The 144,179-nt window shown below is 37.6% G+C and overlaps 1 protein-coding gene across 2 annotated transcripts; it reads right to left on the reverse strand.

The window, feature by feature from the left end:
- Positions 1-8,326: 8,326 nt before the first annotated feature.
- Positions 8,327-96,632, reverse strand: SIPA1L2 (signal induced proliferation associated 1 like 2). Of its 2 annotated transcripts, XM_054394657.1 has the most exons (21): positions 95,168-96,632; positions 88,833-88,966; positions 87,308-87,496; positions 84,944-85,118; positions 79,946-80,049; positions 73,479-73,636; positions 71,593-72,169; positions 65,039-65,313; positions 48,183-48,440; positions 42,830-42,913; positions 40,664-40,767; positions 40,172-40,275; positions 37,371-37,759; positions 33,764-33,988; positions 31,206-31,359; positions 27,732-27,951; positions 20,594-20,725; positions 11,828-11,881; positions 10,775-10,898; positions 9,314-9,395; positions 8,327-8,473 (listed from the first exon to the last, which is right to left on the reverse strand). In XM_054394657.1, exons 1-21 carry the CDS (start codon positions 96,630-96,632, stop codon positions 8,327-8,329), a joined length of 5,154 nt encoding a protein of 1,717 aa, XP_054250632.1. The 2 variants fall into 2 exon arrangements, with proteins under 2 accessions (XP_054250632.1, XP_054250639.1); XM_054394664.1 differs by lacking the exon at positions 11,828-11,881.
- Between the last annotated feature and the right edge of the window lie 47,547 nt (positions 96,633-144,179).

Genomic DNA, 144,179 nt, shown 5'->3' on the forward strand with positions numbered 1-144,179 from the left:
CTCTGTGATATCATTCAGATGAACCAGTCTCTGCAAACCCTTGTTTTCCTTCTTCAGCTATGAAGAAAATGTATATGATGATTTCGGACGTAGGAGGCTTCATCCAGCCAGATCTTCCTTGGGAACCTGTAGTAGAAAGCCAAGTGAGAGGACTGCTACCCAGCACTCTTCTTGGATTTTCAGCAAATAGCAACAGCGTGTTTGAAAACAATCAGAAACTAAAGATTATTTTGCTTTCATTAACCACAGTCCTCTGGGGAGTTACAGCAAACGTGGATCTCACAGAAGGTGTACATATGTGGTTTTCACTTCAGCTTCTGCCCAACATCACCGCTTTTTACCGTCTCTGTTAGGACCATGTGTGCAGTTATGTGTGTCTTTACTCTTGCAGCCACCTCCACAGATGACACAAATAGCAAAGCACCTCCTGTTCTCATACCATATCCAGGCAAAATCCCAGATGCAACAAAGAGAGAAAAAAACATAGCTACATCTCCAAAAAGCTTTGGGGTTGGTGGGAAAATGATGGAAAGTGCAGAAACTACAGGTATGCTGCACATCCCTGAGTATATGGGGTAATTAATTGCTCCAGGGAGGCTTCAACTGGAACATACTGTGGTCAGTTTTGGACTCCATGCATGAAATGGATGGTAAAAAAATGGAAAGAGAACAGAACAGAGCCCTGCTAAGATGGTCAATTGCCTCACGCATAAGGCCAAAAAAGGGATAGCTGATAGAACTGGGCTTGTTTAATTTTGCTTAAGTAATAAAGCAGAAATAAAGGGATGATTTAATAGAAGTGCAAAACTGTTTGTAGGGTGTTTACAAACACAGCACAGCCCAAATTTTGGTACTACCAGATGATAACAAGGGGCAACAACCACAGATTGTAGCTTAGGTAGACATTAAAAAAAAAAAAGGAAGACATTTTACTGGAGGATAATACAGAGTAGCAAGGAAGGTTGCAGAATCACCATCTTTGGAGGTTTATAAGACTTGGCTAAATAAAGCCATACCTATCCTGGTAAAGTGGCAGTGCTAGTTTAGGAGGTTGGACAGGATGACCACCTGACATTCGTTCCAGCCAACATTTCTGTCACAAACTGTAACTGCTGTTAATTGACAGTAAGTGAAACAGCTTCAAAAGGAAATGTGGTTGTACATAGGGGAAGAAAAAAAAATGTCTATGCATGTGTGAAAAATGGTCTTTGGACTCTGTAAATCCATACAGGCCAAATTAAGAAAATGGACTTATAGATGAAAGAGAGTGTTTGCTTTTCTGGCAATGTTGCCTTAGCAAGTTTAAGGTCAACAAGGAGATAAAAAAAAGCCTCACTAAAAATTGGAGTTTTACATATTTCCTGCCCCGAGTTGGACAATAAAGTTGCCAACTTTCAAGGTTCATGGGGGAGGGATTTTTTTAGACAATACAATACCTTATACATATACATAAACATACTTTCAAAGTCTTTAGCTATATAATTGACTGCCTTGGATGCCAGAAAAGATAACTGTGTCCAGTAGGTTTAGGGAGGTTCTTCTACCTCTCTACTCTGTGCTGGTGAGACTGCACCTGGAATAATGTGGCCAGTTTTGGGCTCCCCAGTTCAAGAGAGACAGACCTGCTGGGAGAGAATCCAATGGAGAGCCACAAGGATGATTAGGAGACTTGAGCATCTCCCCTATGAAGAGAGACTGAGATCCCTGGGGCTATTTAGTCTTGAGAAGAGAAGACTGAGAGGGGATCTCATCAATGTGTATAAATATCTGAGGGGTGGGTGTCAAGTGGAGGGGGCCAGGCTCTTTTAGTGGTGCACAGTAATAAGACATGAAACAATGGATTCAAACTTGAACATAGAAGACTTTGCCTCAGCATGAGGAGAAACTTCTTCAAAGTGAAGGTGACAGAGCACTGGAACAGGCTGCCCAGGGAGGTTGTGGAGTCACCTCCTCTGGAGACTTTCAAAATGCAGCTTGATGCATTCCTGTGTGGACTACCCTAAGTGATCCTGCTCTAGCAAGGGGTTTCGACTTGATCTCTTGAGGTCCCTTCCAACTTCTAATGTACTGTGATACTGTACAGGCTGGATTGATGGGCCAAAGTTAATTGTGTGAGATTTGACAATGCCAAGTACCATGTCCTGCACTTGGACTGCAACAACCCCAGGCAACACTACAGGCTTGGGGCTGAGCATCTGGAAAGATGCTTGGCTGAAAAGGACTGGGGGATATTCATCAACAGCTGACTGAACATGAGCCAGCAGCATGCTCACGTGGTCATGATGGCATCCTGGCTTGGTTCAACAATAGTGTGGCCAGTAGGACTAGAGAGATGATTGTCCCACTGTACTCTGCACCGCTGAGGCTGCACCTTGAGTACTGTATTCAGTTTTGGGTGCTGCAGTACAAGAGAGACACTGAGGTGCTGGGTTGTCCAGAGAAGGGCAATGAAGCCAGTGAAGTGTCTTGAGAGTAAGTCTTATGAGGAGGGGCTGAGACAACTGGGGTTATTTAGTCTGAAGAAAAGGAGACTGAAGTGAGACCTTACTGCTCTCTACAACTACCTGAGGTGAGTCTTGGTCTCCTCTCACAAGTCACAAGAGCAAGAGGAAATGGCATCAAATTACTCCAGGGGAGGTTTAGGTTAGACAGAGAAACTTCTATATAGAAAGAGTTACCAAAAACTGGAACAGGCTGCTCAGGGAAGTGGTTGAATTGCCGTTCCTGGATATATTTAAAAGCTGTCTAGATATGGTGCTAAAGGATATGAGGTAGTAGTGGCCCTGGTAGTGTTAGATAATGGTTGCACTTGATGATCTTAAAGGTCTTTTCCAACGATAGTGAATCTGTGAAGACAAAAAAAAAAAAAAACCAAACAAACCGAACCAAACCAAAACACCAAACACAAAATCAAAACAAGAGCCTTCACAGGCAGGGAGCTGTGAACACTAGGAAAAGAAGTGTTTTCATCAGAAGATCAGAACACCTGTCAGAAATCACCTTGCTCTCTTTTGTATTCTCGTCAAACAAAGCTCTAGAAACTGGATGCCCTTTTAATATTTCAGGCATATTCCCTTCAAGGAAAAAGTGCAGGTACCTTTGCACCTCTGATGCCGCTGAGCATCTCAGTTTCTGTCAGCACAATTTAGCAATCCCACTCACATTCACAACACTAAGGGGCTCTTACCAGTGAGTATTTCCACATCACTTAAAAAAAGGTTTTATAAAGGTATTTCTGAGAACTTTCCTAATGATGAAAAATTGTGATTTTTATGGAGATGATTTGTAATATTTCTTGTAAAACATATGGACAAATCATTATTACCATATTGTTAGTCACTGACTGCAATGTGGTTTGCTGTCTGCACAGCTTGACAGAGAATCTGTGGTGCATTCAGGAATTATACACTGGTCTGTTAAATATGCAAACCCAGTTATTTCTCTCTTTTACTAAGAGGATTATTAAAGCATCTCTATGACATTACAAAACCATTTTAAAAACGATGCTAATCTGTGCTAGTCCCAAGATTGATTTCACTTACTTTCTTTCCTTATTTTTTTTTTCTGAGTCTATTCTTTTTTATGTTTGGTTTATACATATATATATATATACACATTTAAAAAATATCAGCAGCTGAACAATCCTGGGTTGCTCTGCAATAAGAGACTAGAACAGACTGGAAAGGAAGGTACTGACACACAGTCTTAGCAAGAATTCATACTTCAAGAATCTAAGAGGATTTTATGCATGAACCTTCATAAGGCTATTTACAGATGATGAAATTCTGTCAGCATCCCTTTAAAGTTTCTCTATATAAATACCAACAATCTTGCTGGACAATTGGCGAGACATTAGGAGGCTTACTGCATGCTGTGCTATGAAGCTATCTAGTTTGAAAGAGCAAATGACTCATTTAATAGATATGGTTCTGTTGAAAGAACATTCTTCAGAGCTTAGTAAGAAGTTAAACCACATTAACATTAGAAATCAATGAGCCAAAAAAACTGTGGACTACTAAGGTCATGGTTAATAAAGAAATTCAATTTTAATATCCTGGCTCTGGTCTAATCATTTGAGGTTGTTTTTAAACATGGTCTGGATGTAATTCACCATTCTACACAGAGGCTGATTCCCAGTTTTACTCTCTTGAGTAATTTCCATTATATTAACCCTGATTTACATCAGACATATTGAATATGTTTGCTGGTATTTTCAAAGAAATTAGCCACCTAGCCCACAAAGCAAGGTCTATTTAATGGTGCCATTTGGAGCTTTTCTGGCTACATGATATGCCTTATGTTGGCTTTGTGACGTCAAAATACAGAGCAATGAGCTCACTCTTTGCTTTCATCTTTGAATGACATTTCTCATTGTCCAAGCCAGCATAGACTGGAATTAATGGAATGGCCTTTGCCTCACTGGAGACAAGGTTGCCTCTGGTCTATATTCAGACAGAAGGCATGCTAAACAGTACTTCTATTAATTAGTGCTTATGTTTAAGATCTCCTACTCATACACAAGCATTAAATCATTCTAGTTGCCCTAAATTTCAATTTTAAGCTTTCTGACAGGAGATGGCACAGAAAAGGCAGGACATTTGTACCTTTAAAGAAACCCACTGTATTTGCTACAAAAGGAAGACATTGCAAGTCTGAAAGAGCTTTTTGTTTTGTGCTTATTTTTACTGAAACCCCTACTGAGGAACTCAGCTCTTAGCAAATGAAGGGAAGACCAAGAATCTGGGAGCTGTGTGGCAGAAGATAGTCAACTTTGAGTGCAAACTGCTTTAAAGTTGCACTACTGCTAGAATACACTTCCTGGAGTGTTTTTCTTACACACAAGAGAAACATGTCTTGTTGAAATGCTGTGTCTTGGGTTTGTGAAAGGCACATCCATCATCTTCATTAAAATGTCTGTGTAGAGGAAGAAACACAGAATTGATATGAACACAGATATCTCAGGTTTCCACAAAAACTTCTTCAGAAGTATTACCTTTCAATGTTACACTGGAGCTAAAAGCAAGATTATATAGCATAGTGGTAAGAAGCTCAGATGGCTAGACTAGTTTCCCAGATTCTAAGGTCACTTATTCTATTATTAACAGCTTCAGTCACTCAAACATTGGTTTCAAAATAGAAATCAAAGATGAAAAGGAGTCTATACCTTGAAAACTGTCTCAGAAAGAATCCTTTCAACAAAGATATATATATAAAACAGGGTGCCACTTCTAAGAAATTTTGCCATGATTTGTATTTGTCCCTTCTACAGAAGCAAACACCTGTACTGGCTCAGATATTTATTTCTGCATCTCAGTATTTCACAGCACAGCCTGCTGTACTGGAAAAACTTTGTGGACATTTAAAACATTTCCATATTAGTGTTTTATTTCAGATCACAAACACATCTCTGAAGTGAATTTCCCAATCATCCCCACTTACTCCACTGTGGTTGATGGGGATCAGTCTTAGAGCACAGAGCTTCCAAATGAAGCTAAGCAAGAGCCCATTTAACATGCCACTTCAGCCCCTAAAAGGTGTCCAGGCATTGGATTGGACAAGAAAGAACCTGGAAGATCTCCTTCCACCCCCAAAACCTGGGTTCACAACACTGCATTTCCCAAATGCTCCACCCTAGCTGCTTATGCAGACTTAGCCTTTGCTTCCACATGTCTAGAGGAGGCATTTTTGTTAGCAAAACATCTCTGGGAGGATTATTCTTAAAAACTAGTTAATTACAATGTCCAATTCAATGTCCTTTACCTATGCCAAAGCTGCAATAACGGTCTCTGATAAACACTGTATTCATGTTATTAAAACAACGGTAACAAAATCAAAACAGTAACAAAAGCTTTTTCCCATGGTGAAAGTTATTAAGGAACAACCATATGCCTCTGACAACTGTTTTTGTCAGCAAAGGGAGTAAGAGATTTGTAGACAAAGCTTTCTGTCATGTTTGGAAAGAAAATGTTTCTGCTGGGTGAAAAAAGAAGGTAACTACTGAAAATCCCTTTTGTGTAAGTAGTTTTCAATAACTTGCTTGTCTGCTATTACTTGCTTTCAATAGCTGAGAGATAAAGAGCTAAAATGAACATGGGACTATAAACTCATACAAACCAAATAGTGTCCCTTCAGAATGAGCTTATTCTCAAGCTCATTTCAGTTAGTGTGGCTTTTCAAAGTGGGCAAACCAGTCCTCACAGAAACACATTCACAGCCAAATTGCCCAGGTTGTTCATCAGCACTGTTACTTGGCAAGGTCTTCAGCCAGATGGGTTTGCTAATGACTCCTGTAAGGGGCTTAAATCAGAATCTAGTGTAACACATGACTACCATGTTTAATTACTCTGCTAATACAGCTTACTGGGTATTACTTCGTACGTAAAAGTCAGATTTTTTGGATGAAAAATACAAAGACAAAATAGTCTTGCATTTGAAAGTAAGGAGATCAAAGGCTTGATTATCTGCCCATGTATAACCTTTCCTAAGAGCAGTCATTCAGAAAAATTGTTACAGCAGAGGCAGACATTTGTTCAACTTCCAAAATATTTCTTAGCCAACATGCACAAGCAATGGACATAGAACTTCACTTGCATTGGTTGAATTTTTTTTTTTTTAACTATTCAACAATTTTCTGTAGGGTTGCATTCAGCAACAGAAAGGAAACTGGGACACAACCATGATCTTGAACTATCTTTTTTTTTTTCCCCTCTCAGAAGGATAACTCAAACCTGCTCATTAGTTTAATCTCATTTTGCAGAACTACACTTTTCTGATGTAGAACTTAAACTCAGCACTATACACAATGCATCTCACACATGCCAACATTGCAATCAAATCCTTGACTGCAGGCGTAAGAAGATGGCAAACTATGTAAAGCAATATGAGAAAACTAGATGCCTTTTGAGAAAAATTCTTCAGGATGCTCTTTCAGGTAAAGCAGGCTTTTTTGTTGTTGTTGGTTGGGGGTTTTTGTTTTATTTATTTGGCTTTTTTCCCCTGTGACTATTGAGTGCCTGTGAACAGTCAAAACAGCTTTTGCTCCTTGACTTGTGAAGCTATGTCCTCAGATATAGGACAGGACATACCAAAGACATTAACTCTGATAATGTTGGTGGTCCCTCATTGGTACCAAGGGATCGTGAGGGCTGGACTGTGCCTGGGATTGAGATAAAGAGTGGGTTGAACAGAAACTCCAACTATAACTTAGGCCAGTAATTATAGATAATACAAGATAAAATTATTCAGGTTTAGATTTTTAATGTTTATTAAAAAAGCAGGATGTATGTTCATTTCAAATTAAACAGTTAAAAATGTTAAAGCATACAAACAAATCAATTGTGTACTAGCAGCATCCAATTGTTAGAATTTTCTAGAACTCCTCAGTACAGTCTTGGCAAGCTAAAAATATTACAACTTGCAACCAACTGACCTCACCATAGTGCAGATAAATCAAATTTTATAAAAACAACAATTTAAGGTTAAATAAGCTTAAATAAGGGTGTTAAATACAAGACACTTGATCAAAGCTTCTGTACAAAGATAAACAAATTTGGCATTGTACAATAGATTGGCTGGCTCACACCATACATGGTTTCAATAGTTAAGCAGTGTAATTGTTTAGCTGAACATCAACTATACAAAAGTAACTGAAGTTGGGAGTGGGCTAACCCCAGTGAGCCATTTACAAGGCATGTGTATTTTTAGAAAACCAGAACACTGTTTATATTCAGGCACCATTTGTTCCTGCAAATAAATAATCTCTAATGTATCTGCATCCAAACTAGTGTTAAACACATCAGTGCTAACATTTTATAAACACAGCTTTGTGACTATTCACTATACTTCTTATTGCTATGACAATGTGGACTGTGGAAATAAAACTACTGTACATACAAAAAATAGAGCACCTTTTAAACATTAAAGTATACGTCTGGTTAGTCTTTATTCTTACAATACTGAAGCCCAAGCTAATGTAAATTGCTTTAACATCTTCACCAGTGCACCTGAAATGCAGGAACTAAAACCCCAAATATTCCTCTTCAGGCAAGCCCCAGACAGAGCATCTTCTAAAAATGTCTAAAATGACACTAAAGATTTTTTACATTCATCTGCACACAAACAAGTATCTGCTATTCTCTGCTTTCTTCATATGAATTTAAAGACGGATTACCACAGTTCACTCTCCTTTTTAAATGAATAAAGCTGGATAGAGAATGTGGCAGAAACACCTAAAATGGATTGTGAACACAGTGAAATTATTACCCTGCTAATTCAAAAAGTACAGCTGTTACATTGTTTGAGTAAGTATTTTCCAGGAGCCCAGTCGTTAGGATTTTTTGTCTATTGTGTTGAAAAACCATTCTGTAAATTTCCTCAGTTGAGCAGCTGCTGTTTGAGACTCCTCCTGAAGTCTCATGTTATCTTGCCTCAGATGCTGTACCTCTGCTTGGAGAACTGCCTTGTCCTGTTTTTCCTGATTAACAAAGATACAAGTTGGGGAAAGTGAGTAGTTGTGATGCCAGCATTTATTCTTGTTGTTAATATTTCTGTGCAAGTCATACAGCCATATTTTGCTGAGTTCCCCAATTCATTCGGACAACTACTGTAATTCCCCAAATATGCTCCAACTACCTCATTCATTCTGAGAAAATATTGCAAACTAAAAGGAAAATGAGATGTTCCTTAATAGAAAAATTATAGTTTACTACATTTAACAAAAATATTCGAGCACATAAGAAGCTTTTAGCTATTAGCAATCCTGTGTGACAGCCCAAGTCATAAGGAACTGATTTCAAGCATACATGGAGGGAAAAAAGCAACTAATTTCAAAATTTTTCCTTAAGTGATTATTATCTTACCAAAAGCAGTTTCATTTCTACCTAGCATTATCTCCAGCTCAGAAATTAGACAGCAAGTGAGATACAGAACAATTGTTACACGACCAAAATACTATAAGGCAACAAGAACGACAAAACTGGATCAATAGTGCCCTTGTCCATATCCCTATTCTGTGTTAAATCCAAGGTACCACAAATGGAGAACAAGTGTCTCAATTCTTTCTAGGGTATGACTCTATGTAGGACAGCTATTCTGGAATAAAGACCCATAAGCCAGTTAGCCTTGGGTCAGCTTGTTCGCATAATCATTCCCAGAGGATCTTCCGTACCTCATTCTGATCAACCGCTAGGCTCTACCATTCGTTAATTACAGTATCTAGGTTAACTGATGTACTTCTTTCAAGGCCTTGATGAACTCTACATAAAGATGTAACTATTAAAGCTGAGGAGTAATAAAATCATTCATGACTTCTTACCTTTCTCAGGTCAGTTTGTAGTTGCCGGAGGATTACTTCTAGTTGGTTTACTTTTCCAGTCAGAGTACTTGGAGCATGTTCCCTGTAAGGAGATCATTACCTTCAGTTTGGGTTAGATAAGATTTTCTCCCCAAGCTTTTGCAGAGTAACACTTTTAATGATAGCAGAGGAAACAAATCAATACAAATATAGTTAGGAAAGCACAAACAAAATGAACATCAGCACAAGACTATTACTGGAGCATAAATCCATTGCTACAACATCTGAAACACGACACTGCCTCTCATGAGCATCAGGTAGAAATTATCCTCATTTTAAGATTAAATGATTTAGGATTTATTTGCACATACCCTCACCATGCCAAGTCAAACCTGCTGCTCAGCAGTGTGCCAAGCCCATTTGTTAATGAGTACTTTCTGAGAAGGACTGGATTAACCTGAAGCAAGCTGCAGCAGCAATTAGTGCAAACCAAAAGATCTGTCAAGAGTTCTTTTGTCTGGCCTGCAGTTATGTCATTTCCAGTAAAGGACAGACATACATCTTTATGGAAACAAAGATTTTGTTTAAAGATCAACACATATAAAATATTGCCACAGGAAAATCAAATGCATGACTGAAAGGAAAATACTGAGAATAACTTCCACTTCCTATGTGACAATGAGGACTATGGGAGACAGTTTCCTATACATTATAGATTAAATCAGTCATACTGTGAGTCATTTTGTCTAGCAGAGAGCAGCTTATATACAAAGCTGAATCTGCAGCTTCATGCAAGTGCACAAATCTGACACACTTGCCAGTGCTCAAAGTGGAACATCTTTAACAGTCTTTTGCAATTGTTACTGGTCACTAGGCTGTGGAAAGATGTGAACTTAGAAGTCATTACAACAAATGCACTTTACCATATAAGTAAGTTAATTTGTATAAAATTGGTTCAAAATGGGGGAAGGAAAAAGAAAGAAAGAAAAAAAAAAAAGAATAATTTTCCCAGAACTCTGGGATGAATTTGAAGGATTTTGAAAAATTAGGCAGTTTGGCATAAAAGTTTCCTGCAGTCCTAAATTACAGGTTCTTTTGATTAATTTACCTCTGCATAAAAGAAGTATTGATTTCAGTTCTAGTCAAATTTTTCACTGTATTCCCCCAATATAATAATAATAATTTGCTACGTTCATTTCTATTTTAATTTGATTATCTGAAGCTCTGCATTTAACTGTACTCTGCATTAGAGGTCTACTCTAGGGAGAGAGCTTTATCTGCCTATACTACAAATTTTCTAGACTGGCTGAGAGATGGATTACAAGAAACAACATTCTTCAAAATTAAAGACATGATCAGTCAAGGTAAGAGGTCTGCCATCAAATATCAGTAAAACACACATACAGACAATTTGACATGCAACATGAAGAGAAAAATATTTTCTTAAAATATTATTGTAAGAAATACATATGTAAGAAATACCCAGTAGCCTCAAGGAAATCTTTTCCATCCGGGGGACTCTCATCCAAAGGTAACTCTTGTGTTCCTTCCAAGCCCTGAGCTTGCTGCATGTCATTCAAGGTGCAAAAAGATGCTACTCTCTGATCTGTAAAAAAGTAACATAAGGATATGCTTAAAGCTGGACATACGTACAAAATAAAAGGCTACACTACAGCTATTATCCTGGTTCAGATAGAGAAATGGATATAGGTTTCTACATCACAACTTTGGAGATAATCAGCAGATACAAAGTACATTGCAACTAGTTGGCTTCCCCACACCTGCATCCAAAGGCAACCCCAAAGAAAATGTTTGTGTCTGTCAGCAGAGTAAGACATATTTGTTTGGACCAGTTAATGCTAATATGAACAGTAAATCGGTCTTGATGAAATCTGCAGAAAACCATTTGGGAATTCAGGGCTCCAAACAATGACAATAATAATTTGTTGGAATGGTTTGCGTTTTCCATGGACTTAAAAACCATCAGATTGCTCAGAAATCTGCACTTTTCATCTTGTGCTGTTTTACTGTCTCAAGCATTTGCAGGACCTAATAGCAATCTGCATATTTGAAAAAAAATAAATTCACACTATTTTTATCAATTGAGTTTTTGTTATATATTACTAAGGCAGGCTCTTTCCTACAGTGGATTCCACTAGAACGTAATCTAATGAGCACAGATGTAATTACCTATGGATATACAGTGTGGTTGCCAAAGTACGTCAGTCATCACATAATAGAAGTTTGCCATGCAGATCATCATTGCACAAGAGTAAATGATGCATTCATTAAGATTTTTCTTCTTTAAAACAAAACCAACTTATTCTGTGGAGATTGATTTAATTTATTTCTGTCAAACAAAATCCACATCTCTAGGCTTGTACAGATTCCGGTGACACATGCCTGCCTTGCCCTTTCTCCCCTTGCTCTACCACCCCACAGGCCCGAAGCTTGCATTGTCATGCAAACGTGCAAACATAGGAGATAGTAAAGAAAGTTTACAAAAGGTAAAAGTCATCAATCCCAGACCATCACCTAGAAACGGCGTGTGATGACAGAACGGCCCAAATTCTTCATCTGAGTCAAAACCTGGAATAAGATTTAGAATGTTCCTATGAACAAGACAGTCCACTTCCACTGGAGCAGCTGTGGCCCTCACGTACAGTGCCCACAGTGGGATGCTCCCCATGCAATGCACGCTGGCTCTCACTCCCAGCCACGCAATGCTATTTTTACACAACACCAACATTGAAAGCATGAGATGCCATGAAAAGTGTTACTAATAGCAATACCCTGCATTGTGACACGGCACAACACCTTGGCACAATACATTAAAGACAACCCTGCACCCAAACAATTAATAAAGACCAGGAAATTTTGGTTTAGAAAGCTCTACCAAACAAAAATGGGAAATCACTAAAAATCTCTTTAAAGAGATTTTTGAAATTAATAGTTTTAAGGAATAGCTAACAGTGACAATTCATTCTACAACATAATGAAGAAAGGTTGTATGCAATTTCTTGTCCAGCTTTAAAGACCACAGCTCAATGTCCCTACTTTAATACTTATTTCTGACTAGTGATGGATCACAGCAAATATGAATTACTTTTTAATATGTCCAGACAAGGTAAAAAAACCACAACTGCAAACACATAATCAATGACATCATTTACAGATTTGAAAATTAAGCTGAATCATTAGTTCATAAAAAATAAACCTAGTTTCCTAGATCAAGCAAAGTATGTAGGCCAGAAACAAGACTGTGTAAATAATCAGTTTGAAGTACATATCTAATTATGGATTTCACCTTTATACTGTTCACATTTTCATTACCACTTGACTGGAGAACACAACCAGAAATAAATACTACATTATTGCAATTTTTTTCTATGATCAACAACATGAGACATATAACATGCCACAGAGGCAATTCCACTGTAATATTAAAACCAAAAAAAATCTGTATTTTCCTCTCTTTGCTTTCTCTCTTAATTAAAGAGAATGGGCACTTGGCTGGTTTATTTTGCAAGCTGAGAAAACATTTTTTGTCAGTTTGATCTTTGCAGTAGTACTCAAAAGCAGCTTTTTCTCGATGGAAAAAAGCAGGTGCAAAACTAGGTACATGCAGCTGTTAATGAAATCACATGATGCCACTTTTAAATGCAGTACTTCAAAACATTTTCATATTATTTCAACACACCACAAAAACATGTGTGCTTGCAATGAAGTACAATGTGTGGCTTGACTCTTCTGTCCTTGTGTAATCCTTAATGAATTTCAACTCCATATAATTAAAAAATAATATTAACACTTAGAATAGGAAAATAATTGTTAAACCTTTTCTATTTTCCTAGTATAATTTAAACATATTTTTCAAATATTCATACCTTTACAAAATATGAAACTATATTATCTCATTCGACATGTGAAGCATAAAGTCACTACATGTCCACTAATAATCAGAAGTCTCTTATAGCATGCTACATAAACTTCTGTGTTGCCCTTAAAAAAGTAGTTGCTTAATTCTCAAAAGCCAAGTTAGGGTCTAAACCATTCTCTGAAAAAGTAACAATAAATGTCTGTAATAACTACTACATCAACAAGATCCCGGACTAGAAAATGTTTTGCCTTTGAATACTTTTCAGGTACTTTAAAAGATATTTTTATTTTCAGTAATAACACCAAATCTCATTGATCTCCTCAGAACTATTTATGCTTAGGAACAGTGTCACCAATTTATTATTTAAATCAAAGCTGGTTGAACTTGTGCTTCAAAGATCAAAATCTTCCTGTTGATTTTTATTTAATTAACAGAATTGAGTAGATTTCATACACATGAAAATGAAATCATAGTTACCTTGACTGGCAGTTAATTTTTCAAAAGAAAAATCAAGTGTATTTCTGACTATGATGCTGTAGACGTAAGTTCTGCTTCATCCAAACTACAGGGACATCCCCCTATTCAATTCACATGATATGTGCATACCAAACAGAAGAAAATACATGCAAATCTCAGAGCTCTTATTTTCACCTGGGACATTCTTGCCAAACCTCACATAAGATCCATGCACAGAAAACTGTTTGCAAAAATATATTGGTGCATATGTCAAAAGTTTAAGCAACACTTAGCAAGACCAAAGATGAGACAAAATTCACATTTCACTTTGAAGCAATAGAACTGTACAGCTGTAACCATCGATAACTTCAATCTGTATTTTCATTGTTCAAGACCATTAACAAGAGGCCAGAAAAAACTCCACAAAATTTTGAATGCATTGGAGAGCAGAAAAGGCTAAAATGAAGCTGCCCTCACATTATTAAGGCAAAATCTACCAACAAATTGACATACACTGAAACAAAACACATTACATACGTGTGCACTAGAAATGAACAAATCTTAACAAATTTTTTTCCTAGTAGTGTAACAAACTAATCTGGTTAAAATAATTATTTTTCATGCTGATTGCTTCACTTCTTTCTCATTATGTTATGTGTAAGCATTACTTGCACTAAGCTGTGGGGCAGTGTCCTGGTATTATTGTGGAGCAGAAGGCCTCAAGGGGGTTGTGATCTAGTGGCAATTACAGTGACCAGGAGATGGTGGAGTTCAGGATCTTGTGTGGTAGGAAGAAAGTACCAAGCAGGATTACAATGTTGGATTTCAGCAGGGCCAACTTTGGCCTTTTGAGACAATTGCTATGGGAAATCTCATGGGACAGGGTAGTAGAAGGAAAAGGAGCCCAAGACAGTTGGTTAACATTCAAGGACCTCTTCTTCCAAGCTCAAGATCAGAACATCCCAAAGAGTAGGAAATGGGGAAAGGGAGCCAGGAGACCTGCATGGTTAAGTAGGGAACTGCTAAGCAAACTCAGGTGGAAGAAGAGAGTCCACAGATCATGGAAGGAGGGGCTGGCCACTTGGGAGGAATATAAGACAGTTGCCAGAGAATGTAGAGAGGCTACTAGGAAGGCTAAGGCCTCCTTGGAATTCAGCCTTGCGAGGGAGGTCACCAACAACAGGAAGGGCTTCTTCAAATACATTGCAAGAAAAGCTAAGCCAGAGGCAATGTAGGCCCAGTGCTGAATGAGGTGGGTGCCTTGGTGACAGAGGACACAGAGAAGGCAGAGTTGCTAAATGCCTTCTTTGTCTCTGTCTGTACTGCTGAAGGCTGCCCTCAGCAGCCCTCGGCCCCAGAGAAAGGCAGGAAAACTGAGAAATTTTCCTTGGTTGGTGATGACTGGGTTAGAGAACAGTTAAGTCATCTGGACATCCCTAAATCCATGGATCCTGATGGAATGCACCCAAGGGTGCTAAGAGAGCTGGTAGAGGTCATCACCAGACCACTGTCCATCATCTTTGGTAAGTCATGGCAGACAGGAGAGGTGCCTGGGGACTGGAGGAGGGCAAACATCACTCCAGTCTTCCAAAAAGGGTAAGAAGGAGGACCCAGGTAACTGGAGACCAGTCAGCTTCACCTCCATCCCTGGAAAGGTGATGGAGCAACTTATCCTCGGCACTGTCCTTAGGCACATCAAGGACAAGAGGATTATTACGGGCAGTCAACATGGTTTTACCAAGGGGAAGTCATCTTTGACCACCCTGATAGCCTTTGCTGAGGACATAACCAGGAGAATAGATGATGGCAGAGCAGTGGCTGTGGTTTCTCTTGATTTCAGTAAAGCATTTGACACTGTCTCCCACAGCATCCTTGCAGCTAAGCTGAGGCAGCGTGGTCTGGATGATCAGGTAGTGAGGTGGATTGGGAACTGGTTGAAGGGAAGATGCCAGAGAGTTGTGGTGAGTGGGACAGAGTCTAGTTGGAGGCATGTAACTAGTGGAGTCCCTCAGGGGTCAGTACTGAGACCAGTGCTGTACAACATATTCATCAATGATCTGGATGAGGGCACAGAGTGCACTGTCAGCAAGTTTGCTGAGGACACCAAACTGGGTGGAGTGGCTGACACTCCAGAGGGTTGTGCTGCCATTCAGTGGGACCTGGACAGGCTGAGAGTTGGGCAGGAAGAAACGTAATGAAGTTCAACAAGGGCAAGTGTAAAGGGTGAGTGCCACGAGGATGGAGCCAGGCTCTTCTTGATGATGCCCAATGACAGGACAAGGGGCAGTGGGTGGAAGTTGAGGCATAGAAAGTTCCATGGAAAACAGAGGAAGAATTATTTTACTGTGAGTGTGACAGAACAGTGGAACAGGCTGCCCAGGGGGGTTGTGGAGCCTCCCTGTCTGGAGATACTGAAGACCCTCCTGGATGAGTTCCTGTGTGACCTGGCATAGGTGATCCTGCTTTGGCAGGGCAGTTGGACTAAATGATCTCTCGAGGTCCCTTCCAGCCCCTAACATTCTGGGATTCTGTGATAAAGGTTTTAAATGGAAGTATTGAAATAATATTAATTATAATAACAGATATTTCTCCAAAGACAAATTGGCATTAAGAAACACTGCACTCTGACTGGCACTAGTTGATGTTCTTCAAAATATCCTTGGCAAAAATCAGAAGTTGAAACCACTGATTTTAACAACCTACATAAGAGACATCAGAGGGACTTTCTTAAACTATTAAATTTACCAAACAGGAAACAGCTTTTTTTTTTTTTTTTAAATCAAGATAAACCCAGTTTAAAGTAGCACAAAGTTCTATTTACAATCATAATCAATATTTATGTTTCTGTCAATTCTCTTCTGTAATGACAGTAACAGATAGAAACATCCAGAAACACTTTTTCTTTTGTTCCCCAAAATATCAAAAAGATCCCAAACCAGCCACCATCAACATAACACATGCTGAAAGCCGGTTAATTTTCTCTAATTTGGAGATCTAGTGGAAGGATAATACAAAAATATAGTTGAAAAATACATTCTCTCCTTTTCCCTTATTCTTGCCTGAAATGTCTTTGTTCTCCCTTTTCTATTTATAGAATAAATTGGAAATCGAAATTAATCTTATCTTTACTCAGTTTAACATACTTTTTTTTTTCTTCTTTACACTTTCTCTTTTTTGCTGTACTGTCACACACAGTTCTACTTCTGCTGTTTGCTTCAGGGATGGATAGAAAAATATTGAAATAGTGTACTTCTAGCATGTCAACTGCTCGCTACTTCCTTTCTCTGCAGCTGCCACCAAAATAAGAAGACTAGAAGCATCCATGTACGATAGAAAGAGAGCATACCCCTTGCTACTGACTGCTTGCATGTTAAAGATGAGCTCTGGAAAAATACCTGAGTCAAAACCATTCCTATGCAGTGTGAAGACCTAATGTTGCACTGTGCTCCAGCTTATGGACACTGATCCTTGACAGACACAGGTCAAGCAAAATCCATTACTTATGCAGCTTCTGAATATTGTGGAGTTAACACCTGCATAACTCTCCATTGCACCATGAAGACCTGTCTTAGGAAAAACAGAGGATTTTCAGGGAAAGTTTGAAGTATATATGTACTTCCCATGAAAGTTCTTGCCAAGGAATGGCAGTGAAAATTAAATCCTTGAAAAGTGTGGGGGGGGAAAAATCATTATACTTTCAACAACAACAACAACAAAGTAACTCTGTCCTCACAGACCACAGTTTAAAATCTCCTGTTCTACCTAAGACCAAAGCTTCTGTTGGATAAAAGCTAATACTAAACATCCTAGTCAAACGTTCAAAAATGAGACCTCTATTCTTATTTAGACCCATGAGTGAACTCTGAGCGCAGATGATGGTAGCAAAATTTTAATTCTTAATCAAAATAATGCCAACGTTACAAGCACCCAAAAAGGTGATATTTAGTATTAATCAAGGTACAACTGTATTTTAAGATAGAGAGATGAAGGATTGTGAGGCCCAGATTATGAATGTTGTACTGATCAACATACAGAAAGATCACAGGGGGAAAAATCCTGACGTTGAAATGAGATTGGTAAGTGTAAAACTGGTATTAAGACAAGACCTTTTACAAAGGAAAAATTGAAGTCTTATTTCTGAGTTCTAAAAGAGAACACATTTTGAAATACCAGTATGAAACAATTCCTATCTATTTTCTGATCTTTTTCATTGAATGCTTGGTGAGGATGGCATTGTTTATATTGAGGTTTTTTGAGATCATAGATGGTCCTACATAAAATGTGATCACATTTACACCCACTTTAATAAAAAGATCAAAGCAGTTTTATTTTCAGAATTGGACAAACTTAAATTGTCCACACTCTCTTCACTAGACAGAAATTGAAATGTTAGTTCCAACCTATTTTTAAATAGTAAGCTAAAGCAACTCCTAAGTCAACAACACTAAAATACGTGAGGAAACTGCATCTGCATATCACAACACATTTCCTCCTAGGGATTTTTTTTATGACATGGTGTTGTAGGTTAAGGGTTAACTGCTGGACTTTAAGGTGGAATTTGATTCTGGTGGGTGAAAAACCCCACCCAGGGGGAGGCACTGGATCATGTTATTTCCTTCCCTTTTCTACATACCTTCTATTTAAGAGGCAGGAAGCTGTGGAGGGCTTTCTCTTGCTCTCACTTTGGTGTGCGGTAGGGAGCTTCTTGCTGGCTGGGAGCTGTTTTGCCACATGTTGGGGCCTACTCCATTGACAATTCTGGTTTTGTATCTGTTTCTGTATCCAATCCCTTCCCTGATACCCATGTACATCCCTTTGCCCTTAATACCTTTTATTTTTTATTAAAATTACTTTTTAACTTCCAATTCAGTTCAAGTCTTCTTGACCCCTTTTACCTTCCCCTGCCTATCTTTTCCCTATGGGGAAGAGGGGGGCAAATCTACATTCTGTCTGGTGGGCTTTAGCCCTGGAAGCTCAAACCACTTATTCTTTTTTAAATGCCTTTCAAATTGCAAGACGTAGGATGGAGAAAGTTGAAGAAGGGATTAAGAATTCCATTCCTTGTAAAAATGTCAAATTACAGCACTATGAATTTACATTTTTCAAAAGAGAAATAAGCAGATATATCTATTGCAGTCCTAAACAGAAAATAATTACATTCCTTCATACTAAAAGGATTATTGTTACTACTGAAATAATTAAAAAAGTAAACCAATTAAAATTATGCAACTCAGACCAGCAGTTCTTCAGCGTTATGTAGATACATGTAAGATTTTGCAATAAAAACCCAACAAGTGAATACTACTCCTCCCTAGGATAGTCTACTGTGGATAGCTATATTGTTCTAACTCTTGCTCTCAAATTCACATAGTAATCACAAACACAAAGGATTTACTAAAGCGGCATTTTTTTTCATCGTGATATTAAGAGGTAAAGTTAATGAAATCCTCTTAAAGTTTTCAAAGAAAGCTAAAAGTACAGGAGTACAGAATGATCTTTTAGTCAGCTGAACTGGAACTTGAACTATCACTTATGACAGTGATAATATAAGATAAAGTAATTCATAGAATGGTTTGGGTTGGAAGGAACTTTAAAGATAATCTAGTTCCAACTCCTGTGATATTGGCAGGGACACTTTCCACTAAACCAGGTTGCTCAAGGCCTTATCCAACCTGGCCTTGAACAAACTCAGGTTTAGATTTTTGATGTTTATTAAAAAAAACACAACAACAAAACAAACCCAAACAAAACAGGATGCACATTCATTTCAAATTAAACAATTCAAACCGGTAAAGCATACAAACAAATCAGTTGTGTACTAGCACTATCCAATTGTTAGACTTTTCTAGAACTCCTTGGTACAGTAGATATTCTTCAAGTATAAGGTTACAGATTTAGTTGTTCACTGATCCAAGTCTATTTTCAGTTGTTTAATATGTCAGTAACAAATAGCAGGATGCCCCAAGTGTCTCAGCAGCATGGTATTTCCTGACAGCTACAACAGGCACATCTGAGTAGTACTGAATAGTAATGAATGCACACACAGCTGATCAGGTTAGGAAACAATACAGTACTTTAGATTCCTAATCATTGCTGTTGGGTTGGGTTTTTAACAATGTCATTTAAATTAGTATTGAATCAAACTGAAATTTAATTACTTAAAGAAAGAATCAGGTACCAGAAAACTGAGTATCACAACTGCTTCTAAAAAACCCAACAGAACAACATCTCATCACTCAAATTTAAGACCTTTATTTTAATATGACGACTGTGGTAACGTCATCCTTATTCACAGATACCTCAGATTTCTCATACATTCACTAATAATATCAGTTAAGAAATGTCACAAAATTCAGGAAAGGACAGTGACCTAACCAAAACACCCCTGAGAAACAACAAACTACAAATATGTAACTGTATATATTCATATATATACACTCAAGCCAACCTCCACTTTTCTGCGTTTATACATTGTGTAGGGTTAGCCCTCAAAGAGGCGAATAGGAATTTTTCTTAGTTAATCAGGTCTTACAATTTAGTAATGCAAGCCTCGTCTATAATCTGCACCTCAAGTTCTGATACTGGAAAAATATAGTGCACATTTTTGCTGTTTTCCAAGGGCTTATTACGAAAACTGAGAGAGACTGCAATATAATTTGGGCTACACATACAAATTCATAAACACAATAAACTCAGGGTAGTGTTACTCCTAATTTCATTTTAAACATCTAACTTCAGTGCTTTGAATCTGCCCCTAAACGGATGAGCTGTATCTAAGAAAGATACTGAATGAATAACCCGAATTTTCAGTGACAATCTGCCATACTAATAAGTGATACTGCCAAAAAACCCTAAAGGGCTATGTAGGCAAACACTGGATTTTTGTAACTCAAAATGTGGCTATACAATATATATTTAGAAGTTCATGTAGTGAACATTGATCTTTATTCAAATTTTCCTGTTACCTTCAAACGCTCGTGCAGCATCTACCAGGTGAGACCAGTCTAGCCCTGTGGCAGTGTCTGGCAGGGGCATCAGGCCAGGATCATTGAATTTGGCTTTATCAGATAAGGACCCATCTGAGAACCAGAATTCATCTAAACAATAAACACAATAATTAGTCTTCCTATAACAATGATGTACAATTAATTTTGAAGCTATTACAATGAATTGTAAAAAACCAAAAAAGAGTGCTTATCTTAATTTCTCTTGTTTCTGTGTTTTTCTGTTCAATACTCAATAAGGGTAGAACAATTTTCAGACTTTGTCAGATTAAGATGGGAAGGGTTTTTTAAGAGTTTTTATGCCACTTTGCACATGAGGTGGTCTTTGTATTTTCATGTGAATGCTGTCTGAGTAGCCAGCATCCATTCTTAAAGCATACTGTATTAAACCTAAGCACTGAGCAGAAAAGTTGTAAGATACAGTTATATCTATAAGAGACTGTGAAACAACATACAAGATATTTATATAGAGAGTTTTATAACAAAACATAGATATTTCAGTTTCAGAAGCAGCTTTAAAAACATCACTTGTTTTTTCTTTTAATGCATTAATAAATTTTAGGCTATATCCAAAGCTCACTTTCACATTGAAAATATTACCCTCTTAGTTTAATATTTGCAGCTGTATATCCAAGGACGTAAGCTGTGTGCCAATCTCTAAGCTCCAGAGAGGGCTGAAATGCAGTGTATACTGTAGACAGGTTGCATATCAGTTGAAATGTATACACTATTAGTTCAAACAGCTCTTTTGATTGCCCTTTTTTTTTAATTTAGTCTTTTAGAAAGGTACCACAAACAAGCATCTTAAACAGTTTTACGTTTTCCTTATCTGTCCATGGCAATCTTCACTCTGATCAATGTGAACACATTAAAATGAAAACTGCTGAACAGGCACATAAACCAGATACATTATTTATAATGACATTTCATCTTAATCATTAAGTTAGTGGTACAATATCATACTTTTATTTCATAGTCAGGAAAAAGGAAATTTTGCTTCAGATGTATTTATTTCTATTCAATAGAAAGGTTAAAATAGTGATTTTTTTTTCTCAAATATTTCAGAAGGACATTTGTATCTACTTTTTCCATTGATTCAGACTATAACATTTCTAAGGAATATTTTTTCCAGGAAAACACCTAACACCAAAGTCAATGAAGGAAAAAATGCACATGTACAAGTGGAACAGACATTGTAGTTTAAGAAAATGGCATGCGCTCATTGTCCTGATACCAGTGAAAAAGAAAACTGAAGTCCACTTGCACTTAAGATTTCTGACCTAAAAATCCAAAACCTGTGGCTTGTAACAGAGCAGTCTACTGCACAGAGCGATGGCTACAGCGTATCATATTCTTTGCAGAAAACTTGGATTTTCTTTTTAATAACATCAGGAACAGGAAAGTAAAGGAGATTTGCAATGTTCTGTCAGCACATATTAAATATGTATTTGTAACATAAATTGCTCAGCAGGAGTCCAACAAAGAAAAAAAATAAGAATATGTAGAAAACCTGCTTACTGTGGAATTTATCTTGTTCTATAACTTACAAAAAAGATGCAGTGTTGTTATATTACAATTGGAAGTAGCTTGACAAACATCTATGGAAACATCTTTCTTGATTCCCACTATTAGTACACAAAAGTGGATGCTACATGAAATGGAAAACGTTATGTAAAACCATATTCTACCCATACATCTGTACTAAGATTTTTTTTCCAGTTCCTTATAAGGATACAAAAATATTACCTAAGGTTACCTTAGGTTGCAAATACATTTGAAGCTCAACATCAGAGCTTTTGCGTATGACCTGGGAATTATAGAAAGCTTATTTATGCAATTACAGATGCTTCACACATTGCCATTGTGGAAAACAAAAAGAATGCCTTATCTCAAAAGCTGGCAAGTCAGCTTCTTGTTCCAGACCAGGAGGCAGGCCCCAAGGGACAGCCTTTGCTTTTGTGTGATCAGCCTACAGACGCAGATTGTGAAACCTGTCAGGAAGATGCCTGTTCCCAGTGGAATTCTGCTGGCTTTCCAAATTAAAGTGTAGAAATGATACATTAACCAGTAGTCATCCTTCATTATGCACTGTCATTGTGAGAACCTCAGTTCACTTCAGGGTGGATCCTATTTGGTCCTGTATAAGACCTGACAGAACAACTCAACTGCAGAAAGCCTGCCAGAGTAGAGGTTTCAATACTGTTAGCTCTGGAAACACAAGTGCTCGTGCTGATGACTGAAGTTATAAGTGGAATAACCTAACAGGTGCAAGTATGTCACTGCAGAATAATTCATTTTCAAGATAAAAATTCAATGTTCTCATGCATGAGGGTGGGAGAAGGGGAAGAAAGGAGCTCTAATGACATAGACCATTTTATACTTTTGATTTTCAGAGAATGTTGTTTGCACTTCAGAAGTGCTCTTGTCTCCTGTATTTGCATTTCCTCCCTGTTCCTTTTACACTGCTGTCACCTCTCTTTCTTTTCTGTATGACTGCTAAATTCTGATTTGTACAAAGCTGGCAAATTATGCTTGAACATGTCCACCTCTGTGTGTCCAGGAAGACATGGCTAATCCTGTAGGCTGCTACCTTGATTGCCCAAAAGACTGGATTTAAAGCAACAGAGACTTACCCGTTATTTCCTTTGGAGAAACATTGTAAGTGTTACCTTTCAGTTTTAAAGATTATTTTATTTTATGTACTCCTTTTGGCAGACAAGCATTGATCTCATGGTTGATGATCCTTTCAGTTATGCTACTCCCTTCCTACACTTAGGAATTTTCTTTATTTTTATGTTTGGCAGTAAAACTGTAAGGCATTTTGAAGCCCTTATTTGCACCAGAAATATATGGTCAGTTCATTTTCCAGAGTTTAATCAGCCTGTCATCAGTCCCACATATCTCTGTATTCAAGGATTAATTAGTTATACAGAAAGATTGACTTAGCTTAACCATTTCAACTTTCAAGGCAAGTATCCTGCTTCAACTGGAACCGCTACATTTATGTAGAGACTGCAGATCATGAAAAATATCTACTACGGACTCCTCACTTAATGTGCTCAATCCAGATGTCATTTAACAAGTAGATCATCTAAAAAGATGCTGCAGCTCAACAAACATATCAAGTCACATGCAGACATAAATCCCATTGTCTGCGTTCTGTTCTATTCTTCTGTAATCACCAATTACATAACCAGCAAAGCAAGACTAAAGAAAGCATACCCACTTTGATGAGCAGGAATGGAGAGAGTGTCAACAGAAATTATTTTTTCTGAGTAACTCAGAAGAAGGCTGAGTTACTCAACTTTTTTGCCTCAGTCTTCACTGGCAACCTTGCTCCTCACCCAGCCCAAGTTGTTGAACCACTAGGTGAGGACCAGGAGGGTAAAGTCCCTCCCACCATAAGGGACCACCTGAGGAACCTGAACATACATAAATCTATGGGACCTGATGAGATGCATCTCAGAGTCCTGAAGGAATTGTCTGAGGTAGCCCAAAGCCACTCTCCATATTTGAAAAGTCCTGGCAGTCAGATGAAATCACTGGAAAAATGTAAACATTGTGCCCATTGTTAAAAATTATAAAAAAGAGAGCCCTGGAAATTACTGACCTGTTAAGCCTCACCTCTCTGGCCAGGAAGATCATGGAAGCTATGCTAAAGCATATGGAGGACAGGGAGGCGATGTGGGACAGCCAGCACAAGTCCTGCCTCACCAACCTAGTGACTTTCCATAACAGTGACTACATCACTGGTAGTAAGCCAGACTTTAATAATTTTGTTGAAGATATATCAGCTACACTTCTGGCTGCCTGTTCCCTATTGCATTGCAATATGAGAACTTTCAGAACGTGCTAGTGTACCACTGCAAAATACTCCCTTCCTTATGACTCTCTTCTCTGAATTATACTGCACCTGCATCTGTTCCTCATGGCACAGGGATGTCATGCCAATATATCACTTCTCAAATTTTTCTTTCTGCTTTTGGTATTTCATAATAGTAGAGGACCACGGTGCCTTCAATGTCAGCCGGACAGCCTTCATGTGTTTTTCCAAGTTTCTGACTTGTGTTAGTACAGTCGTTTACTATCAGTGGTTCTCATTCTTTCCCTTCTAGTTAAGATGCCATAAATTTGCAAAACAGGGATAGATCTGAACCTGCAACCATGTATGGCATGCTAGAATCACTCAATATGAAGAGCGTGGTCTCTGTTAGGGAATCTTTAATGTCCCTAATTAGCCTTTAATGTAAAAATCCAGAGTTCTCAGCTACATGACTTCTGCTAAGTTAAAAGTCATAGAATCAGAACTGTTGAGGCTGGAAGAAACCTTTCAGATCATCATGTTCAGCCACTTGTCTCGAGCTCGCAGTCAGACGACCACTGCTAAACCGCTACTGGCTAAGCCATGTCCCTAAGCACTATGTCCCTCTTTTAAATACCTTCAGGAATGGTGACCCCCACCACCTTCCTGGGCAGCCCATTCCACTGCTTGATAACCCTTTCTGTGAAGAAATTTCTTCTGATATCAAACCTGAACTTCCCCTGGCACAACTTGAGGCTATTTCCCCTTGTCCTGTCATGTGTTGCATGTGAAAAGACATCGATCCCCATCTCACTCCAACCTCCTCTGAGGTAGCTGTAGAGAGTAATGAGGTTCCCTCCTCAGCTGCATTTGTGTACTGTGTGCAATCAACAGCACTCAACAGGGCTTGCATTTCAGGCTTTACTGAAAGCAACTCCAATTTCACCTCACTTTCTCCAGTGATAAAATAAAAAAATTATACAGCTCCATTTCCTAATGTCCTTCTAACAGTCAACACTGCGCACACTTGAAGTTTCTTCTTCCATACTTGCATGATCATTCTGTTTGACAATTGCTGATTTCCCAGTAAGCTGAGACCCTTGAGGTATCTCAAGATTAGGTGCTGTCATGATACTTTGTGTACCACATGCTGGGTAATAACATGCAAGAACATACTTTTCTAAAATCAATTCCAGCCAAAACCACACTCTTTACACTGGTTTATGTAAACACTAAATATCAATATTTTTTTAAAGATAAAAATGTATGCATTTTACAAAAGACTTTACTACGACTTCTAAGAATCCTGAGATATGAAACTACAACCTCAAGCTGAAATTATAAATGAAAAATAAACCTCTCACACCATGACTGCTTTAGAATGTAAATACCTGCTATGCACTGATTACAAAAAAACCTTCCTCACAAGAGCCAAAGTTAGGGTTTTTTTTATATGAGGTCAGCAAGTTGTGATGTTTGTTTTGAAAGTGTATTTAGGAAAATGAATTAAATCATTCTTAAAATAGCCATCACAAAAGATCTGATATTGCTGGCATTGAAAGGCACTTTTGTAACACAAAATCAGATGCAGAAAATAGGGGGTTTACAGCGTGAATATATGAAATAGTATGAACTACCACAGATACCAACAAACAGCTTCATTTTGATTGACAGGATACTATTTTCATGTTCCTTCCCAGCTATGTGTATAAATCATTTTCTGTATCTAAGAAGCAGTAAGAATGGAAAATAAGGTGTTTAAGACAGAACAATAAAATTTCACTGCTGGATGAGCAGTGTACAGCTTGAGTGTACACCATTAATTCCTGTGTCAATCGCCGGAATAAAAGCATGCTGAAGGTTTGATCCCACTGCACGCTGACATTTATAAGACATGTCTCTAAAAACACAGGTCTAACATAGTATAAGAATAAAATACAATCAGGATGCCTGATTATATACATTGCAGACTACAAAATCCACTGAATTAATCTCAATGAAACAAAATGGGCCTTTATTCTCTTAGTAGAAGAAAATGATCTTTTAGTATTTTATTTATAGTAGAGTTTCACTCTGATAGAAGAGTATTTTTAGAATGGCAAAAGGTACACCAAGCTTGTAGTCCCACCTGAAGCAGCAATTTGACGGTATCAGTTTAAAATTAACCAGTGGTTACTGACCAGAACTTAAATGACTGCTAGTTCCTACAGGACAGGATGAATGATAGATCACTTTTTAATTACTATTTCTCTCTGGAAATCTGCCTAATAAAGTCCTTCATGATTTCAAGTAATCCACCCACAGCTTCTTCACTATGGACTTCAGAGTCCATAACTGCTCTACAGTTTTTGTAATTGTGGTCAGCCGTGATTCTATATTAAAGTTAAAATTTTTAAAAGGTTTAGAACAAAAAAGTGCCCCCCCTCTTTTTTTTTGTCTAGATTGAGTGTCCCCTATAGATCAGCACAGAATAATTGAGAGTTGAAGAAATTTCGCATTAAATATAAAATCTTATCTAAATATGGATATGTAGCCTAAATATAAGTATTTGTCTGTGTAGATTTGGGCTGTGGTATATAAGTATATGTATTTTTGACAAAATGTTTTTGGGTAATTGTTTAAATGAAAATTATGAAAAAGTACTACAAATTCATCAGTTCATATTGCAAGATAAGAATAAAAAGGATCTTGCTTATGAAGAACTCAAGAGACACCTTCATAAAAGTTTTAATTTAGAATCCGACTGCTTGTCTTCTGCTATTAAAAAAGTAAAACCTTTGCAAATAACATTAGCATGATTCAGAAGCAGTACCAGCAAACTCAATTTTGAAATTGGAGATGATAACAACTATTACACGTTTCCTTCCATGGTGTTACCAAAAGAATCATCCAAATAGAAGCTGTCCAGTTGAGCTATTGTTTTGAATATATTTGTGAACATTTCAGTATTTTGTATGCACACAAAACAAACAAATAATACCTAGCTTAATTAGGTCACCACTGGTGAATAAAATGGTAACAAGAAATACCTTCAGAAAAATGTTTGTTGCCTATCACTGGTCTCATGAAAAACTTTTAGGAAGTGAATTCTATCTCCAAACACAATATATTTGAATTGATCACTATGGCAAGAATAAGCACACACTGCTGACCAAATATGCTTTTACTAGGATATCCAGAACATTGATTTGACATCTTATAATTTCACTTTCAACATAAAATCTAATGAAATTTGATGATTTATTTGAGTTTACGACAAACATTCCAAACCCAACAAAGACAGGAACAATCACTTACTTCTCAGATTTCCCATCCCAGGTGTCAGGCTCATTCTGGGAGGCAACGTACTGTGATATGGTGGAGTAGTGCTGAATAAGATATCATTTGGCAAGGCCTGGTCTAGCATTGAACTTCGAGAGCTAGCATATGAGGATCCTCTTCGATTGCTACAGATACTTTCATCAGACAGGGTTCGGTAAAGTGTCCTCCGTGGAGAAAGGTTTCCATAAAATGAAAACTAAACATCAAAATAAAAAGATTTTTTAAAAACTCACATATTATAGTTAAAATAATTCACACAGTCATATCCCATCACCAGTTCTTGGTAGTATTTTTCTAGGCAGGCATTCTGGAATTCTTGAGCTTTGTTCCACTGTACCAGATCTACTGGAGCCTCAAAAGAGTTACTGAACTAGATTTTCATACATCCTCGTCGTATTTAGGAATGTATCACCATACATTTATCAGAAACCGTATAGTTTCATTAATTCTGAAATGTTAAATGAAACCTCCATAGTCTTATGACAGCAGTGTTTTTCAGAAATACATACAAGGTTACCCACTCTGGCAACATTTATTCAAGACTATACACAGAAGCGTTTGATTTTAATTTGAAATGACTATGCTTTACTGTAAAATATTCTGAACTCGTATATGGTGCAGTTATCCACTGGATGACAAAAGTGACTGGAGATGTGGGCTCTTCTCCCAGTATCATGAAACAGCCTTGGAAAAGAGGAGAGAGTTCAATGAAAACTGTTTACACATTTCAAAAAATAGCTATACTAAACCAAGATGTTACTGTATTGTAAAACTGGGTCATTCTACTTCTTAAGTCATTTGTCAGCACTGCAAATAGTTCACATCACTTCACATCTACAGTATCAGTAATTCCCTTAATTATTTTAACTGGCTTATTCTGCCCAGAACAATTTAATGTCCTGTCCTGTTTTCGTTGTAATTAATTATGAGTTGTACACTTTCTATACAGAATGTATGCTTAAAAGCAGTAGCTTTTTCAAACAGTAAATATAACATAACATTTAAAGGTATTTACATTGTTATACTTCTGACAAAACTTGCTCAGTTATAAATGGTTTTAAAAGGAATACACTCAGTCATGCCACAAGATGAAGTCTTTACAGAATGCTTAAATATACTCCATAGTCCTAGTTCAGGAAAGCATCTACCTTGATGGCAATACACAACATGCTCAATTGTTTGAAGGCTTAATTATGTCCCAGAAAAAATTGAGGGAAATACTCAGATTTTAATCTAGGAAAGCATCAAAATATTTGTAATGGGTTCACCACCTGTTTCACCTCAACACAGAAGTGTGAGAAAGTAACACACACAAAAAACCCCCCACCTCTGGGCTGAGATAAAGAGTTCAGATAAAGAGCTTTAATGAGAAAAATGAGATAAGCATGCAGATAAGAAAATTTGCAGAATGCCTATCTGCAGAAACAGTGCAGCAAAATCTAGAAAGCAGAAGTAAGCAGAAGCCAGCAAGCTAACCCCTCCTCCTGCCATCCTGTGCCAAATCAAGCAGAACACACTGACACAAATCCAGAAACCAAAAGCAACAAGCAGAACAGGAAACCTCTCATGTTACAATCTGAAGTTCAAGACCCATGATACTTTGCTCCAGCCAGCACTTTCATTTTGAGCTGGCATGATGGCAGCATGGTATGAATAGCAGAAGATTCAACATAACCTATCACAATACTATGTCAGTTCTAGAGATCAGCCTGAATGATATATGAGGTGTGGGAAGGATTGTCCAAAACTTAATTTTAACACACCCGTACAATGACCACAAAAGTAAACATAAGCAACATCCCTAAATGAATGGATAGAGGATGTATAGAGCAACGTTAAATGAATGGATATATGGTATCCTTCTATAAGCAGTGGTTAAAGAATTATCAGAAGATTGTGAACTTAATTATGGACCACAGAGGGCAAAAGCCTTCACTCTCCAAATTGAAGGGCCTGTGATCCTCTGTTCTGCACTCAAGATTCCCAGCAAGCAACCTGCTGCAATTCTTGGCTGTTACTCAAGACTCCTCCACCTCACACCACATCTTCTGTCTATGAAAACTACTCATTAGCTAACCAACAATGCTGAATGTCAATTATTGCAGCTTTACAGAGTTTCCTTTCAGGGTGCAACAAAAATTAAACATTACCAAGAGGGCTCATTATTCCTTGGTCTACGAAAAAGGTAAAATCAAGTCAACCTAAGAATGGGATTTGGTTCTGAGGAATCTCACCTATTCAGAAAATTCTTTCCTAGCTTTGCTGTCAAAAACAACTGACTCATCTATACCAAGATTACTACTCTCTATGAAGGCATAATCAAAGACTGGATACTACTGAGTCCTGGAATGGGAGATCCTCTGTGATCAGGGCCTACAGTCTCTCTCACTTAGGGATATTTTGTTTAGGTGTCTTGTGAGGGGAAGAGCATAGCAGAAATTTATCTCAGGATGGCTATACCTCCTCGTTCCTTGTTTCTTATTCAGGTAGACAGAAACATCAGCAGCTCTCAAAATCATCACAGAAAACCAACTACTCAATCAATCATAAATCATAAAGCCCTCTAAGACATTACTCGTGAGAATTCAAACACATATAATGCATACTTAACATAGTGCACATCTAAAAAATACATATGATCTGAATTTTAAATTCAACTCTGCACTTCCAGGATTCCCATACAGCACTTTCTTCAGACACGATGATTGTGCTGTTTAACGCATTGTATAAACATAGTGAGTTAAGAGAGCATTTAGTTAGTATCAAAGTGTGACAGTTACCTCAGGTCATTTAATTGCTCTGTGCTTTATTCCACATTAAGCACAGAATTCATAATCATGTATACTTTGGGGAGTATTAAAAGTTAATTTCTCTATCCACTTTTTGTGAACTTTTATGTATTACCAATTGTCTTCATATTATAAATACATATTTGATGCATGCTTTCCACTAGCACTGACAATTGTGGTTTTTTTGAATAGTCACCACCAACACATTAAATTGTGATTCAGACTTCAAAAAGAACTGTTGGTACTGTGCATCAAAGGGCAGGAAAAAGTGGGCTTTTATTCATGCGCCTTAATGTCATGCGATGTGGATGTATTTACGCATCCAACCTTGAAAATGTTACTTTTAATCTTTGAAATTATAATTAAGTTGCTCAACTGCAACTGCTTGTGCTCAAGCTAAGCAAAGACATATGGAATCATTGAATCATAGATAGGGGTTGGAAGGGATCTCTAACAAATACTCTATTTCATATATAATCATCTAACTGAGTACCATTTTTATATTGTTGGAAATTATATGTTGGGACTCATGATCAGTATTCATAGCATCCCCACAGAATATACTTAGCTTGCACACAATGATATTGCCTTCTCTAGCAATTTTGGGAATATCAGAAATTCATTTCTAAGATAGACAGAGATGAACATGCAAGTAGCTAACCTTTCTTCTCCCCTCCTCCACAGAGAGGCTGTCTGGCAGCATCAGCTTCAGAAAATCTTCTTTGGACAAGACTTGCTGGCTTTCAACAATGGCATTCCTCACAGAAGTTTGGAGTGGGCTTGATGTAGATACAGCATCAATATCATCATACACTCTGTCAAGAAAATTGATGTTTTTAGCAAGAGAAGCAATAGTGCTCTTGTCTCCTGATACAGCATACTCTTACTTAAATTGAACACTTTTCTCCATCATTTTATATTTATGAAACTGTTTGCAGGACCAAAGTGAAATTCTTAAATCACTGAAAAAAAAAATCAATTTTAGGAATTCTGAACAATTTAAAAAAGCATAATGCTTGTGTCTCCTAGCTTGCCTCTCTCTTCAATTCTTCATACCACATTAACATTTCCAATAGTTCATTATCAAATACTTTAACTTTTATGTCTTTACCAAATAAGGTCAATATTTTGTAGTATGATATTGTATCCAGCTTCACAATCTGACAAAATTACTATGGTCATCAAATTACAAGTATATTGGTAATTGATTATGCCACATGCCAAGTGGGTTTTGGTATCATAAATGTCATAAAGCTCTAAAGATAAAAAGCTACTTTGCTTAATTATCAGCATATAAAGATGCATTTATATCAACAAAAGACTGTCCAACAGAATTGTTATCTTTCAGCTTGCTTTCAGTGAGAAAGGAGAGAGAATTTTAACAAGTTTACTCTTTATGTGCAGTTGAAGAATTAGATTCCAAATCACACAGAACATACATTTGAAGCCAGTACTTTCTGCCAAGTGCAGCATTACCAGTGACTGTCTTCAACACAGAGGAAACAAACTTTGCTATGGTAAACCATAATTCTTAGTGAATTATATCCTATGGTGGCACAACATTCAGCAACTGACCTAATTTTGATTACCATTGCTAATTACAGATGTTATTTTATTTCAACATAATTACCCTCAGAGACATATTTCCTCCCTGTGATGGATAGAAAGCTTTGCTAGAAAGAGAAGTGAAGCAATGTTGTACAGCATGGAAAAATCTGGAAATATGTTTTGATGTATGAAGTTCTGCCATATTCAGTTAATATTCCTTAAACAGAACTACCTCTGAAGATACTTTTCTAAATTGCTGTGGTTTCAGTATAAATACCATGATTCATTATGCAGTTTTGTTTTAAGGGTTCCATTCAAAATAAAGAGAAATTGTTCCAGGAGTTAATCAATTACAAAATGCAAAATCTTGTAGAAATCAGTGAAGTTTCCACTTTAAGTGCAACTACTACTATGACTGAACAATTTAAGCAATTAAAACCTTGGGGCACACACACAAGAATCACCAGTAAAATAACAGAAAGAAACACAAATAACCAAGACAAGAAGGTAGTAATATCTGGTATTTAAAAATATGAAATTTGCATAAATATGAGCATATAAGCAATATGAGGTGCTAGATGCAAATACCTCATTTCCATTAAACAAAGATTAATCCTACATGAAATGTTGGAACATCATGTACTGCATGTCATCTTGCCAACTGAATAGCTTATGCATAAAAAGAACAGGTTATCTGAGATGATGATTTTGAAGAGAACAGGAATTTAACAGACTTTAACATGAGATTCAAACACTACTTATTACAGCTGCAGCACTTGAAAAGCATCACCTCTATCTATATATGAGATGCTGCATCTTTTCTGTTGAGTGCAAGACTTTTTCTTCCACCTGAGAACAACACATTTCTTATGAGCTATTCCTCTGTTAAGCTGTACAATTAGCTGTTTGTTAGAACTGCTCATTTTTAATAAATGTCATTTGTTAAAAAAATTTGCAGTTTTATTGATATCTGCACATTTTATAGTCTTGTAAAGAGAGAGTCAGATATATCCACACTTAATCTTTTTCTTACAGGATACTAACCACCAGTTTGTACCTACTAATTAAAAACAAAGTCAGAAAATATATCAAAGAATCACTAAAATATTATTGCAATGGCAATAAATTAAAAAAAATTATCTACCATAGGTCACCAACACATTTGTGGCCATGTCTCTCCTCTGTAACTGATTAGGTGATGTAATAGGCAATATAGTACTAAGGTTTAATACAGAAACATCAGGAACTAAGCTTTTTTTCAAGTAAATAAAGCTCCTGAAGATTTGTAGAAAAAGTCCTTAGGACATTAATAACATTGTACCTTCCCAATTGTTTCCTAGAGATTCAAAGGGGAATTTCAGGATGTCTGACATAGCCATACATTTTTGCCTACGTGCACTTTCAGAAATTTCTGTCAGTTGTCTTTATTTGACATGGGAAAAAGATGCAGCTGGTTAGAACAGAGGAGAAAAACAGTATCCTGTGCAGTCCTTCTTACTTTTTTTTTTTTTATATATACCTTTGCTACACAAAGCTAGAGAGAAAAAAAACCCAAATGTTTAAATTTAATTCTGCTTAATGCAGAATACGTAGGTTTTCGCTTTATCTATCCTATTTTAAAATTTATATTCATTGCCCTTCTTCCTCCACAAAGTTAAATATAGCTCTTACTCATGGCATTCAGAAACTTCAGATTCTTCAGGTGTAGGGCTTCCTTCAGATTTTTTCCATCCAATGACGTATTTATTCACTGCTCCTTGTCTATGGTATGGTTTTGAAACTGACCCAGGAATCTGTTGACTACTATGCTGCGACACTATGTAGACTTTGGAGGTATCTAGGGAGCCACTCTTTTTGGAGCAATGTGTTGATGGGCTTCCTGAATGGTGTGACCCACTAAAACCAAAGAAAACACACAAAAATAAAAGTTAAATCAGAAAGACTTCATTTGGTATGCAGATATTATTCTTAAAAGTTACAATTTTTTGAAGGTTAAAATCAAGGTAACAATATTGGTACAGAAATTTTCTACATACCAGTAGAGTATACATTAAAGCTCTTCGAGAAGAGAATGTGATGAGTTTCTAAAACAAGTACTGCACATAATTCAACTTGCTGAAATGCCAGTGCAAACTGATATGAATCAAAAGAATAAATTCAAGACATATACATAGAATTTGTGTATGTCATTTTAAGCAAGTATGTACATGTGTTACTAATGGCATAATTCCGTTTTCATCAAGAACTACCCAGGGAATTATCTCACATATCTTTCTAATTATAAAAATTAAATGCTTTTTAACTTCATGTTACTTTAGCCAGTTCACACCAGTTTAAGCTGTGTTTTCATGCATTATTATTGAGAAATTAACAGAAGTAAATTTCAGTTCAAACAGTCCTCTGGCTAATTTTAATAGCCTCTTATTATCAATAAGAGCACTAGTAGGCACTAATGAAACCTCTATTACTAATGAAGACTCTTAAAATGATTTAAAATTAACTAAAGCAAACACTTCCCTGAAGAATAAATTTCTTCTCATCTTGGATGTGAAGTAAGTAAAGCATTCAGAAACCAAGTGCCTTGCCTAAAACTGAATTTGGAACCTGAAGTATCAGCTCCTAACTTTTGTTGTTGGTTTACAAAAATCAAACACAGTGCTATCTTTTAATCTAAATCCCAAAGTATTAGATTAATTCACGGAGGACAAATATGGATACTTTGCTGACCATGCAGAGCCAAGTACAAGCAATGAACATGCTTTTCACTAGATAGTATTAAAATGCCTACTGTAGAATCAAGTTGAATCATTAAGGCAATGTATCAATAATTTTGATCACAGTATGTGCATTTAATCTTAAAGCTAATTTATTTTCTCTCCTCTTCTCACTCTTCCTCCCTAAGAAGTATAAACGTGATTATGAGGTTTTGCAGGAAAAAAAATTTGCTGAGCAAAATTAAAAGCCTGTTTGCCTGCAATCCTTGCAAATATGCAAATAAATTATGCAAACATGTGATGAAGAAAATAACTCAGCTATGAAAAACTGAAATCTAAAGATGAAGTAAACGGTGAAGCTCACAATGTGAAATACGTATCAGATCAACAATATGGACATTACTCAGAGGATTTTAGACTTCTATTTGTAACTAAATTTAAGAGTATCCAAATTAATTCTGTAGGTTTTAAGTAAGGGAATATTTTTGAAGTAAAGAAATGCCTGTAAAAGCCTGGGTTTAGACCATGAGTTGAATAATTGCAACAAGCAGTATATATATGCTATATAAGAAACAAAGCAAAACTAAAGCAATGACGGTAAGCTGTTCCTGCTGCAGTCACATGAAGATATTTGATAATTGATGTGCATAACTAACATAAAATAGGAGACAGAAAATCTGTATGACATAATGTTGTGCATAGCTTAAGACAGTCTTTGAGTCTGAGATACCTTTTCCCATGACAGATTTAATTCTTTAGATCTCATACCAAATGACATCATCCTGTGCATTGTACTTTATCTGTTCAGTAAACACAACACAACCTTAATGAAAAAGTGTTGCATTTATAGATCAATGACATTCCACCAGTCTGTAGGCTTGTTTCTTGGCAGTTTTAAACTGTTTATCTGCTGCAGAAGAAGTTTATTACTTAACATTTGCAAAAGGATTGTGAGTTAATGCCTCAATAGCATTAGAATTTCATCATTATAATAGATTGTGAAGAAATGCAAACTCTGACCAGAAGGAAAATATATCTAGGATTCAGTAGTAGGTATCACACACATTTGTTAATCCAACTTTCTTATGTCTATTTGAACACATCAGTATTGCAGCATCACAGATAAAAAATGAGATTTAAAAAACAATCTATGCCTGTGGGTGCTATATAGGTGATGCCATTTTTTAAATCCAACTGCAAAATTATTCATCGCTCCAATGCAATCTGAAGGATATGTAAGAAAATCTTAAATAAAAGAGTTGGGTCATGTAAAATAAGTCTGACATTTCCATACAGCAAAAGCATTTGGCACACAAATTAGAGATGATTAATTGAAAATATTGCTATTGTCAGAGTGCAATTTGGAAATCCTAACATTGTTGAGATGACAACTAACAATTACTGCTTTGGAAATGCCTAGGTAACTCACTAAAATCTATTTTAATTTATTTTTTTAAATTTAATCCATATAATGTTTATTCCATAATAGTGACTAGCAGATTACTTAATGGCTGCCTGGCACTTTAAGTATGACAGCTGACACGAAAGTGTTGAGAATGCATATACTAGCCATTACAAATCTGTTTCAGCTCATTATGATGAAGTTCTAGAAAAGCAGACCAGTTTTCTAGTGCTTTAGAAGGCTCAAGATATGAAATTAAATCTTAACATAAAGTAGAGTATATCTGGATTATTACAGGGGTAGGGAAAGATCAATGTGAAAGGACTTGCCTAGTTTTCACAACAGTCTATACGTTCTTCTACAACTTGTATGAGAAAAATATAGAACTCAGAGTAAGCACACAAGATGAATTCACTCATATCAAGCACATAAAATGAGAATATAAGATATTATTTGGTTATTTTCCTGTACTCATTGACATTGCAAAGATGAATCAGAGAGAAAGAACAATTTCCTTCTGTGTTTTACATAATAAAAATCTTAATACACAGACCAAAGCTTCGACTTCAAATTCACAACAAAATAGACATTGGGAGATGGAGGCAACCAGTTGTAAATGTGTACTTTCAAAGTTTGCTTTATAACAGAAGTACCATGCACACATTCCATTGGTAGCAAAAGGAGCAGAAAACCAATCAGAAATTAAGTTCAACAAACAAATTTGTAAAGCATACATCATCACAATGATGTAAATTAAGGGGAATGGTACATAATGCAGTTCTACTACACGAAAAAATTGTCCATCACTATCTGTAATAATTGTCCATTGCAATTTCTCTGATTTCCCATAGCATTAACCCCCAGGCACTTTGTTGCAGTTTCCTAAAAAAATCTTCACATCTGCTCAGGGATGTTTTCCAACTTTAAAAACCTAAGCAATATGCACAAGGTCACATATAAAGTCTCCACCAGATCTGGGAGTAGGGAATAGGTAAGCTTTTTAGACAGACTGATCAAAAGTTGCCTGAAAATTGCTCATACAGGTCTCTAAAAACAGCAAAAAGTCAAAGTCAGTTAAGTGCACTTCTGAATAACAACAACAAAAAAGTTCTCCATATGTTAGTCTATAACCCATAATCTTTTATTTTTAATAGCCACATACCTGGAATGAGATGAGATTTCACTTAGGTCTCCCATACTGCCTTCAGCTGTATGACTGGTAGACATAGCAGAAGCATAGCTATGAACAGCATAGATTTTAGCTGGATCATCATCTGGTCCAGGAGTCTCAGAAGACTCAGTCCACTGCTCAGGATGACAATGTACTCCAGACCTGCTGCCAGCAAGGTGCAAAGGGGCCAGAAGGGGAGCAGGCATGCACGGAGCTGTATCTATTCCACTGTCAGTAGAAGCCCCCTTTATATATGTTAATCCAAGCAGCTCAGGATCCATCAGATCTCCAGAACCAAAGTGTTTTTCATCACTGTTGCTGGAGGTATTACTGGATAGAGTGTTGCTGCTTGAGTGGCTTGAACAGCTTTTGTCTCCAATCTTAACAAGAAAACAAGCAAAAAAATACCCTCCTCAGGTTAAATATTTATTTTAATATAAATTACTGGAGTTGTGCCACTCAAAGACCATTTCATTATTTTTTACAGCATGCTATAATTGCAAATTATGAAAAGAGCTAATTACACCCTCCATTTCTATGAAATTAATTGCATATTAAAGGTTGATGTCACTGCAAATAAGAAGGCTCTAGTTCCATCTTCTGTGGCAAATTTTAAGATCACACTTGAATTTTCTGATTATAGGACCTGCCTAACATTCACAACATTCAGTTTCTGAACAGTTAAAATAAGTATTTGTTAAAGCTAGAAGCACTTGTAATTATTTGTTTAAAAAAGTTTCTACAGCAAATCTCAAAAACATCAAACACTGGATTATCATTGGCTTTTTCTCAGTGTGTGTGAAACATGCAGCTTATTGGATCAAATCCATTTGGATGTGTGGCTAGTTAAATTGAATCCAGTTGCAATGTGTGTGTACCAGATGAAAGTAACTGAAGTCATGGAACCCTAAGCTAAGCATGTCAGTTAATTATGTCTGGCATTTGTGTCAATAAAATTGGGGGGGGGTGTGTGTGAATTTCTTTTTAAAGTGATTTTACAGAGTTGGATTAATTTATCTACTTGACAGAATAACCAGAATAAGGGCACATGGGACATCTATTAGGTACAAAATAAATGCAAGTGTGACTATTTTAGATATCATCCTCCTAGCAGATGCATATAAACAGCTGTTGCTCACAAAGTAAAGAAGTTAGACAAGGCAGCCTTTCCAGAAATGATAGTTCTATTCCACATGGAAATTAACAGTTTTCAAAATCTGAGGAGAGCTAAAGAGAGCTACCTTTACAAGGTTCCTGTGGCCTTAAAAGCAATGGAATAATTGATAAAAACACAATGAGCAGTTTCTCCAAGGAGAGAGACTCGGAGAAAGGTGTCTGGATAAAAGAGATGTCACTTCTTACTGTAAATGTAAATTGGAACCAAAGTGGAACGATACAAGGGGGAAAAGTTCCAAGGCATCAAGTGAGTCTCAGGAGATGTATTGCATATATGAATCTTCTCAAAAAATTAGGCATCTTCCTGATGCTGCAGGTAGCAGAGAATCTGAACAGCAGCTTAATATAGATAACCTTGAAGTTCACTGTGGCCATAGCTTAGGATCATTTTACACATTTCCTTGTGCAAGAGAAATTATTGCATGAAAGCTCAGCATGGCTCTAATTGTTACATGTTGTTAAAGACTGTATTGTGGAGCAAGATTTGAAACAAAACCAAATAAAATCAAAACCAGTAGGAATATATTTATTCCAGGAGAACAAAGGCAGCTTGAAGATAGCCAGTGAAGCTCATTTCCCACTCCCTTCTTCCCCCGAGTTAAAACTGATAAAAGAGACAGCAAATAATAAATAGTCTAATTTTGTTTGCATTATCTTTATAATAATGCTGGTTCTTTTTACAATATTGTTCTTTTGCACCTGAACTACACAGACACACATGCAGGCACACACAAATAAAAGCCCATTATGAAATTTTCTGGGCTGATTGCTGCCATCCCAAAAAAGCGTGAGAGTGGCCACTAGCATAAAATTCTAAGTTAAGCAAACTCATCGCTTCACTTTGGTATTGGTACTCTGTACTCATTATTATACACACTGTGGCTCCCTGTCACCTTTGGCTTAAGGTAAAAGAAAGTATTGTTGTCTTCATGTGCACAATTCTACAGCATGATTCTGCTTATGATAGTTTGGGTTTTTTGAATCAAACTCGAGTCTTCTAAGATATAAATGTACATGAGAAGCTAGACTCATATTCTTACCAATATTTCTTACCACAAATAGTGTACATATTCCTACTATATATAGCAGGATTTTCCATATAACAAACATGAAAAAAAAAAAAATCCCACATGTCAGTAGAGTACTTTCCAGTCACTTGGTCACTGAGGATTTTGCCATTACTGAAGAGAAGCCACTAAACTAGGCTGCCTAGAAATCTGGGCAGCATTCTCAACAGAGAAAGTACAATTTTATAGAGCTTACTACATGAGTATTTTGCACAACATGAAAAATTGTATGGTGAGTAATTTTTTTTAAATATGAAATACAGATTAAGCAAGTCAGTACAAATGAAGATGTAAATGCACAACTGAGTATAGACTACACTAGTTTTATCTCTTTAATACTCCAGACACAAGCATTCTTGCAGTTCTTAGTTTAAAAACACAGATTAAACATACCCAAATCTGGGTCAACATACTCTTTGCCTCTCAAAACACACAGTTCTCTTCATAAATTATTAAAATGTATTTTTAAGATGTATTTCTTTAAGCCCATGGTGTTGCTTTGGTTTTCATATTTTTAGAGTTTTGAATGACTTTAAAGTAAAGACTTACATGTGCAAGTTTGTTTGGTGACTCCTTGCCACTACCCTCTTTCTGTAAAGCCCGGTCTTTGTAGGAGCTCAGGACTTTGGTCGATGGTGTATGCCACTTGGTTTCTGCCATAAATAATTGTGTTTTAATTTCTGAATGCTAAAAAGATGAGTATACCACACAACAAAAAAATGCACACGGCTTAGCATCAGGTTTCAAGCCTGTACACTCTTTGGAATCAAAGATGTGTATCTTTACAGCATTTCCTAAGATCTAATTTTTCAGTGATAATTACACAAAGCTCAAACAGCTTTTCATCATTCATGAGGCTTTCTGAAGTTCAGGAGTTTGTTCCATGTACTATCTCAATATCCCACACTACATTCTGTTAGACTGTCTGCAACAGTCCCCACTTTCAATGTTATATTGCATGCTTTTTGTGTATCAAACCTCTGCATTTTGGCACTGCATTGCAAAGAATATTTATTTTTAAGATACAGTAGGTTTTATTACCAGAATGTCTAGATCCTTCCAAAGGTTCCTCTCGTTCTCTGCCTCCTTCACACTCCAGTGAGCCTGACCCTTGGTGGTGTTCATGAAGCAAAGGGGACTGACACCTTATAATGTAAGCAGAAAATTAAGAAATTAAGCTTTTTTTTTTCCCCCCCCACACCCCACCCCCCCCAGGAAACTAGTTACATGATAAAGCAACACTTTTTACTCTCCAAAGCAAATATTCTGTAAGTGATATGTTTAGAGAATCATCATCTCCTCCCACCAAGCAAGTACACTAACATTTCCAAACACTGCATGCAAAGATTTACACACTTTCTTTTCCAACAGCACACTATTATATCTTAAGTATGAACAGGCCAAAAAGACATTGAACTTTAAATAAAGAAATGCACTGAGGCGATATATCCAAAGGTGTTTATGCTGGAGAAGTGTGGTAATATATGTTTAACCACTTTATGAACTAAACCCCACATAAAGCAGCTCTTTGTGAGGTTTTCACACTTGGAACACGTAAGGCTAGTGCCAGATCCACTGTATTGCATTGTATTGCAAAAGTTAAATTATTTGACAAAGCAACACACTGAAACCAAGGTTGCTAGTAGAAATAGCTGTGCTGGAAAAATTACACAAGATGCACTTTCATGCGTTTACTGGCAAAAAAGATGCTATAGTTTTATTTAATTATTGGCATCTATTCACCTGCCAGAGATTTCACTGAGTATTCTGCAATTCCTTGAGGAATATCCAAGATATTGCACATATAGCTCTTACAGGGAATATCTTATCCACAGTTGTGCCAAAGCAATATTAAGCTTACAGACAAGGAATTGAGCCGATGTTTTTAATATTCATACATTTTTTTCCTGAAAAGTAGCTTCTGAAAGCCATGTGACAAGTCTAGAATGCTTTTATATTGCACTATGTGGATACTGCCATACATTTTACAGCAAAAGAGTGTTTTCAGCAGCTATATTTATATAAGAAAGATATATGTTTAAAGTATTTTAGAACAGATATATCACATAATATTCTTATTACAATGACAGTACATTGGTGTGCTTTTTTTTCCATACACAGGTAACTTCTGAAACTTCAGCACCAAGAGATTAACAGGGATCTGAAACAATCATCTATGTACTTGTAGTGTGGTGGGCTGAAATTCCCCTCCCATATTAACAACTCCAGACTAGCTCAGTTCAGAAGCAAATGAAGCTGTATTTACAGGCAAAACTACAGTCTACAATGAAATGCAATGAATATGTATCAATACACACTATTCACAACATTTACAAATATGTACAGTTAACAGAAAAACACAACAATGCCCCCTGGCCCCAGAGGGGCCCTGCCTCTTTTCCCTTCCCCCCATCCCCAGAGCTAGCAGGCAAAGGGGAAGAAAGCCAAGAAGCAGAGAGGTTGCTAAACTTAGCTTTTCAAGGTCAGTATGCCAGTATGTTATCTGCAAAGCCAAGCGCTGAAATAAAACGCAGACTGCCCAGCAGAGAAACATCAGACAGACTGACAGACTGCCTGTACTTTGTTTTGAGTACTGACTCTTAAACAGTGCTCTCTCTCCAATGGAAATGTTTAGAATAATCATTATTTCTCTTTCTTACACCCAATAGTGATTTATTTACATTCTTTTACCTTTCTGCTTGAACTCTGTGAGAAGAAATTAAAGGTATAGCCTTAAAATCATCACAGTACTGCAATAGTCTTTGGGAGAAGAGACCTCTGAAAAAGCAGTATTTTTTTTGAGCAGAGATGCTAGCGACTGGATGCTATCAGAATAAGCAGAGTAGGATATAAAACCTTTGAAAATAGAAAGATAATTTTTTAACCAAATACTCTGCCACTGAAGCAAAAGGAGAAAATACTATTTTATTCCAGTTCTGAATTACTAGATGATTTTAGTCTGTTTTCTGGGAAAGCAAACCTAAGAACCATTTCCTATTTACTTGAATTGTAAAATAACAATTTGGTCCTAAAGAGTTAAAGCAGTTTGGCTTTAAAATGCACCATTTAGGACGAGAAAATGTACATCTTAAAATACACTATTGGAGTTTGAAAATAAATCTATGATATAGAACTTCCATAATCAGAAAGATGTATGGGAGCTATAGCAAGGTTTAAAATACACAAACAAGCAAATATCACCAATACCCATCATATCCAACTTGCTGTCTCCACTGGCTGCTCCCACTGGGTCCTGGGTCACTTGAGGAGGACTGGTTGCTTGGAGAACTTCTGCAATGTTGACTATAGTCATTAACAGTGTACTGAGTTATTTGTGGGGTTTCAGATTTGAATTGGGCTGTGCTTCTTTTAAAAAAATATATTCATTTTTATGAATAATGTAGATGCAGCATGTACACCTAATTGTGTTCATGTTCGGAATTTACAGTTTTATCTTTCATAAAACTTGAACAAGTATATTATTTATTATATGTTTTAAAAGGCACAAAAAAGGAGACATTAAATGCCAAATCATCTTTTTCTTTACATCTAGCTTTACTTCAGAACAAGTGGGATTACTCAGAAGTCAGAGTAGCTGAATTACTTCTCTAAACTTTCGTGTGGGAAGCTCTCATGATGGATCAGAGATTACTTGCTTTTCAAGTACTCCAATTTTCAATATAGTAATTAGTAACTTCAAAGAAGTAATAGGAACATTTTTTTTTTTTATTATTAATTCTTTAACATAGAAGAGCAATAAGAAAGCATTTTCATTATTTTTTTACTTATAAACTTTTGAGCCTCACATTTTGACAATGTGTCTAATTCTTCTTCTTGGATTTCCACACAGTTGAAACACAGTGCTCAAATTTGGGTTTTGGTCACCCTCCTATCCCTCGCTTTTGTGTATATCAGTCCATAACTATAATACAGACTCCCTCAATGATACCACCTTGAATTCCTTTGATTTCCCTTTTTTTTTTTTTTTTTTTTTTAATATTTTATTTTATTGTGGTTTTGGTGGTCTTTTTGTGGTTTTGTGTTTGTGGGATTTTAATTTTTCTTTAATTGTGGTTTTATGTTTTGTTTTGGTTTTGTTGTAGCTCTGGGGAGAGGTAAAAAGAGGTAGTTCAGGATTTATGCACTTTCCCAAGGACATGACGTTCAATAAGCAACTTCACTCTTCAGATGGAAAACTTTAAAGACAGAATATTTTATTTAACAGCCAAACACATCCGAAATACGTCAATTAGCGTAGTGCCTAGTTTTTCAGCATGCCTTTCTGACGTGTACTGACAGAACCGGGCTTCTCTCAATCGACTGAAATAGTCTATGGCCTATAGTTGCATGTTCTTGCTTCTTTTCACAAAGAACCTCATATTTCTTGTAGAGCTTAAGATAATGAGCACTAAGGTATGGATAAATTAAGATTCCATGGGTTTCCAGTGTTCAGACTGATATTTAGGGCACTGTCCTCAAAACCGGGACATTGGTTTGTACTGTCCCCAGCTGAAGAATGTCTAGATCCCAGGCCTCTCATTTCTGGACAAATGTCTAACCACAGTAATCTAATCAGTGAATGTTTAACACAGTTCCTTTACAGAAGAATCATAGCCTCCTCTTCTCAGGAATGGATTCCAGACTCTAAGTGAAAGGATGCACTCGCCTACAAGCGTAACTCAAGGGCTCAAGGACACAGTGTGGAAAAAAAGAAGAGCAAGTCTTAGGATTCAATGTTGGGAACTCACTATGAGTGGTTGTCACAGAACAAGGCATTTTGTAAAGACAGGAGTAGAGCTCAAGGATATCCTTGCATTTCTGAGTGACTGATTGGAAGAAAAAAAAAATGGATCATTTTCTCAAAATGCTTAACTCTCTTCAGAAACTGTATACTGGAGCATAGTTGCCCAGCTCCCAGCTTTTAATTTCACATCAGAAACTAGACACCTTACAGTTACAAGACAGAGCAGATGAATTGTTGCTCCTTATCTTTTCCTATATCTAGCCCATATTTTCTGTTGCTGCTGCTTCCTTTTATATCTAACCCAAACCATTTTATCACTGACTTCAATGTTAGCTTGTTTGCAGGTCAGTTGCTATAATCTCCCTGTTTTAACAACATGCTTCTCCCTGGCTGCACTATTCAATTTGTCTAAATTGATACTGGGTTTCTGACCCTCTTAAATCTCTTTGCCATTTTCCTAGCCTGAGTATACATTTTCACTCTTGCAAGACAACTTATAAGTACTAATCAATCTCAATCTCACTTCAAACTCTTTTGATTTAAGCCCATCTCTCTGCCAAGCCATCAACTATGTCTTGTCCCATGTGGAAAGACCTTGTCAATTAGTTACCTTTTACAGAATCACAGAAACATTCAGATGGAAGAGACCCTCAGGATCACCAAGTCCAACCGATAACCCTACTCTACAAGGTTCACCCTGAAACCATATCCCCAAATACCACATCCAAACAACCTTTAAACACATCCAGGGTTGGTGACTCAACCACCTCCCTGGGCAGCACATTCCAATGCCTGACCACTCTTTCTGTGAAAAAAAATTTCCTAATGTCCAGTCTAAACCTACTCAGTCTCAGCTTGAGGCCATTCCCTCTTGTTCTATCACTAATTGCCTGGGAGAAGAGACCAGCACCAGCATCTCTGCAATGTCCTTTCAGGGAGGTCTCCCCTCAGCCTCCTCTTTTTCAAACCAAACAGCTCCAGCTCCTTCAGTCACTCTTCGTAAGATTTATTCTCCAGGCCCTTCCCCAGTTTCATTGCCCTCCTCTGCACTCACTCCAGCACCTCCACATCTCTCCTGTACTGACTGCCCAAAACTGAACACAATACTTAAGGTGCAGCTCCACCAGCACTGAGTCCAAGGGGACAATCACCTCCCTGCTCCTGCTGGACACAGCATTTCTAATACAAGCCAGGATGCCACTGGCTTTCTTGGCCACCTGGGCACACTGCTTGCTCATAGTCAGTTGCCAATCGATTAGAACCCCCAGGTCCCTTTCTGCCAGACAGCTTTCCACCCACACTTCCCCAAGCCTGTAGCACTGCTTGGGATTGTTGTGATGCAAGTGCAGGACCTGGATTTGGCTTTGTTGAAGCTCATCCCATTAATGTTGGCCCATTGATCCAATCGATCCAAGTCCCTTTGTAGACCCTCCCTACCCCCATACACATCAACACTTCCACCCAACTTGGTGTCATTTGCAAACTTACTGATGACACACTCTACGTCTTCATGAAGGCCATCAATAAAGATGTTACATAGAAGTGGTCCCAACATTGAGCCCTGAGGAACACCACTTGTGACCGGCTGCCAGTTGGATTTAACTCCATTGACTACCACTCCTTGGGCCCTTTCACCCAGCCAGTGCTTTATCCAGCAGAGCCTGTGCTCATCCAAGCCATGAGCAGACAGTTTGTCCATGAGAATTCTGTGGGGAATGGTGTCAAAGGCTTTTCAAAAGTCTAAGTAGACAATATCCACAGCCTTTCCCTCATCCAGTAGTCACGTCATATCATAGAAGGAGATCAGGTTGGTCAGGCAGGACCCTTCCTAAACCCATGCTGACTGGGCCTGATCCCCTGGTTATTCTCTATATGGTGTGTCATGGTGCTTGAGATCATCTGCTCCATGACCTTGCCTGGTACCAAGGTCAGACTGACAGGTCGATAGTTTCCTGGATCCTCCTTTCTTCCTTTCTTGTGGATGGGGGTTACGTTTGCTACCCTCCAGTCCATTGGGATCTCCCCAGTTAGACAGGACTTCAGGTAAATGATGGAAAGTGGCTTGGCAAGCACAGCTGCCAACTCCCTCAGCACCCTTGGGTTTAGCCCATCCGGCCCCACAGACTCGTGTGCATCTAAGTGGTGTAGCAGATTGATGACCACTTACTCATTTATTGTGGTGACCTCATTCTGATTCTCCTGACTCCTAGTACATAAGGCTGGATATCCAGGGAACTGTACTAAAGACCAAGGCAAAGCAGGCATTGAGCACCTCAGCCTTCTCCTCATCCTTAGTCATTATGTTTTCCTCTGCATCCCATAAAGGATGGAGATTTTCCCTAGGCCTCCTTTTGTTGTTAAAGAATTTACAGAAACATTTTTTATTATCCTTAATGGCTGTAGCTAGGTTGAGCTCTAGCTATGCTCTGGCTCTCCTAATTTTCTCCCTGCATAGCTTCACTACATCTTTGTAGTCCTGATGACCGACCTGTCCTGCCTCCGTCTTAGTATTTTTTCGTATGCTTCACTGAGTGTTATAGGAGAAGCAAAACTTAAGTTTGTGAAGTTTTTTAGAAATGAGTGTTGTGTCAGAAAACTGTCATTTTTTTTTCTCTGTATAGGCATGCAGTACGCTTAATAAAGCTCCATAAATCCCGAAGTATTTCTAGACATTTGATAGATCGTTGCCTTTTGCTAGATGTTACTGAGAATTTCAGTAACAAGGCATTAGGAAAAGTTAAGTCCTGTAATGGTATATACATGCTTACAGAAATGCACCTCTCCTTTTTTTCAAGGAGTGAGGAGGAACACAGGGCAGAAGGAGAATATACATGATCAAATGGTCACAGCTAGGAGTCTGCCTTTCCCAGACCAGGGCATAGATCATATTTTCAAATATGTACTACTACTACCCATATATGTTTCAAACAATGTAAAAAGTCACTAATTATTTTCTATTAAATAAGGGATACAGTATAGCAATAGTAGTATTCTTATGATTTCATCTGGAACTTGTAAAAGCTATTTAAGATTAGTATTTTACATTTTTGTATCAATTAGATATTTTTAACATGTAGTATTTATTTCCTTGGAAATAATTACATTATTCAATGGGAAAAGGACATAAGCAGAAATAATTGCAAACAATAAAGGACAGAGAGTTCTGCTCAAGATATATGGTTTCCCTAAATAATTCAAAGGTCAAATGTATTTACAAATCTGCAATTTAATTTTATGGTTTTTAACTTATAAAGAATGGTGATTAATTTAGAAGAGAGATAACATTTAAGGATACTGTCCCAACATCTAAGAGGTGTTACACATTCAAATCATAAGCTGTGTTTTCTTTAATTAAAAGCAAAGCAAAGCATAAGGACTGGTAATGAGTTACAGAACCCTTTGAAACTATGCCAATAGCCTGGTAATGAGATTAAATAATTCATTATTAAAGGGATGAGTTAATTTTATTTACACTCATTATTTGCTTCAATAGGCTACCCAAAGGTAGGGGACAGGATATTGTTTAGATCAAAAAGTTACAAGGCACTTTCCCACTTCATTGATTTCAGACTAAACAGAAAGGTCAGTTGTCCTCCACAGCAGGAACCTCAGCGCTGTGTACTTCCATCACAAACAAAAGTCACTTGTTTCAAGTAGAGAGAATTGGGCTCAGTGAATGCTCTCTAATACAGCCTCAAAATTAAAATTACTGTCAAAATAAGGTTTAAAAATTAAGTATATCCAAGCTCTAGAAAGCAGAGTCATCTAAATTAGGGCACATTGAGGAAACGACAGGCATTAAACAGAGTATATTACCTTGCACCATCTGGCAGTTTTCTATCAAAAGAAGTGCTGCGAGGAATGGCTGTCTGAGCCTGCTGGAGAAGCTGCTGGCACTGCAGTCTGTCAGATGTTCCTAGGATTGGAGAGGCACGAGAGAGAGGCTGCCCAGCGGGAGTCGGCACCCGATGCCAAGTGGTATTCCTTCTGAAAGGGGTTTTATACTCACATGGGGTGCCTTCACTGTCAAGTTTGTATTCCACCATGGGTATACGACAAAGTTCTGAACAACCCCTGTGGAAAATAACAATGAGAATCAATCACACTGTTGAGAACAGAAAAAGAAATCTTGCATTCTGCAGTCAGAAGTACATACACAATTTTCTTCTGGATGCCCGAAGGTGTTCATACAACCCTCTGAATGTTTCAAAACTGTCATGCCAATAATTTCAAAAGAAAAGATTTGCTCTCATGCTCAAAGGTTTTTGACCTCTCTCCCTTTAAAAAGGAGAAAATACTATGCTTTTATAAAGTATTCTCCAGCTTGTATTTTACCTATTAAAAAATGGTAGAAACAAGGCATTCAGAAGTCAGAAAGCATCAATTTCTAAAACATCTGTAGTTTGTTTAGATTTCATAAATACTAGTAATTTCTTAGTGCAAAAATGTACATAGCCAAAAATAACATGACAGGTTTGTTGCTTTGAAGCAAATTACGTTTTTCTTAGTAGTACTAAGAACTCCTTTAGAATCCCACCTTGTCCACACCAAGTGACAGAGCATATATATTCTGATGAAAATGATTAAGTGGCATCTAAATGTTTTTCTATTAGTTTTCAAAGTGTACTTTCTAATGTCTCTCTTCCTATGGGTCCCTCTGCCTGGAAGAGAAATGAAGAAGTGGAAGGAGGAGACAAATCTGCCTTACAATCTCTGCTTGAAGCTTACAATGTGGCTGAACACTAACAGTATTTCCAGGAGTTTAAACTCAGAATAATGTATTGACAGTGTTCCCCAAAATATCAGTTTGCCTAATGACAAAAGTTAGTTGATGGAAGCTTCACACCCATTTTAAGCCAGCACTGGTTATGATTACAGGCATTATATTCTCACATATCTTCATTATTTATCTGATAAGCAGTGTGTACTAAATTAACATCTATAAAGAAAACATCGTAAGTAATTCTAATGCAATAAATTAAGTACAAAATAGTGAAAATTTGCTTCTGTCTCATTTATTGCTCTGTCCCTTGAGCTGACTCTTGATGGACCTTTGCTTCTGTTGAACACTCAGCAAACTTCCAATTGTGTTAAAATTACCTAGAAAAACTGTAATAAAGAGTGTGTAAAGTGTTTAATCTTAATCCTGAAAAATGTTCTGATGCAAATGGCTTAACACAAATGTGCAGTTCAAATAAATTGTATAGATTCTTATACACTAAATTACTGTGCCCCGAAGTTCCTGAACTAAACTGCAAACCAATGTTTTGTTTTTTTTTTTTATTGTCAGTGTTCTGGAAAGAGTGTTTTTTTAAAAAAAGGTATTATAAGAATGCTAACTACATGATTCAAGGTTGACGAAGAGAGATACATGTGCATCTGTAGCAGTTACATTCCAGGTATTCTGTACATGTCCAGTCTGATCCAGGCAGACACTTTAGGCACAGAGTTTTGTGGCAGTAAATAAGCAGACTGTTTATCCTGTAGCACTCAATCTCTGTCCCTGATGGCACTCAAACACATGAAAAAGGTAAAAAAAGAATTATAAAATATAAAGGATAAAGTACTAAGAATGGGGATTAGTAGCCAGTGTAGGACAGAAAACAGCACGAAGATGAGCTGAAAAGGGGTCACTACGGTGCTATGGAACTCAGTAGAGAACTCATAAAATTCCTGTTTTTTTCAAGGTTATTCCTTGATCAGAAATATCAGCATTGAATGCACTGTTAAAATTCAACATGTGTAAACTCTGCTGACAAATCACAGCTGGACATGCTGAAAGCATCAGAGAATTTCACAATAATGATTTTCTGATTTTAGCTTCCCTGTGGAGCTACAGAGAAACCAGTATTATAAAATTAATAATTAATTTCAGAAGGTCAGTCTGATCTAAAATGGCACAGTTATTCAGACCACCACTTCAAAGTACCTCAATTCATGCAGCCATCTTTTAAAATTGTTTTGTACTTCTGAAAATCATAAATCATGTGTTGGGCTCTTATAACAATGAGCACCATGGAAAGGCTGAGTTAAAAAGCACTGCATAAAAAGAGCAAACATTTCTACAATTGAAGCATACATAGAATATATTTCTCCAGTGCAATATTCAACTGATCAGATCTCAAGACCATTCTTCTCTTCATGAAGTTCCCTGTCTCATTCACTATCTGCAACAAGTGAAAAAAACATATAGAAGACAACAATTTCCAGTCATGCAACTTTGTTTCATTTTTTCAGACCAGGTCCACCTTATGTGAACATAGTAAGATCTTAAAAGAAAATAATAACCTAAGATTGATTATCCAATTTAGAACTTTCATAAAGCTTTATATACAAAGAGAACTAAGAAAGCACAGATGACATAGTGAGGTTTATTTTTCATGTGGCCACATATACATGTTTCAACATGATTTGATATTGATATCCTTCTCTCTAAATTGGAGATGGATTCAATGGATGGATTGTTTTATGGACAACAAATTGGCTGGATGGTTGCATCCAGGGAGTAGTGGTCAATGCTTTGGCTTCCAGATGAAAATCAGTGGCATCTCCCAGGGTCCATGCTGGGAACACTGCCTTTTACTATCTTCATCAGCGACATAAACGAGAATAAATGCACTCTCAGCAAGTCTGCAGATGACACCAAGCTGACTGCTGCCACTGACATACCAGAGGGATGGCATATCATGCAGGGGGACCTGAACAAGATTTAAGAAGTGGACCTGTGTGAACCTCATGAGGTTCAACAAGGCCAAGTGCAAGGTTCTGCACCTGGGTCAGGGGAATCCTCATTATCAATACAGGCTGGGGGATGATGGGATTAAGAGCAACCCTGTGGAAAAAGACTTCGGGTGCTGGTGGGTGACAAGCTGGACATGCAGCCCAGAAAGTCAACTGCATGCATCAAAAGAAGTGTGGCCCACAGGTCAAGTGGGGTGGTTCAGCTGCTCTACTCCACTCTGATAAGGCTTCATGGGGAGTACTGTGTCTGGTTCTGGAGTCTTCAGCACAAGAAACAAATGGACCTGTTGAAACGTGCCCAGAGGAGAGCCACAAAACTGATCAGAGGGTGGAAACACCTCTGCTATGAAACAGGCTGCGAGAGCTGGGGTTGTTAAGCCTGGAGAAGGCTCTGAGAAGAGTTTAGAGTAGCTCCAGTACCTGAAAGGGGCATATAAGAAAGATGTAGAAAATCCTTTAAGCAGGGCCCATTGCAACAGGACAAGGGGTAAGGATTATAAAGTAAAAGAGAGTAGATTTACAATAGACAGAATCACAGAATCCCAGAGTGTTAGGGGCTTGGAAGAGACCTTGAGAGATCATTTAGTCCAACTCTCCTGCCAGAGCAGGATCACCTATGCCAGGTCACACAGGAACTCATCCAGGAGGGTCTTCAATATCTCCAGAGAGGGAGACTCCACAGTCCCTTTTCCCCTTCACTGTTCTCCAGCAGGTCAGTCCCCAGCCTATACTGGTACATGGGGTTGTTCTTTCCCAGGTGCAAGACTCTACACTTGCCCTTGTTGAACTTCTTTACATTTCTCCCTGCCCAACTCTCCACCCTGTCTAAATCTCACTGAATGGCAGCACAACCCTCTGGTGTGTCAGCCACTCCACCCAGTTTGGTGTCATTGGCAGACTTGCTGACAGGGTACTTGGTACCCTCATTGATGAATATGTTGAACAGAACTGATTCCAGCACTGACCCTGAGGGACTCCACTAGATACAGGCCTCCAACTAGACTCTGTCCCACTCACCACAACTCTCTGGCATCTTCCCTTCAACCAGTTCCCAATCTACCTCACTACCTGATCATCCAGACCACGCTGCCTCAGTTTAGCTGCAAGGATGCTGTGGGAGACAGTGTCAAATGCTTTACTGAAATCAAGAGAAACCACAGCCACTGCTCTGCCATCATCTATTCTCCTGGTTATGTCTCCAGCAAAGGCTATCAGGTTGGTCAAAGATGACTTCCCCTTGGTAAAACCATGTTGACTGCCCCTAATAATCCTCTTGTCCTTGATGTGCCTAAGGACAGTGCCGAGGATAAGTTGCTCCATCACCTTTCCAGGGATGGAGGTGAAGCTGACTGGTCTCCAGTTACCTGGGTCCTCCTTCTTACCCTTTTTGGAAGACTGGAGTGATGTTTGCCCTTCTCCAGTCCCCAGGCACCTCTCCTGTCCGCCATGACTTACCAAAGATGATGGACAGTGGTCTGGTGATGACCTCCACCAGCTCTCTTAGCACCCTTGGGTGCATTCCATCAGGATCCATGGATTATGGATGTCCAGATGACTTAACTGTTCTCTAACCTAGTCCTAACCAGCCAAGGAAAATTTCTCATTTTTCCTGCCTTTCTCCGGGGTTTCAGGCTCCTGAGCACAGCCTCCAGCAGTACAGACAGAGACAAAGAAGGCATTTAGCAACTCTGCCTTCTCTGTGTCCTCTGTCACCAAGGCACCCACCTCATTCAGCACTGGGCCTACATTGCCTCTGGCTTAGCTTTTCTTGCAATGTATTTGAAGAAGCCCTTCCTGTTGTTGGTGACCTCCTTCATCAAGGCTGAATTCCAAGGAGGCCTTAGCCTTCCTAGTAGCCTCTCTACATTCTCTGACAACTGTCTTATATTCCTCCCAAGTCGCCAGCCCCTCCTTCCATGAGCTGTGAACTCTCTTCTTCCACCTGAGTTTGCTTAGCAGTTCCTTACTTAACCATGCAGGTCTCCTGGCTCCCTTTCCCCATTTCCTACTCTTTGGGATGTTCTGATCTTGAGTTTTGAAGAAGAGGTCCTTGAATGTTAACCAACTGTCTTGGGTCCCTTTTCCTTCTACTACCCTGTCCCATGAGATTTCCCGTAGCAATTTTCTGAAAAGGCCAAAGTTGGCCCTGCTGAAATCCAACATTGTAATCCTGCTTGGTACTTTCTTCCTACCACACAAGATCCTGAACTCCACCATCTCCTGGTCACTGCAGCCAAGACTGCCCTCAACCTTCACTGCTTCAACCAGTCCCTCCTTGTTGGTGAGTATCAGGTGCAGTTGCACTCCTATCCTAGTTGGTTCCTCCACCACTTGCATCAAGAAATTATCATCAACACACTGGAGGAACCTCCTGGACTGGGGATGGCTGGCTGTGTAGGTCTTCCAGGAAGAAGGAAAACATTTTTTTCAAACTATGGTCAAACACTGGACCAGATTGCCCAGAGAGGTGGTAGATGCCTCATACCTGGAAACTTTTAAGGTCAGGTTGGATAATGCCCTCAGCAGTCTGATCTAGTTGAAGATGTCCCTGCTCACTGCAGGGTAGGGTACTCTAAATGACCTTTAAAGATGCCTTCCAACCTACATCATTCTACGATTCTATGACTTTTAGATTTTAATTTAAAACTGCCAAACCAATCAGTGCACCATCTATGTGAGAAATTATGCTTCATTGCTTCACATGCATTGCTTAAAGAACAAGCAACTGCAGTATGCTGAGACATGTATAGTCATAATTGTAGCTACCTCCTCTATCAGAAACAAAGAGAATCAATGACTTCATATCTACAATGCAATAAGGATCCCCACCCCCAACCATGGATCAAAGTGCAAGATATCTCACATGAACAAAACTACAAAATAAAATGCAATTTCTTATTAAATATTTAATTCATTTATTTTCTAGCTTCTACTTGTAATATTGTTACTTATTCCACTGGATGAAGAATATACTTTGGCACTGGTATTGAATGATAGCTTTTAATTCACTTTTTAATTTTAGTTTTTAAAAAATTTTCAAACATCAGTTTAGAGAAAACGTAAAAAAAAAAAATTGTCCTTAAAAGATATTTAAATCTATGTTAAGCAACTATTGTATATCAAACTTCTTGCCCAAATATAGTTAATATAACTTTTCAAAAATCAGACTCATTTATCAAGGAAATGTGACCAAGCCTTAACCACATATCAAAAATTGCAGTACTTCTTGTCCTTCACTATTGTTTGATATTAAATTAATCCTTCAACATAAAGCAACAACTCTTACTAATATTTTCAGTTCAAGAGCCTTATTACTCTATAAAAAGTTTGCTTAGTAAAATCTACTCTTCAATGACAAAGAGCAAGACTATGATACACTTAGCAGGTCATGAGTGCATGTTAAAATTTAAGAGTCCACTAAAAAATTTGCAATAGTCAAATGTTACTGCAAGGAGCATTGTGTTCTGAAACAATTATCAAGCAGTCCATTAATTGTTGCTGGAGAGAATCCAGGAGATTCCAACGGAGAGCCACGAGGATCAGTAGGGGACTTGACATCTTCCCTATGAAGAGAGACTGAGATCCCTGGGGCTGTTTAGTCTGGAGAAGAGAAGACTGAGAGGGGATCTGATCAATGTCTATAAATATCTGAGGGGTGGGTGTCAGGAGGAAGAGGTCAGGCTCTTTTCAGTGGTACACAGTGGTAAGACAAGGAACAATGGGTTCAAACTAGAACATAGAAGATATCACCTCAACATGAGGAGAAACTTCTTTACAGTGAGGGTGACAGAGCACTGGAACAGGCTCCCCAGGGAGGTTGTGAAGTCTCCTTCTCTGGAGACTTTCAAAACCCACCTGGATGCATTCCTCTGTGGACTATCCTAGGTGATCCTGCTTTCGCAGGGGACTGGACCTGATGATCTCGAGGTCCCTTCCAACCTCTGATATACTGTGATACTGTGATGTTAACCAACCTTTTAAATATTAATTTATGGATCCACATAAAGGTCCTTCATAAGGCTCTCTGAAGGGCCTACATTAGGTAAGGATGCTAATTTTAGAAAGGTAAATGTTCACTTTCATAGAAAAGTTAGAAGATTTTGTATACTATAATCAGCAGCTTGCCACCATGATAACCCCATAAAAGTCTTCTTTTCTGTTCTGTCTTACCACTATCAACTCCTGGGTATGACTTCACTGTTTGGACCCCAGCTATCTACCAATTTCCTGCATCATGAATGATTTGTTAGGCTAATAACACAACTAGAATAATTAGTTATAACATAACATTAGCTGAATGTATCACAGATCTGAACACTAAGGGGCATGTAGGGATAGAGAAGTGTTCATCAGTTATATACAGCAATAAATTATCCCTTACTATCACCTTTTCAATTCAAAACATTTAAACTTGCTCAATAAGGAGACTTCATCTGTATCTAGCAACACAACCAGTAATTGCATTCTTGTAACTCAAATTTCGTGTTCAAAAGTAATCACTTCGAGTGCATGTTTGTTCTTATACTACAGCAGTTCCCACAAATCATCACAGTGAGACTGAGGATTCATCATGCAATCTATTATATTCACATAAAAAAAGATGTATTTCATGTATGTTAGTGACTTAACTGAAAAGCAGAATTTAGTAGCTTGGTTTTGCTTAGGCTCACCATATAGCTAAATAAGACATATATACATTTTCCCTCCTCTCACAATTTGAAGTACCTCCTTCAGGTACCCTCTTAACTCCATTGACTCCTTACATAAACTACAGCTCAAGTCCAAGACATTGGGTAAGATTTAAATGGTCTAAGAGAACTTTGGTCAAAAATTCTAGTCAAAAATTTCAAGTCCTGACATCTGACTATTAACAGTAGTAACACTGCATTAAAAAAGAAAGAGATGTAATTTGAAAAAAGGGTTAATTGATTTTACTTTAAAATAATTTCATAGCACAGCAGATGTCTGCAGTTGCTGATAGCAACTTCAGATAAGGCTCTTGCTCACTTTATCACTGGTGGTTTAAGGTGAGTGACAGCTCTCTAGCAGACCCTTCACAGCACTGAAGAGTTGAGGCTGACAACCCCTCCTTTATGAAGGTAACCCATTGTCCCTCTGATCTTTGTTACTATTGTTACTGTTTTAAACAGAATCTCTATGTTGGTAAACTGACAAACAATTTCGAGGCCTCCTAAGAATTTCTATGCCTGCATTGTTGTATGAAAAAGACAAGAGAAACAAACAGGACACTGAATGAAAGGAGATAGTCAGGAAACTAAAGAGAAGGGGGTAAAAAACCAAACCCAAATAACAAAGGTGTTTGGCTTACTTGTATTTTCAGTAAGGCAGTAACAACCCTGGCAGTCTCTGCTGACAGAAATCAGAACACAAGCAGAGCAAGTCACATTTCCAAATCCCTGAGAACAGGAAAATGGCTACATCAAAAGACAACAGTTATGGGCAATAAAGGCTTGAGAAAGTATTTGCAAGAAGAAAGGATTAGTGGGAAAAACAGTTAAATAGGACATTAAAAAGAAAAGTCTTCAAAATTCACCTGTGGTAGTTTCAGGCTGTGCCCAGAAAATTTTCCACAGATCTTGACCATAAAGTGATAGAATGTAAATAAATCACCATTGGAAAATAATTGTAAATTCTAAATAACCCCATTGGACAGATATCTGCCATAAAACTTAGATAAGTAAACTAACTTTCTCTCTTTTTGCTTCCTCCACTCTGGCTGGTGCTTCTCCTGGGTTTGCTGACCTTGGCTGGGTTCTTTGTTGTGGCTAAGTACTAACAAACAACACTCTGTTCTTTCTCTTATCCCTTGTGTACAGGGGTGATGGGGGAAGGGGATAGGGAGTGGGGAAGTTATTATAGCCTCCTGGTTTTGTCCAGGGGTGTTCTTGTGCTGTTTATAAATTGTAAATACCTGTAAATATTGTACATATTTATTGCATTTCATTTTAGATCGTAGTTTTGCTTGTAAATACAGCTTCATTTGCTTCCAGCTGAGCTGGATTGGCAATTTAATGCTGGGGGGGGAATTTTCAACCCACCACATCACCATAAGACTACAAAATGAAGAAGAGTAGAAAAACCAACAGCAGCTGGAATGTAGAAGTTCTATTATGCTCCAACTTAAGAAATGGAAATGATGAGTAAGAGAGTACAAAGTAGAGGGAACAGTACTAAATGGAGATCTAAGCCTTTGAGGTCTGAAAGGACTGAGTTCAGAATGAAACCTGATTTTCAAGTAGTCTTTAAGATACTTGAGAGCCAAGGTTAGGATTAAGACCATACATGGGGAGAAACAGGAAAACATAAATGATCCTCAAAGAAAACCAAGTAGAATATGTTTTCCAGAAAGAGGCTATGCAGTCTACATCTCTGAAGTTTTTGAACTCCTGATTGGACAAAACCCTGAATCACTTGGCTTGACATCATACCTGACTCTGGTTTTAGCAGGAGGTTGAACCAGATAATCCCCTGACGTGCTTTCCAACCTTAATTCTCCTACGAATCCACGAACCCAGAAGATTTTTAACAAGGCAGACCATATCACTTGACATTTCTGCAGAGACGTTGCACATTCCAACCCAAACAACAAAAACGGATCCTGAAACTGTTTAATCATAGAATGGTCCAGGCCAGAAGGGATCTCTAAAGGTCATCCAGTCCAACCTCTCCACAGTCAGCAGGGACACCCTTAACTAGGCCAAGCTGCCCAGGACCTTGTCGAGCCTCACCTTGAATATCTCAAGGGAAGGGGCCTCAACCACCTCCCTGGGCAACCTGTTCCAGTGTTCCACCACCCTCATAATAAAGAGCTTGTTCTTAACATCCAATCTAAACCTGCTCTTCTCCAGCTTAAAGCCATTGTCCCTTGCTCTGTCACTGCAGGCCTTTGTAAACAGTCTCTCTCCATCCTTCTTGTAGGCCCCCTTCAGGTACTGGAAGGATGCTATGAGGTCTTCCTGGAGCCTCCTCTTCTCTAGGCTGAACAGCTTCAGTTCCCTCAGCCTGTCCTCGTAGCAGAGGTGCTCCAATCCCCTGATCATTCTCATGGCCCTCCTCTGGACCCACTCCATCAGATCTATGTCCTTTCTGTATTGAAGGCTCCAGAGCTGGACATGGTACTCCAGGTGAGGTCTCACCAGAGCAAAGTGGCAGAATCACCTCTCTGGATCTGCTGGCAACACATCTTTTGATGCAGCCCAGGATGTGATTTGCCTTCTGGGCTGCAATCACACACTGCTTGCTCATGTCCAGCTTCTCGTCCATCAGCACCCCCAAGTCCTTTCCCACAGGGCTGCTTTCTATCACCTCATTCCCAGTCTGTATTGGTAGGATTGTTCCCTCCCAGGCGCAGAACCCTGCACTTATTGAACCTCATGAGCTTCACCTGGGTCCACCTCTCCGGCTTGTCCAGGTCCCTGTGGATGACATCTCGACAACACCACTCAGCTTGGTGCCATCTGCAAACTTGCTGATGGTACACTGGATCCCACTGTCTGTATCATTGATGAAAATATTAAACAGCACAGGTCCCAGTACGGACCCCTGAGGAACACCACTTGTCACTGCTCTCCATATGGACCTTCAAACCATTGAGCACCATCCTCTGGATGCGACCATGCAGCCGGTTCCTTATCCACTGAACAGTTCACCCATCAAATCCATATCTCTCCAACTTGGCAAGTAGGATGTTGTGGGGGGCCATGTCAAGGGCCTTGCAGAAGTCCAGACAGATCACATCCATACGTTGTCCCTCATCCACTGATATGGTCACGCTATCATAGAATGCCACTAGATTAGTCGGGCAGGACCTGCCCCTAGTAAAGCCATGCTGGCTGTCCTGAATCATCTCCCTGTTCTCCATGTGCCCCAACACGGCATCTAGGAGGATCTGTTCCATAATCTTCCCAGCCACAGAAGTGAGGCTGACAGGTTGGTAGTTCCCAGGGTTCTCCTTTCTACCCTTTTTAAAAATGGGCGTGATGTTTCCTTCCTTCCATCTCCAGGGACGTCTCCTGACTGCCAGGACTTTTCATATATCATAGAGAGTGGCTTGGCAACTACATCAGCTTGTTCTTTCAGGACTCTGGGATGAATTTCATCAAGTCCCATGGACTTGTATATCTTCAGGTTCCTCAGATGATCATGCACCCTGTCTTCACTCACAGTGGGAGGAACTTTGTCTGCCTGGTTTCCAGCTTGTGGGCCATCAACATGAGAGCCATGAGGAGAGGGGTTGCCAGTGAAGACTGAGGCAAAAAAGTTGTTGAGAATCTCAGCCTTCTCCTTGTCCATTGATACAAGTTTCCCACTTTTGCTCATCACGGGGGTTACACCTTCTTTAACCTTCCCTTTCTGGTTAATGTACCTGTAGAAGCCTTTCTTGTTTTTCTTTACATCCCTTGCCAAGTTCAGTTCCAGCTGTGCCTTGGCCTTCCTGACCTCATCCCTACACAGACAGGCAACGTCCCTATATTCCTCCCAGGATGCTTGTCCCTCCTTCCATTTCCTGTGTAGCCCCATCTTGCCCTTTAGTTTGACCAGCAAGTCATGGCTCAACCATGGTAGTCTCTTGCCCTCCTTGCCCAATTTCTTACATGTGACTATATATATGGCAAGTTATCTATCATGTAAAATTTCCTTGCTCACTGTGGTGGGTTGAAATTCCCCCTCAACATAAAATTGCCAGACCAGCTCAGCTGAAAGCAAATGAAGCTATAATTACAAGCAAAACCATAATCTAAAATATGAAATGCAATGAATTTACAATTTATAAACAATACAAGAACCCCTCTTGACAAAACCAGGGGGTTACCAACAGCTTCCCCCTCTTCATCCCCGTACAAGGGACAAGAGAAGAAAGAGCAGAGAGTCACTTGTTAGTGCTTAGCCACAACAAAGAAACGCTGCCAAGGTCAGCAATCCAGCAGAAGTAGCTGCTAGTATCTGCCAGCTACTAGCAGAGCAAAGGAGGCTGAAAAGAGAGATTGTTAGTTTACCAGACTAAATTTATGTTGGTTTTCAGACCAGTGGGATTGTTTAGGCCTTATAATTATTTTCCTTTTGCATCCAATGCTGATGTATTTACATTCTACTACTTTCTGTTCAAGATCTGTGTAAAATTTCCTAGGCACAGGCTAAAACTGCCACCCTAACCCAGACTTAAGTAGACAATACACTAAGTTTCAAAATGGCAAAAACATCTGGTTCTCTTGATTTTCTCCAATAATGTTAAATAATAGAGAGAAGAGAGGGAAAAAAAGTCTGTAGTTCATATTTATGTATCTCCATAGAGACAATCAGAGCTTTGCCTGCCATCATTTTTTTTCCTGCTTGACTTTAGCAACTGTTAAAAGTACAGTAATTCTGACTAAAGAAAACTAAGCATTTTCTACCATTGTCTTTTATGTTGGATACAAGGGATCAACAAGTGATATGACTTTCAATTAATTTCATCGTATTTTCTTAGTGCTAGTTCTTTCAGTTACCTCTTTGAAAACGTCATGATCTAGTTTTCAACCTTGTTAAGTTAGTAACAGGGCTGGTAATTAAAAGCTTTGGTACATCCAAATTCTACTTTTACAACCCAAACCTCAGTGTCAGGTTTTTCTGATTTAACTTGCCTCAAGTGTTGTTAGTGTGGCAGCCAGCAATTCTAGATCTGACTTCTTTCACTCTTGGAAGAAGATTTTAACTCCTCTACATAGTAAACCCTCTAACTTCATAGAAACATTTTTCCAAAGGAATGCGGATTATTTAGTCTCGAGAAGAAGAGGATCAGGGGAGACATCATTGCTTTCTACAACTACCTGAAAGGAAGTTGTACTGAAGTGGGGGTCAGTCTCTTCTTCCTAGTATCAGGTGACAGAACAATAAGAAATGGCCTGAAATTGTGCCATGGAGGTTTAGATTGGGTATTATGAAAAATTTCTTTACTAAAAGAGTGGTCAGGCATTGGAATAGGCTGCCCAGGGAGGTGGTGGAATTACCGTCCCTGAAAGCGTTCAAGAAACATGTGGACATAGCACTTCAGGACATGGTTTAATGGCCACGGTGGCCTCAGGTTGATAGCTGGACTAAGTGATCTTTGAGGTCTTTTCCAACCAAAAACCATTCTATGATTGTATACTCTGCTGATTATGTCTTACTTAAAAAAAGCTCTAAAAACATAATTGTCTAATGATTGTGATTGCTTAAGAACAGCAGCAGGACTGAAAAATACAGAAAGTAATGACACTGATTTCGTGTACATGAAAGTTTGGAAATTTCAAGAGAATAAAACAACCTCAAATGAAATGTACCAGTACTTAAAAAGGGGCTCACAGCCAGTTTCAGTCATGAGAACTCACTTCAAAATTTGATCCCAGTGAGGAGCCAGTGAAGGAACAGAAATCAGCTGATTATCTTAGTAAATGAAATACAGGCATTAATAAAATGATACATGGATATTTTTCATGAAATTATGAAAATTTTTGTTGTGGTTGTTAAAATTGTATTTATGCTCTTGTAAATGTCAGCATTTAATGCAACTGATTCTTGTAGAAACAAAAGATGAATCTATTTTTCTATCTATCATTGTGGACAAAAATTTCGCAGCTAAACTTGAAACCCTAGATTATATAGCATTTAAAGTAAACATGTTTTAGAATTTAAACCAGAATTAATTCTGTTCAACAATCTTACACTTCAATTCAGCAAGGCCCAAGTTCCTTTTCTGCTGTCTATATGAGTGAGAGGGTTAACAGACAGAATCTGTCATTCATTTATTAGCCAACCCATCCCTAATCCTTGCCAACTAACAATATCTACCTTGAGAAATAAGGCTGAAATAGAGGGGAAAAGACCAAACAAAACCAAACAAACAAAAAACCAAAACCCAAACACCCCCCCCGCCCCCAACTGCAAAAGATCATATGCTCTGTATGATGAGTCACATTCTTAAGGTTCAGCCTCCAAATTTACTGTTCAATATATGTCAGAGACTGAAGTACAATTTCTTGGAAGAAAATGCCTAAAATCAGCTGTTAAATAGGACCAATAATAATTGGAGCATACATTTGAAGCTTTGTCCTGCTTCTGAACCAACATTCAAGACACGTGTAGTGTGTTGATCAAGGATTGATGGACCCTGGACTTTGAAGAAAATATCTGTATGTCTGTTTTGACTTGGTAATTATTAGAGCTACTGTCAGTACAGAAATTATCTCCTGGTAAGTTGGCACACCTTCCTTAAGTGTTGGTCACATATTTAGTTGGAAATCCCTCATAGAGCCTTGATTCTACCCTACAGAGCCACACACAGATCCTCCTATGACAGTGACATTTCTTGTTAAATGATGGTGAAATGGGCTCCAGTTCTCCAGATACTCCTGTTTTACTTCCAAAATTACTGCCTGTAAACTTCTGGGTAAGGCTGATACCAGAGTACAAGAGAGACATGTACATACATGGGTGCAAGGAACACAAAAATGATCAAGGATCTGCAAATCTGAAACACAAGAAGAGGTTGAGATTGCTGGGACTGTTCAGTCTGGGAGAAAGAAAGCTCCAGAGAGATCTTATTGATGTGTATAAATGCCTGTGGGGATGACGGGGAGAAATGGTGACAGATCAAGGCTATTTAGAGTTGTATCCAGTGAAAGTGGAGACAAGATGCACAAACTGAAACACAGGAAAATCCATTTAAGCATAAAACATTTGTTGCAGTAAGTGCAATTGAACACTATAACTGAAGCTGGGAAATCTCCATCATTTGAGATATTCAAAACCAAATGAACATGTCCCCGATCAATCAGCTCTAGTTGACCTTTCTTTGAACAATGGAACTGGACTCAACTATCTTGAGAGGCCCTTTTCATCCTCAACTATTCTCTGTTTCTATGATTCTGCAAGATAAGACATTGCAGATGGCTAAAACAAGCAACTGAGAAGAAAGGAGATAAACTTGCTCAAGTTTTAGCTATTAAATAGCTGTCATAGACCATCCTCTTTCTTCAAACCTCTGGCAATTTACGCCTTACCGCTGCCTTCTCATTCCCTCACTCATTCATGTATTTTACAAACAATGTCATAGGTCATGCTTGTCATCTGAAACTCTCAGTCTTGTCACCTGATATCCATACTGCTCTCTGTCTGCTCTGTTTAGACTATGAATACCAAGAAAGGCATGCTCAAAGCTCTCTGGATATCAGATCTCTTTCAAGATGGGTAATCAAAATCGTTAATCGTATTTTGTGAATATGAAAAGGAAAATGAGGAGCTTTCTGTTTCAATGAGAAATTGATATTTGAAAGAAAGAGGATTTCTTTTCAGATTAGAGAAAAGGAACTGAAAAGAACCTAAACATAAATGCTTTGGTGGGGTTTGTATTTTGGAATAGAAACATCATTTTCCTAGTAATTACTCATGCAGAATTAAAAACACAAAAAAAATTATAAACAAGAACAGCTTTTGCACGTTTTTCCCAGTTTGGTGGCACTCAAAACTCCTCCTACTTATACATTGAGTGCCATGCTCCACATCTACTTGGGGACTTAACATTTTGTTTCTAAAAATAAATCAAAGAAGATATAAACAGTTCATATAGTATGCATGTTTCCATCAGGGCCTATAAAACACACATTTTTACCTTCCCTATAATAGGATCAGCTCATTAGGCCACTATTCTGTAAACAGCTTGGAAATGTATACTAAACAAGTCAGTGAAAATTCATATCCAGAAGCAGATGGTGAGAATAGCAAAGCTAAGCAAAGAGAGGCTTAATTGCAAATTCAATCCATCTAAGCAAAACAGTGGTATTCAGTCGTTTTCTTCTGAAAGGAATGTAATGTATCAACATGCAGGTTGAGGCAGGGGAGGGCACTTCTGTGTCATTCATCAGGCCAACGAGTACTTGGAGAATTGCCACCAATTAAACAATATTCGTGTACAGTTGGCACCAACTTCATAGTGCTGCATGCTACATAAAATTTTATGGCTTGTTGTCTTGCCAAAAGCAACACATCTAATGTTTTTTCTGTTGAATTAAAAATCAATAAGAGATTTAAAGTTGGCCTTCTACAAGAAGACAAGTAATTCAATTTACTCTGGTACAGTTCTCATTCAGAATGAGCCAAATTAACAGTGTGTAGACGTGGTATGTGAGACACAATGCCATATTATTCTAAAGATTTAATTTTTTCCTATTTCTCTACTTTATCAGATTCAAAAACTAAGAGAAAAATATTTTTGTCCCAAAAAAAGAACACTGACAAAAGAAAACTGCACTTAATCCCTGAAAACAATGGTACAATACTTGTATTAATATTTAATAGAGTTTTTCCTGAGCGTGTGAGCATTTTACTCCATACGTCTTATTTAACATGACTAATTCATTATTTAGTATGACTAAATTAGATATCTGTAGAAATTGAGGACTCTAAGACTTGATACTATATGTGACCACAACCCAGCATTTCACTACTTTTTGCTAAAATTTTCATTAAAGAAAAAATTTTTTTTTTTCAATACACAGGAGTCAGAGAAACATCAAAAACAGAGAAGGTACAGTTTCACAGGAGTAACAGTTTTCAAGTTTAGTCTTAAAATACAAAATTCTCCTCTGGAAGAAAGTAAGTCATGTCATTTTTATAACAGTTCAGTTATAAAGCCACACTAAAGTTTACTTCTTACTCTTTCAAAGCCATATAAAAGTACATTCCCCATTAAAATTCTTACAGGATCCTATTTTGTCTTCTATTACAAGCCAATAGGGGTTTTGGGGAAAAGATTGCTTGAAGTGTCTCAATAACATTACACCCAAACTTGAGAGACAATATCCATTTCCTGAGAGCCTCCAATAAAAGAGCTATTATTTATGCAGTAGTAGAAAAAAACCCAAAACAATATCACATTGAGAACTGTTGCTTGTTACCTTCTAGGCGCTCCATCCTCGTGTGGTTGAATAATCACCACTTTTACTGTCACTGATGTACGTAAAAGGTCAATCATTTGTTCATGAGTCAAAGTAGCCACAGCCACTTTGCAGATCTCAACCAGGCGGCTCCCTTGCCGTAGGCCTGCCTTCCAGGCAAAACCAAAGGGCTCCACATCTGCCACTATTCCTTCAAAGTTTACATGGAATCCAAGTTGGCCCAATCCGTTCCTTCGAAGGGTCATTTCTGTGGTTTCACATCCTCTTGTCACTATCTAAAGAAGTACCAGATTGTTACACCATTATCAGAACACTCACTTCTTTGGAGACTCAAATAGATGTGTTGTCAAACACTATAAAGCCATGGATGGCTTGACATTAAATACATTTAATATACATTTCACATTTGGGGTTGAATGAAAGTTCCTGCATAAAACAAAATGAACAAAACATTTTACAATGCTAAATATCTTACATCCCCAGAGCACCCAGCTGTCCTGTGTTGAGTTCTTTCCCTCTTGCTCAAAATTAATAAAATATCATATATATCTCATTGAAAACATACAGATACTTATTCCTGCTGGGTGACTTGACTGCAGGTGTGCAGGATTTTTTTCTTCAGATAACAATAGTTCATATGAATCTTCAGATATAATGTAGAATCATAGAATGTTTTTGGTTGTAAGGCGTATTTAAGATCATCAAGTTCAACAACTAATATCTAATCTAAACTTCCTCTGTTGCAACCTGAGGTCATTTCTTCTTGTCCTATTGCAAGTTACTTGGGAGATCAGACTGATCCTCCCCTCACTACAAACCTCCTTTCAGGGAGCTATAAAGAATGATAAGGTCTCCCCTCAGTCTCCTTTTCTTCAGAGTCATCAACCACAGTTTCCTCAGCCAATCCTTCTGCAACTTGTGTTCTAGACCCTTCACTAATTTCATTGCCCTTCTTTGGACATTCTCCAGCATCTCAACATCCTTCTTGGTGTGAGGGGCTGAGAACTGAACACAATATTCAAGGAACAGTCTCACCAGTAACAAGTACAGGGGGACAATCACTTCCCTTGTCCTGCTGGCCATGCTGTTTCTGATGGAGGCCAGGATACTGTTGGCCTTCATGGCCACATAGTCACACTGCTGGCTCATATTTAGCTGGCTGTCAGCCAGTATCCCCCAGGTCCTTTGCCACAGGGCAGCTTACTAGCCACCCTTCCTCAAGCCTGTAGCATTGTATAGGGTTGTTCTTACCCAAGTACAGGACCCAATACTCGGCCTTGTTGAACTTTACATATTACTGGCATTGACCCATTGAACTAGCCTGTCCAGATTCTTCCAGCCTTTCAGCAGATTGAGATACCCACTTCAACTTGGTCTCATCTGCAAACTTACTGAAAACTGCCCTTGATCCCCTGTCATATAGATCATTGACAAAGATAAAGAAAATAGGCCCCAATACTGAGTCCTGTGCAACACCCCTTGTGACTGGCCACCAACTAAATTTAACTCCATTCACCACCATGCTTTTGGCCCAGCCATTCAGCCACTTTTTTTACCCAGCAAAGCATACACCCATCCAAGCCATTAGCAGCCAGTTTCTCCAGAACACTGGGAAACAGCATCAAAAACTTCATTAAAATCAAGGTAGATGGCAGCCACAGCCTTTCCCTCATCCACTAAGCAGGTCACCTTTTCGTAGAAGGACATGAGGTTAGTCAAGCACAACCTGCCTTTCATAAACTTACATTGACTGGGCCTGATTGCCTGGTTATCTTGTATGTGCTGCATGATGGCACACAACATGATCTGCTCCATAACCTTCCCTGGCACTGAGGTCAAGTTGACAGATCAGCAATTCCCTAGATCCTTCTCCTGGCCCTTCTTGTAGATGGGCATCATATTTGCTAAACTCCAGTACACTAGGACCTCCTTTGTTAGTCAGGACTGCTGGTAAATGATGGAAAGTGGCTTGGTGACCACCCTCTGTACCCTTGGATGCATCCCATGTGGTCCCACAGACTTGTCTGCATCTAAGTGGAGCGGTAGGTCATTGACCATTTCCTCTTGGATTATGAGGCTTCATACTGCTCCCCATCCCTGTCTTCCAGTTCAGGGGGCTGGCCACTCAGAACAACTGGTCATACTATTAAAGACAAAGGAAAAGAATGCATTCAGTACATCATCCTTGTCCTTGTCTTTGACGACTGTGTTTCCTCCCACATCAAAAAGAGAATGAAGATTCTCCTTAGTCCTCCTTTTTGTTGCTAATGTTTATATAAAAACATGGTTTTCATGGCACTCACCAGCCTAAGTGCTAGCTGGGCTTCAACTTTCTAATTTTCTGCCTGCATAGCCTCATGAAATCTTTGTCACTTTCCCAAACGGCCTGCACGTTCTTCCATAGGCCATACAACTTCCATTTTCTTCCTGAGTCCTAGTCAAATTCTCTGTTTAGCCATGCCAACTTTCTTCCCCACCAGCTGGCACACCAGGATGGCTTGCTCCTCTGCCTTATCAATTTCACTCTTAAAGAATGTCCATCCTTCCTGGACTCCTTTGCCCTTCAGCACTGCCTCCTAAGGGACTCTACCAAACAGGCTCCTAAATGGGTCAGTCTGCCCTCTTGAAGTCCAAAGTGGCAGTTCTACTGACCTCCTTTCCTTGCTTCCCCAAGAACTGAAAACTCTACCATTTCATGATCACTAAGTCCGAAACAGCCTCCAGCGTTCATATCACCCACAAGTCCTCTGTTTGCAAACAAAAGGTCCAGTAGAGACCTTTCCCCAGTTGGATCACTCACTCAGGAAGTTATCATCCACACAATCCAGGAACCACCTAGACAAATTCTTCTCTCCTGTATTGTATTTCCAGCAGACATCTGGTAAGTTGAAGTTTCTTACAAGAGTAAGCAGTAATGATTGTGAGACTCCTCCCAAGTGCTTATAGAATATTTTGCCTGTCCCTTGATCCTGGTTGGGTGGTCTGTAACAGACTCCCACAATGATGTCTGCCTCGTTGGCCTTCCTCCTGATTCTTAACCATAAACATTCAACCCTGTTATCACCATCACTATGCTCAAGACAATCAAAACACTCCCTAACATACGGGGTTACTCCATCTCCTCCCTGGCCTAGCACTTTTCTAGAGTTTATAGCAAATCACCACAGCGCTCCAGTTGTGCAAACCATCCCACCACATTTGTGTGATGGAAACTGCATCGTAGGATTCCTGCTGCACAATGGCTTCCAGATCTTGTTTGCTGCACATAGAGTATGCATTGGTGAAGATGGACTTCAGCTGGGCTATTGATCTTGTCACCTTTGGTGGGGGTGAAGGGGAGGGGGTGGGAAGTCCTAATTCCTACCTGACTGTTCCCAAGTGCTGCTGTGATTTCTAGCCCATCAATAGCCTTTAGTGTCTTTGCTGTCACATGGCACTACCACCCATCCCTACTGGGATGGCAGACCAAAAGACCTCACCAGCATGCCATCCCACAAACATTTATGTGCCACCCTCAGGCTTATCTCCAGCGAGATATCCCTTCCCCCTGGTTTAAAGCTCTTTCAAGGAACCCTACTAACTCCTGTGCAAAAATCCTTTCCCTGCTGTGAGATAGGTGGACTTTGTATGTTGCCAGCAGGTCTGGTGTCATGTAACCAACTCATGATCAAAAGCCTAAAGTCCTGCTGGTGACACCAGCCTTTGAGCTAGGTATTGACCTAATAGGCCTTCCCGTTTCATCCCTCATCATTCCCTGAAACTGGAGGGACAGAGGATAACACATTACTTGTGCTCCCAATCCATTAACCAGTTGTCCCAAGAACCTGAAGTGTCTCTTAATTGTCCTTGGATTTCTTCTTGTGACTTCATTGCTGCCTATATGCGCCAAATATAATTAAATGTTTCAGAACTAACAACTTTTCTTCCTCAATAACAAAGAATTGAAGACAATTTTGATTTATTTTGCCTTGAAGTCAGATTCCTACCTACCACGATCTCCAGATGTGGACATCACTACAATGGGTTATGAGATTTTATGTCATTGGGAAACTTGGAAAAAACATAAACATTTTTTTTAAATTGCTTTCTTCATACTCAAAATTAGTTCTGTCATTAGTAACCAAAATCCTTCAAATTCAGACTTGGCTCTGCAGGCTTATTTCTATACAGTATATATCAAATCCTCAAGTTTTGCCCAGCAAAGAATAATCACACAACAGTGTGCATGCTGGGATACTGCACCAGACTGAGAAAAATCAATTTCTAGTTCATATTACAAAGTTTGTGAGTGAACATTACCTTCTACTCCCTTCCCCAATCTAACAGCTGACTGGAAAAACTGTGGAGTATTTGTGCAACATATGCCTGCAACTTGGTCAGTGACAAAGTTATGGTTTCTAGTACTTGAGTAACTTTTAAAGCACTACTGCCTTTATACAATATTTTTTTATGGATATCTGTCACTTAGGAAAAAAAAAACAGAACTTGCACATATTAGAACACAGTGACACAAACCCAGGAGTTATTCCAAGTTTGCTGACCTCAGGATGCTAGTCCACACTCACACTTTTAACCTGCAATAAACTCAGGGTAACAAAACACAGTCAGCCCTAAGTGCTAATCTTCATGAGCTGGTAAAGACTGGAGAAAGACCTTGCAAGGATCTGCAAGTGTCTACAGACACCTCTTGATCATTATGACACAGTTAGGGAATGAATGCACTAGCATCCATTATATGGATTTCCCCAACTCAGACCACTCAAAAATGTCGTCTTCAAGTTAGCTAAATATTCAGAAGTTAAAAGGCAAGGAAGATAAACCTTCCTGCCAAAGACTCATCTATTCTCAGCAGAAAGGATTCCAGCAGATCAAGTCCTCCACAAATATATCCCCTAGAAGCAGACACCACATGTTACATAGTAATGTAACATAGAAAGAGCGCTGCTCTCCTTCAAAATAGGCCGTTCTGCTTACCTGACTGCTGCCTCATGGAACATGTGGCTGTGCATGAAGAGCCAGCTTCTCTGAATGCATTTAATCCAGATTAAATTAAAAGATTAGAGATCATTTTAAAGTCCCATGAAAAAAGATTTTTTTTTTCAGTATACAGATTTCTAAGGAAATTTTCTCTATTCAGACTCTTCTCTAAAGATCCATTCAATGTTTTCATATAATTGTATCACTCTGCCATTCTGTGTTATCATACAGCTCAGAACTACTCCATTTTCTGCTTTCAAGCACAGCCTGCCAAGTTCATCTATAGTTTGACAAAGATACCCTCTCAGCCTTCTTTCCTCTGGGCTAAACAGCTCCAGGTCTCTCAACCATTCCTCATAAGAGAAATGCTCCAGTCCTCTAATTATCTTTGTAGCCCTCCACTGGGCTCTCTCCAGAAATTTCCTGTCTTTTTCGAACTGGGGAGCCTGTAACTGCACACAATACTCCAGATGTGGCCTTACTAGGACAGAGTGTATGGACAGGAGAAGCTCCCTTGACCTTCTGGTCACACTCCTTTTAATGTATCACAAGATACCATTGGCCTTCTTGGTTGCACTAGTGGCTCATGGTGGCCAGAAGGCAATTAGAGTTCTTTGGAATAGATACCTGAAGCTAATATTCAGTTTAACTTGGCAGTAACTAATGATGCCAAATTTTTGAGTCTTAAAGATAGTTTGTCATTATTTAACCCCAAATCTGACCATAATAAAGATGAAGCATTCAAGTAAATACATACATAATTTATATAACATATAATTTCCATAATAATATATAATATATAATCGACATAATAAATAATTTCATTTGGGGTTTTTAATTGTTGAATTTTAAAGATCTGTCCTTCGCAGCTGGGATAGTTCCGTATTTTACAGAACTCAGTAAATGGAAACAGCAAAAGAAATTGTTGGCACTGATGACAACAAAAGTTTTCACTAGAACTTTGAATCTTGTTTTCATCTGTGTTAGCCAATTTATATTGTTTGTATAGCAAGACTTAATAGGAGTGAACTACATGTACGCTATTTTTCAGAAACTTTCCAGTCTAAATAAAGTGAAACTGAAGACTATAATGAAAAGGATAGTAGAACACTTGCAAGAAGAATTCAAGGACAGTCCATTGAAAGATTAATTGTACTTTAAAAGAAAAGGTTATAATTTAGAGGATCAAATCAGAATAATTTGCACATTTTTTTCTGCTAACATTCATATGGGTGGCTATAAAAAGTCAAAGTGAGTGTATTTTACACATTACAATTTTGTATATTTTTAAATTAATGAATATTTCTACCTAGAAATATGCAACTTGAGAATAGGCTACAACATGAGAAGACAAAAAAGCTTAGCTTTTCAAGTCTTATTTCATATCAGCTTCCTCATCCCTGCAAATGGGTTGATAACACATGCTGTTGTGATGATTACTGTTTGTAAAGCTCCCTGAAGAATGCAAACGCTCCCAAAGTATAAACATAGGACATTTAAAATTATGTCCTAAAGAAAATGTATACAAGCAATTCATCATAAAAAAACTGGCATTCCAGTTTAGAAGCTGTACTTACTTCAAGTCTTTGAACAATTTCTCTTATGTCCTCAGTACAATTATCTGCTGCAGACAGAAGAATACATTCTCCTCTTTCATAGAATATTTTTATGCTCATTAATCCAGACGTCCATCCAATAACATCTCTGCAGGAGCAGTTAAATACAACATTTTTTGATTCCTTTTCAATCAACATGATAAATTCATTGGAAATTCCAAGGAGACATTCAATGTCAGCAGACTGGCCAAAATCTCGTGCAATAACGTTCCACATAATTGCTCCAACACTGAAGAGATGTGCATCTTTCCTTGGTTTCACTTTTTCCTTTTTTTTTGCCCCTAAAGTAATAAAGCTAAATTTTGCTGAAGTATCCACTGTAGCTGTGGTAACAAAGTTTTCTGCTAGATCTTTCAAGTATTCTTGACGTGTCCTTGTGGCCATGGCTCGAAATTTTTCAGACTTATGTGCAGCATTTTCAGCATTAATAACTTTGGCTAATAGGAAGTCCCTGAAGACTGCAGATTTGGGGAAAGTGACTCCTTTGGGAATGGGTGGACCAAATGGAGGTACATCTTTTGACCGTGAAACACCAACACTGGAAATAAAAAGGAAAAAAAATACAATGCTTAGTTCCTAAAAACAAACCAAGAAAAAATTAAAAATAAATCAATTGATAAGCAGAAATGTTATTTATGCAGTCCATTTACACAGGTGAGTTTAGCTTTGACATGTCAATTTTCAGACATTTTAGACATATCAGATTGAATTGTCTGTTTTAAAACACCGTTTTTCTTTTAAATATGTAATGCCCATTATAGATGTATCTAACAAAAAAATATCAAGATGACATCTTATGGTATCATGGACTGCCTTTGTTAATGGAATAAGTATAAAAATGTTCTGAGAGTCATAAATGAGGAAGATACTTTTAAAAATATTTTTCTGTGTACGTCTGGCTATCATACTCAGTTGCCACTCAGTTACATGATTTTAAAACTAAGAAATATACAAACAGGAAGAGGATTTATTTTAATCCTCAGACGTTTTGTTACAATTAAGTGTGAAGACAAAGAAGAGGTATGGTGTTGAGTGTGTCTATAAGAGGAGCATTCTGCACCTGTTTTAAGTTGCCTACTCTTTGTACTTTAATTTCATTTTAAACAATTAAATAAATAACATTTATACATGCTAAACTTGTACCATTAGTATATTTCTGCCTTGGTTACCTTGCTCGAATTCATGATGCAGTAACTTAAATGCAAGAGTTAAGGCCATCTGAAATTTGAGATGTTATTATACATTCTTAAAGTCCTCATTCAAGCGCTCAAAAGGCCATGACTCATCCTGGTCGTATTCTCATACTCGGGGATTTATACAGGTAAATACCCTTCTGAAATAGTTTATTTTAAATCACTTTCAGTGAAAAAGGAAATTTACAATATGAATTCTAAAATAACTTCTAATGCCCAGGGAGGTGGTAGAGTCGCCATCACTGGAGACGTTCAAGAGAAGACTGGATGAGGCACTTAGTGCCACGGTCTAGTTGATAGCTTAGGGCTGGGTGATCAGCTGGACTGGATGATCTTGGAGGTCTCTTCCAACCTTTGGTTGGATTCTATGATTCTATGTCTGGAAAATTTATTGTCACTAACTCATTATATCCCCATTTTGTACCCATAAATCAGCAACACAGAGTTCTGCATATACCCATTCAAGTCTACCCATTGTGGCCCATAACTGTAGATGCCTGCAAGGGAGACTCTAGGGTTTCAAACTTGCAAAAAATGTAGCAAAAATTTTAAAACTATATATACATAGAATATCTCTAAGAAATACAAAATTGTTAGATGAAATTCCATTGTAGTCTTAATAACAAACTTTAATAGTTATAAGGCTCTACTCACCTGTAGCACACATTTTCAGTGCAAGGATTATGCACTTTGACTATGACAAACACATGTTGAAAGTGGGAACGAATATTTTTTGGAGTAAAAGGAAGTGCTCCAGGCTCTTGGAAGACAATGGTAACTATGTCATTTCCTATATGCCTTTTCCTAAGCAGCTAGACAAGAAACATGCATTGGAAAATTAGTTGCACAAAAACAAACAAAAAAAAAATCAATTTCTTAATTTTAGGGGAAAACCAAAATAAAACAAAACAAACACCACTACACAAACCACCAACACAAAAACAAATTAAGATTTATTTTTCAGAAATAATGTTTACTTAATCATATCCTGGATAGCTACAGATAAAGGATATTGGACTGAGCTGCAAAAACATAAGGAAAGAAAACTGGGCTAACAAAACCACTACCGAGTGGTAGTTCTGCATTGTTTCTGCTCACTTTCATTCTACGAGAAAAATACATTTCCCTTACTTTTTTGCATTGCTTTAGCAATAAAAAAAGTTACACCACTTGACAATTCTCACTACTCAGAGAACTGTACCTGTATCTCAGTTCTCTCTTTACATGTGCAATATTTGCTTCTATAGGAAAAACCTAATATTGTTTTTCTTTGTCCATAAACTTTCCTTTTCCATGATGCATTTTCATTAAACTCTGTCCTTAATATTATAATTAAAAAAAAAATACCATGCATTATTACAAATGTTTACAGCTGCCACATACTTTAGGAACAGAGTTGAGACTCATGGAAAAATATCAAAATATATCAAAATATATTTAAGGAATAATTTCAAGTACTAAATAATTGCTCCAGGCTAAAACTTAATAAAAACTAGAAAACACATTCAGCAATAAGAGACCACTTCTCTCTCCCTCAAAATCCTCAACAATGCAGCACAGTAAAATGATGTTCACTTTCCTCATGAACATCTATTGCACCTCATGAATTTTTCACACTTTTTCCTTAAATACCTTTGCTTATAAAACATCCATGTATATTACTATATGGAAAAAAAGTACTCTAGCATGTGCTACATTTTAAATATCCATTCAAAGTCTGCCAAAGACCTTAGTTCACACGTAACTGAAAAAGATCTAAGAATAAATTTGAAAATTTTCTGACAGAACAAGTAAAAATTGCTCTATTGAAATGACTTTACAGAACACAATCTTGTAAGAGTATCTGCTTGTATTTTCTCAGTTCCATTAAGTGTTAATATCTCAGCTATCAACAACAAAAGAAGGTTGCATATGCTAAATGCTAAGACCCATAAATATGTTTCATTATGTATAACACAAAGGATAGTAAGAAGGGACAAAACCACAATTTTAAAGGCATCCAGTATGTTTTATACATTATCAAAATCCCAACTACAGATTAAAGAAATAAGAGGTCTGATGAATCTTTAAAACAGGTGTAAGAATAGAAAATAATATTTGTTATAAGTTAGGTGGCTCGGTCAAGTTTTCAGATTTTTAAGACTAATTAACTAGCCATTTAAGAAATTTAAGATATACATCCTGTTGTGTATAAACTACAGTAGAAGTACATTACATGGAACTGATCTCAGAACTAAATGTGCCAGATATATTTTAATTTACTGAGCTAGTGAACCATACAATTAGATCATATTAGCAAAGCACTAGTCCGTGTTTAGAGGTTATTATTATCATCTCACAGGCTGGAATTTACACTGCAGTCAACTTTATGAGGCACAAGGTGATTGATTTCTGCCTTTGTTATATAACTAACTGCTCAATTACTCTTTCTTGCTACAGTGGTTCATGTCTATGCCTATATATTTCCACAAAGCAAAATTACAAAAATGAGGAAGCAACATCCTGATTAAAGTTATAGTAATTTCTCTGCTTTTGTAAATCACTTTAGGATTTACAAAAGCAAGAATAGCTGTCTCTTAAGAAAAGTTAAATTTTAGAAATGTCTGAAATTTTACTAGCAAAAATAGTCTTTTCGAAAGTAAAGCAGTTCCCATATCCTATCATTTTTTTAAGAGCTTAAATTAAGAGACACAAAATAGAAAATAGGATGTCAGGTTATAATTTTTAAGAGCCTTACCAGCTTGCAGAGATCTTAGTGACTTCTTCAACATTTTAAAATAAAATTAGTGTAACACTGTTATAAATGTCATGCATAAATGATCAGTGAACTTCAACACAATGCAAAGGCAAAAGCACAGTTGCAGCTTCGCACAGTGTATCATAATGCAAAGAACTTTGAAAAGGAAGAACAATAAACTGGAGTGATCTGGAGTATGGAAAGAAGTGCTCTGGATAGGATAAAGGAACAGGAAAAGAATAAAGTATTAGATGGAGAAGGAGGAAAATGTGGAGATAGCATACTGAAAATGAAAAAGGAATTGAAGGAAACCAGAACTAAGCAAAAAGATCTGTAAGAAATCCCTTTCTAGCTTCCATTCTGTAACCTAGATTTTTTTTCCTGAGACTTTACATCCTAGATTGTTTTCAGGTTTTTTGGTTTTTGGTTGGTTTTTTTGTGGGGTTTGCTTGTCTGTTTGTTTTTTGTTTTGTTTTGTTTTTTCTCCAGGTTCTCAGTTTCCCCTTCCTCTTCCATTTTGAGGTCTGCTCAGGTTTGGGGTTTTTTGGGGTTATCACATTACTAATTTTTTTTCAATCTGCCTTTCTAACATACTCTAGAGTCTCATACCAATCTGCAGCACAATAGGAACTCTCAATAGGATGAACAATTATAGAGAATTATTTTCAGTAAGGAGACATCAAACACAATTCTACATCATCCTAATATTGAGTATTCTAAATTGGCATGGTAGAATTTGAAGACAAACTCAATCAAGCATGATGGGCAACGAAAAGGAAACCACTGAAGTTTAATGTAAGAAGACAAGACAAAAAGTAAAATATGTTAGAAAAGCAGCATCTATTAGATTATTTATACCTATTAATAATTATTATATTAATTTTAAGAATTTAACTACTCAATTGTTTAATTTTTAGGTATGCATCTGCAAAGAAAAGTATTGTCTTTAAACTCAGGACATTTACAGGTTATGCCTAGGAATAAAAATCTATCCACTTCTATGAAATTTATCGTACTAGTCAAATTGCAACACAACATGAAATTTTGTGAAATATAGTCTTCATTCAATTAAACCAAGAAATGTTAAGAGTCAAAGAAGAAAATCTTCAAACTTATTTTAGTACAGATCTAAAATAAGCGGTTTCAAAAGTTTTACTTTCAATTTGTGTTCTTAACAAGTACCAAAACTGAAACCAAAGGCCAAAAGATATTTCATCAGATCTGGTTAAACAGCTTGGTATAATTACATGAATTCCATGTCTTGTTATTCCAACTGTTGTAACAGTAGCTTAAATCCAACAAGTTTATTTCATTATTGCATATCTGTTCTGTTATAGTGTTCTCATTAAACCAGATGAAACTAGATTATTTGAACTGATTTGGATGAATCAGGTTTGACCACAAGCAGACTGCAAACGTGTAAATGGGAAACTTGCAAGGGAATGATTTGGGATGGGATGTTGCAAAGGTAAGTTTAAAGGGGAAATCCTTGAACTGTGATTTGAAGAGGAGGCCAGTAAAGGAAAAAATGCTGGCCACACCAGGGCTGGCAGTCTTTTCCGTCCTAGGGAAGGACCAGTTGACTTGAAAATTCCCAGCCTATGTTGCAACCAAAGTGAAAATTACCTTGCTCTTTGGATCTCCTGCTGGCTCTAAAACTAGAGGGATGTCCTGATCAGGGACCGAGTAAGGCGTAGTTATGTCCTGGAAGAAGCAACAAACAGTTCTGGTGTGGCCTGGTTTTGGCTCACAGATATTTGGAACCTAAGCAAAGCTCAGCGCTTGCTCATTGAAGGCTGTAGTCTTAGATGATGAAGAATGACTCAATACCTTGCCCAGCCATCATCAAACAAGGCCCATAGGGATAAAGTGCAATAACTTAATTGTCAGTACATATGCAATATGCTAGCACAAAATAACTATTGAAAGGGATCTTCATTGCTAACCTAGCTAAAAAGAAAATTACCATCAGATCTAACGTGCCCTTGCTTGGGGATGTAGAAGCAGTGAGCCACATCCTGAAGAGACAAACTACACTCATATTCCACAGCACCTGTAAGTCTCTCTGTCTTGAGCACAACTGATGCAACTGAATTTGTGGTCTTCAGCATCTAAAATGTCTCAAGGGAAAAGATCTAACAGAATTTGATCCTAGCTTGTAAGAAATATCATTGTTGATACATTTCATGCTTCAGTATGCATTTTGGAACTAAACAGTAATACAAGAAAATTAAATAATGATTCTAGATCCTTTTTGCACATTAAGGCTGGCTAAATTCTGGTCATTTGGGTGCATTTGTCACATTTCCTTAAGAAAGTGTCCATGCTGTGCTAGATCCAAAATCTAAAAAAAACCCAAACAAACAAACAAACAAACAAACAAACAAAAACCCACCAAAAAAAATAATGTGGCAGAGTCTTCAGACAGGTATACTACTTGAACTTGGAGAACTGCCACATTATTTTCTTGCCTAGAAAGCCATGAATAACAACATGGCGCTTCTACTAAATATTGAACCTGTTAAAGTGACAGTGGAAAGGTGTGTTTGTTGCTGGGGAAAACCATGGAGTTAAAGTTGGAAGACTTCATTATACACAAGAATTGGCACCTGACTATAAAGGAAGACATAAGGAAAAGATGAGAATGAAAGGAAGGCACAGAAAGAAGTCAAAGGACAGTGACAGAAGGTGGCTGAGCAACACGGCAGTGATGATGACAAACAATTATGAAAATTAGCAGATTGTGGCAAGAGGACAGACATCCTGTTCTCACAAACAAATGAAAGTCATGAATGACAACGAAAGTAATAAACTCCAAGTAAAGACATATTTATTGTCAGTGCCTGTGATTAACTATGAAATGTATTTATTTTTCCTTTTAAGGCAAGCTCATTCAGTGTATTATATCTTCTTATTACCATACAATTTTCCCTATTTCTTTGTACTTTCCAGTCAAAGATTGTTATGACTGCTCACAGACACAACTCCTAGTGCATTAACTGAATTAATGCTATATGGTAAGAAGGTCTATGTTAAAGTTTAGACGATTAGAGCAATCTCAGATGGGTGATGATGATCCAACGACATTATTACTACCTATTAGCACAGCTAATATGTGATACAGCCACTCATCTTAAGATGTGGTCATCTAAACATTCATATTATTCATATGGTGAAGAGTGTCTGTCTTTTGGTTCCTAATTTAGTTTTTTGTATCACATTTAAATCCTAAGTGTAATGGAGTAATGTTTGCAATTGTCTTAACAGTTCACTTCAAACCATTCAGAACACCATACACTATTTAAAGTGCATAAATATATTATATACTTTCTTCCATTTCAATTTTCATTTATCCTTTCTCAGCTTTAATAATTGCATTTTATCTTTTTCTTGCTACCTTGCCATCTCTTCTTCTTCCCAGAAGACCTAATGATGGAATAGCCATGAAAGATACAACTCAGATATGGTTTAACAATCACCAAACATCTTTTGCATGCTGTTCAAAAAGAAAGTGAGATGGCATCTTTATTTCATGACAATCTTCCAAAACAACTGACGTCTTTATCTCTCGCATGACCAGGAGAGAATATTCTAAATCTAACTAAATAAATCCAACAAGGATTTCTGCAGACCTAGAAAAATGCAAAGCAGTAGCACACAGAGTAATGAACTATCATTCGTCTGACCTATGAGTAATTCTACTGCTTTTTTTTATTTTTTTTACAGTGTTAATGTTGATATATTATACCAAATGTGCTTGTAATTTTTAATTCAGTCACAAGAAATATTCAATACAGGCAAGACAGAGTAACCTTACTGGTGCACCACATACTTTGGTTGCTGTGCTGGTTTTTAGCCATCCTTAATGCTTTAAATACATTCTGTACTATTACATAATCAAATGGAATTCTCCAAAAACAAAGCAAGTATTCTGCAGTTTTCTGTCTTCACAAGCAGACACTTTGAAGGATACAGTTAAGCATTCATTACTATGCTGGCACATTAATAAACATTTCAAGATATGTAATATAAGGATTAAGTGGAATATTTTTAAAAAAATATTACATGCATATTTTAACCATAAGACTATTTTCAAACTTCATTCTTCCAATGTTTAAAACATATGTAAGAAGTTAAGTGAACCACAGGAAATATTACTTTTTAATAAAATGAAATGGGAAAGATAGGATAGGTTCCTTAATAATATAATACACAAATCCTATGAGACTTCTAATGCCTTATAATATTTCAAGAAAATTTTACAAATGAATTATACATTATATAAGGCACTTCAGTTTTTAAATCAGTATCACTTTAAAAAAGAACAAACCTCAATGTCAAACATTTATAATGTAAAATTAAAACTAATAATTAAAAAACATACCTGTTGCCTGTTACTGGGCATGTATGGAAGCATTGTTGATACATGAAACATTAATTCATAATCTTTATAGGTAGTATAGAGGGAATGAGTTCCTGTTGAATCAGCTAAAAATGAATTTAACCACAAGGTCAGTAAAACAACATTCATACTACTTTTTAGGACATCACTCTGCATGGTATAATTTAAAACTATTCATGCAATTGAAAACTATTTTCAATAGAGGAAAAAAAGCTTGCATCAGCTAAAGATCTACTCTTTAGTTTCCTATTATGACACAGAAGAGTCTGCAAGAAATTGCACAAAGATTTTATTTTCTACAAGACTGAAATGATCAAATTTTCAATATGTTTACATTTCATGAAAAAAGAACACTTAGCTATTTCAGCATAGTTTTACATATTTGTATGATTTAAAACACTAATACAGACAATTGACTAATCCCATACTGTACCACAAATAAAATGACAATATTACTTCAAATCCGATATTAAAACACATACAGCAGATCAGATATTTAAAAAACATCCAATTTTGACATGACACATTGTAGTGCAATGTCAAATAATTTTGCTGGGAATTTTCAGATCTTTTAAAATTATTAACATTTATTTCATATATGGACATGACTTGTTATTTTATTTTCTTTAGAAACAAATTTAATATAGTTAGCATTTCAGGATGTTTACAGCAAATTAGAAGAGTTTCACTCTGTAGTCATAGATTAATCCTTTTAAATTCACCTTCTTTACTATTGATTATTTAAGTAAGCACAGGAGGTTGGGAACATCCTATTGAGTCAAGATAACGTCACCAGCAAGGGCTCTAACCCCACCACCCAAGTTACAGAAGGAAAAAGCAGGACCAGGCAAAATGCAAAACGACCCACTGTAAGTGATGATCAGGTTTGAGACCATCTAAGGAATCTGAAAGGACTATGGGACCTGATGAGAGCCACCTGTAGGCTGTGAGGGAACTGGCTAAACTGCATTCCATCATATTTGAAAATTGATGGCAATCTAGTGAAGTTTCCTCTGACTGGAAAAAGGAAAACCATAACCCTAATTACAAAAAAAGGGGGGAAAAAGAAAAGCTGGGCAACTACAGGCCAGTCAGTGTCACCTCTGTGCCCGACAAGATCACAGAGCAGATCCTTCTCAAAACTCTGCTATGGCATATGAAAAACGAGGAGGTGATTGGTGGCAGCCAACATGGCTTCACCAAGGGCAAACAGTGCCTGACAAATTTGGTGGCCTTCTGTGGCAGGGTAACTACCACCATTGATAGACAAGGTAAGAGCAAATTATGCCATCTACCCGGACTCGTGCAAAGCGTTTGACGCTGCCTCCCATGACATCCTGGTCTCCAAATTGGAAAGACATGGATTTGATGGGTGGATCACTCAGTGGATAAGGAATTGGCTTGATGATTGCATTCAAACCATAGTGGTCATTGGCTTAATGTCTAAGTGGAGACAAGTGATCAGTGGTGCTTTTCATAAGTCTTTAGTGAGACTGGTGCTGTTCAACATCTTTATTGGTGACATGGACAGTGGGATTGAGTGCACCCTCAGCAAGTTTGCTGGAGGCATGGAGAGAGTTGTTAGCCATTGGAATGTGCTGCCCAGCGAGGTGGTTGAGTCACCATCCCTGGAGGTGTTCAAGAAGGGATTGGACATGGCACTTGGTGACATGGTTTAGTAGTCATGAGGTCTTGGGTGACAGGTTGGACTTGATGATCCTTGAGGTCTTTTCCAACCTTCTGTGTGGAAGGGATGGCATTCAGAGGGACTTTGACAGACTTGAGAAACAGACCAATGCCAAAATCATGAAGTTCAACAAAGTGATGTGTAAGGTCCTACAATGCCAAGCACAAATAGAGGCTGGGCAGAGAATGGATAGATAGTAGTCCTGTGGAGACAGATTTGGGGATGAGAAGCTCAACATGAGTTGGCAATGTGCATTTACAGCCCAGATGGCAAACTGTATCCTGGGCTAGAGCAAAAGGGACACTTCAGTGGGACCTCACCTGGAGTATTGTCTCCAGCTGTTGAATCCCTAATACAAGAAGGACATGGAACTGTTAGAGCAGGTCCAGAGTAGAGCCATGAAGATGATCAGATGACTGGTGCACCTCTACTATGAAAACAGGCTGAGAGACTTGGAGTTGTTCAGCCTAGGGGAGAGAAGGCTTTAGGGAAACCTTATAGGAGCCTTCCAGTATTTGAAGGGGGACTACAGGAAAGCCAGAGAAGGACTTTTTACAAAGGCACATAAGGATAGGATGAGGGGTAATGGCTTCAAACTGGAAGGATATAGATTTAGATTAGACATTAGGAAGAAATTCTTTACCACAAAAGTCATAAGGCACTGGAACAGGTTACCCAGAGAAGTTGTGGAGGCTCCAACCTTGGAAGTGTTCAAATCCAGGTTGGATGGGGCCTTGAGCAGCCTAGTCTAGTAAGATGTATTCCTGACCATTGCAGGGTAGTTGGAACTAGATGATCTTTAAAGTTCCTTCCAACCCAAACCATTGTGATTGTAAGAAATCGTTACACTCTTCTGAACCCACTGGCAGTCAGATGGCTGCAATGTAATTACACTTCTTGTGCCACTATATTAGAAAAAAAAAAAGATGACCACTAAGGCAGTATTTTACTTTTAATATAAAACTGAAGACTATCTTAGTGAGGCCTCTTGATTCCATTCTATTTGTTACAAAATATGAGAAACAGGCCAGTATTTTTAATGGCACAGAGCATAAGTAAAACATTAAAATTATGTTAGTGAATGCTACATGCACAATGCCTATCAACATTCATACCTAAGCACACCAATATAGAAACTGAATTTGCTTTACAGACTATCATGTATTTCCATATGTAAAAATTACTCAGTGATATTCAGTCATGCTCTGATCAGTTAAAAAAAAAAAAATGCAAACCCCAGAATGTCCCTTATTCGTTTGAATTTTGCATCCCTTTTTATCAGTTGATGCCAGAACTCTGACATCTGCAGCATGTTAATAAATATTTCTACATATTAATTTGAAAAATGAGTTATTATTCTCTATTGAAACAGGATGCATTAGTCTCTACCAAGCCTGAATTATTAAAGGGAAACAAGCATGGATTCAAGGAAAGAAGCAATAATGTTAATAAAAATAAATGTGGTGCTTATGCAGGTTGACAGGGCTATGGAATTGCAGCTTTACTATCTTGTAAACCATAATTCATAATCTGTCACAGGATTCAGCTAACTTTTTTTTTCACCATTTCCCACTACTAATAGATAGAGAACGTGAAAGATTTGAGTTGCAAAGCTGGTCATCCTGCATTGTGAAAGCATGAGGTTTTATCACCAACTTTGTATAGCTCAGTGACTTGTGGACAGTTGATACTGGGTATCAACAACATTGTATATACATTTCCAAAAATTCCTAATGCAAATCATTGAAATTCTTTCCTAATGCTGTACACAAGATGACAATCCATCCAGGCACTACCAGATGGATAACAGAAGAGAAATTATTTTATGACTATGACACTGATCAGCATCCAAAAAACCAATAAAAACAAACCAAGATGTATTCCAGTTATGCAAAAACTGATGTTGGAGCAGCAGCAACACAAGAGATTCCTAAGAACCAAGCTAGATTAGGTGGGTAAGTGGCAGGAGAAACAGAGAAGCCAAGCAGAGGACTTATTGATCCCTAGATCTCTGTGACTATCTGAAAGGCAAAATAGTCCTTGCAAGAAAAGAAGATCTTCCCTTAATTTCCTGTAAGTACATCTTTCCAAGCTTCCTCTTGGCAGCTTACCTCTAACAGTTCAAAGAACTTTCCCATTTAATTAGAAAAGATGAACACACACACACAGACACAGAAGTACTAGGATTTAATAGTTTGAAAAGATGTACTTTGCTAACAAAAATATTTCCTTTCTGTTATAGACAGGCCATATATGGTATATAAATAAACTCTACTTTCAGGATGTAATACACAAGCCACAGTAAAAATAAGGATGGAAATCAAATCACAGAATCATAGAACCGTTTGGGTTGGAATGGACCTTTAAAGCCTGCCTAGTCCAACCCCTCTGCAGTAGATCAGGTTGCTCAGAGCTCCCTTCAACCTGAACTTGAATGTTTTTAGGGTATCCACCACCTCACTGGGCAACCTGGGCCAGTGTTACATCACCCTCATTGTAAAAAAACTTCTTCCTTATATCTAGTCTTCAAATCTAGAAAAATAGTATGCTAGTTGTCAAAATCCCATTAAAACTACATTACACTAAGAATTAATTAAGTTACATTTAAGGCCAGTGAAAAGTAGTGCTAATAAAGAAGTGTGTTATCTTTTTAACAGCAATTCTTCAGTTCCTATTTTTAATACAAACCCCAACACATTCATACAACTCCATTATTATACTATTGCACTTAGGGAAAATAAAAGACCTCAGCAAATGCACAGTAGTTTGGTAAACAAATATTTATCAACCATTGAATGGTAACATGCTTACTCTAGGTGTGTGCGAAACTAGGAAACTGAGAAAAATGGATTGCTCCTCAAATATAAACCTCAGGATGCATGATGATTAAAAAGAAGTACAAGAGTTTAGCTGAAATACAGAAAATGGTCCCTTGTCATGACTCCATATTTTGAAATAGATTTCTTTTGCATTTTTAAGGATAAGATATTCAAAGGTAGTTGTGAAATTATGAAAGATACAAAAAAATATCACTCACATAGTATGATTTCAATTAAGTGCAAAGAAATGAAAGAAGTTGCTTTGGCCTTCAGTTCTACTAATGCCACAGAAAAGTAAATAACCTTTCAGACAGGGTGTGAAATATGTTCTTTATCATATGCTACATCTTCCATCAAAACCCATAATCTTACTCATCAAAACCCAAAATCAAGAGCTTGAAAAGACAAGACAAGATTTGCAGGAGATCAGCTGGATAATTATAGTTTCTATCATAGGTCAGAAACATAACTTACTTTTATTATCTAGTTGAGCCCTGTATTTACTAAATCCTTTTAGCCGTACTCTCTGGCCCAGCAGATCAAGGAATTCTTCAAAAGCTGGTCCTGCCATCTCATTGTTATACATTTCTTCCTCTGTGCTTTGGCCTGCTTTGCAGTAAAGGATACCAATCTTATGTTGAAAACTCAGCTGAAATAAAACAAACAAACAACAACAACCAAAAAAAAAGAAAAAAGAAAAAAAAACAGAAACAGGAAAGGAAAAAATTACAGAAGGAAAGTCAGTACCAGATCACATACTAACACTGTTATAACCCTTGGCAGAAGTACTGATCTGGGAAATTAAGTCACCATAGAAATAAAACTTTAAAAAATAAGAAAATAAAAACAAATTAATAAAAACCAACAGCAACAACAACAAAAAAGGTAAGAAAAATCCATTAACTATCTTGAAAGAAAACTGGATTATCACTATCCAAATGCAGATAAGAGCAGTACATGAAGACCTGATTCAGTCAGTCATGTATAAAAGCACACTCTACTTATTATGGTATGGGAAATTTAATAGGAAATTTTTGCATAACTGTCTTTTCTCAGATTCAAAACAAGGTGATCTTATTTCTGTTCTTTTGAGGTGCACTTTTATAGTTCAGTGAAGTTCAGTTAAAACAGGCCCTCAGAACAGTAATTTCTATTCTATGTAATCTTTGTCCTCTCCATAAAAGCGTGCATCATTAAAAATAATCACTATTTTCAAAAGCACATGTTAAGCTAGAAATCAGATTTCAGTTACATGGTTAAACAAACTACAGTGTCAATTCTAGAATATTAAAAGAAGACAAATTACTTCTGTAAAAGTAAGTCTAGAACTATAAAATGTTAAGTAAAAAAATAGATTATTACTTCCTCAGTAATGTCTTCTTTTCTAAAGTTTTACGCACACTTAAGAAGACAAATAGGAAAGTTCCATGTGGATGGATTAGCTTTGTTATTCTTAGCCAACAACTTTTAGAACTTCACAAACTGTCAGTGATCAGTCACACAAGATTCCCTTAAAGCATATATCCATATTCATGACTCACACCAACTTTCCAGCTTTAGACTTTCTTTAGGCTTTTTGATAATTTCAGCCCTTGGCCTAGAAGGAAGTGAACCTTCTTAGAGAAAGCATATATACAATACAAAACCAGTAGCAGAAAAGGGATGTGGGGGGGAACCAGTGAAGAAATAGAGGGGTGGAAAAGAAATTTTTTTCCAGGTTATAGATAAATAGTTGACTTTTCTTGTAAATTTACAGCCAAATCTAATGCTGATCATTGTACACCAGAATAAATTTAGAAAAATGCATGTTCTTTATTTATATATTCAAATTAGGCCAACCATCCAATTTGCATCTATTTTCTACTGTTATTTTAGAGACCAAGTTTTAGCCACACCTTCCCTCTGTAATCCATACTAGATTTCACTGAACACTATTAAACAGGTAAAAAAATTAAATCTTTTGTTTTAATTCAAAACAGTCTTCAGCCTGCTAATGCAAAACTACTATTATTCTGATAACAGTATTAATCCTCTAGATCATGATTCATATGTTTAAATTCAGTCCTCAGCTTAGGTTATCAAGCATAACTGCATCCATCAGCTGATTCGTCTTCAAAAGATAGGTACTAACTTTTGCCTAGAAAGTGCCATCTTTAAGTGACTTTTTAAAAACATAGTTTTAAAAGCCATCACAAGTCTGTCCTTTACAAAGTATTTAGAAGCTATAAATTTAAGCACTAGTTTTTAATGAAGCTGATTAACTTTAATAAGCCAAATAAGTCTCACCATATTCTTTCCAAATTTAACCCGCATGAGTATTTCTTTGTCATGTAGTTAATTCATTAGTTTCAATCACAATTTAAGTTATTTGAACCTAGAAAGATACTGTTCTAGTAAGACTACCACAAGGTAATCAGAAAATGCTATTGTAAAAAACCCAAAATTTTAGATGTAGGGACTTAATATGTTACATCCTTTTGCCTCCTTATCTATATAGAATAGTAATAAAACGTTACATGTATATTCATTTACAGTCAGCATTTGTACACATACAAGTGCAATTATGGATGGATTGTGAAAAATCACTTTTTACTGATGTGAAAAATTTAGTCATTCTCAGTTATCTAATGAGAATCTCTACAGATCAATTTTTTTTTTTCCTAAGCTGCAAGTTTGCTTAGAACAGCAAACTTCATTTGGAGATACACAAGTATCTACAAAACCAAGGAAGTGAATCGTTTGCATTACAGATCCATACTTATTATCATTACCTGAAAAATCTTCAAGAATTTTTTTTAAATGAGTATTTTCTTTAAAGATAAGTCATGTGTTACATACCCCTTGTTCATCTAGTTTAAGCAGCTGTTCAGGTACTTTGGGAGAGTTGGAAGCTTGCCTCAGGCACTGAATGCTCAGCTCTGGTATCACATACTCTAGTACCTCTTTGAGAGGCAGACCCCTTGCTGTGCCATGCCGAGCAGTAGATGGTATAGCATCTTCTAAAATTGCTCCTCTAAGTGTAGTAAGCTGCAGTAAAACACACCAAAAAATTTAGTTCTAATATTATGATGATTTTTAAAGATATAAACCTCAAATTTTAGCAAAGGCATAGAAGAAAGAATGAGAAAAAAAAGATCGCCATTTTTTTTTAACCAGCAAAAAGATTACTAAGTAATTTTTTTAAAGAGGAGACAGGCTCTTACAGTTTTTTTGACAAATATAAATACATCTTTTGTTTAAAAGAAACTCATTGATTTATTTATACCAATTCCTCAGATTGTTGGTTTTTTTTTGAGAGCATAAAAAACATTAAACAAAATTTAAAATATTTAAAACACTATGAAAACTAAAAACTTAATTTTAATGCTATACTACCCCAACAGACACAATAGCTGATATGAGGCTGAACTGGTAAGCAACAGCTAATGACACCTTCATTTAACTCATCCACCTATTTCTTTTAACCATGTCGCTTTACTGATATTGGATTTGGCAAAAAGAGTAATTTTTTTAGAAGTGTGTTAGCTGAATCATCTCACCACACATATATACAGACATCCCTTTTTTGGCAATAAAAGTAAAATCTCACCTTACTTTGTGTAAGCACATCAAGCAAGAGATATCAGGAGATCTAGCTAACATCTCTACATCCCAATCGTAACAAAAAGCAATAGTCCAAAGGATTATGAAAATTCATATTTGCTTGCTACAATAATACCATTGCACATTTTCATATAAATCAAAGCTAGCTGCTGTAATAAAGCAAGTATTTTGTAAGAGATACTAATTTACTTGAAACAGAACTTGAGATGTCTCTTTCACAATGATCACAAGAGATCTATCCCTTCAATTAAGAATTTTTTCTTTATCAACATATTAATATTCCTTCCACAAATCACAGATGTTCAAGTATATAAAAAAATCTCACAGAAAAAAGCTTCTAAGAAAGTATTTTGAAATAAAACACAAATATACAAATAAGACATAGTACTAACTTTCATATTTTCCCTTCCCTTTTTTCCTACATTTCTTAGTCTTCTATCATAGAAACTTAAAATCAAGCAGCTCAATCCAAATTTATCTTCAGCTTTGTTCTTATCATCTGCTCCCTTTCTTGCCCCTAGTATTTGCCCTCAACCAATTTACCTCCTTTTGGGTGACCACTCAAAATAATTTTATGCAGCACAGAAGAGGTCAATTTTGTTCCAGAAGAATTTACATTTACTAATGATACAAGAAACACCCCTTTCCCATTAACAGAGGTACTTTCAAAGTTAGTCATATATCCACAGTCGAGTAACTGGTACCCTAGGCTCCGAGTTCACTTTTCAGTTCCTTTGTAGTATCACTGAGAGAACATTACCTCACTTGTCCTGAAAACTATACGATAGTTGAACTGAGATCCTTCTTTCTCCTTGGCATCTTCAACTTTCTCTCTCCGGATACTGACTGCTACAGGTCCAAGATTTTCATCTGTTCCAAAGTAGTTCTGATGTTCTTTTGCACAAGAGTGAATGAAGAGGGAAGAGAATAATGAAATATGAGTTTCCTAGAAAATGTTCATCAAATTTCATTGAAAAAATTCTACAGTATATAAATCATAAGATGCCATTTTGATGAGTAGAATGGTCCTCATACCACATAACTTAAATTACTGCAACTGCTGCAACATTTTTTGTTACTACAAAACTAATCATTTTACTTGATGTAAGAAACTACTTTAAAGAAACTATATCTGCATAAAGTCTTCAACAAAATCCAATGGTCTTCAAACAAATTAGGTACTGTGGAGCTTCCTTCACTTCGTTCAATTTATTCTTATTTGAAGCCTTATGTTCAAACCAGCAATTCAGTTTTAACAAGTGAAAACTGAAGCTAGTAACTCTTCAGTCTTCGATGAATAGTAAAATTCATCCTTGAGCTAACTGGTCTGGCCTAGGAGAGCAAAGAACTACCAAGAGAAGAGAAAGATCAAGTTAGAGACCATTTAAGCAAACTAGACACACTCAATTCCATGGGACCCAACAGGATACGTGTTGACAGAACTAGCTAGTGTCACTGTAAGACCACTCTTTATCACCTCTGAAAAGTCAGTGAGTGGTTACACACACCTTTAAAAAGGGCATGAAAGAGTGCCTGCGAAGCTATAGACTAGTCATGATAAACTTTAGTCCCCAGGGAGATTAAAGAACAAATTCTCATGGAAGACCTTTCCAGGCACATGAAGAACAAAAAGATGATTGGAAACAGCCTGCACAGACCTACCAAATCATGCATGACAAGCCCAGTTGTTTTTTTAAATGAAATGACTGGCTTTATGGATGAAGGAGAAGTATTGAATGTCACCTGCTTGTTCTTTAGCAATGATTTTTACATGGTATCCCATAGTATCCCTGTAGCTAAACTGAAAACACATGGTATGGACATGGAAAATACAAGGTGACCATAAACTGGCTGGATGGCTGGCCTCAAAGGACTGTGATCAGCAACACAAATTCCAGTTACTGGGCAGTTACTAAAAGGTTTATCAAAAGTTGATAGTGAAGCTGCTACTGTTTACTTTTGGGGTGGGTTGTTTCATTTGGTTTTTTTTTAATTACCTAATTTAATAGCATCAAATTAGGAATAGAATGCATCCTCAAACTGGCAGGCTTTCAAGAAATGTGTAAAATGGGCACAGGGCAGATACTGAAATGCATAAACCTTACAGTATTTTACAAAAGCAGGTAAAGGAGACAACTCATACACACAGGTAGAGTCTAACCAGTGTAGGGTGCCTGTACTTCACAGCTCACTCTCCCCTTCCCTGGAAGGCAGCTGCTGCTGAGATGGTACAGTTGCCCTGCTTGTGAAGCAATTCAAAGTTCTCAACCTGATATGTTAAAACAAATTCTCCCTTTAACAATCTGAAGAAAACCAACTGACAAAATAAAAAACCTCATGAAGGCCAACACAAACCTGTACGTGGAACAGAGCAAGCTCATCCAACAGCACAGGATGGGGACCAACTCAGGAGCAGCTCTGTAGGAAAGTCCTGGGGACTCTGGTGAGCAACAGGTTGCACAGCAACCAGCAAAACCCTCAGCAGAGATGACAGCTAACCACACTGGGCCGCAGTAGCAAAAGTGTATCAGCAGATCAGGAGAAAACATTATGCCTCTCTATTTGGCACTTTTGAAACTGCATAATAAGGAGCAGTGTCTGGGTTTAGACAGAATGGAACAAGGACGGCAGAAAACTACCGAGGCAATTGGAGAGCTGGAGGTTGTAACATATCAGGAAGTCAGTTGTGCATACTGGAGAAAAGTAGGTTAAGGGGGAGAAATAATTGCAGTATCCCACTAGCTGATGAGGAGCTACAGAGAAGTGAAAGCCAGACTCTTCAACACTATACAGAGAGATGGGACAAGATGAACATATCACAAGATGCAGCCCCTCATGGTATCAAACACAGGAACAAGAAAATTTGTGAAATCTCCATCATTAGAGATAACCAGAAGTTAAAGGGACACCTAAAGAGCAACTTATTCATAACCTACCTTTGAAGGAAGCTTTAAATGGAATTAGACTGGAGGACCTCCAGAAATGTCTTCCAATTCAATTTATGATTCCGTATTTTAAATAGCAATGAAGTAATAGACTAAATTATTTTAAGATCAGATTTTTAAAACATTTTTCTACCATGTCTGAGCTAGTTTGATTTTTTTTTTTTTACTTACAGAAATGCAGAAAATTTTTGCAAAGTCTTTAACTAAGTCATGAACCATAAATCTTAGAATACAGACAAAAAGACACAAGTTATCTCTACATAAATGACAGTCAAAACAAGTTTAAATTAACCTTCCAGTAACCTTTCAAAAAAACAAACAAACAAACAAAACCCTATCTACCTACAAACTATGTTGGTGATTACAGTGCATCTCCCAGTAGCAGCATGTGTAGCAAAATTTGGGGTGGGTTTTGGTTTTTTGGTTGGTTTGGGGTTTTTTTGAGGAGGGAGTGGGGGGTTGGTTTGTTTGTTTTTTGGTGGGGTTTTTTGTTTGTTTGTTTTGTGGTTTTGGGTTTTGGGGTTTTTTTGGTTTGGTTTGGTTTTTTTGAAGGAACACTTGCTCATGCTCACCAACTATATTCCTTTCCAAGCCCGGGCATTGTACCTGCATGGATAAATTATACTCGGTGGAACACCTGACTGTGAGCCTTACTGGTCAAATTATTCAAATAAGACAGGACCTAAAAGGGCAAAAAAGTGGGGCAGGGAAAGAGATTCATAGGCCAAACACTTTCAACAACATAAAAACTCCCCATGACTACATATTCAGACTTTGTCAAAAAGCACTTTTTTCAGTTAGGGTTCTACAGCCTTCCATTTCAATGTAAATCTAAAAAAGGATATTACATGTTGTCAGATATCTTGGCTAAAGCATTACTAACTGAAAAATGCAAGCTTGCCAGATACTTATTTCTTGTACAATATGCAAGACAAAACACAAAATTACATTACTTAGGTTCCTGGAAACAGATAAAATAGTTTCAATAATGGGAATTAAAGCAGCAAATTAGAGACTAGTATGGCTACTGATATTCTGGGATTTGGGGAAAATGTTTTTAATTTTAAATTTAATTCAAATTTTAATTAAAATTAAATTTTAATTAAAAAAAATCTCATAAGATGCAAACTCATTCAGCTTAATTGTACTTACACTGATTTAAAAGTATTGACTAGAGAGAAGAGAGTAAGTGCTGTTTTCTAGCTACGTATAGAAAGATGGTAAAATATTAGCGATTTTTTACTTTCTCATTTTGAGAAATAATTATCAAATTTTCTTCTAATTCAAAAGTCTTACACAAAACAGTTAATCCCAAAAGCTTGCTAAGTCTGTATATTTCTTCTAAGACTTCTATTCAGATTCGTTTGAGCAGATAGATACAATATCGTATTAAGAAATGGTGTCAAGCATTCCTCAAATAAAAAGCATGGTTGTAATAGCCAAGTCTGAAAGTATTATGAGGATAATTCACATGGGGAAAAGGACAAATTGATGATAACAAAGGCATATTTCAATTACCCTTTTTAAAAATCAACATCACTTTATTTTGTCATCCCCTTTTATCTAACAAAAATATAGTTTAATAATGGACACCATTAATAAATTAAAACCATGAGATAAAATATTCTAGCTTTTACAAATCTTAACTGAAAACTGAGATGTTATTTTCCACAAACATTAACATTTCTTACATCAGTCGTGTTGGATTTGGTTTTAACAATAGTTACAAAGCTTATAAATATGCAGTATAAGACTACAGCTCATTTCAGAAGACACTGAATTCCAAATCTCTCACTTCTTGAAAGGGGATGGAATAATTAGTGCTACACATGCCAGGGTGTTTCTTCCATGCATCTTAAAACAGAAATAAAAGTTGTATGCTGACAAGTGCCAATTATAAAACTGTGAACTAAATCAAATGCTCAGATAGTTATTTCTTTTTCATAGAGATCTTGCTAAAGGCAATGGAAATCAATGGCATTACACGTATATATCTATATACAAGTGACTATAATGTTTGCTAATTTTTTTATTTCATCCTTCCACAGTTACTTGGCTAAATTCAGCTGTGCTGTTAAATATACAATTGAATGAACAATCAGCTAGGAGAGCTCACTGTCATGGAAAAGCATCAAGTAAAAGACTCAGTATGCATATAAATATAACTTTTTCTTATATGGTAGATCAGCCCAGCAGCAGGACATTTTGATGCCCAGGGCAAAACACCTGTTTCATTTCCACTATCCATAATGAATTTTGCTTAGGTGAGAACTGTGTTCAACTGGAAGTAATCTGGAGTTTCCTTACATGCTTGATCCCTTGAGAAAATTGGTATAAAAAAAAAATTAAGATTTAATTCTGTCAATATGTTTGCCTTTATATCTGCCTCATATGAGCCATCCAAGCTCTCATATAGCTTCTGTCACAGCTCTACCAAAAGGTAATGCGGAAGAGAGCATAGCTTTTATATCATTGTAATGGTAAGAGTAACAATTTATCACTGGATATTAAATGCATCACACATTTACTCTGCCTACAGTAAAGTAACAAGGACAATAACAGATCATGTACACTGTGCAGGATAAAACTCTCAGACAATTTCTTAACTTTTTAATACTATACCAATATTAAAAAAAAAATCATTTTTTAGCCAAAAGATTATACATATATATATATATATATATAAACACACACACATATATATAAAAAAGTACCAGAACAAAAGTTAAATAAAATTAATTACATCTGCCTAAACTTTCAAGAGAAGCCATTAGTTTTGTTTGTAGTATATGTTTGGCTTTTTTAAAAATCTCTGACAAGATTTTTATTCAGAAAAAATCATATAATCATAGACTAGTTTGGGTTGGAATGTTCATCCCTTCAGAATCTAACTCATCCATGAAAAAACCATTTCACAAACAAGACCTCTTTAATTTTGCCTTAATCCTTATCTTTCTCCCTCCCCTCCCCTTCCACCCCCCAAACCTGCAACCACTTCTGTCCATTGACAGTCTTTATTGCTTTTCTATTTACACTAATCCTTTATTCTCTCTCCTCATTAGCTCTGGGTCCTTTTCTTTCTGTTCCATGACAGATCTAGATTTTTTTTTACTTGCCTTTTAAATACAGTGGTTTTAACAGACAATTATGTTCTAGCTCTCTGCTATACAGTGAAAACAACCACTTGTACCAGATTCTCTTTTGAGTGCCTTGTAAAAGGTCACAAGAAAAAGGGGTACAGTGCTTGTTTCCTGATATAGTTTCAAATATAGTTAGAAAACAGAGGAAGTATGACTTCTAGAATACTCAGTAACAAAGAGTCTTTTAAGGACAGATGCAAATTTTTTTCTTCTCTTAATAACAGCAAAATGACTGAGCTGCAATTCATAATATAGGCAGGACAGAGACAGGTATTTTGGGGTACTTCTCACAAAAAACAGTGCACAATGCAGTACTGAATACAGACAGGTAAAGTTGATCAAAAAGTGGAAACAGTTTATTTGAAAAAAGAATCAAGCCAAGATAGTTACTCTGATAAGAGTACTTTGGCACTTCGTAGTGTGAACATACTGAAAAAGAACACAGTGAATGGCTAGGAGAGAGGCATAAAACAACCTTCTCTAAGCTGAAAAACTGAGCATCATCAGAAGCTCTCTGTTTAAGAACTATGTATATGTGTGTACAGTATAAAAGGCCCCAAGAGACACTCAAAGACAGCAGAATCTAGAAGAAGGGAGTTTGAAGCCTCAGTAACAAAGCCTTCTCATTTGGAGACACCTTTTAGGTAGCAACGATTTCCACTCTGCATATCAGCATTTCCAATGAATTTACTGGCTATAAACGCCACCTCTTCCTCCTACCCACCAAGGAAGTTTGGTTCAGAGAAGTTAGTTTACACATCAATTTAAATTACCCCACATTCAGTGAATTTACACAAGTATTGCATAACTTTATACATAACCCACTGTTGTTGAATGTCCCTCTGGGAGAGCAAGAATAACACGCTTAATTTTAGTACAGAACTTCAGGATCCTGTGTAATACTTAGGTTTCTCTACAGAGAAAAGGGGGGGGGGGGGGAACAAACATTTACTCAGCAACTTAAATCTAAGGCATGAATATCTCAGAACAGTTGCATTAGAAAAATTTACCTTTTCCATAGAAGAACTTGCGGTAATAATATGCTCCAAGATCAATGTGCTCTATGATGTAACGCTTCACCTTCTCTCTGTGAATGGACTGGTTTTCTCTTGGTACTTCCAGTACTGAAACACCAGCATTTGTGCAATGGGAACTCAGAGAGGACTCAAAAGAACAACTTTCACCTGATGAAAAAGATGCTGAATTTGCCCTAGAAAGTGCAATCCGTCTATCTCCTTCCCCACCAGTTTCGTTCCTGAAGTAAGGGCAACTCAACACTAAATCATTGCTTTTCCCATCACCCTCATCAGCATCTAAATTCTCTTTTGAATTGAGGTCCTCTTTGCTTCCCAAAGGAGATTCACAGTTTCCTGTTTGACCTGCTGGCATCTGAGTTTGTGATGCAGCTGAAGCCCCAGTGGTTATATTTTTTCTTTTTCCTACATTTACTCTGGTAGCCATTGCTTCATTTATGTTAAACAAAATGCTCTGAACATCATAATGGGCAAAACATTTCTGACAGTTCCAAGAATGAACACTTCTGTCAAGTCTTTCATCTAGATCAGATGAAAACTTAAAAGTTTCATGCTCACTTTTAACTGTTCGCAATTTTCTAAACAGAGATGTTTCTACTGCTTCTGATTTTAGTCTCCTTTTGAAAGATTTCTCCCTGTCTCGACCAATAAGTAGTGCACTATCCATATAATCCAAGCCAGAAATCCTGACAAATTCTCCCCTGGAAATCTGTGTAGCAGCACGTAGACTTGGAGAAACTGTAGGATCACAGTGGAAAAAATCAGAAAATCCAAGTGGAGCAAGTGGTTTATGTTCAAAATTTTCCACACGGTATCCTCTTAGCATTGCAAAAATATTTTCTCCAGATAAGCCTTGCCTATCAATTGAAGAGGTACTGCCATATTCTCTATGAAGAGCTGCTCCAGTATTTGGGTTAACAGCATTCTGGTCTAAAACATCTTCAGCATCAATATCACTTATTGTCACATCACTGTTGCTTCTTTGCCTTATGGGATGAAGTCCCCTTTGAGTGGAATGAACAAAAAGATCTCCAATTGAATATTTTCCCTCCGTAAATTCCAATTCAAGATCTTCTTGATGTCCATCACTTTGGTCATTCTGTCCGTTTGGAAGTACTGAGCCAACACTTTCATAATTGGTTGGAGGTCTGTTTTCCCAAGCAGCTTTACTCAGCTCTTTAGAGCAATCCTTTTTAGGAGGCCATTCAGATACCCTTGCTCGAACACCCATTTTAGGCACAGCTGGTGTACCATTTGTTTGATTATTTTCAGCTTTGCTAGATATATTTGAAGGAATAGGAGGACCCATGCTACCATTCAAAGCTTTAAGTTTTCTAGCAAAGTAATCATCAGATTGCATGCTTCTTGAAGACTCCCTGAACTTTGAGGAAGTTCTGCTAACTTTGTGCTTATCTTCTTGCAAAGACCTTTGATCACTCATGTCCAGTCAGTGGGAGAGGAATTGTTATAATTGCATAAATTCACTGCTACTTTTGTTATTACATTGTCTCTTACTGGTCAATAATCTGCAATATAAAAATACAGTCTTCTGAGAAGTGCAAACAGAAAGCTCAGTGTACCATTTTTGTAAAACTTCTGCCAGGAGAGCAATCTTAAAACTTTTCCATCAGTTCAGATGCATTCAGTTCAGTATTAATCCAGAAAAATTTCTTTTATCTGTTCATAAAAAAAAAGGGAGGGAAAAAGAGTATATTAAAATGTTTATAGTCAATAATGGTATAAAGTTAGCTTCCAATGTTTCTTGTTTATACATGACAGTTGGAAATAATGAGACTTGCTTTACATGGTTTCCTATTCTCTGCCTCCTTAAAATCCAGATAATGCAGTAACTCCAGTTTCCCACATGGTGCTCACAGGTTGTGAGCAGTTTGAACCTGCCTGTCTCTCATGGGATAACCAGTACACACACAATGAACAGCACCCAGGTCCTGCCATGAACAGCCACGTGTAATTCTCTCTGCCTTTCCTTCAATGCTGACTGCAATTTAGATGCCTATTCTCTGTCCAGTCACTGGGGCTTTTTACACAACATGAGAGAACATAGCCACATCTAAGACACTTCTTTCAAATTTGCTTAAAACTGGCTAAAACACATAGGAGTTACTGAGGCAAAACTGGTAGAAATTTAAGTGACATATATGAAACAGATAGGACTCTAGGCAAAGAAAAATGTTTTGTCTCACTTAAAAGAATATTTTAAAGGCAAGTAATCTCTCCACTATGCTTAATTCATTGAACAAACACATTTAGCATTTCTTTAAAAATCTCTCTCCTCAAAGGGAGAATTACTGACATTCCTATTTTCCAATACTATTATTTAACTGTTTAAAGCAGCTAAAGCTGTTTCTGTTACATTATATTCCTCTGGTTGGAAACCTAGACTGTTAACTCAGGTACTGTGCTAAAGATCACATCTGTTGTATTCCACAAAAGCAAAGACACTAGTCCTATTGATAGGTGTTAATTTGCTTAGAAAACTGGAACTGTCAGCATACACAAATGCTATTCAAAGGCTTTAGTGGCCTTGAGAATGACCATGCTTCATACTGTAAAGACTCATTTGCAGGCACAACCTATCTTTTAACCCATTACATAAAACTAGACTCAAATAAGAGACAAGACAGCATGTTACGTATTTCCTTTTCAGCTTTTCTTCTTTGAACAAAACCACCAACATAGTGCTCTTTTAAGATGCTGTTAATAAGCATAATATGCATTTATCAGAGTTGAAACAAAGGTCAGATAAAATCAGCCTGTAAATGTGAATTCTCCCCTTATTTCAGTCAAGGTATAAGGTGGAAAGAGTTGCTTAGATCATTTTTTCCGTGTAGATTTAATACCATTAAAATCCTAAAAATAAGAAGAGACAAAGGAAGAATATAAATGAAAACGACATTATTTTTTCTGACTGTCAGAAATCAACATAAAGTTGTGTTTGACAGAGCAAACTTTAGGACTCTTCTACCATAATGCATTAACAAACACAGGTTAGAGTTACAGTAGCATCATCACTGACATGGTTTCTATATGACTACTACTAGGAATCGATATTAACATGAATGCAGCTTACTTTCACTACATACAAATTCCTCAGAACTCCTGTTTGATGGCCAACATTGACGCTTAAAGCAAAGCTTTTGGTTCCTCACAGGGATCCAAAAGATTGTTTAAACAACTGATGTATTCAGGGAAATAACATTTCAAAAGTTGCATGTATGTTATGAAAATACAACACAAAAAGGAAAATATTAGTCAAAGAATCATAAAATGGTTTGGGTCAGAAGGGACCTCAAAGATCATGAAGTTCCAACCTCCCTGCCATGGGCAGGGAAGCCTTCCACTAGACCAGGCTGCTCAAAGACTCAGCCTGGCTGTGAACGGTTCTAGGGAGTGGAGGGGGAATCTACAACTTCTCTGAGCAACCTGTTCCACAGTCTTGCCACCCTCATAGTAAAGAATCTCTGCCTATACCTAACCTAAACTTCCCGTCTGACAGTTTAAATGCATTACCACCCATCCTATCACTACATGTCTCTATAAAAAGTCTGCTTTCCTGAAGGGTCTCTCTAAGTACTGGAAGACTGCTATAAGGTATACCCAGTGCTGTTTATTCTTCAGGTTGAAAAGCCCCAACTGTCTCAGCCTTTCCTCACAGGGGAGGTGCCCTGTACCTCTGATCATACTGGCAGCCCTCCTATGGACCAACTCCAACAGGCTCATGTCCTTTTTATACTGAGGACTCCAGAGCTGGACACAGTGTTCCAGGTAGGGTCTCATGTGAGTAGAGGGAGAGAATCACTTCCCCCTCAACCTGCTGGCCACACTTCTTTGGACGCAGCCCAGGATACAATTGGCTTTTTGGGCTGCAAATGTACACTCTTGGCTAATATTCAGTTTCTCATCCATCAGTACCCCCAAGTCTTCTCCACAGGGCTGCTTTCACATATGTCAATATGCTTAATATTTTGGGGGCACAAGTGATATTACAAAGGTGAAATACAAGAAATCTTCTGTGGGATAATCATTAAGATGAAAAGCTAAGGGCTTTTTTTAATCATCCCTTAGAGTGTTATTTATCCAATTGTAGAAGTGTGACAAGCTTTTGCCAAATAAAAACACTGTAGGAAACTAAAGTATTCCAGAAGCATCTTGATGTTTCTGCAAAAACATAAAAGAGTGAGAACACAGGAAGGTCAATTTCATATATCAGGAAAGCTACTTGACTTATTGAAGATTAATTCCATTTTCTTTGAAATTATGGTGAATTACAACTTGTAACCTTTTCGCCTTTTCCTACATAAAAACCATCCACAAATCATTAGTAAATTCATTTTTTTTAATTAAAAAAAATAATATCTTACAAAATAGGAATATACATACGAGGTTAAGGAAATGCTATCCTGCAAAAACTTCATTCTTCCTTTGTGTTAACCCTTTTTCTGTCACAACTGCAAAAGTAGTGAATTGGACCAGGAACATAATCCAGGTTGAAGTTCAGCTGGGAACAAGCAACAGATGCACACTACTATCCCATTTACCTTCAATCCAAATCCACAGTGTGATTTACTGTTTGGCCTCACAAACAACTGTAGTTGTGGAAGGCAGAAGAGAGCTTGAAGGCCATGGGAAAGAATGACTTTTTTTTTTCCTGCTGGTTGTAGCAGCTTAAATACCTGATGAAGTATGGCCTGACTATTTTAAAAAGAAAGTACATTGTAAAAGGTTGAATTTAAAAGATAATTAGTTTTCTTTACAGTATAAAGCTGGTGTGAGAAAACACCAAAGCAATGCCTGTTTCCAAATTGTAGACTGACATTATATTTGAAATACTAATATTTGAAGATCATGTAGTATGTTTAAGGTATAATAATAATTTTTAAAGTAAATTTGAAGTTGGCCTAATTGACACACCCTGCCTGCTTCTAACATAAATTACAGTTTCTATAAATTCCTGTAACTCGGTACAACAGCATGTTTTGGTTGAAAGCAGACCTACACTGAAGGTTAGCACCATTTTCTTTTGTATTTGTTGTTCTTCAAGATTTTTCTCTCTCCATACTAAGAATTTAACAACTCACAAACAATCCCCTATAGATGTTGGTACTACTTATTATAAACTGATTTTGTTTCCTGAATTTAATAAACTACTGCTTCCACAAAGAATGCTGTCAATATGATCACAAGTATCCTTCTCTTCAGAACTGCACAGTTTATTTGGTGAAGTTCTTCACTTCTCCCTCTTTTTGCGTCGTCCTAGCATTTAAGAATGGAATCACTGAAAGACATGGTCAGAAAAGAAAAGCTGAATGCCTACCCTGTTGTTGTGCTCCTGCCAACCCATCCCACTAAGGCTGCTGGATGTTATGCAAATAACTTAAGTTCCTTCCACACAGCTACAAAGACTTCCTTCTGAGCTCAATACAGCAGCTGGTTTGTTAGCCACAGTTACAGTTCTTTAACATGGAATGATTCCAAGTTTCCTGGGGACCTGGACACATGCCCATGAATGTTCCTATGCCAGTAGCAGAGCAATGAATAAGAACTGTACTATTGGACCATCCTGTCAAAAGGAGGCTGTTTGGTAACGCTGCCTCATGTCAGCCTTGATAGATGGAAATGAATTATTTAAGAAGTCTTTCTGTGATCATTTTGTTGATCAAGACTTTGGAAATCTGCCCCTATTATTATGTAATGTTATCATCCTAAAAAGAATGCATAATTTGGATGAAAGCATTAATTCCTCCTATTTATCAAGATCACAATTCTATAAACCATGACTCTCAAGCTCTACTAATCTTAAGAAATGGGAAGTGCAATTTGATAAAATAGGAGCATAGGAAGGAATAATATGCCAAAAGCTCAGACATTTAATTTGCATTCAATTGATTCTACACAGCATATTCTGTGTGCTCAGTCTGATTAATTTCCACCCTTCAAAGAAACACATAGTGGGGCTCTAGTGTATGTATTTTGCCAGTATAGCAGTTACACAATGGTAACTTGATGGGAATCCAAAGTTTACAAGAAAACTCTGCCTTCAGGGCCATAGGTTTAAGTGCAATGAAAGAGAGCAGTGCAAAGAAAAACTTTGCATGGTTCATAAACTGCCTGTATTAAGTTCTGAACCAGGTAACCCACTGAACAAATCTGTCACTAGGTAGTATTTCCTAAAACTCAAGTTGCCATTAGAAAAAAAACAAAAAAGAAAGCACTTCTGTAAAAGAAGAAAATCATACAAAAAAAAAAGTTTTTTATGCAAGTTTAAACTTGTTTCATTTTCCTTATTTTTAAAAAGATGATACATTAAAAATTGATTTTACATTTACATATTTTCAGTATATTTATTAACAGCAGTTATTTCTTCATGAGACCTAAATCAGAACTATCCAGTTTGCAGAAGCAAAAAGAGAGCTATGTCTGGTTTTCAAGCCATGCTATTTATTTGTGTGTCCAAGCCAGAAAATTCTGGTCACACTGAACTGTGGTATCATATTAATTTGACAGTTGATTACGATGTCACATGAGGAAATTATTAGTACAGATAAAAGTATTGAAGAGGGAAATTACATCTTTATACATTTGTTTTCATGAAAATATTTTTAGAATAATTGTTGTTAAACAATATTTATTTCAAAGTTTTTTGTAATCCACGTTGAATTTTAAAGGATAACACAAAGTATAATTGAGCTACTTATTCAGATTGCATCTGTGGAAAATGGACTGGAAATAATAAAATGAACAAATTATGAGCAGAGCTCATGACAAAATAGTTTATTATACATCGGATTTACAATTACAGAAATAACTGCTACAGTATAAATGGGTACTTCTCTCATGCCTACTTCAGATAATTAATATGCAGACATAGACAAGAGGCAGAAGGAGGATGTGAAGCCCCTCATTTAACTAACAGACATACATATGAACTGCTGTGTAGTGACTATGGGTCACTGCTGTGAAGTGTTGCACACTTCCTTACTTGTGCTGTATTTCTTCACATTTACATTGCTTGTGAGAGAAAGGCAAAAGTAGAAACTGAAAAGAATCCTCTGTGAAGTGCTATAGTAAGAGAAACGTATCTACAAAATAATCCACCAAGGACACTACCACCTTTGCTGATTTGGTGGTTGGGAGGTATCAAGACTGACCACAATCTACGTGAATCAGTGTTGGCATAAGACCAACACTTATCAAAACACTACAATTGCACTAGTTCAGGACTGGTGCAAGATTTGGTATTAAAAATAATAATAAAAATATATTTAAAAACTCATACTCTATTCTTCAAATACAGTTCTCTTCTCCAACAAAGAAAATGGTAGACACACAAATACTCAGACAGAGATGCAATGTGTAATTTTGGAGCAATGGATATTTCAGAACAGAACTTTGATTTCCACAACTGCACAGTTACTGTTCAGTGAAAGATGTTTTACTTTTAAGAAAGAAAGATCTTGAGTCGTAACTGCTCTCCTCCATTCATAGGCTGAGAAAAACATCATCATCATCTAAAGGGATAATTGTTTAAAACCTAATAGTACAAGCAGAACCCTCTAAAATGTTAAACTTGTGTTTGTCTTAGGGTCAAGAAGTCCCACCTGTCATCCTTGCTTTTGAAGAGAAAATAATTTAATCAATCACACTTTTCAATGATTAAATACTGAACTTACTACTATTAGGTTTTGGGGTTTGTTGGTTGCTTAGGGTTTTTTTTTTGTGTGTGTGTTTTTTTTAAAGATACTACAGCTATTTATTAAAAAGAGCTAAAAAATATATTTATTTTGGTGTAGCTCATTATATCAAAGAATACTTAACACAAAGTTCCAACAGGTTCTCTTCAGCAGATGTTCTATTACTCTTTCCAAGTATTCACTCCTACACATTGTGTCTCCATTCATGGTTAGAGTCATTGGAAAAAAAAAAAAAAGTACCATTTAAACCCCAAATGGTTGCTTGTTTCATCACTCAGCTTAGGCTGTCTCTCAGTGAATATCAATGCTTTATATAGAACTATTACCAACTGTAATTTAATGTGCTAATTTTAAACTTTCCTTCAGAAACCATCTTCTGTTACCAAAAAACAGGTTAAATTTGTGACTGAATGGTTTAGCACTGTATTTTCTCAGAATTTTTACACTGATATTCTATTGTTCCATTAGCACAAGTTTCGATACTGAGATGCTTTAAGCGTAATTCCATCTTCAGAACAAACTGGATATTCTCCTGTTCTTACAGTTCTGTTATAAACAGTTCAATTATGCCATCTACGTAGCATTTACCTACAAAACTGGAATTGAAGTTTTATCTTGTTCAGGCTGAATCACGTGAAGCAGCAGAGTGAAATTACAATTATATTAAAAGCAATAGCAAAACTACCACTGACACACACACTGAAAATCTTCCATTTGTACTACTGCAACTCAGTTCAGTTACTGCCAACCGAAATTACAGAAAATAACAAAATACAGTAAACCTTATGCCCCAAGAGTACACTGAGGGCTGGGCAAGACGCAGCTGAGCCAGCTGGTCCAGGCTGGCCAAAGGGGTATTCCATGCCATATGACGTCAGCTCAGACATAAGAATTAAGTCAAAGGAGGAGGTGGGGGGGATTTGTCCATGGTGTCTATCCTCCTAAGGAACCACCATGCTCAGAGAGCCCTGCTTCCCGAGACCGATCATCATTTTGCTGATAGGAAGTAGAGACTAACATCTCTCTCTCTGCTTTCACTTCTGCACAGTTTACTGCCTTTGCTTAGTATTGTTATTAAATTGCTTCTATCTTATTACTGGGTTTTGTTATATTTTTTCCCTCTCCCCTGCCCATTTAAGAAGGGGAGTGATAGAGCAGCTTTGGTAGGCATCTGGCCCCCAGGCCAAGGCCAAACCACCACATCAGTATCTCTCCAAGACAGAAAGTAGTATGGAACACTGGATGGCTAAGACATTTCTCTACCTTAATTTATTTAGATGCACTTACCCCTATACCTCCAACATTCATAGTAATTACAATTTCCTTGGAAGTATATCTATCATTAAAATACTAATACAGAATTTCGAGTTTCATCTTTGAGAACGAAGAGTCTTTAACAGTGATGAACGTATGTCAAAAACAAGACTCATACAAAGAAATACGTATCAGTCAGCAGATAAAAACAACTGAACTTTGCATATAGTTAGCATAGCTCAAGACCTTACAAAGTAGGAAGTAAAAATCTGTTCGCACGGCATGCCCTTCTCCTCAGCTAGTAGAATCTATTCACCGAGAAAATTCAGATTAGACAAAGCATAAATTATTCTGGAAGAGTAGAGATGATTCACGAAGTTGCAATACTGAAACACTGCAATGAAACAAGATCCACTCAAAATCAATTTATAAAAGCAATTTTCAGCATTCTTCTCAAGCAAGTTTGACAATCTCTGAATCCTCAGCAGAAACAGTACAATCTACAGACTCACATGCCCACTGATTTTTTAATTGCCCTTTCCTGCTTGAATGCATATATTCTCATTTAAATTGCATAATCTGCAAGGCGTGGACTATTTCTTTGTCCTGTTCTGACAGGATCCTCATACAATGGCCCCACTGTATGGGATGCTAAATAGTATGACAATCCAGCTGGTAGACAAGTGTACCAAGTCACTGTCAGAGGCAAAACTTAGGAAGACAAAGGCAGGACTCGTACACCACATTCACATCATTCAAACAAGGAAAAGGACTACCCTGTACCGACTCTAAGCAACCATTTGCATAATGCAAAAAGAAAGTCAGTAGATGCTGAATAATCTGTCCCACGAAAATGAGCTTCAGACAACCAACTGTATGCACTGGGATAAAGCTGAAGAGAGAAATTCAGCAGCTGTAAACTAACCAACAGAGTATTATATCAAAAGAAGAATATTCATGTTGTATATTAAGAAAGGAACACGCTACTTGTGTTTCATTTCAAAAGAATTTTTTTACCTTGAAGTTGTTGATGCACATTAACAAATTCCAAGAATATTAAGTTACAAAAAATAACTCAGTGATTTACAAGAAATAATGTACGTATATTCCATTATTATACAAGAATTAAAAGAACATATTCTACCTTCTCCCAGAGTTAGGAACATCAGATATTATTTTTTGTTGTTGTTGTAATTCTAGCTCAGAGGAAAAAGCGATTATTGAAATTCCAGTGCAAAGTATGCTGCCCAAAAGATTGCATAGACAAAAAACAGGAAGAAAAAGAAACAAAGAAACAACCCAGAGAATATTAAGAAATGTCTTATCCAACAATTTTTGCCCTCACTATATGTAACAAATTAGTAGAGATGGAATGATGTGATAGAAAAATCAGATGCAGTTAAATATCACTATCCATACTTAACAATCTAGAAAAAACACACAACTTCGGGAACAGAGGATGATTTGCAACAGAAAATTATGTTTAGATATCTTTCTGACTGAATGTGTTAACATTGTGTTTTCTAGAGAAATTATCTCGAACTTTTTTGGGGGTTGTATGTATGCTTGCTTTTGCATACAATTTGATTATTCTGAAAAAAAATAAAAATTAAAAAAATAGTGGAGTTGGCACCACCTAGGATATCTGGAGAAACAGGGTTTAACTAAAGGCTGAACTGAAAGACAAGATATATTAACACTTTGATTGTTATTTCACATTGGAGGTAGAAATTTGTGAGCAAGTTCAGTGGCTGTACTGAAGTTGAATAAGGAGTCAAGTACTGGAAGAGGAGAAATTATTCAGTAAGAGAGTAAGATTGTAAGCTTTGACTTTTCAGAATCAATATGCCATAAAAATTTGTAAGAAGCAATTCTGGTTTTTTGTGAGTCTAGTACAATGAAGCTCAGAACGAAGCTTTTCCACCTACTCAGTGAAAAGATAAAACAATAAATCTATTAAACAGGTGAGCCTGCCCATTCCACAAAGCAAGTTCCAGATTCAGACACAGTAGTCAGGAAAGCTTTTGAAAGGTACAAAGTCATTCTTTGTCAAGACGAGGAAGTTCTCTTATATGTTTCTATTATAACTGTGTTTCACAGTAAAATGCTCCTTCCAGCAAGCACAGAGATTAAACCTGCCATATTCACATTGGAGAGGTCAGATTATTTTTATTAACCTAAGTGCACACTTGATTCCATGGCTCACAAACCCATACATTGGACATAATCTCTGAAGATCATCAAATTCTTCCAAACAGCAAAACAGTTGGCACTAGATCAATACTCATGCTATTTTTACCTGAAAAACTCTCTGCAATGCATCTTGAGTCATATTGCATATGACTTTTAAGGGCACCTAATTTCTTAGTAGAAAGAGTGAGGCTCCATAAAAGCAAAAGACACACCTAATACATCCATTGTTAAAAGAGTTAACCAAAGATGGTTGCATAGATTTCAGTCATGAGGACAAAATAGCTTGAGTTTCACAAACAAACTTCGTATTTCATTCCAACACTCTTCTGGTTTGATAAATAACCATCAATAAGACTGCCAGTGCCCAATGGAAACAGATGATCCAAAATGGATTCAATGGTATGAACTGTAAGGACTCTAAGTCATAACTGAGAAGAGGCTTAACTTTTGTTCTACTTTTGTTCATGACAAATGGGTACATCATTCTATAGCTTTCCATATGCTTCCTTGCATTAGACCTTGTTGGCTCAAAATAATCACATTTTTGTGTTTCAGACATACGTACAAATTTTTTACAGATAATCTCTCAAGGATCCATCCATCCATACAAAACTTTGGGTACCACAGAACATCTGGATATGATACTAATGCTCAGTGCCAACAAAATTACACTATTCAGTTACACATACTATTTTATCCCATTTCCTGTTGTACGCAGATATTTGACAAACTGCAATGATTAAAATAATATTTAAGAAACTTTGCTCAATACAAGTTTTGTTTAGATTTTTCCTTATATTTCCTCACTTCAGTATCAAAGACACGTTTATCTTCCTTGTTTGTTTTCCTGTAATAACAACACTAACTGATGATACTTATTTGTCCACCACTGGACTCCAATTTCTGTATCTAGTACAAAGGCTCACACAAAGTCAATTGCTGTAGCTTCTTCTGGGAAAAAATATTATTCTGGAAGAACAGTGCTTTGGTAATGCTCAAAAGAAGTCCTATAGACAGGTTTTACAACTGTAGGCCAGCGACAGCAGAGGGTCATCCTCTGGCTACTACCCTGGCACGTGACAAAGCCAACTGCAAATACCCTCACAGCCTCTCTGCACATATAGGCATCATCATCCAGTGACTGGTTCTTCAAACGTTCCACAGTTTCCCAAAGAAATGCACAAAGGCAATGTGCTAATCTCCTTCCCATCTTCTGCTAGACCTATTGCATTCACCTGACATTTCCAAACACCACTTGGCACTGAAAAATACAGCCCGGGCAAAAACCACCTCTGAGACAGCCGGCCTAGAGGTCAGTTCTACAACTGGTCAGCTTCAGACAGCTATTGCCTAGTTCTTACCAAGTATTTACAACAATAAACACAGTGTTTCTCAAAATTTTTCAGTGTGGCTCCTGTTAAAAGTCCTGTCTTTGTCCCATCCTGACCAGCCACATTCCTCCTCGATGGATGAAAACAGGCTGTAATTACTAAATGAAACTGTAGGCATTCACTTACTCTTCAGAAACCAAGCTGCAGGAGCTAACACCACCTTTTCAATGCTTTGCAGCCTCTGGGGAAAAAGGGAATCATAATGTGTATAAATGCAGTTTTAAATGTTAGTTCATTTCTAGGGGAAGAAAGCCTAAGCCTACCTCATTGTTAAAGCAAAGGAGAATTTGAATGATGCCATCCATCACAAAAGTTCACAACAATGAACAAAAGCCTAAAAGAACATGCTCTTCCACTAATTAAGAAAGAGCCATTGAACACTTCCTATGACAGCAGATGGAGTATTCAAAAATGCAAAATATTTTAGTACAGAAGAGATTTAACTGATTCAGTAATAGTACAGAGGTACATTTTATGAAAAAAAAAAAAAAACAGATACACTAGCTTTGCTACTATTTCTTATGTTTTCAAGAAAATAAACCAGGAAGTAAGTTTCATGCCATGTCATTTGGTAGTAGAGTGACTCTCATGGCATAGTTCTGAATTATTTCTAGTAGTAATGAGGGAAGTGGTTGATTAAAACAAAGTTTTAAAGGAAAAGGAAACATGAGCTTTTATCGTCATTGTTTCTTTATTGAAACTGTTTTAGTTTGACCTTGGTTCTCTATTAACTGGCATAAATTGTCAAACACTGATAATACTGCTGGCCAGTTTTCTGAATCCTTTGAATGTTAGCATGTAGCTTCTCACATACTTCTGCATTGTTTTAGAACTCCAAAGCGTTATTTCATATCACTACACATAAAGATCTTTTAAAGTTGTATTTTGTGAATAGATATTTAACATCTTTGTTGGTGGCATGGACAGTGGCATTGAGTGCACCCTCAGCAAGTTTGCTGATGACACCAAGCTGTGTGGTGCAGCAGACACGCTGGAGGGAAGGGATGGCATCCAGAGGGACCTCGACAGGCTGGAGAGGTGGGCCCATAAAAACCTCATGAAGTCAACAAGACCAAGCGCAAGGTTCTGCATCTAGGTTGGGGCAATCTCAAGCACCAGCATAGGCTGGGCAGTGACTGGCTGGAGAACAGCCCTGAAGAAAAGGGCTAGGGGGTGGATGAGAAGCTCAACATGAGACACCAGTGTACACCTGCAGCCCAGAAAGCCAATCACATTCTGGGTTGTATCAAGAGAAGTGTGGCCAGCAAGTCAAGAGAGGTGATTCTCCTCCTCTACTCCACTCTGGTGAGACCCCACCTGGAGTACTGCATCCAGTTCTGGAGTCCCTATTACAAGAATCATAGAATCAGTCAGGGTTGGAAGGGACCACAAGGATCATCTAGGTATAATCCCCCTGCCATGGGCAGGGACACCCAACACTAGGTCAAGCTGGCTATAAGCCTCATCCAACCTGGCCTTAAACACCTTCAGGGACGGGGCCTCAACCACCTCCCTGGGTAACCTGTTCCAGGGTCTCTCCACTCTCACAGTGAACAACTTCTTCACGTCCAGTCTGAATTCACCCACTTCCAGCAATATCTTGAATTAAATTGCTGCCCAGCTAAAAAACTTGATATCAATGAGACTTAAAAGGATCATAACAGAATATATTTTGGCTAAAGTTTTAGGTAAACTGTAGAGAAGTCATCCTTCCACTCCTCAACCCACAAAACAACAACAACAAAAAACCCTACTACCACAAAAAAGCAACAGCACCAAAACACAACAACAAAACAAATTAAAAAAACAAACTACAAAATACAACACAATCCAAACCAGACAAAACCAAAAACCCCCAAACCAAAACAAACAAGATAGCTTAATCATTGCTGTACAGTTTTGACTTTAGTTTGTTAAGCTAAAGCATGTCAGAGAACTTCCTGGAATTGTCCTGCTGTGAGAAGATGCTATATATTTTCATTTTAAATAGGAGGAAAACTAACTGTCTTCAAAAATATAGTAGGGGTACACGTTTTTCAAAAATTCTGAGCCAGATTAGTAAGACTTCATTTTCCTAAACTGAAAACATGACTTCTATGCATTTTCCAAACAAAGTCATCATTACAACTAGAGTTATGGAATGCAGATTCAAAGTTGTATTCCTTCCTATTACAAAGACATCCAATAAATTGTCAAATTGCTTGAGTCTAAGAATGACAACAAAGGAGTAAACTAGCCTCTAAAATGCAACAGCCCTAAAAAAAAGAAATTTTTAATTATTCAAGAATAATTCAGGAATCTTACTTCCTTGCCCCACCCCCTGCTCTCAGTTTTTTCTTTCTTGGGATTCTGAAAAAAATCTTATATGGGGTGACACACAAGATGATAGCTACAAGCTACTGTAAGTGTGCTATAATTTTCCTTATTTTACTACTTTATAATAACAGGCCAAAAGGCAAAATGTTTGGGAAAAAGAAGTCTTATTAGTCTCGCTATAAGAAATAACGCTAGTAGGAAACGCATGAAAAAACTGTGGTAAGCTTGGGGAATGTTGTTTACAAATTCACATTCATCTGGAATGGTTTGTTTTTACTGTGCAAATTTTGTTTTAAATTTTGCTTTTAAAATTATGATTAAATAACACACCATCTAATAATTCAGACACTTCTGCTTATGTAAAGGAAAACATTCAAATAGGTGGGTACAGTTAACAGATCCTGTAACAGTGTGAGAGCTGAAATGCCCCTCCCACACTGACAATAACCAGGCTAGCTCAGTCTGGAAGCAAATGAAGCTCTATTTCACAGGCAAAACTACAATCTATGATGAAATGCAATGAATATGTACAAATATACACTATTCACAACATTTACAAACATGTACAATGAACAGAAAAGCACAACCAAGCCCGCTTAGGACCCCCCCAAAAAGAGAGGGATCTGTGCTTCTTTCCCCCTCCCAGAGCAGGCAAAAGGGAAGAAACCCAAGAATCAGAGAGAGGTTCATTAGACTTAGCTCCTCAAGGACAGTATGTTACCTTCAGCCAGGAGAGAGAAGAAGCAGGCAGACTGAGAGAAGATGGACTGCAAGAGTGCTCGACTGCCCCACTGTTCTGTATCTTGTTTTGAGTAGAGATTCTTAAACATTTCTACCTCTCCAAAGGAAGTGTTTAGAATAATCATTATTTTGCTTTCTTAACACCCAATAGTGATTTATTTACATTCTTTCACTTTCTCTGCTCTAACTTTGCGAGAAGAAAAATTAAAAAGACAGTCTTAAAACCATCACAGATCCAAAGTGTTCACACAAAAGCACAGTAATGCAGTAGAGGAACTGTAAAACAATCTGCCTATGAATTTTATTACTAGCCTTTTATTTCTGGTCAGCCAACAAACAGGCTGTGTATTTCTGGAACTGTCTTTTACTTCGTGTCAGTGCATTATCTCCCTCTCTTTTGTAGCATACCTGCATTATAGGCACCACAGATTTATTTTGAAAACTGAACTTAAGAACAATCCCATCAGTTTCTGATTCTTAGAATGCTCCTCTTAGATAATAAGAGAAATAAATGGCACTCCTCCTTCTACCCAATGCACATTCCTCTACTTTGTCAGTAAAACACCCAGATTATTTTTCTCCAAAATTCAAGATACTATCAAATCTTATTTTCTTTATAACCCTGAGAAATGTTTTCTCCTAAACTGAATTCTGACTGCATATTTGTATAACTTGAATATTTGCTGAATCTCCTTTAATTTTTAACAAATCTGATTTTTAATGTATGCATCAGCAACATTTCTGTTAGGAAAATGCACGTTAATGTAAAAGCACACAAAAATTGAATTCACTTTACTGATACACAACTAATTATTCCTACACAAACAATGACTCTACAGCAGAATGAGACAGAATTCAATACACCGTGCAAACTGCTTTGCACATTAAAAAAAAAAAGTTGAGTAAAACTACTACAGTAGCATATTGTTCTTAAGCTAAACAGGACAGGCATTATTTCCATTGAACTCTATAGAACCCCGGTGACAGTGTGAAGTGACTGGGGAAAGAATACACATTAACATAAAAATTCTGAGTCTACTGGAGAAAAGCTGCTTTGTAGTAAACCTTAGAACTAAAGCACAAATTCAGAAAAAAGTATCCAGAGCAACTACACAGTACAACATCTTCCTACCCTGAAATACTCTCAGAAGGAATTGGATTTGTCTGGGGTCTGTGGTGATTTTTTGTTGTTGTTTGCTTGCTTGTGGTTGGTTGCATTCATTGTTTTGGAGGACTGGGGGGTTTTGGGTTGGGTTAGGTTTTTGTTGTTTTGGGGGTCTTTCTGGGTTTGTTTTGGGGTTGGGTTGTTTGGGTTTTTTTTTGGTGGGGGTGGTAAGTATTTATGGGTTTTGGTTTTAGATGTTATTTTATTAATTACAAACATGACTACAGTCTGCCCAATATACTGCTTGTTTTCTAAGTAGTATTTGTAATTAGGCATTCCTCCTGTGTTGTAACACTCAGATTCCAGCTAGTAGTTCTCACTTCTCCATTTAATGCAAGAAAATAAATTAAATCTTATTACAAGTTTACAAAACAGAACCTCAGCAATCAACACCCCACTGACATACTGAAACACAAAGCATGAGGCTACTCTGAAGCCGAGAAAAGTTTGCAGAAAGACTTAAGACATCAAAATATTCCCTTAATAGGGAAAAAAATACATCATCTAATAATTTTAGCTAAAACAATGGAAGTACTACTTTACTGGAAGTGCTTGCTTCCAGAGAAGGAAAGAATACCACTTGACAGACCATGTATGTGGTCAGCTGAAACTTTTTTTTTTAAACATGAATCAGTATCAAAATCTGGTTGAAATTAGTCTTCCAATACAACTAATAAGCAGACCTTATAACAAATAAAGATGGTAGCATGCACGTTACTGAATAAATTAAGTCTGAATGATACACTGCAAAGATTCATCCATAGAATAGATACAGACACTTCTACACTGCTTTTGTAAGGGCAATTTTTGTAAGGGAGCACATGAACTAAAAGTGCTTAAACGAAAGCATCCGCCCATCCCCAGTCCATCATAACTGACACCTTCACAGGAGGTATAGGATATCTTTAAGGCCTCCTTCCATTCTATGAAACAAGGTCATTTTATACCTTCTGTAATTCTTGAATTTAAACATAATTAAAGAAAGTTATTCACACTGTACTTAGCTGCGTGAGCTCAGTTCTCTCCTTTAGCAACTGTGTAGATCATGTGTACATAATGTTGTGATTTAACCCAAGCAGAAGTAAAAGAAGCTGTCGGACAAATATTTTGTTATTTTGGACAAAGAAGACAGGACAGGGGAAAGTACTGCATTAGTGAGTGAAATAAAGGGAAGGAAAAAATATGAGAAAGCTCCAGAAAAGGGAGTATGTGGGCCCTGAGGGGCACACAGTAGAAAGCATGTCCCCAGTAGAATGAATTCTATCATCAACCATTCAGCTTATGGCCAACACTTTGGTGGGGTATGAGTATGATGGACTGATTTTTCTGACAAAAGGAATAAAAATAAACTCAGCTTAGTTAAAGGTTTGGGGTTTTTTAAATACCTAAAGTGTTAACACTACATGATCCACTTCAGCTGGATATTCACAGAGATGAGATATTATGGAGTTTATACCAGAATGGAACTTTTATTTTATCCCAATATTTCAAGACATCACTATTTCTGATAATGCTCCCCACAAAGGTCAGTGTCTCATGTGACCCTGAGCAAAACATCTTATGTCCATCCAAAGTATTTAATTATTTTTCTACAAGATCCTACTAAAACAGTTCCATTTATTTATTCTTTGTTTAAAAAATAACTTTTAAGTTTAATCTCCTTGAACCAAAAGTAAGATTTTAAAGCCATCATCCAGAAAAATGTAGAAGTTTAGAAACTAACAAACTTTATCTCTGAAAAAAAGCTATGCATACTTCTCTTGTCACAGCAGCACCAAAAATTATCTTAAGATTTCAATTTTTGCTTCAGAAATAGAGTCTCAGGTATAGTTTCTCTGGGCCCTATACTTCCTGTGGACTACAGCTGTTCCCACTGGCAACTGTCACGTTGTTCCTCAGTCATGATTGTTACTGGTTTCAAACCATCCTAGTTTCTCAAACTAGGAAATCTGAAGCTTCCAACAAATAATTACTTCAGTATATAGTTCTACAAGTCACACATACAACACCTCATAGTAAGCCACACACACCTAACACAATGCAGTATTCTACTTTAGTTTTCTGTGAGAGCTTAATAACAAAAAAAAAATACAAGAGCTCGTGAATATAAATAAGATTCTTGACTAAGCAATTTTATTTCCTAAAACACACTTATCAAATACAACACAATATCACTGTATCAAATTTTATATTTTCTCACCTCTTTCAGAAGACTCTCTGCTACCCTCCCGCTACCCCCACGAAAAAGAAAAAAAGAAAGCTTAAATGAAAAAATACACTTAATTTTAACTTTTTTTGTGACATCGCTTCATTACTTTGTCAATCCCCACAACTCATTATAGTGGTAATAATCCTGTGTTTCATTTCCACCTCATCCAGTAACACCACACTTCAGTACCTTAACATCTATTGCAGTTGCATACATTAACCTGTTTGAAAAAAACAAACTCTTTCGAATATTTAGTTCTATTCTGTAGCTTAAGAACACCATTTCAAAGTCAAATATATCAAATGCAAAGTAAGAGAGACTCAAGATTACCTTGCTAAATCTAAAAGTAAATGCTGTCTGCCCTGGAGACCAAGATAGCTGAAATGCATACAGCTGTCATATAATCCACACTCTTCCTCCTCCTCAGACAAAGCCACCAACTGCCAAATGTAATGTAATAATTAGCATATGTAAAGCAAAAGGGCTAGAGTATGACATCACTTTATCTGCTCCTTAGAAAATAGTTTTGAATTAAACCCACAGCCCACTCTAGCCTTTAAAATTCTCAGAAAAGCTTGCCAAAGAGAATTAAAATAAATCTATTTACAGCTGTATTATACATTTTAAAATGAGCAGGAAGGTATCTCCCTTGTTAAAAAAAAAATAAATCCTGCTTTAGGGAAAGATGAAAACAATCAGCCTCAAAAATCAAAGTCACAGTCTTTGTATCTTGCTTCAAAATACGAAGAGAGGAACATTCATTACTAAGAAAGTGAAATTAAGTAAATATCTGTGCATGGTGCATTGAAACCAATTGAAAAATAGAGGCAGGCAAGGTAGAAATAGACATTCTATCTAATCTGTCAGTCACCCAAACATAATTAGCTATTATTATCATTAGTAATAAAGAAGACTACTTTTCTATAATCTCCAAGAGACAAATAACAAAAGGAAAGATGTCACCTACAGAAATGGCTGAACTTCTTTCTAAGGAGACAGTCAGTATATACACTTAACAAAAAGTACATGAAACAGAAGCTTGTGTTCCTGCTCTTAGAAACAATCACTTCAAAAATGTTTAATGTTTCATTTATATATTTGGGAAAACCTTGTTTCAGCAGTGGATTTCTATCCTCAGCATTTGTTGGCATATAGCTATTCCATTCCTGAAGCTGTCCCGAGCAGTTAGTGTCACTGGTCTTACAGATAATAGAGAAATCTCAAGAAACTTCAAGAAGAAAATTGGCTGTATGTTTTTTTTTGAAGTATGATTCCTCTCCATGCATATCACTTTCTCCCATTTGCAATAAGATGAAACAGAAAAAAAATACAAGTAGAGCCTAGATAAAGCAGAGGGACTGGGAGGATTTTGTATTCCTCCTCCTTCCCTCCCCCCAGCCTCCCTGGGCTGCCATGCATGACAGTACACACTCCATTCACAAGGAGGAATCTGATGAGGCAGCAAACCAGGTTACTAGGCTAAAACAAGAGTGAGACAGCAAGAAAAAGAAAACAACTGGAAAAAAAAATCTAACAGATAAGAACTATGAAGTATTATTTTATAGCAAATTAATATTTTTAGAGGACTGACAAAGCTAGAGTAAGTGTGAGACTTCTATTTTTGAAACGAGATGCTTCCTCATTTCTTGTCCCCTCCTCCCCCATCTTTGCAAACAGACAGGGCTGAGAGTGTGTCGGGTTAATAACCAGACCAAGTCAGCCACCAAGAGATTATTTTAAGCTGTCTGCATTTTTTAAATAGGAGTGGATGTGACAGGCTACACAAGAGAAGACCAAATATAAAAAGAGATCATCTGTATCACATTATTTATATTTTAAGACTAAGATTTACTGAAAACAATCACTTAAGACATTCCATAAAGAGAGCAAAGATACTACAGCATAGCCAGGTTCACAAATAGGTAAAACTGAGGGATCATAGTTGCTTACATTTAATTTTTGGTATGTGCCTCTGATACATGTTTGACATTAAACTGTTCACAGAATGTTGAATGAGCCACAAGCCATACTGTGACCCCACACTATTCTATTTTTTCTTGACAAAAGGAATCACCCACAGCTACTTCTCCCTTTCACTACAATCTTTCTCACCTTGTAGTATAAGAAAACCATGTTGCTGTTTTCACATATAGATAACTGCTTTAAGTTAGTTTTCTTCAGTTTGTAAAAAAAATGGAAGATTTTCATCTGGACCACAAATTAGCAAGCATAATTTTGAAACTCTTACTCAAGCTTCACACCATTATATGCAATTTATTTTTCACTTTTTATCATTATCAATATGATACTCCTCAAAAACAGTTACAGCACATATTTACAGTACCTGACAATGATCAGATTACTAGATATACTATCTGAGGAATTATTTATGTGGCAGGTTTCTCTCTAGATTATTGCATTCTTGATGAATACTATACAGTGAAAATAGAAAAAAAAACAATAAAATCAATGATTTTCGAAAACTGGAGGCTCAGAATTTTCTACAAACAGCCTAATTAGCCCTTACAAATAACACTTTTTCAGAGCATTATGCTAGTTTCTATTTCTGGTCACAGTAGCTCTATTCCAGAGGAAGACGAAGATAAGAATTTCCAAATCACCAAAATTATGATTTTATTTTTGGCTCATGCAATCTGTAAAGGAATGCTATCATTCTTCTGTATAGTAACAGCTGGATAATAAGCACTGCCTCAAAAAGACTGTACCATATCCTTTGACATTAATGAAAGGCAATCTGCCAAGTTACAGATTTCAAAAAAGACTGAACCTCACTTGTATGCTGAGCCAAATAAATGATTCACTTATCAGTTTGTCAAGATGCTTTAGATAACCAAAGGAAATTCAGTTTGTGAGATATCAAACATCAATAAAGGCAGTAGGACACTTGTCACTTTATTTAAGAGGTAGGGTAATGCTACAAACATACTAAAAATATATTTGTCCCTGGTTAGAAATTATGCTTACCTTTGGCTAGAAGAATTCCCGAAGGATGCCAACTTGAGACACTGTCCTGATATCAGTAAAATGGAGAGACCTGCAAGTCAAACAAGAAAGGGTTTGCATTTATTTATTTATTTTTAGACTAATTTGTCCACTTACACTATGCGTAAGTAAAAATTACTTAAATGAACACTTGTGTAAAATGATAATTTATACATGAAAATAAAATACCAAGAACAACTCAATGGCTTTAAAATTCAAGACAGTGTAACACATACCATGTGTATGTGTTGTAACAGAGCTGTTATTTGTTACTGCCAATACCTAGAAAAAAGCTTTGCTAGGGGAAAAGGTCATGAACCAGTCTCTTTCATTATGGCTGTGCTTCAAAGGTCATGATAAAGGGTTCAAAGATATTTCTAGAATCAGATTATAAAAAGCAAGTAGCTTAGTGATATTTTCAGCTACAAATAGAGAAAAATTAACGAAGTTCTATAAAATGTTTTGAAGCAAGATAGTCAGTTCATCCAAAAAGTTTAGAAACATTCTATGAAGATCTGTGAGATAACTTACAGAAAGTACCTAAAACTGCTACTTCTGAAGTAGAAGTGTAAGTATTTCTGATCAACATACAGAGATATAAACATAAAACTATCATGAATCATTAGTGTTTTGGATTCCTATTTTATATCTGCACTAGCAGTTTCAAAGGTAGTTCATTTTAGCATGACCTCAGATACTAAAATCTAGCCTGAAAATACACAATGTCACATTCATATTGAAAGAAAGGAAAAAGAAAGTGCACACAGCAGGAACCAATGTTATTTCCTGTACTAAATCACCACCACAGAGATAAAAATAATACTAGTAAGTATTTTACAGAATAATGTATACAATGGAAAAGAACACAAAGCCTCAAAATCCTAAATCAACCGCAAATCTTTAAAGGTCCCTTTCAACCCATACCATTCTGTGAATCGGTAACATTCAAACAAACCACAAACAAAATGAATTAAAAAAATCCCACCAAAGAAACAAAAAAGCCCACACCAACAAAAACCAACAAACTTATATAAATGGAATTCTGTACAGTTTACTATTATTCTCATTTTAGGCCTAGCCACTTAAGTTTACTTCTGCCAGTATGCTCACAGTAGGGAAAACCTCATTCTGTAGTTGTAATCTAGAGCTTGACCAAACACTTTCACCAATGCAGCTTTTATGGGAAATGCAAAACAAAACTAATCTATACTAGTAGTAATGTTGACCAGCATCACCAATCTGTTTGCCAACAGAAGACAAAATTACAATCTAAGGTCATTAAAAAGAAAAATCCCATCCCTAACCAAAAAATTACGTCTGATTAAGATAAATATCAAACACAAACCTTCCTAAAGTAAAAACTGAAATAATTTAAAATACATCTGAGATCCTACTACATTATGTTCAAAATTATATGTAGACAAGCAAAACAAATTCCACACAGCATCATGAGGGCTGCCTAATGCCTTATTGAGTCATTTTGTCTAGATTGTAAGATACTATTAGTATTTCCTTCTTCAAGACTCCACGAACTTTTAAAAAGATACTTCATGCCTTCGTCTACACTTAAAGTCACATTCATGACTGCAGTAGCTCTTTTGGTAACACTCTACCTGGAATGAACAAAGAATTTTAAAACTACAGAGACAAAGCAAATAGGTAGACAGATACTTGGGGCCTACAAGAACACAAAACCAAATACAGGCAGAAAAAGTATCATTCCATTTCTGTTATAAGGACAAAGACAGGGCACATGCTCTACTCATGAAGACCTACCAAGATATAGACAACTCAGTTGCCATTTACACACACACACAGAGACACTCAGTCTTATTTGCCAAATTAGAATCAAATACCTGAACATTAGGATTTCTGTGTGAAGAACTGGATCCATCATGCAGGGGGGAAAAAAATAAAACAAAAATAACATTAAACTAAAAAAACCAATAATTTCTGTAAAAGAGAGCCCTGCTAAGGCTTTTTGTATTTAAGTGCTACTTTTGAAAAGGGGGTTTCCAGTATCTATTAAGCAAACGAGGTTTTCTTTTTTACTTTCTTCATTTCCATGCTTGCAATTGCCTTTTGTCACTATTCAGGAGTTAACTACTTTTAATATATGAAGCAAAAAAGATGACAAAAACTGCTACAATAAGTTTCCATTTTCAAGTGCAACTAGAGTAAAAGAACTGCTGATAAAATACAGATACATCTAACGACAGGTAATACTGTACATATATTTTTCTCTACCCTATTAGGTTTTATTGGCAAAGCTATTGTCTGTCCTATCAGCTTATAGATACATCTAAGGTTTCAAGAAATCCAGGTTATTCTATAATGCTTCAAGCAGAATTTAGATTTAAGTACCTAATCCACAATTCTTACTTGTGACAAAGGTTCTTGATGGTGCTACAGAAGATAAATCAAAATCAAATATCTATTCACAGGAATTCATTTTATAACACAGGCAAGAATAAGATACACTGACTTAGACCAGATTTATAGTTAATATATTTCACAGGTGAAGCAGAACTTGGAAAATACGTACACTCTACATGCCCATTTAAAACCACTACTTTCAGAGGCATCTCTAACAAAGACAGTTGTACTCCAAAGACAGCCAAGTGCAAAAGTAACCTGAATCAGTAATCGAAAAGTATCAAAAGTATCTGTTTTTAAATGAAAGCCACATTCCTTAAGCTCTTAGCTTTTATTCTAAAGTGTAACCTACAACTGACCAAGTTCTTCCAACAACTACAGGTGACACATGCTTTGATTTCAGCAACTAACGGGGGCATCTAGCACTTCTCAGGGTCACGACTGAAATGATACATTCACATTGCTGTTTACTTCCCCTCCAAACACTAAACTCAATATAACTGCATGTAACTTCCAATATTCCCAACACAATAGGCTGATCTCTGTAAAGGTACTTTTCCTTCCTTTCATACAGAAAATATCCTGTAAACAGCCTATTTCCCCACTCCCTAAGTGAGTCCCTTTGTTTACAGGAAGGAAAGGCAACAGAAATCTTGCCATGAAACAGTGAGAGATAAAAAGTTCTACTTCACTTCTTAGTGTGCAGGTGTTTCATATGTGAAATCTACTGTAATCCTTCATTTCAGAGAGAAAACATGATGCTTCGTTTTTGAAATACAGACTGAGAAGGTTAACAAAGTAGCAGCACACTTTATTGTAACAATGAGACACAGAAAAACAGAAAGGCACCAAGATTTAGGAAGTGAAATGCAATAAAAGCACAGACTCGTGAAAACAACAGATATCCCTGATCAGCCATTCACTTGGTTAGTATTCATTCTAGTTCTCCCCAAATTCCATCCTCTGTCTTTCCCTTTTCCATGCAGTTCCTGCTGTAAAGCAATCCAAGTGTTTTTTTCAAGGCTTGTACCAGTGGGGCATTGTCCTGGTATTATTGTGGAGCAGAAGGCCTCCCACCCCACCCCCAGAGTGGAATCAGTGTGCTCAGCTCACTCCCTGCGCTGTCTGTACACCAACACAGGTAGCAGGGGGAATGAACAGGAGGAATTACATATCCATGTGTGGTCAAGGGGTTATGATCTGGTGGCAATTACAGAGACATGGTGGGATAGCTCACATGACTGGAACAAGGTCATGGATGCCTGTGTCCTTTTTAGGAAAGACAGATCAGCTAAGCGAGGTGGTGGTGGTGGTGTTCTCTATGTGAGAGAGCAACTACAATGTGTTGAGTTCAGCCCAGGGGTAAATGGGGGGGCAAGTTGAGAGTTTGTTTTTAAGGGGCAGGCTAGCAAGGGCAACACTGTTGTGGGTCTTTATTACAGACCACCTGACCAGGATGATGAAGTCGATGAGACCTTCTATAGACAGCTGACAGCAGCCTCACAATCACAGGTCCTGGTTGTCATGGGGGACTTTAACTACTCCGATACTTGTTGGAAGACCTATACAGCCATCCACATCCAGGAGGTTCCTCCAGCACGTTGGTAATAATTTCTTGATGCAAATGGTGGAGGAACCAACTAGGAGAGGAGCGTTACTGGACCTGATACTCACCAACAAGGAGGGACTGGTTGAAGCAGTGAAGGTTGAGGGCAGCCTTGGCTGCAGTGACCACAAGATGGTGGAGTTCAGGATCTTGTGTGGTAGGAAAAAAGTATCAAGCAGGACTACAACGTTGGATTTCAGCAGTGCCAACTTTGGCCTTTTGAGACAATTGCTATGGGAAATCTCGTGGGACAGGGAAGTAGAAAGCAAAGGGACCCAAGACAGTTGGTTAACGTTCACAGTATCACAGTATATTTAGAGGTTGGAAGGGACCTCAAGAGATCATTGAGTCCAACCCCCCACCAAAGCAGGATTACCTAGGGTAGTCCACACAACAATGCATGCAGCTGGGTTTTGAAAGTCTCCAGAGAAGGAGACTTCACAACCTCTCTGGGCAGCCTGTTCCAGTGTTCCATTACCCTCACTATAAAGAAGTTTCACCTCATGTTGAGGCGAAATCTTCTATGTTCAACCTTGAACCCGTTGTTTCTTGTCTTATAACTGTGCACCACTAAAGGAGCTTGGCCCCCTCCACTTGACACCCACCCTCTAAACATTTATGAGATTCCCCCCTCTCAGTCTTCTCTTCTCAAGACTAAACAGCCCCAGGGATCTCAGTCTCTAGTCATAGGGGAGATGCTCAAGTTCCCTAATCATCCTCGTGGCTCTCCATTGGATCCTCTCCAGCAGGTCTCTGTCTTTCTTGAACTGGGGAGCCCAAAACTAGACACAGCATTCCAGGTGTGGTCTCACCAGGGCAGAGTAGAGAGGTAGAAGAACTTCCCTAGACCTTCTGGACACACATTTCTTGATGCATCCCAGGATCCCATTGGCTCTCTTGGCCACAAGAGCACATTGTTGTTCCATGGAGAACTTGCTGTCCACCAGCACCCAAAGGTCTTTCTCTGTGGAGCTGCTTTCCAGCAGGGCAGCCCCTAACCTGTACTGGTGCCTGTTGTTATTCCTCCCTAGATGTAGGACCTTGCATTTGTTCTTATTAAACTTCATGAGGTTTGCCTGCACCCAGCTCTCCAGCCTGTCCAGGTCACGTTGGATGGCTGCACAGCCTGAGGGGTGTCAGCCAACCCCTCCCCAATTTTGTATCATCAGGGAACTTGCTGAGGGTACTCTCAATGCCCTCATCCAGGTTGCTGATAAAAATATTGAACAAAACTGTACCCAGTACCAATTCCTGGGGAGCACCACTGGCCACAGGCCTCCAGGTTGACTCTGTCCCACTGCTGACGACTCCCTGAACTCTGTTGTGGAGCTGGTTTGAAATCCACCTCACTGACCAACCATCTATGACACATTTCCTGTGCTTTTCTATGAGGATGTTATGGGAAACAGTATCAAAAGCCTTGCTGAAGTCAAGATATTTGACATCCATGGCTCTTCCTTCATCTACCCATTTGGCCATAATTTCATAGAGGGCTATCAGATTAGTCAGACAGGATCTCCCCTTGGTAAATCCATGTTGGCTACTCCTGATAACCTTCTTGTCTTCCAAGTGGTTAGAGATGACCTCCAGGATGAGCTGCTCCATCATCTTTCCAGGGATGCAGGTGAGGCTGACTGGTCTGTAGTTGCCTGGGTCCTCCTTCTTGCCTTTTTTGAAGACTGGAGTGACATTTACTTTCTTCCAGTCATCAGGCACCTCTCCTGTTCTCCAGGGCTTTTCAAAGATGATGGAGCTCAGCAACAGTATCAGCCAGCTCTCTCGGCACTCATAGATAAATCTCATTGGGGCCCATGGACTTGTTTGCCTTTAGTTGGTATAAGAGATCTCTGACCTGGTCCTGACTGACCAGCGGAATGTCCACATCTCTCCAGTTCTCCTCCCTTGCTACTAGACACTGAGGTTCCTGAGGGCTGGTCTTAGGAGTGAAGACTGAGGCAAAGGCAGCATTCAGCAGCTCTGCCATCTCTGCGTCACCAGTTACCATATCTCCCCTCTCATTCAGCAGTGGGCCCACGTCTTGCCTGCTCTTTTATCACTGATGTATTTGAAAAAACTCTTGTTCTCTTCCACCCCTCTGGCAAGATTCAGTTCCAGGAGGGCCTTGGCTTTCCTTGTGGCATCTCTACATTCTCTGGCTATATCTCTATAATCCTCCCAATTGACTAGTCAATTTTTCCACATATTGTAAAACTCCTTTTTGGTTTTGAGTTTTACTGAGAGTCCCTTGCTTATCCATGCAGGTCTTCTGCTTGCCTTACTTGATTTTTTTTTTCCAAGAGGAATACTTTTCTCTTGAGCTTGGAGGAGGTAATGTTTGAGTATTAACCTGCTCTCTTGGGCCCCTCTTCCTTCCAGAGCCCTATCCCACTGGGTATTTCTAAGTATCGTCTTGAAGAGAGGAAAGTTAGCCTTCTTAAAGTCCAGAGTTGACATTTTACTTATCACCCTGCTTCTTTGGCTGTTGATACTAAGCTCTAACATGTCATGGTCACTGCAACCAAGATTACCCCCAATCTTGACATCTACAACCAGTCCTTCTTTGTCTGTTAATACCAGCTCCAGCATTGCACTTCTTGTTGGTTCTTCAACTACTTGCAGGAGAAAGCTGTCATCAGTGCACTGCAAGAATCTTTTGGACTGTGTGTGCTTGGCTGTGTGATCTTTCTAACTAATATCAGAGTGGTTGAAGTCACCCATGAGCACTAGGGCACTTCATCTTGAGGCTACTTCAAGCTGCCTGTAGCAGGCCTCCTCAGTAGCTTCCTCCTGCTTTGGTGGTCTGCAGTAAACACCCACAACCACATAGTCCATGTTCGTATGTCCCTTCACTCTCACTCATAAGCTTTCAAAGCTTTTATCATCTCCCCTTGGGTTAAGCTCAACACATTCTAGTTCCTTATTCACACAGAGAGCAACTCCACCACCTCGCCTTGTCAGACTGTCCTTCCTGAAAGGTACGGACCTCTTCTTCCAAGCTCAAGATCAGAACATCCCAAAGAGTAGGAGATCAAGAAGGGGAGCCAGGAGACCTGCATGGTTAAGTAGGGAACTGCTAAGCAAACTCAGGTGAAAGAAGAGAGTCCACAGATCATGGAAGGAGGGGCTGGCCATTTGGGAGGAATATAAGACAGTTGTCAGAGAATGTAGAGAGGCTACTAGGAAGGCTAAGGCCTCCTTGGAATTCAGCCTTGCGAGGGAGGTCACCAACAACAGGAAGGGCTTCTTCAAATACATTGCAAGAAAAGCTAAGCCAGAGGCAATGTAGGCCCAATGCTGAATGAGGTGGGTGCCTTGGTGACAGAGGACACAGAGAAGGCAGAGTTGCTAAATGCCTTCTTTGTCTCTGTCTGTACTGCTGAAGGCTGCCCTTGGGAGCCCAAGGCCCCAGAGAAAGGTAGGAGAAATGAAAAAGTTTCCTTGGTTGATGAGGATTGGGTTAGAGAACAGTTAAGTCATCTGGACATCCATAATCCATGGGTCCTGATAGAATGCACCCAAGGATGCTGAGGGAGCTGGTGAAGGTCACCACCACACCACTGTCCATCATCTTTGGTAAGTCATGGCAGACAGGAGAGGTGCCTGGGGACTGGAGAAGGGCAAACATCACTCCAGTCTTCAAAAAGGATAAGAAGGAGGACCCAGGTAACTAGAAACTGGTCAGCCTCACCTCCACCCCTGGAAAGGTGATGGAGCAACTTATCCTCGGCACTGTCCTTAGGCACATCAAGGACAAGAGGATTATTACGGGCAGTCAACATGGGAAGTCATCTTTGACCAACTTGATAGCCTTTGCTGAGGACATAACCAGGAGAATAGATGATGGCAGAGCAGTGGCTGTGGTTTCTCTTGATTTCAGTAAAGCATTTGACACTGTCTCCCACAGCATCCGTGCAGCTAAGCTGAGGCAGCGTGGTCTGGATGATCAGGTAGTGAGGTGGATTGGGAACTGGTTGAAGGGAAGATGCCAGAGAGTTGTGGTGAGTGGGACAGAGTCTAGTTGGAGGCCTGTATCTAGTGGAGTCCCTCAGGGGTCAGTACTGGGACCAGTGCTGTACAATATATTCATCAACAACTGCAATGAGAGAACAGAGAGCACTGTCAGCAAGTTTGCTGCAGACACCAAACTGGGTGGAGTGGCTGACACACCAGAGGGTTGTGCTGCCATTCAGTGGGACCTGGACAGGCTGAGAGTTGGGCAGGGAGAAATTTAATGAAGTTCAATAAGGGCAAGTGTAGAGTCTTACACCTAGGAAAGAGCAACCCCATGTATCAGCATAGGTTGGGGACTGACGTGCTGGAGAGCAGTGAAGAGGAAAAGGACCTGGGGGATCCTAGTGGATGGAAGGTTGACCACGAGCCAGCACTGTGCTCTTGTGGCCAAAAAGGCCACTGCCATTGTGGGGTGTATTAGAAGGGGTGTGGTCAGTAGGTTGAGAGAGGTTCTCCTCCCTCTCTACTCTGCCCTGGTGAGGCCACATCTGGAATATTGTATCCAGTTCTAGACCCCTCAGTTCAGGAGGGACAGGGAATTGCTTGTGAGAGTTCAGCACAGAGCCACGAAAATGACTAAGGGAGTGGAACATCTTCCTTACGAGGAGAGACTGAGCGAGCTGGGGCTCTTCAGCTTGGAGGAGACTTTATAAATATGTAAAGGGTGAGTGCCAAGAGGATGGAGCCAAGCTCTTCTTGGTGATGCCCAATGGACAGGACAAGCGGCAATGGGTGGAAGTTGAGGCATAGAAAGTTCCATGGAAACAGGAGGAAGAAATATTTCACTGTGAGGGTGAGAGAACACTGGAAAAGGCTGCCCAGGTCAAGACCCTCCTGGGTGAGTTCCTGTGTGATCTGGTATAGGTGAACCTGCTGTGGCAAGGGGGGTTGGACTAGATGATCTCTCAAAGTCCCTTCCAGCCCCTGACATTCTATGATTCTGTAAGGTATACAAGGCAGTATTTTTCCTTTAAAACTTATAAAATCCTTGGCTTTGGACACAATTCTTCCATGTATTGACTAATGAACTGGGTTTTCCTTCTAAATCTGTAAGTTCTTTCTTAGTTTTATGCTGCCCAGAAAAAAGTGTCCAAATCAATATCCAGTCACCTGTGACCACCAAACCTCCCCCCAAAAAAACCCAACCAACCAAATTAAAAAAAAAACAACAACAAAAACCTCTTCAATAACAAACCCATTCCTCTCCCTTATTTTACAAGGTTTTTACAACAAACGCTGTCTGCAATGTTACAATGTCTATTTAAAACCCAAACCAGAGTTCCCCATTTACACATTTTTATTGACTCCATATTCTGAATTGCTCTACTAATGCCATGAGCACAATATAAAATAACTTCGGCTGGTTTGGGATCTGTGAGCTCATTTGCGAGTTTCAAAAATGTCAACATCCATCACAATAAAAATTACATTCATGTTTCTGAGATCTGTAAGTCTCTATTGCTCAGCAATGTGTGGAAAATTCAAATTCTAAAAGAAATCTAGATGATGTTGATTCTAATCATGTAGCAAGCTACACATGACTCAATTTAAAAGGAAACTGATGATTTTATCACTATCACATACTATTGCAGCACATCTACCACAAACACTGTCACAATATTATATAAAATATAAAAATACTGTCACAAAATCAAATCTGCTTCTCTGTGGAAGGGATATCTTATTTGATCCAGGCTGGCCTAACCTCACCAGCTTCATGGCAGTTTGCAGATATTTCACCATCACAGTAAACACTGTTCCTAGAGTTCAGTCCATGTGCATACAGCAAAAAAGGGATGCTTTCCCAGTGGATGCATTTCCAAACTGAGCACCTAGCACAGGAAGAGCATTTAATTACCAGATAGCACACTGCCCAACCACCCATCTTGTATCTTCAAAGCAGCAGCAAGCCAGCTGGAACAACTGAGTGGGCCAAGATAATTTGAGGGTCATCAGATTACCAGTGTTTCAGTCAAAACACTTTCAATGAAACATGCAAGCACTCGGAGTTTGTTATACACAGCTTTCTATACTGTCCTGTTATGTGATCAGTTACCTAGGAAAACAAAAATCCATCACTGCCATCTGAATAATTAAAGATTTGCTAATTAAGCACAATTAATTACACAGCGGTAGCAATTTGAAACAATATCCGTTCAGCTTTTCTCTGCCTAAGTCTGACAAACTGTTGAGAAGAATTGTTGTGGAACCTGCTGAGCAACCTGTAACTGTGGATGCTCCTTTATCTGATATGGATAATAAAGAACAATTGCTAAGAAACAGGTATAGTGGACAGTGCAATATACACTATTGGTTTACTCTAAGCAGTAGCATAAATAGGTCTATCCTTAGGTCATCGTCATTTTCTTAGATAGTTACATTTGAGTGTGTATATTTATCATGAATATGAAAAAAGAAGAGAGAAGTTCCATCACATTTTGAATATCATCTTAAGTAATGAATATTCTTCATTACAAAAACAGAAAATGTAAACTAGAGACTGCTATAGGATTTGTGGATTACACCAAAATGACTGTAGGAAATTAACAGAACACCCAACACTGCCCATCATTTCTCCAGGTGTCTTTTTACTTACAATACATTGGTAATAAATATGGAATGTAATTATTTTTACTAAAAGGTATGAACAAGGAGTTACATCCTCATCATTTCTATTTTCAACATGCCACTTCACACATTGCCCTTCATCCGTATAATGTGACCATTATCTTCATTCCCACCATATTTTTCTCCCAGGAAACAATGTTCATCTTCACATTTTTGTTTTTCCATTGCAACATGTCATTTTGACCACACAACAAAGGCATGAAATAATCAAGACCACAAAGACAGCATGAAGCATACCAATTTGGGCATTACAAAATATCACAATTGGACCACCAATTATAGAAAATACAGAGTAGATAGTATAGACACTTTCAAATCCATTCTGTCTTTGTTGCTTCTCTGTTCTCTGACAGGAATGCTTAGTATTTAGTGCTCACATTCTATTTTTTACTTTGCACTAAGCCAGACTGCAACACGAGAATTAAGAGGTAAACAGCTTAAATTTGAGTGGTCTGGTATAACCACAGCAAAGATAGGCACCACACCCCACAATGAAAGAGATAGGGGCTTTTAGCCATGTATTTTTAATGTACAGCGATAAGACATTTGCAGTGCTTTTGATACCACCTAAACACAAAAAGAAACCCTGTGAAAGTGTAAATGCTGAAAATATAAATGATAAAGATGAGTTACCAAGCTTGTAACTGAAGTTACTAAACAAGACAGAATCATTGATGGTATCCACAGAAAAGCAGAATAAAAAAAAAAATAAACTTAAGTAAATTACAGTGTTGTGAATACTATTGACAGAAGTAATACATGGACCTGAGCAAAGCCTTCAACACTGTCCCGCTCCACATCCTGGTCTCCAAGCTGGTGCAGTCTGGGTTTGATGGATGGACCATTCAGTGGATAAAGAACTGGCTTGACACCAAAAGAGTGGCTGTCAATAGGTCCATGTTCAAGCGGAGGCCAGTGACAAGTGGAGTCCCTCAGGGATCAGTCCTGGGACCAGTCTTGGTCAACATCTTTGTTGGTGACATGGACAGTGGCATTGAGTGCACCCTCAGCAAGTTTGCTGATGACACCAAGCTGTGTGGTGCAGCAGACACGCTGGAGGGAAGGGATGGCATCCAGAGGGACCTGGACAGGCTGGAGAGGTGGGCCCATAAAATCCTCATGAAGTTCAACAAAACCAAGTGCAAGGTCCTGCATCTGGGTCAGGGCAACCCCAGGCACCAATATAGGCTGGGCTTGAGAGCAGCCCTGAAGAAAAGGGCTACAGGGCATATGAGAAGCTCAACATGAGACACCAGCGTACACTTGCAGCCCAGAAAGCCAACCGTATCCTGGGCTGCATCCAGAGAAGTATGGCCAGCAGATCAAGGGAGGTGATCCTCCCCCTCTACTCCACTCTGGTGAGACCCCACCTGAAGTATTGCATCCAGTTCTGGAGCCCCTATTAAAAGAAGGATCTGGACGTGCTGGAGAATGTCCAAGGGAAGGCCACCAGGATGATCAGAGGGCTGGAGCACCTCTCCTATAGAGAGAGATTGAGAGAGTTGAGGCTATTCAGTCTGAAGAAGAGAAGGCTCTGAGGTGACCTTATTGTGGCCTTCTGGTATCTTAAGGGGGCCTACAGAAAAGCTGCTGAGGGACTTTTTAGGATGTCAGGTAGTGATAGGACTAGGGGGAACGGAGCGAAACTAGATTCACAGTGGACGTTAGGAAGAAATTCTTCACCATGAGGGTGGTGAGACACTGGAACAGGTTGCCCAGGGAGGTGGTAGAAGCCCCATCCCTGGAGGTTAAGGCCAGGCTGGAGTGTCTCTGAGCAACCTGATCAAGTGTGAGGTGTCCCTGCCCATGGCAGATGACCCTTGACGTCCCTCCCAAACCTGAGTGTAAAGCAGGATGGTTTTCAAATGCTAGCTATGGAGGGGAGTTTTTTGGGAGGGTGTTATTACTATCATCTCATCTGCCTTTTGACAGTGATGTTTGCTTTTTCAAATAAGTACAAGAGACAACTACTTCAGAATGCAGTAATAAAAGAAAAGGGATAGAGGATAAAAAAAAAAAAAATTAATTGGTTTAAGTTTTATAGAGGCTGAGAGACACGTGCTGAAATTATACAGTCCAGCCTTCTGCTAACAGCAGGACTGTCATCAACACTAGAAATGGTCAGGCATGGCTTTGTCTTGCAGAACCTTCAAGACCTCTAAAGATGGAAAATTCAACCGATAATCCAGTCAACCTGTTCCAGGGCTGTCTTGGCCTCCTAGTAGTGTTCCTTCTCATGTCTAACCTGAATATACCATGTGACAGTTTGTGGCCAATCCAGTGTCACTGAGAAAAATTCAGCTCTATCATCTTGATCACCTGTCCTTCAAGCAACTATACTTCAAGCAGGATACTCTTAGGTCACACAATAGCTGCTTCTTTGTCAGAGTAATGAAACCTAGCTCTGCCAGTTCTTCTACTCATCTTATTGGTGCATCCCAGTTCCTCAACTTCCCTCTTGAACTGTGGAAAATGAAACTGGATATTTAACATCAATCAAGTTCTTTAATGTACCATCCAGCTCTCCTACTGAGATGTCCAGTAATTTAAATAAACTAGTTTGCCAAATTTAGAAATTAATTTGATCATATCTTCATTCAATACAATTACAACCTCACAGTGCTTTTCATACATACTGAATTTATGCATTTGATTGAAAATCCTTTTCAAAATTCTGTACAGTCCTCTTTCAACTTTAACTCTGAAACAAGATTTGAAAAGACTGACAATGCCCAGAATTGCATTTGAACGTTTCCAATTTCCCTTTGAATATCAGGGACAAAAATAGCATAATTGGTCATCAAATTCACTCCAAGAATATGAGTCTCAATTTACTGCCATTGCTTTTTATAGTCAACACTCAATTACACGGTGTAATAGGACAGTGAAATAAGCCACATTGAAAACATACACACACAATACAAAACAAGATAAATATATACGGTAAATACACAATAGAAAAAATAAAGGATTAATGTTGATCCTTTAGAGGAGTACAGAGACCTGAGCTATCACCTGAGCTGGTAAGTACATTACAGTATATTGTAACAAGAATACTACCTGGCTCTTTCTGGGCCACAAGGACTAACTTAGCAGCAGCCCAAAACTTCCAGCATCCCAAATGCCACTAATCCATTTGGTGACATTTTTTAGCTATATGTTGATTCTAGTTTCACTGAAGTCCAGGAAAGTTTATCATTGAAAAAAAAAAAAAAACCAAACAAAAAAAGAAACCACTATGATTTCACTCATTCAATGAATGAAACAGGGAAAAAACCCTTTCCTGAATTTGCACACTGGGTGCTCTAGGACATGGCAGCTGTCTTATATTAAAATGTGAAGCCCAAGAAAGTGTAAATTTTATATAACAATTTTTATTTGAATAAACTTTTTTTGGATGTCTGAATGAGATAATAGGTCTTTACATATTTAAAAAAAAAAAAAACACTAATTCTTCTTCAATTACTTTAAGGAAACATTTTTACTAGATTCAGGATTCCCTTTGCAACTAGAACCCACTATTTATGTACTTACACTACAGAATAATTTTCTTACAGCTCCTTCCTCATCCAGTGTTTCTATAAACATTTACTAAATAAGTAACTCGTATTACCTGTTGGGGAGCAGAAGAGTTGTTTTTTGTTGGATGGTGTCTTTTTGTTTTGTTCCTTCCTACCTCCCATCTCCCTGATTTAGCTGCAGAGGAGGCTCATTCATTTTTTTCTTTTATACAGACAATTGCAATTACCACCTTTTCTGCTGTTTCTCATCCCTTTCTTCTTTACTGAATGGTAAAATAGAAGAGTCTTGAGAAGAGAAGACTGAAAGGGGATCTGATCAATGTCTATAAATATCTGAGGGGTGGGTGTCAGGAAGAGGGGACCAGGCTCTTTTTGGTGGTACATAGTGATAGGACAAGGAACAATGGGTTCAAACTAGAACACAGAAGAATTCACCTCAACATGAGGAGAAACTTCTTTACAGTGAGGGTGACAGAGCCCTGGAACATGCTCCACAGGAGAGTTGTGGAATCTCCTTCTCTAGAGACTTTCAAAACCCACCTGGATATGTTCCTGTGCAGACTATCCTAGGTGGTCCTGCTTTCACAGGAGGGTTGGACCTGATGATCTCTTGAGGTCCCTTCCAACCTCTGATATACTGTGAAGAGTAGTCAGTAAAGAAATTTCACACTAAAACTTGGGTTTGGGTCTCTTCTATTTAAAAAAGAACAAAACCAAATAAACACCAAATAATTTTGACTATACAAAACTTCTAGTTTAAATTGCTAAACTCATTTTCGCAAAATGAAGCATCAACAACTAACTTCTAACACAGCATAGTTCATGTGGTTCTGAATGAGAAACACAGTCGGTATTTCAGACATGCTTAAATACACCAGCCTGTCAATCAAACTAGAAGCATCCCAAAGGCACTACTGCAAAAGAAGAGGGATGAGGAAATACACAGAAAATATACTACCTCCTGTACTCCTGTGAAACAAAAAATTACTAAGGAAGTTTTGGTTGTTGTATCAGAAATATGCTAAAGCAGTATTTGTCGTGGACTTTCATAGACTTCACTGTCCAAGGAGTAGAAAAATAATACTATGCATTTAAAGTACTGAATAATTAGTGTGGATAACAGCTTCATTTTGCCATGTACCATATTCAGTAGTTTTCTTTCCATCTTCAGTAAGATAGTCCCAAGGTTTGTGTTTTTAAAGAAGCCACCCCCTGCTGCACTTACATACATGCCCTTAACTGTGTAGTAGTTACAGTTATTCAGTATCTGTGAAGCAGGAAAAATAGCCACCTGTAAGATGGGGGGGGGGGGAAGGTGACCAAGAGACAAATACACTCCTTATATGTTTGCACAGAGTTTAGAAATAAGCATGCATCATAGAAATAAAACCAGTTTTTAAAAGGACATTCACAATCTCAATTTAAAACTCCATTAGTTAAGATTTAACAGATTTTAACATAATTCAGATATGATCTAACCAACTTCTAGACAAAACAATAGTAAGCAGGTTTGTGATGTATTAAGAGCTTCATAGTAAATGTAAATATAAAATTAGGAGACTACATCAGGATAGTATCTGTGAATCAAAATGTGAATGACTACATTTCTATAAAGAGAACAACTCATTCTCTCAACTTCTGTTTTCTTTTCTTTTTTCTTTTTATGTACTTCCCCCTCCCATTCCCCCCCCCCAAACAATAGTTATAACAGCTCTAAGTGCATGCAAAGGAGGGAACGCAAATTAAATTAATTAGCATTGTGTACCTTAGTTGGGACTATAAAAAGGATGTCAAGTTTCTTGCCATCTTTTACACCCGAACATTTTATAAATAATTATATTTCAGAAAGACAGTAATGCTCTGCACCTTCATGCATTCTGCTAGCTAACACAGGTGGCACAGAACTCAACAGTTTTGGCATTGTGCCATGCTACAGGTTTTTTCCCTTAACCGCAAGTCTCCCTCCCTCTCTCAATATCTTGTTCTTGTGAATACAGCTTTTTGGTATTAAAAAAAAGCCAGTAACAAAGAGGAATTTAACCTATTCTGAAACAAACTTCCAAGGTTGCCAAACTCTAGAAACACATCCCTTATCTCAACCATTGAATCAAAACTAAACCAAGACAAACTCTTCTGTTATAAAGCTTCAGTTGCTACCAGGAAGATTTACAAGGCATTTTGGAAGTGTGTGTGCTACCAGTTTTACCTCAATAATGCACTACTATAACAACTTACAACCATTAAGCATGCTATATTCTGTTCTGAAAACTGAAATAATACAGATGAAAGAGTAATGTAAATCATCAGTTAACATCACAAAGCATTTCCACCAGGAATAGATATCTAGCAATCAAAACAAAAAAATACTTTAAATCATTAATATCTCAGACCAAAAATAAATTGTTTTTATGCTGACTTATAAAACTAAGATTGCTGAAAAAAAAAAACAAAACAGTGCTCCTTTTCAGATCTGAGAGTGGATTGCTTCTTTTGCATGTGTGGAACAGATAATAAAACAGTCACTCACAGTTATGTTTCCTTTCTCTTTCTGTATTTCACATGTGTGCACAAGCATGCATACATAACATACCCCAGTAACTTATTCTCCCATCTGGCAAAGATTTCCCTGCTTCCCAAACCAAAAGCCTTTCTGTTGTTTTATTTCTTTTTTAGTAGAAGGCTTTACTCAAGAAATTCTTACCACTTTGCTAGAATGTTGAGCCTGGCACAACAAAAAACAGCACATCAAAGGCTGAGCAGTACAAAATATATGCTTTATACTTCTGTACAATTGCAACACACAACTTGCAGCTATCACAAAATATCCTAAATATCACCCAGCCCTTCTTTTCCCTTCCCACAAAGGGATGCTTCAGTCATCCTATAGCTGATGCTACAGGATTTTTAAGCAGCTCATACTTTCAAAAACACTGCTGCTTTCTTCTGAAAATAGAAGTATTTTCAAGTTACCATACATTGAAAGCAGAAGATAAAAAGAAAAGAAAAAGCCCATAAAATACTATCTAATATATTTTGGAATATGAAGAGAGCAGAATATTTGTGTTTGACAATTTTTTACAAGTTTTATAAGTTGCTCATAAAAATATTAATAAAACATATCAGTGGCTAAGGCTATAACATAGGAGGAGGGAAGAGAAGTGAAGGAATCTCTGACAAGCATACCAGGGTTCTCATTAAACTAATGAATAACCTTTAGAGTATACATATTAACTGCATATACCAGGCAAGATGTTAAAATAAAAGGAAAAAAAAAAACACAACTCTGATTTGACAGATGAAAGTCAAATTCGTCAAAATATCAATGACATACATAGCTCAAGAGTCTTTCATCGCCACCATACTGGCACACCTGTTTATTTATTTTAATACTTCTTCCATGTGCTAAATGGTGCTAATCCTACAGGTATCAAATAGGGGAGAAAAAAAAAGGCAAAGATTAGCATCCTGAAAAGTGTTTAGGCACTTAAAATCCATTGACCAAAAAAATCACATCATTGTTGTGAACCTTACATGCACTTCCTGATCTTTAGAAACTCTTGCAAGTGCTTTTATTTCCTCTAACTGATGAGACAGAAAAATCTTTAAAGTCTAATTACTTATAAATGACAATGTTCTCCATAGATTTAGAAAAATCATATTACTATTTACTTCTTTATTGAAAGGACATGCAATCACAGGAAAAATAACTGTAAAACAAAAGAGCAAAAAAAGTCTTATTCTACTCTGTGCTCTCTCACATTAAACACACTACGAGTCCCATAAAACACATAGATGGAAAAAATTTCACAGTGGTCAAAGGGCAACCTGTTCTGCTGGTCTACTTAAGAGTTAAGAGTGTGTGCCCTCTTGGCAGCAGCAAAAGTTAGACCTTACAGGCAAGAAGAAAATCTGAGCACGTACTTCCCAGTTAGAAGGTACATGAGCTGACAGACAGCTGTCTTTCACCAGGAGGCATGCACTGCCTCCAGCCTCTGAGACAAACAACACACTGTATCCCTCTGGGTACAGCAGAACACCCAGGGCTTAAATGAGTTATGCTCTTGTACCTCAGGACCATGCTTTTTAAACAAAGTGATTTTTTTGTTCTACAAGTGGGTAACAACAAGTCAGTAGAGAGGCATGCAAGACAAAACTGAGCACAAGTGAAGAGCATGAAAACTTATTGTAGAATGAAAGACTCTATGTGGTAAGAGGAAACTATTAGAGCAGAAATTATGTTATTACAGTTTAAGAATAAAATACACTCTAAACAGGTTGTTTGTTGGGTTTCTTCGGGGTTGGCTTTTTTTTTTTTTTTTTTAATTTATTGCCAAAAAGGTTGAAGGCCATAAACATTTTATTAGAAGCTCAGGATTTAGTTTTCGTAACACCTCATAACTGCAAGGTTTTACTGTGGTCAGCTCAACTAGGAGAACTTTTTATATTATTGCCATAACTCATGTCAGCTGATTAGTTGCAATTTTGTTGAAATCTAGTTTCAATGAACAACAAAACAAACAAAAATAAACAGTAGAGACAGAAAAATACAAAGCAAATACACAAAACTGTGTGTTTATTTTGGTGTATGTTACTGAAACACTGGCATGTAAACAGATTTGAGTCAAACTTTTACAGCCAGAAAAAGCTATAAAATAAAACACTGGGAAAAAAAGTAGCTACTACAATACAGTAACCTGGGATCTTTCCATTAAGAATTTAAATGATAGCCACTGTCTTCAGGAGGAGAAAAGGGAGGATAGATGGGGAAACAGTCCAATGAATAGGCCTTTTTTCCCACCTCGAGCTGAACCTTCGAAAAACCCAAACAAACTAAAGAGTGCAGTAGGTGCTACTGCCGTAATGCTTTTAAACCTCCAGTGCAACTCTCCTCAATCAGATTTCCTTAGTGATGTGGGCGTTTTGGTGTATTTTGTTTGTTTTGCTCTAAGTACCTTTCCCATTGAGTAATCGCATCTCAGATTACTCAATTCAATTTTAGTGAGCTGGCCAAAACGAAGACAATACTTTTTATAATTCTGTTCAAGTCCCAGCAAGTTAAGAGAAAAGACCGACTTCCAGAATACTTAGAAATAAGTGTTTACTCTGTAACCTTTGTTTCTTTTTGCTACTTGCTTTCTTCTCACCTATTTATTTTTTTGTGTAAAGCATGTCAACTTCAGCCATGTAATTTTTAACTTTCAAGTCTTAATTACTCAAACCGTGCAGCCTTCAGAACTAGAAATGCAGTTTACGATACGGTTAACAATTTTTAGGGGTTAGTTTTAGGAATAAAATTGCCGTTCTCAAACTAGTCCATCATGCAAACAAAATATTAACAAATGGAAAGATCAGGAGATTAATTTTGAAAGCTTGGTTCTGCTCTGAAAATAAAATGCTAATGAACAGACTATTTAAACCCACTAATGAATGGAAATAATGAGTAACTGACTTAAGAATCAGAGTCAAGGGCTTTAAAAGAAAAACAAAACTCACTGCTCCCTGCAATATAATTTTCAGTGTAATTTACAGTTTTCCAGATGTCTATAGAGTTTTATTGACTTGTTTGGAATTACTTTGTTCTGAAGTGTTTCTAAGATACATTTACTTTAAAAAGCAGCAACTCTACCTCATTTGTGAGCTGGCCAGCTGCAGAAGTTGGTTAGACATCAGGTTCTGACAAGGTCTGTTTTGTCCTGTATATTCCATTAGCAAATGTGCAATTGTGTAGAATGCTGCTTAAATTCTTATTAGCCATAACAAAAAATAAACTGAACAGCCTTATACTGCAAATATGAAATGAGGGGAAACAAAACAAACCCAGAAAAACAGGAACCCATCTATAAATCAAAACCAAGTATAAAAAAACTTATGAAAGAGTTCAATGATAGTGTTCTTTTCTATAGCAACTGAATTGGAAGAGGAATCACAGAATAGTTTATGTTGGAAGAGACCTTCAAGAGCATCTTGCTCCAGCCCTCCCCTACCTGCCAAGCCATGGTCAGGGACACCTTCCACTAGACCAGGTTGCTCAAGGCCCTGTCCAACCAGGTCTTGAACACCTTCAGGGATGGGGCATCCACAACCTCCCTGAGCAACCTGTTTCAATGTCTCAGCACCCTCGCTGTAAAGAATTTCTTCCCAATATCCAGTCTAAATCTACCCTCTTCCAGTTTAAATCCATTCCTCCTCATCCTATCACTACAAGCCCTTTAAAAAGTCCCTCTCCAGCTTTCTTGTAGAGCCCCTTCAGATACTGGAAGGCTGCTATAAGGTCTCCCCTCAGCATTCTCTTCTCCAGGCTGAACAGCCCCAACTCTCACAGCCTGTCCCCATATGGAGCACATACATGGCCCTCCTCTGCATCTGTTCCAGTAGTTTAACGTCCATCTGATGCCGGGGACACCAGAACTGGGCACAGTACTCCAGGCAGGATCTCACAAGAGCAAGGTAGAGTGGGAAAATCACCTCCCTCATCCTACTGATCATACTTCTTTCAATGCAGCCCAGGATATGATTTGTCTCTGGGCTGCAAGCGCACATTCCTGACTCACATGGAGATTTTCCATTAACTGACACCCCCACGTCCTTCTCCTCAAGACTGATCTCACACCACTCCTCACCCAGTCTATATTTGTGCTTGGGATTGCCTCAACACACAGGTGTAGGACCTTGCACTTTGTTGAACTTCATGAAGCTGGCATAGGCCCACTTGTCAAGCCTGTCCAAGTCTCTCTGGATAGCATCCCTTCCCTCCAGCATTGTGAACTGGACCACACAGCTTGGTGTCATCCACAAACTTGCTGAGGGTGCACTCAGTCCCACTGTCCATATCGCTGACAAATGGTAAGTTCAGTTTAGGGCAAAGGAGAATTGAGGCTAGGGCTGCTGATCTGCACCTATCATCAGACAGTTCAGTAACCTGGGGATCCATCACTTTAATAAAATTGGTGGGTTTACTCTCTCTGTGGAAAATATGACTCAAAAGGACAACAGACTCCACATCATCTCACTCATAGCAGAAGATCTTCAGAAGTAAAGTTCTAACCCTCTCTGCTAACTGACGAGCTCTATCAGGGATACTTCAACTTTAAGGAATTTTACCCTAAAAGAAATTCTTTCCATTCCCTTTTCCATTTGTTATATTCAACTCAGCAAGTATTTACAACCTCTCTCTTCTGCTGTCTCTTTGTAGTTAATGAAGCTATGAAGTTAATACTGAATAAAAAGGTGCCAACAGAAACTGTTTTTTAGAACTGAACCACTTTAATTTGGATTTTTAAATAATTTGACAAATCACAAGATTTTTTTCCAGGTACTCGGATAACTCTAGTGTAGATTGATAAAGAGTTTCACAGTGTTAAAATTAGTAGAATCAAAGAACTGGTTGAGAGCCAATTTTAAACTCATATGCCCTGATCTTTAACAGTAACAAAAAAAAAAAAATCATTTGGAAGAGATTCAACAGAATCGCTCAATAGAAGTTCACACATTCAAATTCTAGTATTGCTAATCATGTTTTAGAACTCAGTGACAAGGTGAGCAAAAGTACACCTGAAGCCAAATCTGAAAGGATGCTATTTTTTTTACGTGCTTATTCTTCTGTTAAGTACTAGTTATAAAATATGTTACTGTCAATAACTTTTTTGGGAACTCATGTCAGGTGGCTTAAACAAGGAATATATAATAATATTATTTATCTCTTAGTCTTCTAAAAAAAAAAAATCTTCCCAACACTGTAATACAGAAACATTCCATATAAATATTCTGTACTATCATAAAGTGGAAACACAGTGCACTGGAATATCAACTAAAATTCTCACTTACCAGACCAACTGTCAAAAAAAATAACTGTGATATTTCATAGAATAATTCACACTGGAGGGCACCACAGAAAATCATTTAACCCAGCTTCCTGCTCAAAGCACTGAATTCAGACCAACTTGCTTAGGGCTTTGGCCAGTCTGGTCTTCAAAACTGGAAAGAACATAGATTTCACAACCTCCCTGTGCTACCTGTTCCAATTCCTTACTATCCTCAGAGTGATTTTTGCTTCCTCGTGGCAAATCAGGACCTCATCCACTTTAGATTATGACCACTGTCTCTTTTGCTATATACCTTACGTTCTTCAAGCTGCTCATTTGCCTGGCCCTCCACTGAACTAGCTTCAGTTTACTCAAAGTTTCTCACATATTTGGGGAACCAAAAATGGATGGCATGTATCCAACATGTTTAAGGAATGCTGAATACCTGCAATCCACTGACTATGCTCCTCTTCATAAAGCCTATGTAGCATGCTGCTAGCATTTTTCACTGTCAGAGTGAAGACTGATATGCTGACTCACATCCCATTCAGCAGCTGCTGCTTCCCAGGCAGTCAATCCCCACCCTGTACTATTGCAAGGAGAAAGAACATGCATTTACCCTTTTGCAATGTCCAGAGTTCATTACAGTTCAAGCCACCATCCTCTCTAAAACACAGAGCACTGTCCTCGAACTACTTCCCCAATGTGATGTCAGATGCAGATTTGAAGGGGATACACTTCACCTCCTCCTCCAAGTCACTGATCACTACTAAATGTGATAGGTCCCAGCACAATACTCCACAGTCTCCAGGTGAAATACAAACCATTAGCTACTACATCTAGAGCCTGACAATCCAGCCAGTCCTCCCAGCCAAACTGTAACACTGCAATTAGGTTATACGCATGCTGTGAAAACTATGTTAAAAGCTTGAATGAACTCAAGGCAGATGACGAGCAAACTGCCACAAGCAATATTAAACATAATCTGATGGCATTTACAGTCTCAGCAGTATACAGAAAGGTCCCAGGACTACTGATAAACATATAAAAGATACTCAGGAACTTCACACAAGGCCATTTTAATTACTGCATAGGCACCAAAAAAAAAAAAAAAAAAAAAAAAAAAAAAAACTTAAAAAATCTGCAAAACTCAAAATAATTGCACTAAATTTCTTCCTATTAGGGAAGAAAATGTAGGTCTAAAGAAAAATATGTTTATGCACATACTAGAAAGGTGTTAGGTTTTGGAATCTGTATATATAAGCCATGAAAACTCAAGTCACCACACAACTAGGAAACCCAAAGTCATTATTCCCCTTATACATGAATGATGAAACGGGAAAGACTTCATGCTTTAACAAAAAAGCAATACGAAGAATTACTTAAATGAAGATTTAACTTATTTATCAATTTAATTGATTAACGTTTCATATACAGCTATAAAAGATATGTTGGCCTCTACTTGGGGGATTTATAGTTGAGCAAATGTGCTGCCCCACAGATGACCAGTACTTGCTGAGAGTCCATGAAAAATTATTTGTCTGGTGGTGTTTTTTCAATCTTATGACCTGTTGTTAAGCCTGGAGACTTTCAAAACTCGCCTGGACACATTCCTGTGCAGACTACACTAGGTGATCCTGCTTTTGGCAGGGGGATTGGACTTGATCTTTGTAGATGCCTTCCAACCTCTAACATTCTGTGATTCTGTGAGAGGACTATCTAACATGTTTCAGATGTCTCTTATTATTACTTTTCTCCACAGTGATTCCTGTAACTGCCACAAAGAATTCATACAATTGTACTGAGAGATGTGGCTGAATGAGCTAATACAAAAAAATAAAATAAAATAAAATCTATGATAATCTTGAACTTGTAGCTTTAAACACCTCTGACCTACAGGCATACCAAATGTTGTAAAATTAGTAAACAGTAATATTAACACTGTTTGGTACGGTCTAGATAAGAAAAACATTGCCATTAAGCATATATTTTCCCAGAAGAAAATATTATTTCTATGCATACAAGTAAATATTCTGTTTTAGCATTCAGCCACAATATTTTCATAGGCACAAAGGAAGGCAGATATTCAATTAACTATTTGTGAATACAAGGAGAGTTTGTATGCCTAGTACCAGGTACAAAGGCACACTCTATACATTGATACGATTAATATAATCTTACATATTTAACAATACTTTGAATTTTACTGCTGCATTTTTTTAAAGTAAAACCAGATCTCTTTACAAAATGCAGCATCCATTTGCTGTAGATCAGTATTATGACAGCTATTTTAACAAGTTATTTTCCAAGGAAATGTCTTATGCAATCACACAGTACAATACCTCCCTGCACCTCAAGATTTTTTGAGCCTGTTACTTGACTCAGCGAAAGTTGATAGAAAAGATAACGTTTCAATTATGCTTATAGAAACTTCATTTTAAAGTTACACAACCACAGAGAAAAAGTACAAAGCATACTAACTGTGAAATACAGACACTGGCAAAATTATCAAATCTGAGAATCTCACAGACTAATGAAATACCACTTGTTATTCATACTCAGAAATCTCCACTAAAAATTATTTTCAGGGGTGCAGGGTAAGAGGTCAACGAAAGCTCAGAATTCCAGAAAAACCTGCGGCTCCAATGGTAGAAACCTCATCTCATAAAGAAAACATTGGGTTTTCAGTGTAGCACTCTGAACAACCACCTGTACAGCTCCTGATCAATTCAGATAAGCTCTTCTATCCTATTTCCTTCTTGGAGCAAAACAGTCAAATTCTACATTTGAAGAGAAATGCAAATGATTAAACCTGTTCTCACACTATTAGGGATTATACCAATTACTACATGTATCTTACCTTGTCTCAACACCTTCAAAAATAATTTGAAATGCTGTTCTATATAAACCAGGCTGTGTGATTCAGAGATGTACAAATATACTAAGAAAGTTGTTTGAGGAGGGGGCAGCAAGTACCAGAGATTTTGAGAGGTGGGGAGACTCCCTGACATACCTGCCTGATCTTAAAAAAATGGCATCCAGATAAAGGAGAAAACATTTGAACACTGACAGGTTCATCCCAATAGCTTCTACTTCTGTCAGCCAGCTTCCACAACTAAATGCAGATGCCTATGTATCTCTGCCAAATTGCTCTAGGAATGGATTGTTGTTTCTGTTGTCTGAAAAGGCAGTTTTAAATAGAAGGTTACTCTTTTAATAGAAGATTTTAACTACCTGGACATCACTTAACTGACTCTACAGATCAGCCCAGATCCAAGTACCTAAAAATCAAACTAAGGGATGTCTTTATATGAACTATATAAAGGAAGCTATGGAAATGCCAAAATAAATCACATTTGTTAGCATATTTTCAGATTTTTTTTTTTTTAAATCTTCAAAAGTTATTTGAAAGCTTTCTTCATTTGGTTCTCCCAACAAGTTTCCCACCCTTGAACATGCCAACAATTTAAAACTTATTTCACTGGAAATTATTGCACCTCTTGCAAATTATGACTACATACAGAGAAGTACCTGTGTAGTCATTTAAGCTTGCTACATGTAGTAACAGGCATTCTTTTCCTCATTTACCATGTAACAAGAATAACAGCTCTTGTTGACAACACTAAAACATTTACTATACGGCTTATCACCAAACATCGACTTCATACAATGTTTTTTGTCAAAGACATGACAAACAAAACCTAGGAGAAATCTACAGTGGTTTCACTTGTTAGCCCCAGTGTCAGACCAGAGCACACTGACATATCGTAGCCTTAACTAATTTCTACATTGTTTCAGCTCGTATCATAGGTTCCATATTGTCAAACAGAAAATATTTTTCTCCGAGTTTCAGATGGAAGAGGAGTAATGACAATATTGCTGAGAAAATAGGCCACGGGTTTGTAAATACAATGGGTTGTTTTGCATTAGTCCAATGAACAAAATTATTCTCACAATGGGTTTGCATTCATCATCAATTAGAATTTTTACATGACAAACCCAGAGCATCCTGCTGAACCCAAATCACAGCTGGCAATCCTGCAGCCCAGTGTGGCAAAGCAGCCACTCTTTGAAACAGCTCCCTCCATTGCTATAAAGAAAAACCACTAGGAACAATAATAAGCTGTTGTCCTGACAACCTTACAAAGCAAAGCCAAGGCTTACTTTGCTACAGCAGAACAGCAAAGATAACCTGATCACCACAAACTGCTCCTAATTCTTGAAAGAGCAGCCACTGAAATAAGCAAGACCAGCACAACAAAACACATATACCTACCTACATACTATAAATTATATGCACATTATGTATGGGAAAGTACACATATACACAGCTGCACTTTTTTTCTCTCACTTTGCGTTACACTAATACTGCAATGAGAGTTCATTCTAAAATGTGTCGGATACACATTTTTAGTGCTGAGAGACTAAAAAAATAGCTAAGACTGATCTTTTCCTTGAATTTACTGTAGGCATCTATAGGAAATAATTACATTTTTAACAGAAAGCCAGAGAAGAAGAGTGGTTAAATAACTTGAAAACTCCATATTTTTATCAGACATCTTCTCCGTAAAACACAGGAGATAAAACTATAAACTATGCATTAATTGCAGAATTCCTTTTTACTTGCCCACATGAAAGGTAAAAAACAAAAAACCACAGCATAAGAATTTTACAGTAGGTGCATTTATAACATTATGAAAAGCTTTATTGTGTCCTTACCTTAATAGGCATTTCCTTCTCACATTATTTCACAATCTGATTTGACTGAAGTGCATGTAAAACTCCAACAAGAAATACAAGATGACTCAGAATCTCCTTTCCCTCATATATGGCAAACGAATGTAAAAAAAAAAAACCAAGAACAACAAAAAAAAAACCTAGAAAAATTGGATGAAGGTGTTCAAGAGTACATACTAGGTTTTAAAAAGAACATTTTATTCCATTTTAATTAACCTGCCACACAAGTGGTGTTGTAGCAGATTAAGGTTATTTCTTATATTTTATTAAATTCTGTAATCTGTCATTTATCTAATCTGTAAAGGAGTTCTATAGTTTCATCA

Source organism: Indicator indicator, chromosome 2 (assembly GCF_027791375.1).
Source record: "Indicator indicator isolate 239-I01 chromosome 2, UM_Iind_1.1, whole genome shotgun sequence".
Lineage (NCBI taxonomy): Eukaryota > Metazoa > Chordata > Aves > Piciformes > Indicatoridae > Indicator > Indicator indicator.

Coding starts and splice junctions, on each gene's coding strand:
- SIPA1L2 (XM_054394657.1), bottom strand. CDS start 96,632: ATGAGTGATCAAAGGTCTTTGCAAGAAGATAAGCACAAAGTTAGCAGA. Junction 48,441..65,038: donor GAGGATGGAGCGCCTAGAAG/GTAACAAGCAAC, acceptor TATTTTCCACAG/GGGTTGTTCAGAACTTTGTC. Junction 40,768..42,829: donor CAGCAAGTTGGATATGATGG/GTATTGGTGATA, acceptor TTACATTATAAG/GTGTCAGTCCCCTTTGCTTC.